The sequence below is a fragment of the Nelusetta ayraudi genome, unplaced genomic scaffold, assembly GCF_046127955.1.
Source record: "Nelusetta ayraudi isolate G7.1 ecotype Tasmania unplaced genomic scaffold, CSIRO-AGI_Nayr_v1 ptg000135l, whole genome shotgun sequence".
NCBI classification, from domain to species: Eukaryota; Metazoa; Chordata; class Actinopteri; order Tetraodontiformes; family Monacanthidae; genus Nelusetta; species Nelusetta ayraudi.
Window position 1 is genome coordinate 19717380 of NW_027466185.1, and position 143428 is coordinate 19860807.

The following is a 143428-nucleotide window of genomic DNA, read 5'->3' on the forward strand; positions in this document are numbered from 1 at the left end:
AAAATTGGCTACCGGTGAAATGTGTCTTTATAAGGGTCTCATTGAAGTTTCATTGACATTGAAAGAACATCGAGGGACTTGAACAGTGGTTTTCAGAGTCGGGAGGCCACCAGGGGGCGCTATGGGGGGGGGGTGCAGAAAATTGGAGATAAGAATTAAAAATGTACTTGTGTAATGGTGTTACGAGTGTAATATCTATCTGTGTGTCTCATTCCCAGACACACACACACACACACACACACACACACACACACAATTGAGAGAGGTTTATGTATCTTTTGTTTCGTTATCTGTGTTTCTGTTATCTGTCAAAAGTGTGTTGACAATTTTAATAACACTGCTCAAGACAGTGTTGGGAAGATGTTAGTCGGTAGTGTTCGTATTCTAAACCAATGTAGCAATTATTGAATACCAAATAAACGTACGAAAAAAACTGAAACTTAAAAATGAGTTCTGAACGTAGAAGTTTATTTCCGTATGTCGTAGCATCGTTGTTTTGCAAAGGGACTCGCCGGCCAAAAGCCAAAGCTGTTTTTGGGGGGAGCGGGGGGGGCGTGGAAAAGTTTGGGAACCCCTGGGAACAGACAATAATACCGCGCAAGCTTTCAACATCTCAGCTCCTTCACGTTGGCGATCGGACAGTCGCCTTCACGGAACCGCTTCCAGCAGGTGAAAGTGAGTCGCTCGCACTCGAGGGCGTCTTTGAACTGACAATATGAACCGCCGCTTCCTCATTGCAGCGTATTTGCCCGAGATGAGGAGGTAATAGCTGCGTCAACACCGCAGTTGCCATGGAGACAGCTGGGCTCCCGTACCTCCTCCTTCTCCCCTCCTGTTGACCCAGTTTTGCGCGCGTTGTCCGGGGCCGCCGGAGCCCTCAGAGAGCTCGCAGGCTCCTCGCCGCTGCTCTTTCGCTTTGCCTGCGAGTCCAGCCGGCTGACGTGCGGTTTGAGTGATCGCCGCAGTAAGTGTGTCGCACGCGTTCCGTTGACAGCTGGACTCGCAGCAAAAAACACATTCAAGTGGCCGGGAGACGATTGAATGGTAGCAGAGGATGGAGAATTGACCCAGTTGTTGGTGGTGATCCATAGACTCTTACTTTTGCTGCTTAGAAGTCTTGTGTCGCACAAAATTCACTTTAGAAATCTCTTCCAGCTACATAGTGGTCTCTCATTATGCAACAAAAGCCACCGAGTGAAGCTGAAACTGGGCGTTTTTGGAGGATGTGTGTGCATCATGCGTTCAATGTCGCACCGTTGCAGTCCTGGATTTAAAAGAGACTAATAATAATTGCACCTTTGCTGTTAAAACAAATGTGTGTCTTTAACCTTGAACGGTATCGCAAAATTTCAGGTCTGAAAATGAGACAATAGGATCTGAAAAGCCTTATGATGTTCATCTATATTGTTGATCAGAATATGAGCAGATCAGTCAGTCAGTGTTGAGGTTTGGTGATAAACACGCGAGTTGACCGCATTCTGTGATGTGTGTACGCGACACGCGAGTGCGTCCAGCACCTCTGACTGATCAAACTCACAAAGGAATGTACATTAAGAGTTAAGATAAATAAAAAAAATAGAAAAATATTTATTACTCTAATTAGCTTACGCCTTCAATTTGGAGCCATTTTCAAAGACTGGCCTACCAGTAATCCCAATTGACCGACGAACAACAGATAGTCGCGACGCGACGCGAACCTCAATTCTTTTTCACTGACTCAAACGTGTACGAGTCAGTCACCAAAGAGAGTCACTGACCGACACCAAGAGTGTGCAAAAATCCATAAATGGACACTCACAGCCTGAGCAACCAAGAGATTTGTTAATTTCGTGAGGTTGACCGGGCCGCCGCGAGCCACTCGGTGATTCGTTCGCTCGCAGCTCAGCCTCACAGCGGGGAGGGAAAGAGCGAACTGAGCCATTAGCTTGATAAATTGATATTGATGTTCGTACAAACGCAGCGAGAATATGTGAAATCTCGTCTGGTCTCTTCATTGTGAGCTGTCGCAGGACGGAGTCAGTCGGCGAGTTAATAGAAACAAAGAGCCATGACTCAGGAGCCAGGAAGATAATTCTCCAATTTTGAGCAATTGGTTCAGGACTCTCACATCAACGTGAGACAGGAATTAAGACATCTGTATGTTCATCGTCATGTGAATGGATTATTGCAATCAACCTGATTCAACAGTAAAACACAAACGTGGTTCCACGAGTCAACCCGAAAGCTCGTCAACGTACGAGCAGCTTCTCCTGTTATTCCCCAGCTTCTCCTGTTCTATTCCCAAGCTTCTCCTCCACAGACTGACAGCGTTCACAGCTGAGACACTCAAACCTGCCGGCCGTCCAGCCGTTTCTCGTCCTCCCCCCCCTTCGTCGTCTTCTGGTGCCCAGTCCCTGAATCATTATCCACAAACATGCTTGGTCATGTGGTTTTCATCACTGTCACAGACACAAACAGGCTGCTGACTTACTGCCACATGCTCGGCACAAAGTGGCCAGTAAACACAAACAGCTTCGCTCGCAACCTGTCAAACCAACAGCGAAACTTGTCCCTCATCCGTTTTATGTAAAAAAAAAATATATATATACGATGTATACGTTGAGATCAATTGAGAACATTGCCACAAAACATCAACTGACACACACATCCAAGAGTTTTAACTCTGCCAAAGTGCTGCCAAATTAAAAACAAGACGTGTCAGAAATTACTGATATCAAGCGTGGATGTTTTGCGGATATTTTTTCCAAGTTGTGAGATCATATGACCGACTTGGGTCGCTCGACTGCGAAGATTGTTTGTCTCCCGTATCTCACAGATGAATTACAATTATATGGCCACACAGCGGAAAGCAGAAGGCCCTCCGATATTCAGCTCTGAATGACTCTCTTTCAGGATTAATTATCTCGAACTAATTATGTCCCCTTGAACTAACCACCGAAGCAGCTGTAACTGCAGGACTGAATGCCAACCCCCACCCAACCCCCACCCACCCGAGGGGCAGTCATAAAATTGGCAAAATAAAAGAAACCAATATTTTCCATTTTTAGTAATAAGGACACAGTTAAATTCCTAAATGTTCCCTTTAACCCCCCCCCAGACAGAACAGGCACCTGTCAGTATGTCATATTTTCACAATATTGAGTTTGAAGACGTGTGAGGTTTTGCTTTACAAACAGAGGCTTGAATGTGGAACAACGTTTTTACCTTCGCCATATAAAACCAAGCAGTATAAAAAAACAGTCTTACCTTATCCTCATGTTGTCCTCGCTTGTCTGTCAACCAGTGCAAGCCTTTAGTTCCCTGACAGAAAAAGAAACAGTCTTTTAAATCTTGTGCATGAGCAATTTCTCCTGCACTGATAACATGTCTGATGACAGCAGCTGTGCATGTTACAGCCAAACAGAATTTTTGATTGATCCCGTCAGGGTTTTTTTGGGGGGCCAAACAACAAAGCATTTCTCGTTTCATAGTCACGAAACGAAATGTTATGTAATCAAATTCCCCAGTGATGGCGGCTGATCGTAACACAACCGCACAAACGCGCACAATGATCTGCAGCAACGGCTCCGTGAAAGTACTTTGTTTTTTGTTGTTTTAAATTGATATTCACTTGCATGTGTGATGTAGCGACACAGCTGGATCACTGAAGAGACCTCTGTCCTTCCAAAGGCTGCGGCCCGGTGCGGTGTCAGACCAGCAGCTGATGTCAAAAACCACAGAAGAAGAAAAAGAAGAAGAAAGTGATTGTGAGTCTAGCTAGCTGTTAAAGAAAGTAGCGTAATGCAGCAGCACTGGCAGTTTGGCAAAAATAAACAAATGAACGAATAAATAAATGGGTGTCATTCTTTGTTTCACCTCACTACCACCACACTACACTCAAATTGTGTTAAGCAACGTGATTCCTTACAGTCCGTACATACAGCTCGCACCAGTGGTTAGCCAATAGGAATGCGAGGACAAAACACGTCCAATCTCTTTTTTTTGATTGCCTGACCTTCCCCATTGTGATGCATGGAGTCTTTCCCAGATGGGTTGAAGATATAAATTCAGTAAAAAGGTTTGGAAAACATTTTCAACAGGCCTGCCTGCTCAACACATTTCCTCTGTGCAAAGCAGTGTTGGGTTTCCACCTGACTGGACTGTGTCTCTCTGGACTCTTCAATAGGAACTCGGTTGTTCTTTTAAAAAAAACCAAAATTGTAACTTTAATGTTTTTTTTAATTCACTGTATAAAAATGAGAAACGGAGACAGTCTGTGCGGTTTAGTGTGCCCCCCAAAAGATGGGAGAAATTTAGAAACCACACACACACACACGCACACATCGAATGCAGCTGGACAGATGCTGTTGTTGTTTTTGCACCGTTTTCCGATATTTTTTCTTTTTCTCATTCTGACCCTGACTTGGGAGGAAGTTGTGGGCGGAGATGAAAACACAATAATTTACATTCTTTTACATAAAAAGGAAAAGTCCAAAATGCTTGCTGAAAAGAGAAGCGCTCGGGTTTCGCCCTGTGACCCCGCGCGGAAATGGAAACGTAATCAGATGATCGGAATGAAGACGCCGGGCTGCGGCTGTGGCTGGTCAGCTACTTTCGAAAGGCCTCGCTCGCCCTGCCCCAATAACAAAGTTATTTTTCAAAGTCGACATCAAATCGAAGCCGGCACCTCTTCGTGACGGCTGTGTGTGATAATATTGCCCAGTTAGCGTTAGCGGCAAACAACTAGCTTTATCATTAGTCTTCTTAGCGTCGATTCAGCCTGAGCACTCTTTCTATCAGAGCTCAAAGATCTCGACACAAAGGCAGAAGTCCAAAAAAAAAAATCACACACACGCACACACACACACACACTCACGCCAAGGGCTTGTTTCCTCTCACAGATGGAGGACAGGTCCTCTGGCTATCGTCTGCCTTCCATTACTTCCCCACACTTATCAGAGAATTACACAAGTGACTCTTATCACAGGCCTGTGTGTTTGTTTGTCGAATATTTGAATCGATTGGAAAAAGAACTAAATGTAATGCGTGGCAAGCAACAAAAAAAAAAAACAGTTCAGCTTTTCACATCTAACAGCGGTCATAATGATGCTACATCTTTTATTTGGACATATTTTTGCTGTCATTGTTTGCACTGTGTGTTAATGAGTTTCTGTTGTTTAGCTTCTGATACAGTTCCAGCAGGATGTCGCATAAAGTAGCCATTGCAGTGTGACCCATGATATTGGTATAAATAAGTCCCAAATCATGTAACTTTATTGAGTGAAACTAAACTAAAAAATGAGGCACTTCTTTCTTCTTCATTTCACACTACTTCTTTCTTTTCTAACAGAAAGTTCAGAAGTTGAACTGGGAAAAAGAACTACGCAACATTTTGCACGTGTAAAGCTGTGCAAAGGAAAAATACTTTTTGAAAAACCATCACTAAAACATATTGAATTCTCTTTTTTTCTTTTCTTTTTTTTTTTTTATTAGAATCCTAAAAAAGACCCGAAAGGCTAATCCTGTCTCTGGTTAATAAGATGCCACGGGCCCACCATGTCAAAAAAACAAAAGGTTAAGACACAATTGGGTGAACAATGGAGTCAAATGAGGCAGGGGAGAAACAGGAAGTTGGAGCAAGTGAGGAATACAGGGCAGAGATTAATAGCTATAATCCAAATCACTCAGAAAAACAGCAGAAAAGACGTTGGTCCAAACTAATCAGATGATCGGTTGGCGAGCGCAGGTCTCGTGCACAGCACGCAGTTCTCTTCTGGCACCGCAACGCCTTGGAAATTTAGCTGGGACGGCAAATTTCAATAAACCGAGTGCTGATCCAGTCTTTGGCCCCTTTAAAAGCGACCAATCCTCCTTTTGCGCTGATCGCTGATCCCGGCCCTGACACTCACTTGGCGCCCGAGTGGAAATTAGAAAACAATGGCAGTATTTTTTTTCTATTTATTCTTTTCCAGAGCTGCTGTTGAAAAGGGCAAAACAAACGGGATCATTAACTGTGTGACAGGATTGGGAAAGTTCAGGTTCAACAAATGACTGCACCTGATTTTTTTTTTTTTTTTCTGTCATAACAGAGTACAGAAACATAATTCCTCCTCAACAGAAAGTTCTCTCTCAATCTCCAGTATTGTAATTCCACGGCTTTGTTGTCCAATGAGCAAGTTTTAGTCATGATGTATAGCCAAAGCATTCCTGGCATACTTCTCACTTCAAGCTGCATAAGCGTTGAATCCCTTTATCTTTTATCTCGGTGTGTTTTCTTCTCCCGCGGCTCCCGCGTGTGCGTGTGTGAGCCTTTTTTGGACAAATTCCACAAATTCCCGCCTCACGAGGCATGAAAACAAAGTAAAATTGATAAAATGGAATAATGTTGCTTATTGAGGTTTGTTGACTCGTGGCAGAGGACTCGGCGTACGGCCTCAACATTCCAGGGGTGGGGTGGGGGTGGGGGGGTAAGGGGGGGATGATGTCTGATGTCTGGGTCAGGTCAGTTTGGAAAAGACAAACCTTCCCGTTTGCAACAAGATATCCGAGGAGGCACTGAGCCGCTGAGGCACTTTGTTTGTCTGCTCATTTATTTACGGCTGCATTCATTTCGCGTGGATCCCAAAGAAATGCGGTTCGTATACACGGTGCCTCGTGACCTGACCTCTGCCAGCCAGCGTTGCACAATGTCCTCCAGCAAAGTTCTGAACGTTACATTGCACCTAAGGGCATCTCTCAGGAATGTGTGAAAATCCACCGCTGTGTGCATTTTTATGTCGCGTCCGTCCCAGCCTCCAGCGGGGCGGACTCAAAGGATCAATTATACAATAATACAAAAAAAAGAAAATTAATAAATCACACTTAGCCCTCTGTTTACAGCCTGATGCTGCTTAGAACTGACACATTGTTTAACCTTCCGTCGTTGGAAAGTGACCACAAGGAGGAGAAAATTACTTCTTGCTAAAGATGTCATCTCCAGTCTAGGAGAGGCATGCTACCCTTTGTGACATCACAAGGGTTTTTTTGGGTTTTTTTTTTATCATTCCAGCACACACCTTCTAAAAAGAGGAGCAAGCAAAATAAGTGAAGGATCAACTTTTTCTCATTTCTGGGAGAGTTCAGGGATACACTGGAGACACATGATAATGTTAGAAAACATTGTATAAATATTTTACTATTGTATTACGGTATGACACAATATTCTGAACAATATGGGATCTTTGCAAAGCAGGTTTTTCCTTACAGGGACGTCATCTCCGACTAAGAGCAGTTTTGGGTGATTAAAGGAAATGGTTGACGCGAAGATGTTTTCTTCATTCACAACTTGTCATTTCTCTTGCCGGGCTTTCATCACGGTGAGGAATGAAGGAAGACCATAACACAAGAGTGACTCAGGAGGAAGTCCAACAGACCAAATAAAGAAAAAACGAAAAAAAAAAACCAAGGTAACGTTGAAGATCCCAGTGAAGCTGAAGTGACTCACCACAAAAATATGAACTTGCTGTCTGATAAAACCCCAGGTGTGTGTGCTTGTGTGGCCGCGTTTCCACTTTCACGTCCGAATTTCCTCAGCCTTGACTGACGCTCGCAGGATCCTTTCCCCGCGGCTTTGAAAAACACATTCCATTTTAATGTCTCAGCCCCTCGCAAGGTCATTTGTCACTTGATAATGATGGAGAAAACCCAAAGGCACGTCTCTGTCAAGTGCGTGCGCAGGAGGAAGTGGGCGCGCTGAGGGGGCGGGCAGGGCGGCGGTGGCGGTGGAGTCCTTGGGAGCTCGCAGACTTGTTTGAACTTTCAAGACGTGATCGCATCGCTCCCTCCGCTGCTGAGAAACCTCCGTCACACGCCAAGGTCGCACGCTTACAAACTCCTTATGGTCGTTGCCTGTGTTGTTGGCGCCACGTGTGACATATCCGTGTTGACGTGCGCCGGCTGGGGTGACTGTTATTCAAGCTGGCCTCTCGAGGTAAGAGAGAAAGCATCAACAAGTCAGCAAGGGACTTTTCCAAAACAGTTTCAGCACGACAGCAGCAACCATAGCACGAACTGACTGACCAACGGGGCTTCTCCACGAGCACCTACTCGGCTCTTCTCTCTTTAAGCATGTCCGCTAGGTAGCTGTACATGGTACCAGGTGCTATATGAGTGCCGACTTGTCCGGGTTGCCAAGCGAGCTGAGTTGAGCTGAGAAGGTCCCCCAACAGAGCACAGGCCACTGATTGGACAGGGACTAACAACACAGGTTGATTCATGAGAGCGACTTCTTCTCAAAAGTCAAATCCAGCATTTCATTTTTTTTTTTTTAAATCCTACCAATAGTGACTGTGTGTTTGTACTTTCAGCGAAATAGACAAGGGAAATGGCTCGCTAACCAGTGGCGTGGTCAAACGACGAGGTCAAGATGTTTCTGGTGGAGCATGAAAAATAATTCAGGGAGGGGGCGTGACGGAGGGGGCGTGACGGAGGGGGCGTGACGGAGGGGGCGTGACGGAGCGACCAGCGACGAGACGTTCCATCAGGTCTCAGAGCTGATGACATCCAACCAGTGCCAAGAGAAGCAGCAAAAAAAAACTATGACATGATCTGAATATGTGACGTCAAGGGGCTTTCGGGCTGTCTTGAGCTAAAGGCTCCGCTGATGCTGAGGTGGTACTCACACAAGTGACGGAAGCAAACGAAGCAGAGTCGAGTGGGGTCGAGTCGAGAGGTGCAGGAACAGGAATCCTGCGTAAATTATGCAACTACGCCGATGACGTTCTGTGCTTTTTATCAAGCTTCCAGATTGACAAACTGTCACACGGTGTAAAATCCAAACGGTTCCATTTTGTCCAGAGCCTGAATGGGTTCCTCATTCAGCAACAGTTCCTGCACTGCAAAAGTGCCTGATGTGCACCTTTCCAGTTATTTTCCCCCCTCAATGCAAATTATCAGCACACCGTTTCTTGATGACTTACATAATGATGCTGACGAGAGATGTGTTTATATTGAGAGCCGGCGGCCTCCGGCCCCCCCAAGCAGCAACCTCTAATTCCTTCGGAGGCCTGGTGTTGCAAAACTGTGCGAGTTTTGCGTGGGTGGCTGTTTTGCATGACGGAGGCCGAGCCAGTGAAACACAGGCATGTATGAATTCTTGGTGCATCGCTGCAAACAGTATCCGATGTGTGTGTATGTGTGTGCGCGTGTCGAGTGTGTTAATCCTTGCCAGACCTATTTGCTGGCCCCGCTTGTAAGAGGGGCATGTGGTTGGGGTGGCACACAAAGTGCCCTGGTTGGCAGGACTGGCATGGAGACAGATTACAGTAAAGCAGCACAGTGGTCACACAGTCTAAGCTGTGAATGTGGCCAGTGTCTACGGAGGCCGACTGGTTTGCGCTGGTCAGTGCCGGCCCGCATCGGTCAGGCTTGTTCTCGGCAACACTGGCCAATGGCACTATGTGTGTTTATCTACAACGGGACGAAGTGATGAGAGAAAGTCCTCTATAGCTGCGTTTCAATTACAGTTTTTCGCAAAAATAAAAGCGAGGTGTTTCCATTGAATGGTGGGAAGCACATAAGCCGTAATCCTTGTAAAATCTCATCCAGCGGGAACCCACTTGAAGTGAACTGGTCACGTGACCCTGTACGTCACGTCCGCTGACGTGCAAAAGTGTTTACATGACACTTTTGCGATATACCTCTATGTGGTGTAATGGAAAATAAGCATTCTTGTGTTATTCTTTTATTCTGTTTAGCATATGATATCCATATACTCACTACTAATGCATGTCGTCTGTTAGTTTCATTGGTATAGCTATGTGGCCATCATTTAGTGACCACAAGTATTGCACATGACGCTCAGGCGTCCATGTCTATGAGTTACCCTTGTATGAATACGTCTGAAAAACCACCTCACGAGAGCGTCAAAACCTTTTAGTGAAATTGCAGAGGCTTTTTGAAGTTTAGGTGTTTCCATTACCGATTTTCGATTGCGATATTTAGATTTTGCACAATGAAGGGGTTCATTTACCCCTAATTACCCCTAATTACCACAATTAGGGGTAATGGAAATGTTTTTGCTACTTCCTGCAAATGAAGATCTCTACTCACAGCAACTGAACAGTTCAGTTCGGAAAACTTTGGCAATTCATGCAATTGCAAACAGAAACTCAACACAAAGACTTTTGTGAAGATTATCATTGATACTGCGGAACTTAATGTGTTGATATTCAACCCTCTCCCTCTTCTTGATGCAGATCAGCAAGTCAGTTAAACGGCTACCCTCTTCATTCCACACCAAGAGAGTTCATTTATAGATTCAAATGCTTTTCTCACACGCAACCAGCTGTTATCAGGTGACACCCCTGCAGGCCGTTTTTCCGATTTCACGCAGCTTCCGCTGAAAACAAAAACGTCTTTTTTTCCCCCGGACCAACAACTTCTTTCAAAGCCTTTGATACAACTCGGGGAAAAAGAGACTTTGACGTGTGAAATCGTTGGATTTTCCCTTATCGCTCGACACCCAGCGGGCGATCGCGGACACTTTTGGCCCTGCGAGAGGCCATTTCAGTGTTTTTTGTTTTTCTTCCATGCAGTCGTTTTATTTTAAGAGGTCTAATTTCACAGATAGCCATGCTAGTGGGACTCGACATTGTTACATTGTTGGAAGAGGCCTCCCAGCCAAAGGTCCGCGCTACATTTTGTTATCACAAATTGAATTGTGAAGTGGTGAAAGGTTGAAAAGTTTAAGAACAAAAACCACCAGTGCTTAGAACACTCCCGAATAAGCAAGATTTCATCTGAGGGTAAACTATCAAAAGGAGACTTTGGTTGTATTTTCTAATCCACATAACCAATCTGAATCTTCACACAGGAAAATAATTCCACCCACTGCCAATAAAATGAGAGCCAACAGAAGCCATGTACGTAAATATGAAACACAAAGAAAAAAAAACCCGTCACATCTCCATTCTGCTCGTGTGACGTCATCCTATTGTCTAAAAAACAGAACACCAATTAGACTGTAGACTGCGTTATGTTATGAAGCGAAACATCTGCTTGAGCACTGTTTCGCTTTAGCTCTTTCAAGTCTGGCAACTTCTGCTTGTGTGTGATAATAACGGCAACTTTGATCATAAATGGAAACATTTGACATAATTAGTGGCCACCTGTGGTCCACATATCTGACCAATCCCACTGAAGCTGGTTTGTCTGGACTTCAATTCAGACAAGTCACACGTCCCACCTGCCAAGTTCCAATCGAAAAATAACTCAAATGAATCCACGTTTGTTGTACGTGTGACAAAAAAGAGGAAGGGACCACTGCTAACCCAAATGAAGAAGAGGAAGAAGAAGAAAGACTGTGAAACCACATGCTTCTGTATGAACTGATGCATGGATTTTGTAAGAGATGGTTTCATAAATCACCTCTCTGAAAAAAATATCTACATACATATGTGCATACATGTGCACACACACACACACACACACACACACATACACAAATATGTACATATATAAGATATGATAAGCCTTATCATATCTTATATCTCTCTAAATGCATCATCCATTACTTGCATCTTATCTAATCTAACACAAACACAGTGTGTTACATCTGTGCACGGGTGTTCTATCACTGTGAAGAAATCTATGACATGTTTGGGGAGGAAACGCCATGTTAGCTCTTTGCGTTCACATGTTGCAAAAAGGTATTTCCCTGTGTGGGAATGTGACATATTGAGAACTCATGAGACTCGCACTCAGTCATATGATGCATGAATATGCGGATGCGCACCCACGTGTAGACATGCACGCACGCACGCACGCAGGCACGCGGTCCACAAAGGGCGAAAAACTGTCCGCAGCGACTCGCCTCGTACCCCACTTTCACTCTCCAGATACGTGAGAGCCATTCGGAGCCTCGCATCCGCCCCAGTACGTGAGCGCCATGTCGAATTCATGACGGTTGTCATGGCGCCCACATAGCAACCGGGCTACTACACATGTAGCGGCCGGCCGCTGCCTCCCGACTCAGCGGCGGAGACGGGGGGGGAGGAAGAGGGGGAGGGGGATGGGGAAGAGGGGGAGAAGCAGTTGAGTAAGGGATAAAAAAAAAAAAAGGGAGTGGGGGCGGGGTTGGAGGGGTGAAAGAGCAGAGGGTCACACAGGAGCAGATAATGACTTGTGGAAGCGGCGCTCAGCACAGTCAGCGTGCGCTTTTTATTTCCGGAGGAAGAGAGAGAGAGCATTGTGCAAGACTGGGTTCAATTGGAAAGAAAAAAAAAAGGTAATGGGGAGGAGGGTGCGGGGGATGGGGGGGGCGGGGGGGGGGATCAGCTGGTCCGCTAAAACCGCGGCGAGAGGCAGAGGAGGAGACAGCAGACTCACGGAAGCAGGCTCGCTGACAGCCATGTGGGTCAGCGGGAGACTGCGAGTGAGGCAGCGAAAGACGCCTGCAATGATAAAAAAGAAAAAAAAATCTGTTTCCTGCGAGCGGCAGATTAAGACGAGTGAATGAATGCGATTGCACGAGGACGGGGATGGGGGGGGGGGGCTCTGATTGCATGCATAATACATGTTTTTTTTTTCCGCCCTCTCCGCTGCATTCATCATCTTAGAATATATTCAATCGAGTCTAGACTCTTTAAAGTGCATTCATCTTCAAGGAAGAGTCCGCATGAGGGGCGGGATTGACCCTTGCCATGTTTGAACATTTACACTTGGGTTAGGCTACGTAAACACACACACACACACACACACACACACACACACACACAAGATTTGGCAGCTGTATTTAAAGTGGATCAATTTTTTAAAGGGTGAGCGCGTCACACATTTTTTTTTTCCCCCGAACGGGGCGGGACACACACGCTTTCTCCCCTGCTGTTGGTTGGCGCCGTAGCGCGTGCAGGAACGGCCTCATGGGTAATTGATGCGGCGAGTCTTAATTTGGGAGCTGAATCAAACGTCGGGGCTTTCACGCATCACCTGGTGAGGTCCTGCGGTGCACGTGCCAGCGTCTTCCAGCCAGCAGCTGCGTTCTTTCTCCCGCCGCCGCCGACGGACCCGAGCACCGACGTGTACACACAGAGGTCCGGGGATGGATGGTGGAGGAGGGGGTTGGAGTGGTGGTTGAGGGGGGGGTGGCTACACGTGAAGCGCTCTCACACAGTACACACACACACACACACACACACACACATGCACACATGTACACGCACATGAATATTTCAGTTTCAGCTCGGCAAAAAAAAACAAAAAACGTGCAAAGCCACCGTTCGCCCATCCCCCTCACCCCACCCCCCCCTCACCCCACCACCAACACCACCACCACCAAGCCCCCCAACCCTCGGCCGAGCATGGCAGCAGTGATGCGGGCCCATAAATGATGGAGAAAGAGCAGGGGCGAGGGAGGGAGAAAGAAGCAGAGTGGGAAGATAGCGGAGGAGGTTGGGGGGGGGGGGGACCTGACAGAGTGGAAACTCATCAGGGCGGAGCAGCGGGGGACGGCGGTGGAGGGGGAGGGGAGGGCGCCGCAGGAAAATATAGACATCAGGGTTGGAGTGGCGGGCGGGAGGCACCCCCCCCCGACCCCCACCCGACATCTCTCCGAGAGCAGCGTGAAATGTGACAGAGGCTGATTTACATTCTGCTGCCTCACCAGTGAAGAAATACAACCTTTAATTGAGGGGCGGCAGTGGTTTAGGAGGGGGAGGCGTCCTCGTTGGTCAGCTGGGCAGTTAAACGACAAGGAGCCATAAGCAGCTGATGTACTCTGGAGGGAGGCGGGGGGCGGGGGATGGGAGGGGGTTATTTTTGGACGGTTACAGATGAGTAAGCGCGTGTTTAGGCACTGTACCGTGATTTAGAGCGAGTTACGACAGCCTGAGACCCCGGCGAGCGAGCGCTCGTGAATGGCATCCGCGGCCTCGTTTGTTGTTTTGGATAAACAGTTGCAAATTCTTTCTCTTAGAGAGAAACTTCGAGCGCCGGGTCGCAATTCAACGTGGCTCCTCCAGGTGGCCACGGCGAGAAAAGGCGGAGCATTGCGCCGTGTGTTAGCCTCCTTCTGCTCAATTTATGAAACTAGCTGTCACAATAATACAGGACAGCATTTACCCGCGTGTGTGTTGTTGCTTTGCATCATTTGTAGGATAATTATCAAACGATAATCACTAATTATCGTACTATATTCGCTAATTATCGTAATTGCGCAATACTTTTGCCTCCTGTATGGCGTGCGTTCAAACCCCCTCAAAGCTCCCCAAAAAAATATTTTACCCTTTACATTGTTCAAGTAAATTCTCCTGCAAACCAACACAAATGTGCAGGCACATGCTACATTTGTTTTAGCGCCCGCGTTGTTATTCTTAGCGCCCGCTCCAGACTCCTGAGGCGAACTCACCCCAAACGATTACTACTGCTGCCCGTGTAAAGAGATGGATCGCTCTCTTTGCCACTTTCATCCTCAGCTCTGGAATAAACAGTGTCTCTCAATGCACATTAAAGATAACACGGTGCTCAGTCAGGCTGTGAGTAATAAAAGGATTCTGTCGTTTCTGAGGATTCAGCGTAAACGTGCCAGTGTTGTTTCTGTTGGAATGTGAATTGAATACATTCTCGTGATTAAGTTGACTGATAGCGCCTGAAGAACAAAACACAGTTTAACCACAAAAGACCATCACGCCATCTCTGGTATATCGTGTCATGCCCAAACTGTGTGAAACGAACTGTGTCCTCTAAATTGCTAAAAACCCTTTCTATGTTCCTAGCAGCAAACTAAAAGACAGAAATCCGTCCTTGCGAACCGTCACCGTTCCAAAAGCGGCTGAATATAAATAAAGGCCTGGGAACCAAACACGCTTCCTCAGACCACACTCACGCAGGTATAAGAGAAAATAAAATAAAATTACAGGCATTATGTCCTGTAAAACCAAAAATGTAAAACACGTACTGAACTAACGATGTGGTTTTGAGAATTGAGGAAACAACAGCCCTCGGGGCAAAACCAGACAAGCAAACCCAAGAGTCCAGCTTCCCGTCTGTTTTCACAAGAAGTCCAGTACAACACGAGAACCTGGTGCCTGAGGATAGAACGGCAACTTCACTGGGCAGCCCTGAGCGTTGACAGCTGTCTGACTGGTGAATCCATCGGAGATTATTCCACCGTCAGGGTGGCAGCGGGCTACACTTTAGAGCAACATTCATTATCCACGCAATCTCGTAATTCAATGCGGGATATTTAATATCGCCCCCACGGGAAACTTGACGGTGAAAGTCGGCTTTTGGTACAACCACAACAAGTGTGAATCATTTTTTTTTTCCCCATTTCATCCGGATTCCACCGGGACACATCATCAACATCCAGCTCCGGTGGGCCGTTTGCACCGCGGCTTTGTTATTGCGGAGAGAGAGGGAGAGGGGGAAAAAAAGCAACAACCCAAAACCATTAATTTTATTTATGGTTCGGTTCCATTAGCTCTCCTGGTAAATGGTGTGAATAAGCCGGTGCACACAGACGAGGACCCTCGAAGTGACTCTCCAAAACCGGATCTGGTGGCTGTAAACGTTATTAAAAGCACCTGCAGGTACGGTTAATTCCTTGATTGATGGCGCGCTAAAACAAAGCCGTAAAAAAATGAAAAAAGAAAAATAGGTTCATTAACCTGCCCGAGGCAGCTGGTTGCTTTTGACATTCAAACCAGCGATTGATCAATTATTTTGCATTACATATCATTATGGAGTAAATGTTTACCAAAAAAAGTGCGTCTGAGAATTATGAAACATCAGCGTTTGGATGCTTGACCTTTAAAATCACACAGTCACAAAGCCATTTTTTTTCCACTGCTGTAGAAATGTCCTGGGGGACACGGAGACCGTTTGCAATGCCAGTTTTCAGTAAATGCTCCTGTTTGGGGTTTTTTTTGGGGGGAGGGTCTTAAACATAAAACGCTCCATTTTAACTGCCGCATTCTGGTTGGCAATGAAGCACAAAGCACAAAAAGATACAGAAAAAAGTTGCATGATATTGCCTTTTTCTGCCATCACCACTTCACCACAGGTGCTGGAATCTGTCCCAGTTGTCTTGGGGTGAAGGTGAGGTCACACCCTGGATGGGCCGCCAGCTCATCACAGGGCCAACTTGGGTGACAAACAGCCATTCACACTCACACTCGCACTTACGGAGCTTCATGTGCTTCCACATGCAGGACTAAAAAACACTTCCGCACCGGCGCTCCAGTTATTTCCGGACAGAGAGTGGAAATGTTTGCTTGGCATGGTGGCCTAGCATAGCTCAAAGCTATAATTCAAATCAGAGTTGAACTTTGACCTAGTTTTCTGCTAACCCGCAACCAATGACCAAGCAAGCCAAATACGGCGGCCCATTCAATTCAATTAAGGTTGCTCACCCAGCACGTATGCCGATAAGGTTATACATCAGGACACAACAGCCAATCCGAACACGACAGGACACAGCACATACAACGCCGTGACATCACGCTGACAATAAAGTCTTTTCTGGGAAAAAGACAGAAGGTCCATGACCTAAAAATGTACAGTCGTCCTGTCAGCCATTTTACAGGCCTTTATTTTTGTATTGCAGTCTATGGGGAAAATGCTTTTTTTTGGCCGTATGGGTTTTTTGGCTGCAGTACCGTGAGTGGCCACTGGACAGAAATTGCTTCGTCATCATATTGCAAACCCTGTATCGAGTTCTTATGTCTTCTGTTCTTCTGTCACCGCCTGATTAGCGAGTTAGCTATGTCCGTTGCATATGAACGCTAGCAGGCTTCAGCTCCACGCCCTCGTTGGCAGTGAGCGAATAGCAAATCATCGATCATGTGACGGCATCTTTAACGCGAGCGTGGGAGGAAGTCGGAGTCTCTGTGAAGAGCCGACGCAGACACGGCACACAGCATGCAAACTCCGAGAGAGAGACTTTTTAACGAACCCGACAACAGCTCAAGTGGAATGTAAACAGAGTAGCGCAGTAGCTCTTCCTCCGTGTTAATTGGGGCAGTCAATTACGAGCTGTGAGTTCTCGAAGTTCCTCCTGCTTTCAGACCGAGAAGTGTGTCCTCAAGTCCGTTGAGGTGATCGCCCGCAGACTCGGAAACCCGAGTTTTCGATTCATAGTGGAATGCACCATTAGTTGGATCCGTGAAGGGGAAGGATTACAATCCTGCTCCTGTTGAAACACTACTTGGAACTGCCGGTTTGAGGGTGTAGTATGGTTTAGCTCAAAGCTCTAGCCAGTACATTAAGCCTTACACACATCGAGGATGAATGAGGCAGCACTTGGGGTATTGGGGGCCCAAGCACATAGTTTCATCTACCAGGCCTGTTTGACTCCCGTGAGGAAGGCCATCGTTTAAAAAGCAGAGCGGAGCCTTCGGAGCAATTTCCTCAAACCCCCCACTGTGCCTCTCGAGTTGCTCTGGGAGACTCCGTGAGCTCGAGGGAGAGAGAGATACTTCATTTGAAGGTGATGGTGCGCAAAGGACTGTGTGCGTGGGCATTCATGATGCAAGCTTGTGAAAGCATATGGCTGCCAAGCGAATTGAGAGAAAACAGAAAACAGGCGCGCTCTTCCCCGCACCTTGTTGTAGTGGCAATCAAACTGCGCGGTGCAGGGTGAAACAGGATGTTTGCCGAGCTTGCCAGCGCTTTGTTTTGGTCAGATAAAATTCCAATGTGGACACCGAGCGGAAGGGAAAACGCGCGAGTGTGTTTAACTTTCCAAGCACAGATCCACAAGCACACTTCCCCTGTGTTGCGGGGTCGGTTGCCGGGGTTCTTATTACAGATGAGCCGTATTTGTGAAATGTCAAAAGAGTTTGGTTTCACAATGACTATGTTTCTTGTTTCTGCTGACTAAAGCCATGACAAGAGTCACTGCGGCATTTTGGTTGATTTATTTCCATTGCAACGACCGCACTCACTGCCATTGCAAGGTTTATTTTGCCTGCATCTGTATACACTTCTCATAAAAAAAGTAGGGATGTTTGACATTCATAGGAAATTTATAGAAAGTGTGATAAGTCCATGCTGTAGTGATGTCAGATCATGAAAGGAGGGCATGTAGGCTTCTCAATGTTGCTTGTGAAGGTTGTAGTGAATCTTTAGTGCATTTTGAAATATCCCAAACTTTTTTGAGGACAAGTGGACATTGTAAACATCTCCTAACATCTACATATTTCCAATTCCGTATTGCCACAGCTTTGGGATGCACCTCTCCCTCATTATTGCTTGTAAGACACCAAGCCGCATTTCTTTGCCATTTCCAATGTAATATCAGCTTGAGCTCGAGTTGATTCCAATGTCTTGTTCTCCTTTTCCACCAATTCAGAGCGCATCAAGTCACCTGAGCCTGGAAGCAACACAACTGGTAAATGCAAACACAGTGTTTCCGTTGCAGTTACGAGAATAAGCTTTTATCGAATCAGCCATGCAAGCGTAAAAATTACATGGAAACACAGAGTAAGAGGGGGGATTTGCGTTGGTAAATTTGGGTTTTTTGTGTGTTTTCCAGGTTGAGGCTCCGACAGGAATCTTGAAAGGGTCAAAGTTCCAAGTGTGACTGCTAAAAGACAGCAGTGACAGACCGACCCCTCTTACCCTTTTTCCTCCTCCACAGTGCAACTTACAGTCGGCACTGCAACCTCCAACAAAAAAAACTCCACTGGCACATGTGTGCGCACGCATGCACGCATGCACGCACGCGCGCACGCGTTTGTTCACTCGCGCCGGTGAACCCCACACCGTATTCCCTGTTCCCTGTTGCGTCGGTGTTAATCTTTCGCTCCATTTGCACTCGTTGGGGTGATAACGGCATCATTAGCGCACATTAACGTGTCTCTGTCATCGTTCCCTCTGTGTCCTATGCCTCCTTTGTGTGTGAAAGGAGGGTGTGCGTGAACTTGTGAATGCGCGCCTGGGTGAATTGTGAATTTTTTATTTTTTTTCCCCTTTTCCTCTGACAGTTTGAGTCTAGCGCAGCCGGTCGCAATGAGGGGTGAGCCAACACAGCCATTTACACATCAGACGAGCTCTTGCACTGTATCACTACTAAGTGCTTGCTAATTATGCTAATTATCTGGATGTCTGATTGAAGGTTTTTGAGGGGTTTGTGTGGCTCTCGCCTCTTTAACGCAGCTTGCTTAATGCAGGCCTGTTGAAACTATCTTGCGCTTTTCATCGACACGGAGTTGCCATAATAAAGAGGCGGCCTAATGGTGGGTGAAAGCTTGTTCAGCTTCCAAGAAGCTAGCGACAACACAGAATCCACCTCTTAATAAATAAGGAGGGCAGATGACACAAACGAGGTTGCGATGGTGTGTCAACATGGCGCACGTGTGCATGTCACCCTCCAGCAGCACGCAACTTGAACACGAGGAAAAACTAATTGGAACGCACTGCAAATCAATATGGTGCTTGACAAATGTGGGATTCCAGGTTGTAAGCGTGAAATTTTTCCATTTCCATTCCATTCTTCGATGTCAGACGAGTTGGAGGACACAACAAGGATTCTCGAGAGTAACGGAAATATGAAGGTACGGACAAATGTTTTCTTATTAATCCAAGACTTTCCACGATCAAAGATTGCATTTTTATTAGCTGTGAGTGACACCACGAGTGAATGAACTCAATCAAAAAAAAAATAATAATAATAGAAAAAGTACCGGAACTATTTCCCTGATATTTTTAGGAGTATGTGTGGGAGAGACGTTATGGTAACACACCACGGCGCCTTTTTAAAATTAAAAATTAAAAAAAACTTATTGCCAATTGAAAAAATAGTGTTGTGTATCTTTAAATAAATAGCCACTTAATAGCTTGTTATTGTCTTTTCATGTTTGTAACATTCTTAAACCTGCTGACAAATGCAAAATCCACTGCAGCAGCTGGTAACATCCACTAAGCTAGTTGCAAAAGGTGAATACCCACATGATGGTCGAAAAAGAAAATGCTTGCCTCGTTAGCTTGCTAGCTACATTCGTTTTGGTCACTGCAGCTCTTTTTGACAACCATATAGTTGCTCTTGCAACTGTGTAGCACAAGGAAGGGAATAAGATTCCAGCAGACTTTTTTCTTTCTTTCCCCCCCCATTGTACCTGTGGATAGTACCCTGGATTGCATGAATCTGTTCACACTAATTGAATTAACTCAACTTTAGCCTTACATTTCCTTGGATCATGGAATGGTTGGAATGGTTTTCAATATGGGGCCCAGGAAACATTCTCACATTGTCAGAATGGTTTAGTTGTCAGAATATCATCAGTGTAATACTATATACTAAAAATGGAGGCTGTTCAATAGCAATGGTATTATTGCAAAAGCCACCAACAGCAACCTGAAAGAGGCGTTGGTGCAAGGTGCCGTACATAGATAGACCATGAAATACTTTGTGGTGTAATGGTATTTAGTGAAGGCACCCTGTTTCATCCCAGTGGGGTATTTTAACAACTGAAAGTGGCTGCATCTTCAAAAGGATGGAGTACTTTCCCAAATAAATGAAAAAGTTCATGTTTTATTCACGAATCTCTGAAAATGGCATCGGTTAACCTTCACCTTTTCCTCTGCACCCAGAGTGATCCCTCTCTGAAGCACCGTGTTAACATTTCCTAAAGTGTTTGGCTGAAGGTCGACCACACTACAGCACGATCCCGTCAGTCCAGCAGAACTGGTAACAGTCTCTGTCCTGACCATCCTGTTTCCATGTTGAGTAGTTTCTAAACTAGAAAATTAACTCACACCAGTGAAAAATATTCCTATTTTCACAGCTGCTTGATTTATTTTGACAGAGGAATCCTTTCACGGCGAAGGCATTCCCAGTGTCAGGATCCCTCCCCGTCCCGGGATGTTTAGGAATGAGTATAAATCAGATCCATCTGGGAGCACCGAGGATGGGAAGTAGATGCTGGCTACGTGTCAGCGGAGGAGAATTCCCGGCGGACTGAAAGCCACCTGTGTCAACAGATGGCGTCCTGCACCCTCAAACGCACTTGTGTCGAATTTGCATGCACCTGAAGAGGTGAGCGTCAATAAACACGGATGGAATGGTTAAAAATGTCAAGGCTTTCATTTGGACGTAGTGCCCATCAGAGGGAAAAGAAGAGATTGTTTTCATTCTTGCGAAGATTAGCATCAGTAAATATGCAGACGATAACAACAATGACGTCGCGAAAAGTAACAAGGACAGTAAAGGGTCTGACTTACTATGTCAGAAAAATATAGGCGCAACAAGTAAACAATTCCAAACAAGAGTCCTGGATTTATTTAGGGAGTTGTAGCTCTTTTAATAATGCGCTGAGCCAAGAATGTGCAGAACAGTTGTGTTTTTTTCATTTTTGTTTGTTTGTTTTGCATTCACAACACTGACTAGAGGGCAAGTGAATGCATTTCACCCATGAGTCACGATATTTACATGCACAGTTAAGTCGAGCAGCGGTAATAGTTCAACCGGGACATTTTAATTGGTCTGCTGTCCTTGTCCCAGTATACAAGCCCAGGAATGGATTTACAATGTTCGACAGACTCATGTCCAACTTCGCGACACCGGGGAGGGGAGGCAGCATGCCTGCTTTCAGCCTGCTATTACTGGATGATTTCCCGGGTAGATGTGTCGGGTTTACTGACCAGGAAAACCAACTCACAAATCAAGCAGCGGAAGACGGGTTGCACGTCGAGCTGCTCAGCACCGACCGTCTCCTCACCGATCCAGAAACCAGGAGGGTCTCTCCAATGCTGTTTACTTTCGCCTGGTTTTGTTTCCATTTGCTTCTGCTGTTTATGCCTTTATAATGTTTGACTTCAGGGTGGGGAAATGTGGAGCAGCGCAAAAGCCCAATTTGGGCTAGATTAAGGAGTCTACATGTAGGATTAATTAGACTTCCATCCACACTTTCTGAATGTCTTACCCATGTTTGAAAAATGTATTTATTTTTTCAACCCCACATAATTTAAAGACTGTTAGAATGAAAATCAAATCAACACCAGAAAAACAGTTGTCGGGAACCATCAGCAAACAGCCGCCCGACATAAAGTGCGACTGTGAGGCTGCGTGTGTTCATCCCTCTATCGCCTAATTCCTCTCCCTCTCCATGACCCTTAAGCGTTCCTCAAAAACCTCTGGCTGGGCCTTTTGGTGCCCATCCCAGGCCCACAGGAGTGTATGTGTCCGAGCTAAAGCCGCCTCTCCCTCTTTGACCTCACCCTCCCTGCCTGCCTGGCTGCCTCTGCCATTGCCTTCCAGGGCCTTAATCCTGATAAAGCATGTCTAGACCTCTTATTACCCGTACATAATCAGGGGGCAGAGGAGGGACGACCGGAGGAAGTGCACGGCAGACTTGGGTAGGCAGGGGGGGGTTTGAGCGAGAAGGATGCAGTGAAAGTGACCCCGACCGTGACCCGAACATTCATCCCACTGTTTACGTCCCTCGTAAACAGACAGACTACACAGCGAGTCAATACACAGGGTGGAAGACGGATAGAAGGGGAGATATGAGGCAGGGGGGGGACAGAGACCAGATGTAAACAGAGGATTAGACGGAGAAAGGGAATCATCAACAATATGAATCTCAAAAGCCTTAAAAAGGGAGAAAAATGTGGCGCGGAATGTAAGGGAAGGCATCTGCCTTTTTCACCCCAAATGCGATGAGGGCCGCCTCTTCCAAGGTTTCCTCGATATATAAGATTTGAGGTTTTTCTGGGTTTTTTTGCAAAGAGGAAATCTGGGTTTGCACTGTTTGGTTGTAGTACGATATTTGAGCCACACACAAATCATTTTAAAATGTATCCGGGATACATTTCAGTCGGGTTGGACACCAGTTTTTCAGCCTACGTAGGGATAAAGGAGAAGGGCAGAGGAGGGTGATTACCAGCGACCAGACCGGCTGCCGGATTGTGCTGTGAAGGTCTGACAAGTCAAAAACTGTTGCCTGAATCGGGCTTTTGCATAGTTGGCGTCGAGCCACGAGCAGATTCCCCTGCGATGCTGGCAATTTTCCACGGTGTTTGCTGTTTAGCTAAGATGACACCTGAAAAACAACCCAAGGCATCACCGAGAGCAGATATTAACTCCAAAATAGGGAAGTTTAGCTATTAAGTCAACAATGGCAAAAGTCACTAGAATCCTGCATTTATCTGCAAGATAGACAAGCCACACTAGGTGAGTTCACACGGAGCGTAAGTAATCAGATCAGATGCCCACTGATTAAAAACACATGATGTAAACGCTCCGTTCCAATAAAATTGGCCCGATCCAATTGAAATTTCGTTAGGATTGGAGGAGGTGGTGTAACATTTTTTTTTGGATCTGATCAGAGTCCATGTAATTGGAATGCTTTGCACTGTTGGGGCATGCATGTCTGCCATGTAACCTAACGATCATGCCACATAAAGATCAGGGACAAAGTTGCGTTGGTGTCACAATTTCTAAAGAAACACAACAAGCCTGATTAGTCTAGCTGGCCAACGACTGGCAGGGTCCCAGGTACAGCTGTTGGTGGGGTCATATATGTCTCAGTCTAGAGGGGAACCCACAAACAATCTTGTTCAATAGTGTTCATGTAAATGAGATGAACAAAACTGAACAAAACTTGTCCCGTATGTCCAAGGAACAAACCTTCTTTGGAGCTTCCAAAGGCAGTTGTCTCCGATGAGTTGGAATTAGACTACGGGATGTTTGGAAACCCTGCCCGAGTGTCACATCCGTCCGACAGCAGACAGATACTGCACAATGGTGTAATGGAAAAGACTGGTGCATTTCGTAAGATGAGACCTTTTGAAAAAAACAAAAAAAACAATTCAGTTTGGTCAATAATTTTTTATTTTTTTTTATTTTGGCCTTTTACAGGCCTTACAGAAACAAATGATTTAAACACTGGAATCAATTCCCCAGCCTTCACTTACCCCCTTTGGCAGAGCCATTAATCAGACAAAAAAAAAGGGGTCGTGGTGATTGAAAATTAAAGAGAGAAACGCCATTGACGCGACTGGAATTTACGATCGTGAGCAATCCCATTAGCCGCACATAGACTCATAGTTCCCCGCTAAGCCACGGCTCCAGTCAAGCCCGGCGTGACAAGCCCAGATTACCGAGCGCTAATATATGCGACGAGCGGCTCGGCGCGCAGACTGACAGCGCGACAGGCGTCGCTTGCCGAACCGCTGATGGGAAACGACCCCTTGCGAACCGGCTGGGGAGGAGAGTTCATCGGGGGGACCGGACGTTTCTCGGCGCGCGATACCTTCAATGACACGCTAGAGTAGAAGGGTGATGGACGTGTTTACGACTGCGTTTATGCGCATGTCTCTGACGTGTCGCTCACGCTGGGCTGGCGTTAAGGGCAGTGTTGTGCGTTCAACGAACGATCGCTCGTGAACTCGGTCATATTTTGGGCGAGCGTGAGCTGAGCAGCCTGTCCATAGCAAAACAGCTAAAACCCCACCGCAAACAGGCGTTCACGTGTGGCAGAAAAAACAGTCTGGCTGTTATCTAGTTCAGACGCTACCTCCTCCACCGTTAACACGACTTTGTATATACTACTACTCTCTTTTTTTTTTTGTTTTAGTAAATCCTCATTTAAAAAAAACATCATTGTTAAAACTGAACTATGAATTTGTTCCTTTTTGGAACCGTCAACTTTGTTCAAAAGTTTAAGAAATGCACAATGAACGGAAGTAGTTTGCAAGTGAACTGTCACAATACTGGTTCAAGGAAGGCGAGGTTGCAAATACGAGGTGTATGGGACGGGGGGGGGGGGGGGGGGGGGCAAAACCATCTTTAGTCATAGGTCCCAACATGACTGGCCGCGGCCCTGTGCCTGCAGCCACCGCGTTCCATTGACACAAGTCTTTCAAGTGATCAAGCGCGGTGGCGGCAGAGCCCATGTAAAATTCAGCGCATGCCAGAGTTTTTCATCACGGCTTTGCAGCTGAATTTGTTGTGGCGACCGCGACTACATACACACACACACACACACACACACACAAACGCGGGCACACAAAATCTTGGATACGTGATCAAAAGCACCGCCTGGAGTCTACACCTGCACTCAGGCGCGCTCTCTCCCGGCTGCCTGTGAACGCGTCGTCGCGCGGTGGCAGAAATCCGTCAGTATGTAGGCTGACTGGAGGCCCCGCTTCACTACGGCTCTGAAACATTTATGCGTCCGCCTGCGTTTGGTCTCATCCCAGTCTCTTTCTTCTTCTTCTTCTTCTTCTTCCCGCTCTCCGGCTGCCACCCCCTCTTCTTCCTTAATCCCCCCCAACCCTCTTTTCCTCCCTCCCACTCTCGTCATTTGAATCCCTCTTTAAAAAGAAATTGGGGGAGGGAAAAAAAATGAAAGTAGAAATTTCTCTTCTCGCTTGGTTCTCTCTGCAGCTTCCTAATTAAGGCCGTCGTCGTCGCCATCCTGCAATTTCTGCTGCAGATGCCTAGCGCGGCAGCACTGGCAGGACTCAAGTGCTTTTCCTGCAACTTCCTCGGCCAATTTCCGGACGTGGTCGGGGGAGGGGCTTCAACCGTGGCGGTCTAATTGACTGTCTGGCCTGTATTCAGCGTGCTAATTGCGTGTCAAGGAGAGTGTCCGCACAGGGGTTGGCTGACCCTCCCTTAACCCCCCAAAGCCTCTGTTGGAGGGGTTTATCGATGCGGCTGTCAGTTAAGCTAGCCCACCCAGAATCTCCCACAACAGCATCAAGTTGCTGAACTGGCGGGTTTGAATCTCTTCACCCAGCACACTGGGCCATAAGCAATAGAAACCGTTTCAGTAAAGCTTCATTGTACAACAAAGCAACTTTGACACAATGCATAGCGACAACAGTGGCATTTCATGGGAGAGGCCTTACGTTAGTAACGAGACTCAAAGCACGATTAATGTTTCTTTCATGTGGTGTCGTATGTTTCATTTATAGGTGCCCTGTGCAAACAAGTGCTGTTAGCGTGAAAGATTTAAATGTATGACGCTGGAGACCAACACCCTCTCCACTCCGACGTCAAAGCTAGGACGCCACACAACCTGCGCAGTTTCCCATGTTACAGTCTGACGTTAAAATAACGATAAGTGCTCATCCACAGGCTAAATATTCTTAGAATAAATTGAAGTAAAGTCTGAGATTTAGAAATATTGTATTTGGATGCTTTTCTTCATCATATATTTAGCCAGCTAACAACTAGCGAGCTAGTTTGTGGCTTGCGGTTACAGCCAACTTGTTGCTTCACTCGGTGGTTTCCAGTCCCAGATGTCTGCTGAAGACATATTTTGCAAACACTGATGTGAAACTCATGGTTCTGCACAAAGAACGTTTGGCATGCTGTTGGAGAGAATTGTTGAACTAGTGTCCCTTATAGTGAATGTGTCATTTGACCCATTCAAAACATTCATTCATCTTCTATACCCGCTTATTTCTATTCAGGGTCACGGGGGTCTGCTGGAGCCTATCCCAGCTGTCTTAGGGCGAAGGCAGCGTGACACCCTGGACAAGTCGCCAGTTCATCGCAGGGCCCATTCAAAACATTTAAACTCAGTTTCTCCATTTTGTAATTTCTTCTCGTTCCCAGAGTTTTAGCCAACGTGAAGACACGCTGCCTCTCCAAAAGTCCAGTTTCGTCCAGATAAACTCACCAGAATAGCTAACAAAAAAACAAGTCCGCTCGCTTGACACTTGTTCCTGAATGTGGATGATACATATTCATTTCATTTGTGATAACAAGGTCAGTGTTGTTGACGGTTCCCAATAAGATTATCGGAGCTCATGCTACAGTTCAGGCACAGTGATGCTCTACCTGTGCACCTCGACAGCCATCCCACCACTGACTCTTTTTTTTCCCTGAAAATACCGCCTACAATTCCTGGAATGTCTGTTGCTGAATTCTGAAGCGGCGCCGCTCTGTGCCGTGTGATAATGTGGCAGAACGAATGCCGAGGGGGAATTCGGGCTTGTGCTCGCTTGTGCGACTCGCAGTTTCGCACTGCAAGGTAAAACAGTGAGTCATTAGCATTCCCCTCATTGTTGTAGCTCTGCCTCTGGGACAGAGTCTCTCCGGGGCTTTTCATTGAGACAGTTGGGAAGTCAATTAGCTTATCTGACCACTGGCGATATCCGCATTCGTGTTGCTGCTCGTCGCTGTCTGTCAAAGTGGGGGGCCGGCACGCGCAGACTCGCAACATTTGCCATTTCCAGGTGTGACGGGTAGGAGAGACACGACAGGCTGGCGTAGCACAAACCTTGTCTCACACATAAATCCACCACAACGTGCACGTGCACTGGCACACGTCGCCCTCCCTAGATGTTCCCCCGGGCTGTAATTGAGAAACGGGAGGCCCCCAACAGATAAACAAGGCATTGATTCAGTGTAATTTGACTCAGTGGGTGCCATAATGACATTACAGGACAGAGCCGGTGTGTGCGTGTGCGCGCGTGTGTCTGTGGCTCTTCGCTCAACGACGACACTTTATTCAGCTGTGCCAGGGGAATTTAGCTGATTGGAAAGTGATACTGGGACTAGGCTGAGCAATAAAGAGGCAGATAGGCAGAGGCGGGAGGGAAGCGTCGGCTCGGACGGAACAAAAGTGAGAGAAGTAAATTGTGGCCACTCTCACGTGTGTTTTTCCACGGGCACACGGCCACAACTACCGCCCGTCGGTGTAAAAGTCTCCCCCGTCGATCGGTGCGTCATCAAAAAAAAATAATGTTTTGCTCGGAGGGAAAGAGGTGGGGAGACAGACTTTTGTTTGGAGTGCAAGCGGATAGCATCTCCTGCCTAATTCCAATCGTGGTTCATTCCCACGTTTGACTGCCTGTTCGGAATTGTGGATTACGGGCTGATATATCAAATACCAATTAATGTGGCAGCTTTGATTGCAATACAAAGTTGTGCATGTTATGCATTTGTTAAAGGGACACTACGCACATTTCCATCACTAGATAAAGTGCTGAGCATGCAAGGCAAATGTTGAGTGATGAAGTAAGTATATTATACCGCAAGCGTGTGAATGCTGAATGAACGAGCTTGATGCAATGCGTCAACGTTGGCTAAAATCATACCAGACACAACGCTAAAGCCAGAGAGTCGCCTTCTCAGAACTATATGACCGTGTTGCATTTGCACTATCATTGACGGACCCGCTTCAGATACAGAATTTTTCTTCCGTACTCAAGACTTTTTGTTGGGTTGTAAATTAACTAAAACTAAAGCACTCAAGTATTTTGGCAAAATTCTATGTCGGAAACAGGACATGGCAATGAGTTCAGCCAACAGAAGGCCACCCTCCAGATTTCAGGTTACAGTCAGCATAATTTTAGCTTACGCTAACATGTGATTTTGAGGCACGTTTGATGTGGCTGCTTGTCGCTCCATTTAAATGACGGCGCTCCAAAAGAATTCTTCTTCAGCAATTGTGACGAATTCAACTGAAATATTCAACTGCGCTCTCATGAAATTTGAGGCCTTTTTCCCCCCCATCATTTGCTTTAACAGCGGCTGAAAGCGCGAGCAGACATTGATGATTCACACTTCAGCCCAGACAAGGATGTGAGCACCCGTCCCTCCAGCGGGAGATAAGGAGACACTCTGCTGTCATTTCGGCTTCCTCCTGCCCCCCACTCCACTCCAGCAGACACTCGGGTGAGCGGGGGTAATTGGTGCCACATATGATCCTGTCAAGTCGGGAGGCAGGTAACAAGAGACAGAGCTGGACTGCAAAAAGGAAAGTTTCAAATTCTTTCGCCAATTTCCGTTGGATTTCCATGCAGCTGGAAAATTAGCTCCCTGAATGTTGTGTGGGCAGTCCCGCTGATTGTGCATCATTCTGATCTAAATTGCATCACCTTCGTAAAATAATGGCCCAAGTCATTTTTCTTCCATTTTGGTCTTGGACATCTCCTCATGCTGCTGGCCACCTCGCGTTAAATCTCCTCCATCTTCAACTGAACAGATCATACGATTCTACACCCAAAGTGTAATTAATGGCCAGTTGTCAAGAGTGGGAATTGTGTGAGGAATGTTCCCAATAATTGCACCCAAGTACTACTACTACTGCTGCTCTGCTTTAAATTTGTCAAAGCCGCAAAGACGTGTTCGTGTCATCTAATCCTCTTAACTGAGGATATAATGTCATGAATATGTCAATAGTTATCTGTTGCAATAACCTTCTGTGTCGAATGATTCATAGAGTTTAGATTTAGTTCATTTTTTTTTATTTGAAACTTGAAAAATATTTAGGCCATAATGAAGCCCATTATTTCGAGTTGGCGACGACATGTTTTCTCTTTTTCCATCTTGAGTCAAAAACAACATGAGGCCGCCGGCCCTAAGAATCCCTAAAAAATTTCTTCGTGAAGCAAATAAAATCCAGCTTTTGTCACAAACGATCAGCGTTTTTGCTTCGACTTTGCCCATGACTCAAAAAGCGACCGCCTTTTCGCCGCGCGCACGGATTACATATTGCGGCGCAATGGCGAGGCACGCGTCGGCTCCTCGCCTGACTCAACCTCGGTCTCCGGCGCAAAGCGGGAATCGACTGTAAAGAACAACGAACAGCCATTTGTAAAGAATTAGGTCAACACTTCTCCACGCGACACCCCCCCTCCCTCCCCCCTCTCTACCCCCCTCTCCCCTACCCCACCCACTCCTCTTTCTTTCATCATTACCGACTCATTAGCCTCGTCTAGCTGGTTATCAGCTCTGCTTTCGCCGCGCGCGACCGTCTGCGAGGCGGCGCCCCTCCCCCCTTCCACACACACACAGACACACACACACACACACAAAAAAAAAAAACGTTGCACATATTGTGCTTAAAACCTAAACATCAAAGTCCCGGATGTCTCTCGAGCGCAGTTTTAAAGGTGGGAGGCAAAAATAGGGGGGAAAAAAAAATAGAGAAAAATCCACCAGTAGAGAAATCCACCAACATTTATATTGGAATGAGCCATGACGTGTGACGCCAGGCGCCTTTATTGACCGAGGATTCTTCAAAAAAAATGCCGTCTCTCCGCCTGCTCCATGATGGCAAAGGGGGTGCAGATGTTGCCATTTTCCGCACATGAATTATTCTCCCCTGGCGCGTCTGGTTTACAAGAGCGGCTTGCGTGCACTCTTTAATTTAACATGGGAGGAGGGGAGGCTGAGCCACGCAGCCATCTTGCATCCCTGGATCGCTTCTCCCTCTTTCAGTCTCATCCCCGGGCACGCAGCCTCAACCCCCACCCCCACAGCTCCATGTGCCAGCCCATGGGGTGTGCTGGGAGGGCAAAGTCACTGTGTGTGCGTGTGTGTGTGTGTGTTAGTGTGTGTGTTGGTGCCAAGGGCCGCATTTGGCTGCTTTTTTGGGTCTGCCAGTGTTGTCGCTTTCACAGTCCACACACAACCCCCCCACCCCCCTCCCTCTCGATCGCTACCGCCCTCCTCCTCCTCCTCCTCCTCCTCCGGCACCCGTGCTTGACCTCATTGCCTCACTGTCATGCAGATCACAAGCTCACCCAAATTTACATGCTGGGGATTCTTCACATTCCTTGGAAACAGTGTGACTTGTGAGTACTTTGAAGACCCCAAGGGTCAGGTCGGTCTGAGGTCACCCACCAACTTATGTTCATGTGGGCTAGAATTAGGAGTTGAGTTTTATTCCTATATTGATTTTGGGGGATATTGCGTTTAGATCATCGACTGTATGAAAAGATGGGTGGCGCTTCCGGTTTTGAAAAAAGAGGCCAATGTGAAAGTGCCGAAAACCTGCATTCTAATGTTTGGCCAGCAGGGACCGCCAAAATTGGTTGCAAAAAGACTAAAAATGAGTGGCAGTCAATACAGAAAGGAGCCCTAAAATTAGCCTGCCACAAACTCATTGAACAATGTTACACTCCAAAACTTTAAATTAGTTTGATTTTGGTCTAATTAGAATTAAAAATGGCCGTGATGTTATGGACCTGGCTAAAGTTTAGTAGCCAATAGTAGTAGTAGTAGTGTAGGCTGCTTACTGGGGCATGCACTGCCCTCAGGGTCCAATCATCGCTCACCTCTGGGAGCACCCACACATCCAAATGTGGAATCTTCCAGTTTCAAAACAGACTGGAAGCTCAAGATGAAACCAACAAGTATTCACAAACCAGTCTATCCGTCTATCTACAGGCAACGGTTAGGATGCAGCACAGGAACCTAGTTGGCCATATCAACATCCATTCATCCACCTACTCATCTAAGTAGCGTCACAGGGGTGCTGGAGACTATCCCAGCTATCCTGGGGCAAAGGCAGTGTTACACCCTGGATAGGTTCCCAGTTGGCCTTGTGTCTATGTCTTGGGACTGTGGGAGGAAGCCAGAGTACCGTGAAAGAACCCACCAAGAGGGTAAACTCAACATCGAAAGGCCCCAGAAAGACCACGGAATCGCACCCACAACCTAACCTACCAGCGGGAATCACCAAGTCTCCCAATCGGCAACATTTATATGATAAACAATATTAAATCATGATTATCCGATCTGTAAACAAATGTCGACAAATCAACAATGCTGGATCCAAACGCATCACATTCCTGCTTTTTGGCCGCCTGGTGAAAGCTTACTTCACAGCCCACTTCCCTTTGTTTTTGTTTTGTTTTGTTTTTTTTGCCCTCCTCTACCCACAGCACATGATTCAATATTTAATGGGTTTCCAGACCGCAGGTAGGAAACCACCGCGAATCCTCAATTCTTCCGGGAAGAGATGGCCTCCCTGTGTTGTGTGTTTTCAGTGTGAAAGGTCTCTAATGGATATTAAAGGGCCAGCGTGGAGCCACCCTGGCAGAACGTACATCCATCCAGGCTTCTAGCACTGACCTGTCACAAGCTCTTAGTAGCATCACGTCTAAATTTGGAACACTGTTCTGTGTGTGTGTGTGTGTGTGTGTGTGATTCCCCTCCCTTGGGGGTATGTGGCTTGATGTTTATCCCCTCGCCCCCCCTCCCCCTTTTACTAACCCCCGCCTCCCCCACACACACACACACCGCCGCCCCTCCCATATACGAGTGTGTCATTTGTGTGATATTTCATCTGCCACCGTCTGCACTGATGTCCTTGAGAGGTGTCGAGCCTTTAATTAGCTCCTAGGGTCGCCTTAGTTTACTGCGCCGCAGATTGACTTAATTAGCGTACCGCTCTGAGCCTTCCTCTGGGGCAGAACTCCTCGGTTGCGAATGCTCACCTGCGTCTAATGGAGCGATCATTGTTAGGACGACAATGGGAATTTGAGGGACTTTGAATGTGGTGAACGTGGTCGTTGGCGCAAGACGGGCCGCAGGTTCGGAGTGTTTCGCAGCCTGCTGCTGGTCTACCGGCCACTTTATTAAGGGACCCGGTAGTGTTGTAGTCAAGACGGCACCAACCGAGACCAAGACATTATCAAAACCAGAGAGTATTGAGATTGACACAAGACCGAGACTTTATGTATATCAAAGAAAAATAACAACAGAAAAAAATGACCAGTATCTTCTATAGATTCAAGTTCTAAATTGAACAGCAACATCTCTTTTCAGCAAGGTAGTTTAACATTTTGCTACTATTTGCTACTATTTTTAACCATTTAAAAAAAAACAACTTTGCGTCATAAAGTTACAGAGGAATAAGGGTGTGTGTCAAAAACACAGCGTAAAACGGCAGCAGCTGGATTATTTTCTGTTATTATCGTGTCGTTGCAGTGTTGGCTGAGTCTTGACTGGTCTTGATCACAAATCCCCAGTCTGCCCAGTCAGAGGCCGAGACAAGAGCGAATAAAAATGCTTCCGAGTTCGAGACGAGACCGAGACCATTGAAAAGCGGTCTTAAGACCAAGACCAATCTCGAGTACTGCAACACTAGCACCCGGCGAACCTACAGTAGTAAAGTGGCCAGTGAGCAGACCCGAGTGGGGCGCGTCCAGCCGTGTGCTACAACAGGGTTTTTAACGACACGAGTGAAGACAACAGGCAAGGCCTGTTCAAACAAGTGTTGGAGGAGCGTTTATTGTTATTATGAATCTGCGTATTGGACACGGGAGGACTCGACTGTGAGTGTGTGTGTTTTACAGGGCCGGGCCGAGCCAGGGGCGATGCAAGTGTGCAACATTAGTGGGTCAGTGTGCCATCAGCCCATTCATCAGCACTTCTCCCTCTGCTTTCTCCTCTCGCTGCCTCCAACTCCCCTCTGACTCACCGCCCGTCTATCCATTCATCCCTCCGCTACTCACCTCCCTCACACTACGCAGCTGACTTGAGTTTTGCAAAGCGTCTACGCGGTGCGTTTGGACTTCTTTCTTTTGGCTACCTTGATTAAACAACTTTGGATTGGAGTCGGCGGCTGTGGAGCGTAATTAAAGCAGATGTTGAGCCGAGTTTCAAGAATAATGCTTGGATCTGTTCCCAAGAAAGCTTGGAAAACTTTTTCGTTCAAATTAGATTTAGAAATTTAGAGGAATTCCAGTAATTTCGAGTTCAAGTGTCTGTAAGTAATGGATATATAAAGCTACATATTTTAAGGTTATTATACCTTTCTGATCATTAGCCGACATGTACATTCCCAAGACTTCATTTAAGTTGTTATACAATTTTACCAAATAATGAAATTAGTGTGAAATTAGAAGGACTTTTATTTTTAGTTCTTTGGTGCTATTTTCATCTAAGAGGGAAAATCCAGGAAGGAATGAAGGAATTTCATATTCACAATTTTCATTTGTGGACCATCTGTAGTTTCATCTGTAGGAATCTATGTGACTAATATCATCTCTGAGATTATTGTGACTGAGTCATGCATCACTTGAGTCACAGGACTTTGACTTATAAGACAGGAGATAATATTCGGTTTTCTGCAGGATGGGCACTCACGCACTCTCCTGCACTGACTTCCATATTATGTGCTGTATTATCTCTGTAGTTAATATAATTACAAGCATTTACTAAACTGCAAAAATACAGTTATCTTTATCACCGGCTTCAATTCTGAAGACATGAACGAGAGAAATCAAACGTCTCTTAAAAGGCCCCAGGACTGAGATTCAGCACCGTGTACTGGGAAGTGTCGGAAGCTTCATCTATTAAATGAGAAACTGATCTCAGAACAGTGGGCCGATTGACCCGGCCTGGAGAGAGCAGGTGACCTCTGCATCACTTTGCAACCGTTTCTCTACCATCAGCAACTTCTACCTGCACAAGGCTGTTCGAATATTTATACCCATTTCTCACACCATCTGTGAAGTCAAGGTAAAAAACACAAAAACCCTGAACGGATCCATGTTCACGGTGGTGAAATATACCCTTGCCCTTAGAAAGCGATCTGTATTTATCTGAAATGGAAATGCTTATTTTTAGGAATACCAACCTGAAATTGTGAGTGACCTCGCACTCACATATTTCCTGGTCGCTTCAATGCCAAATAAACCTCTGTAAGCTGAGCGCAACATCGGAACCGAAACAAGGACGCTTTGCACCAACACCTCCACCTCCTCTCAGCTCCGGTCTCGAAGCGACGACCGCCCGCTGTCCAAGCGAGGAAAATGTCAAGCGATGACGTGTCAGTATTAAATGCTGGCAAAGCTTGCGGACGTCAAGTGGACGAGCTGTGCATGCTAACATTAGTGAAAATCATGCCGGATGTGACCCCAAGTCGCAAAGTGAATGATGGAAATTGCACGCTGTCCCTTTCAGAGTTAACAATGACACTAATGAAAAAAAAAGTCCATTGAGTTCCCCCATTGATTCTCTCCACTCTGTGTGTCCCTGCTTCTCGAAATGCAACGCTGGGCTGAGAAAAAAAAATAAAAATGAAATGAAGATTTTGGTTTCTCCTGGTTTACATGACGCGCAGTCATCGCTCCACGTCCTCCCATTTCCCACTCGCTCCTGCCTTTTCCCTTCCTCTGTCTCCCTCCCAGGATGCGGAGGGGGAACAAACGAGTTGAGTAGGCAGGAGAGGAAAATGAAGGAGGGGGTTGGGTGGGTGGGTGGGGGGGGGGGGCTGCTGTGTTGTTCAGTTCTGCTGAATGCACTCGCATGTATGAAAGAAGAAGCATTTATTTTAGGACTCTCGCGTGGGTGTGCGCACGGATTTGAAACACACTCGCACTCCCTCGTGCACACACACAGACACGTGCACACACACTCACACACACACACACACACACTCTCTGGAGAAGCAAAAGCTCACAAGCCCAGAGACAGGCCTGACCTACCTTTCTATCAGTCTCCTTCTAAAAGTCGCTCGAAGGACGCTTTCCATTTGAGCTCAGAGACCTTTTCGTAAACCTGAATCCTCAGAATGCATTACACACCAGCTGACACACACAAGCGCACATGGGAACATTGATAGAAACACAAAAATCTCAGCAAAAAATAAATTAAAAAAAAAACAAGACAGCGGAGCACTGTGGAGGTGGAGTAAAGGATGCGCGGGAGGGGTGGAGGGTGGTGGGGGCAATAGAAAGCGAGTGGTTCACCTCACAGCAACACATCACACAATAAGGGTCCACACTGTTGTGTCACATTGTGTCAGCATTGCCACGATGTTATTATCCTGTGGAAACTGTTGTCATGGTAATAAGGTCACTGGCATGCTCGCACGTCAAAAGGGATTTAAACTGGGGTGACACCATTTCCAGTGCTGCACGTGCCAGGCGTGTGTGTGTGTGTTTGTGTGTGTGTGTGTGTGTGTGTGTGTGTGTGTGTGTGTGTGTGTGTTAGTGTACAGTGTGCGGTAAGGCCGAGCTCTGTCGCGGTTTTTGTTCATAATTCCGTTTGTGAGGAAAGCTACGTCTTGTTTCCTGAAAACGCAGCCCTGTTGCATAACCGCCCTGTAGTAAACCGATCAACAACAAGAAAAACACTGAAAATTCCCCATACTTTTTTACAACATTCAGAAAGCACCTCCTCTTTTTAACAGAGTTTAGATGCAGTCATCGCTGCGGGGAAATCCCCGCAGGAATGCACCTGACTAACCATGAATCAGTGAGTGATAGTGAAAAGAGAGGAAGGAGAAGTGAGGCTCAAAGTGAAAGTGAAACGCAACACAGTGCACAGGGGGGTGAGCTGCCACTGTTTGTGGATGAGCAGCCGTTTCGATTCCAAAGGGAGTGAAATAAAAAAAAAACTCACACCAGTTTCGTGGAAGCGACTTGTTGATCTTGTTAGAGCGGCTGTGTCTGTGTTAAACCTCTAAATCCCTGCGGGAAAAAAAAATTAAAAAAAATTGCGAAAACAAACTCAGATTTTCCAGCACGAAGCCAAAACGGGTTTTTAACGCGACCCACTTGGCTTTTATTCGTCAGGACACGGCCACCCATGCTCTGTTCTTTCAACCATTGTCGTCGCACCGCCACCTCTGACCCCCCCCACCACCACCCCACCCTCCCACTGCTCCATCGGCTCAAAGCTAAAGTCATGATTATTTTCTTTCCGGTCCTCGTTTTCCCCCGGCGTGGACATCTGTCGGCTCAAGCGCCGAGCCATATGCTGGCTATTGTCCCTCTAAAAGGCCGGGAATCAGCGCTTACATGACTGAGCGAGCATTAACGAGATATTGACCGCCGCCAGGCTGCCTTTGATTAGAGCGGCTGATTAGAATGCGGCAGGGGGAGGAGGGAGGGGGCTGGCGCTGTGCCTCTCGCTTAGCATTGCAGCTTAATTACTCAAACATGAAATTGTTTGTTTACAACATGTATAAATATATACAACACCAGTCAAAAGTTTGGACACAGCCTATGAATTTAATGTCTTTTCTTTCATTCTCGTGACTACTGACATTGCAGTTTCTCACGGAAGGCATTAAAACAACGTATGAACACGCATGCAATTATGTAGCGATGAAAGTGCAAAATAACTCAAACACATTTTATATTTCTATTCTTCTAAATAGCCTCCTTGAAAAACTCCATAAAAAGCATATTTACAGTTATTTGACGTGTTCTTTGCTGCATAATGACGTATATCTTGCTCATATATGTGATGTCTTCAGTGTCTATCTGCAGTGTAGAAAGCTGTTGCATGAGAAGCTGTGTCCAAACTTTTGACTGGTAGTGGATATATACTGTATATATATTTGCATTTTACAGCTAGTAAAAAAGGCTCAACCATCTTCAATCTTTTCAGGATTTTACTTCCTACCCAGAACAAACCAGGTCATTTCAGTGGACTTCCTCCTTGTCCCTGGTGTGAAAGCAATTAAGAGTTGCGGTCATTCATTAACCAAAGCGAGCCCAGGTTCACCAGAACTGGTTGTCAGCTGACAGTTGATCTGTCAAATTAAAGGCCAAACCACAGGCACGGCAAAGCCAACTCACCTCCTCACGCTCATATGGTTGTTTCTTGCGACTTGGCATACATTTGGTGTGCTTAAGCAAATCCCGTCGAGGTGGTGGCAAGGTTACACCGTGGACAGTGGAGGGTGAACATGGAGAGACAATGTCTTTTGGCTTTGGAAGGAGGAGGCCAGAGTACACAGAACGAACTCATAGGAAGACATGGGCCCCAGGCCTTATGACCTGCTTCTGCTTCCATTGTACAGCACCTTCATGCCAATCAACCTCAATTCAGGGTGGAGGATGTGCAGGAATGTGCTCACCTGTTTATTAAAATCTCTCTCTCTATTAAATCGTATATGTATGTAGCTCAGGTTTGCAAATTTACATTCTGTGCAGATGCAAAACCCTCAATCACGAAGGTGAATCTGAAAGAAGAGCGCAGAGGAGGCATCGTCTCTCTAGGACGGCTGGACATGCAGTGGATCACAGAAGATCCAAAGAAGTTGAGTCTACTTGGACAAACTAAATAAGTAAACGTCTTTCTGACGTCAGCAAAACATGAACAGCCATACGATCAAAAGGTCGGCCGGGTCAGTGGCCAGGGTCAGCGGCGAATTCAACCCCCCCGCCCCCAGGGGCCGGGCAATTTGGCATGTCGCGACAGCAGGCAGCAGTGACCATTAAGGGTGAGATTGATGCAATTAGAGTTCCAGTGAGGTTAGAGGACTCTGTTTGAAGCAACGCGGCTAAGTGACTAATCTGATAAGTGCTCGCCAAGGCCCCAGTGGAGGTGAAGGCGGTCACGGGGGGACCGACCCGCTCGGGCTTCGCGTCGGGTCCGACGATGCAAAGCACGGGCCGGTGAGAGCCTTTGATGTTGTAATGTGGGCGCTGCCATCGCTTTCTCGGTGAACGTGACGCCACTCCACGGTTGGAAAGTACCAATATCTCCTTAACCTTTGAAGCATCGGCCATAAAAGGGTTGGGTGTCTGGTGCGAATATAGGTGCCAATATTACCTTCTACCCGATCAGCCTGCACTGTCCCGAGCTATCAAAGGACCATTAAGGCTCCATGAACAGTCAGTGGTTCAATTTCCATTTGGCTCTGGCCTCCTTCGATGTGACCCCACAGTGGCCTCGTCTTACTCGCGTCATCTTAACCCCCCCCCTGTCTGTCTCTCATACAGGGGTGTTTGAACGCCACGGGTTTTGACGCTTTGCTGGGTGACGCCTGCACACACCTACTGCTACCTCATTCCAGTTGTCACCTTTGGCCGTCTCCTCTCAGCCCCCCCCCCACCCCCTCTCCACCCACGGTAACTTTCTTCCCTTCTGAGAACTCGGCTCTGTCGTGCACATCAGACATCCTCCCCGTTTCCTCTTTCGCCTCCTTTCTCTGCATTCCAGCCCCCGTGTCCCAGCTGATGCCCTCCTTGCTTTGTCTGCTTGTGTGTGTCTGTGTGTGTGTGTGTGTGTGCGTGTCTAAGGTTGAGTTATGTGTGTGAAGGAATCGCTTCTCTGCGCCTTTCACCCCAGAAAACGCTCACCAGGCCCATGACAATGCTGCCCTTATATGCACATGTGCAAACACGCACAGACGCGCATTGCGCAGAGAGCGTCCGCCGAAGGCCAGGGGGCCTGTGGTGATGATGGTGATGATGATGAGCCTGCACCTCATCACCGCTCGCGCCCCCCCCCCCCCCCCTGCCCCTTCTCCCACTTCCCTCCTCCCTCAAGGCTGTCGTCACTATCATCACACAGAGGCCGTTTTTTTTTCCACACAAGAGGGAGAAAGAAACACTTGATGCTTCTCCGGCTGCAATAGCGAACCGCGACACACACACACACGCGCACACACACCCCTGCCCCCCCGAACCCGAGCGGAGTTACCTCAGGCAGGGTAAAGAAGCTTATTCACAGGGGGAAGATGGCTTGGGGAGACGGGAGGGCCGGCGTGCCAGGCATTCCACAGCAGACAGTGGACACATTATTATGACATTTACAAGGCCAGCGAGATGGATACAGCGTGATACGTGTGTGAGAAAAGGTTGTCCTCCCAGTGTGACTTATGGGGGCGAGCGCAGCCGGGGCAAACCGCAGAGATAGGCCAGAGTGAGGAGACGTCGGGAGGCTTTGACGCACTCAGAATGAAACTTCTAAGAACAAAAAGTAGAGAAGAGTTGCTTCTGTTCACACAAGCAGTAATACAATTCAAGCATATAACCGTGTTAATAATTGGCGAAGTATTGCATGGCAATAAAATAAGTACTCGGACAAAAATGTTGGTTAGTTAATTTTTTTTTGCAAGTTGTCCCACTTAAAAAACACACTGTCGTTTAAAATTAGAACCATGTGTCGGACTGACGGTTCCTTCCGCAAATCTTCAAACTTTAGAAATATTTTCAACGACTCCTTTCCCCTGCTTTCCGCCAAGTACAATCCAAATCTAAACATTGCACATTTTTTGCGTTGATATGCATCATGTGTGTAAAACATTCTAAATCATGGACACTTTCTTTTGATCAAAACTTCTAAAAGAATCACTGATTGACATCTTTATTTTTTTTTTTACTGTGCATTAGCCAGAATTCAATATAAAATCTGCAGGCTGATAAACAAGGAACAAAGCTCAAAACCACATTACCAAGGCACGTAATAACCACAATAAATCCTTTGATTGAAGATAATGTGTGGCAAAGGTAGCATGGGTTCTACTGTTGAAGAATGTGTTGAGCACATGAATACATCGTGTATATCTAAATCTCAAACTGAAATGGACTTTCTCATAAACTCTTGCCTGCTTACATGCAGAAGTGTTCAAAATAGAAACTGTTGTTTGACTGCCCAGAAATGAGACCGTAGAGGGAAATTAGCTCAACAGTACTTACTTAAATAAATAACACTTTTTTTTTTATTGCTTTGCAAAATGTTTCTGATGAACCTCAAGCTCAAGCTACAATCTACAGTTTGCTCCGCCCACTTAAAACCACATGTTTTGACACTAGTATTGCTGGAATATGATGACAGGCAGTCACTTGACTCTCCTCTGTGACGTCTAACAAGAGTGTCCAAACAATAAAAAGCTGCTGTTCATTCAAACTGCTGTTTTGTTGGTGACTTTGGCCATTTCATCTCATCTCCAGCCATCATGCTAAGTTATCCTTCGAAGGCAGATTCAACAGCGACAACAAGGAATTTACACTGCGCATTTGTGTGCTAATTCTCAAACACTTGTCTGGGTATGAGTGTCTTGACACAACGTGTAAATGATAATCTGTAAATGAGAAACACTTTTACAACTTTGAAACGCCTGCACTGTGAACCAGCCAACAGCGAAGGGTTTGCCAAATGACTGTTGTGTTTTTCTCTCACAACTGCGATGACAACCACGACAGGGAAGACTCGTATCTTTATCACCATGCGCTGTCATCAAGTAAAAGACAAATTACAAAAGGTTTTGCCACGTTTGCATACGTCAAACAGCTATCGCAGCGATTGGCGATTAATTGGGCTAGCTATGCTAGCTTCAGCGCTGTCTTATTAAATTACACTCTTACATTAGTAGGGTGTTTTAAGGTGTCCCATAAGAATCCTAAAATAAACCATGAAGTGTTGAAACAGGCAGTTAACTTAAATCCTATCCTATCTTGTCCTGTAAACTTCCCCTCTTAAAATCTTTAGAAAAACTTCTTTATATCACAAATTGGGTCAAAGTTGACACGAGAAAAACAAATCTGAACTTAGTTATAGATTAGGTATTCAACACTTTAAATCTTCTATTCTTCCACATCTTTTAAAACTTCAAAAGGAACAATGAACAACAATCTCCATGATGTATGAACCTGAAATTGCAGTAAAATCGTCATAAAACATCTGCATGGCCTGTAAAAAAAAAAAAAGAAAAACCCGGCAAATAACTGTCTCAACTGCATTAGCGAGGCATGTTTTACAATTATGTGTGTCTGTCCGGCAAGAGTAGCTTCGCGCTGATTTATTTTAAGTTGTTAGTGGACGAGGAATCAAGACGGGGCTGCTGACATGCATTCCAGCGTTCCCAAGCCTCGCAAAATGAATTAAGCTGATTGGCCGCAGTGAAGATCATTTGTGCCATTGAACACTGAAGTCTTCTCCTCGAGGAACCGATTTTGCATAGCCTTAACAGCTGTTGCGAGGAATGCGTGTGGGAGAGCCAACGATCAGGTGGAATGTGCATGATCATCACATTGACATGTTTTTCTCCCGTTATGTTGTTGACAAGCGGAAGTGAACAACAAATCTAGTCATGGAGCCATGAGGAGACAGCGTGATGCGCCATTAGCCCCAGCGCCAATCTTGTTTTTTTCTCTTTTTTTTTTTTCTTTCCCCGAGCCGGGTAAATGCGCGCCCATGTCCGCAGTGAACGCACAACATAGAACAATAGATTAATCTGTCATTCACCACTGCGTTACAAAACCAGGCCCGTATTACCGCTCAGCTTGCAGGGAACAAGTTGACAGGAAGGCTGTTTAAAATTCCCATTTCCCCCTCTTTCACTGGCACATTTCACTGAAATTCTTGCCTTTTTGTCACGTCGTCTCCCGCTCGATTTATATCTGCCTCAGAGACTCTGTGCCACTGATCTCAGGGATTTATAATTCACTTATTTCAGGTAATACCCATAGTAAATCACTTGGATTCAGGGATAATAGAGCATGGCAGAGGTAGGCGGTGGGTGCTGCTGCTTCACAATTGGTCATGAAGTCCAATAGTTTGAAATCTCATACTCAGCTTGGCAAGTTCATCGCCAGTTGGGATCGGAACAGATGAATGAATAGTTGATGAGTTTCCCCAAAAACTAGAGACAGCTGTTGAAATGTCTTTCAGCAAAAACTCTGACCCACTTGATTAAGTGGCTGCATGTGTGCTTACTGCCTGCTTTACATATTTATAGTGACCGTGAAACTGAAACGCACTCGCTCGTGAACATGAGTGAGAGGTCAGAAGTGAAACTGTAGGGTGACTGCCCAGAACTGAGGCTGTTACAAGAAGTGAAAAGAGAAGGGAAACTGAAACACAAATTGCACTAAACAAACGCCACTCTGCTGATCTGACTTCTGTCTTCTTCGCCGTGGCTAGGCTTAAAAACGGTAACGTTCCGCATCATTGACACTGCAATAACACTGGTAAGCCAGCAACTTTAAGAAACAAGTAACTAACAGAGATTAACACTGTCAATGAAATTAATAATAAACAATTTAAGAGATCTTTGACCGTGTTGTTTCTTTTGCCAGTAAAACACTGGATATAGTTGCAACAAACTGGTTTTCAGTCGCCGGGCGGTCGAAAAATCCAGAGAGTCGGCGTTGATTGGCCCGCACGGCCAGACCGCGCGCCCATTGGCCAGACCGCGGCTACGTCCCGCCTCCGTCTTGAACCTGCTGTACGTTGAAGGGTTTGCGCTCAACCGGTGTCGGCTTTAGAGGGTCTCTCTCTGCCGGGGTGACAAGTCCGAGTTCAGGAAGGCAGCGAGTCGACGCGGCTGACTTAACCCACGAACAAGAAAGAAAGAAAATCCAAACGTTTTATTTTTTTTTTGACTTTTCGTCGTTTTTTTCTGCCACCGCGGGATACTTTGACGCGCCCCTGGGGTTGGATTAAAAACTCGCCGCTCTTTTTTTTAGTTTTTTCTTTTTTGATTTGCTTCAGGAGACGCGCACACTTCGAAGACAATGGGATCCAAGGCATCCAAAGGAGGAGACGTGGCCGCTGAGGGCAACGCTGCCGCCGCCGCCGCGGACGCCGCGGCTGTCAAAACCAACGGACAGGTAATTAACCGCCCTCCGTTCCCTTTTACTGCCGTTTTCTCTCCCCCCCCCCCCCCCCCTCCCCCACCACCACCACCACCACCACCACCACCACCCGAGCAAGTGAAACCGTCTCCCCCCCCACCCCCCACCCCCTAAAGTTCAATCCCATCAATTTCTGAATTTGCCCGACGCTCAGTGGAGGATGACAGTTTTGAATAGGAGGACATTTGGGGCAAGTTAGGTGGGGCATTTCGGCAACTCGTGTGGGAGAACCCCTCCCCGAAATGACCAATTAAGCCAGTGTGCTGCTGGGTGCACCTTATTTATTGCCGTCGACGGCAATAAAGAATCTGTGCGCTTTCCCCCCCTTTTCTTTTGATTTTCTTAAAAGTGATATTTCAACCTAAAATGTGTTTATATTGTGTTTGAACGTGGCAGGCTTTAAGGGGGGAGGGGGGCTTCACTGGAGGCGCACGTACGCAGTGAAGGCAGCTCGACGTCTGCTGAGCCATTTTACACTGGTGGGGGTCTCAGGTATTAGGACGTGAAGTCATCCCATTTAGTTCTTATTTCATGGTTCTGATCTTTATAGGCGCACTAGGATTTTATTTTTGATTTTTTTTTTTTTTTTTTTAATTATTATTTTTTTTAATGATATTGTGTTTCACGACGATTTAAGTGACGATTTGACGGACGGCTTGGCTCATTATTCATCCTCGAGGAATTTTCATTTTTGAAATTCAAAATTTTCACCAAAATGATTTGTTCTGGCGAAAGGAGGGTGGTGGTGGTGGTGGTTGGGGGGTGGGAAGGCATCAATGGATGGTGATGCTCCCTCTCGCAGCTTCACTCCCGTCTTTGTTGAGCCGACGTCTGTCTGGTACCCGAGGTGATTTGCGAGGCACTACCGCCGCCTATCGTACGACGCGGGTACGGCAAGGCGTCGCCTCCGAGCGGGGCGACACGGTGATTAATTGATGAGGTCGACGACGCTCCGGAGAAGAAACGAATAATGCGCATTGAGAATCGGTTAACCTTAAAAGCAAAGTGCGCGGATTTTGAATCAAATCGTCTTTTACGTGCAGATGACTGACAGTGACAACTTCCCTTTCCTCTTCCTCTTCTTCTTTTAATTCATTAGGAGAACGGTCACGTGAAAACCAACGGTGACGTCTCCTCGAAGCCCGACGGGGACGCCGCAGCCACCAACGGCTCGGCCGAGGCGGCCAAGGAGCCGGAGGCCGGCGCTGGGGGCGACGCCATCGAGCCGGCGCCCGCCGCCGACGGGGAGGCGGCCAAGCCCGAGGGCGAGGCCGCCACCAAGGAGACCCCCAAGAAGAAGAAGAAGAAGTTCACCCTCAAGAAGTCCTTTAACTTCAAGCTCAACCTGAAGAAGAGCAAGAAGGAGGAGGCAGTCAAGGAGGAGGGCGCCGCCGCCGCCGCTGCCGCCACCCCGGCCGCCACCCCGGCCGCTGAGGAGAAGCCCGCTGAGGCCGAGGCAGCCGCCGCTCCCGCCGAGGAGAAGAAGGAGGAAGTGAAGGAGGAGGCCGCCGCCGCCGCCGCCGATGCCGCCCCTGCTCCCGCTCCTGCTGCCGCTGAAGCCCCGAAGCCAGAGGAGGGGCCGGCTAAGGAGGAGACCCCCAAGGAGGAGGCCAAGGAAGCAGCTGCCCCGGCCCCTGAGGCCACAAAACCCACAGAGGAGAGCAGCTAGACCCCTGCTCCCCCTCCTGAAAAGAAAGAGTGATTGTTCCTTTGGCTCACAGTGAACTGGGTGAACTGTTTTTCAAGAGAGAGAGAGAGAGAGAGAGAACGAGAGCGAGCGAGAGAAAGAGAAAAAATTTAAGAGTATATATATATATTTATATATATATGTGTATATGTATACATATGTATATGGATATATGTATATGTAAATATATACACATGTATGTGAGAGACTCCTTTGACGTGCCACTTTTTTCGTCATGACAACAAAGATGACAGACTAGATTCACTAGGTTCACTTCCCCCGGTTTGCCGTTCGACGTGTGGATGGACCCGGACTGGAGCATGAGGCTGTGGGCTGGTCGCCACACGGAAAGTGGATTTTTTTTTTTTTTTTTTAAAGAAAAAAGAAAAAAAAACAAGGCTAGGAAGCGAGAGCTACTGATGACGACGGCAAAGTACAGATAGATGGTTGACGGACAGACGGAGACACAAGACGGAGTCAAGGCATCTTTACCCCGCCCCCCCTCCCCCTACACCCTCCCTCCCCGCCGAGAAAAGATGCCTCCGCCAAGGGAGGAAGACCAAGCTAGACGCGATACTGGGACACACCACCATCACTTGAAATGACTGTTGATTACAAAAAAGAAGAAAAAGAAGAAAAAGAAATCAGAAAATTAAAAAGACTCGCCAAGTTTTTACATTGCTATATTTTAACCCAAATTTGAAGTATTTTGTGGTGTATTATAGAGAACCATCTTAAAGATTCAGAGATGAAATTACTTGTTTGTTTAAAGGAAAAAAAATAGACAACTGTGGTTTTTACCTTACTAAGAAAAAAAAAGAACACTTAAGCTTGCTATGTTCACTGTTGCGGTTTGATATGAAGCAGAGTTGTTTATCTGTCTTGTGTGAGCCTGAATCTGCTTTGTCTCTGTAAATACATCAGACTCATTTTTTGTTCTTGATTTTGCTAATGTTGACAGATGTTATTGGTTTTATTGTAAAGTTGATAATGGTAAATAAATGTTGGTTACCTGCTTGCCGACGTGTCTTTATGATCATTCACATCAGGGCACTCCGTTTCTTAGTGGCAATCTTAAGCATTAGTGCACTCAGAGGGAAGAGCCATAAACCCAATGTTAAATTTAAATCTGACACTTAGCATAATCAAAAGCGGCTCCATCGTTGATTTTAGTATCTTCACATATTAGACAGATCAGAATCTGAAAGACTTGGCTTTGCCACAAAAGTATAATAGCACATTACTAATATTGTATATAGGATTGGATATTATATCAAGTATATGTAAATTCAGAACCAAAGATTGAACACTTTCCAATGCAAAAAAAAAAAAAAAAAAATTAAACTCAAACCATAAAACAATACTTTGCCATATTTTTACAAAATTCAATCAGTTATCTCCACAGAGCCCCACATATCTGCTGATGATGATTGGACAAACATCCCTGTACATAAATCTTTTTTTCTAGCCCCTTTAAAGAAAACCATTAAGGCCTAAATTATGTAACGCCTCTTGAGATTACAGAGGAGGAGGCTGTAGGGGTGAATGAAATCATTTGGGCAAGTGAGTAGTTTTATCGACTCTTTCATGTCGTAATCGGCCAACTGAACAACTGGTGGTGGTGACCCAGCTTTGCCATTGAAAGAACAAAAGCGACATAATAGTAGTAAGTGGTCAACTTGCTCTTCGTGCCGCTTTTCCATCATTTCCTTGGGACAAACAGCCATGTTTACGGCCGATTGGTTTGGAGGTAATTGAACATATCACTGCCGTGTTAGCTCCAATGACCTCGGGCCCTCTATTTGGCCTGTGACCCTGAGGCTGCAGCAATTTAGTTGATGCCAGAAGCCCCCGTGCCCTGCCTGCCCAGCACAGCCGTGCTGGGATTGAGCTGACCTAGTTCATACTGAGATGATGAGCTGGAAAACCGGGCTATGGTTTGCCATTGCAACAACTGTTGAAATATTTAGACAAAAGGGGAAAAGGCCACAATGATAATCAACCTCCGATCAACAGACGTTTGAAAATACTCCAAACGCGTGTTTGATCCACACTGACGCGTGCTGGGACTGCTCAGCAAGCTGTGAATTTATATTTTCTTGCTCGTTAGCAAGTTGGTTGACGCTAGCATTGCTCTGTTGACGTTTTTGAGCTGACAGTCTACCACTCACGGGATTTTTTTTTGTTGTTTTTTTTTAACTGATCATTTTTGCAACATATTTCATTCAAAAGTGACAGTGACAGGATTGTGTTCCCGTCAAACGGGAGTGAGCTTACACTGACACCTGGTGGTCATTTTATGGAACACCGTATAATTGATCTAACGTGCCCTCGGGGGAAATTGTTGAGCGTGACAACAGTCCCCTGGGACAATATAAGAAATGATCCAACTTTATGTTTCGAGCAAGTGGCAAAACGTGTTCATATTTACAACCTTTAAACAACCAATGCATGAGGTTCCAACATCACTTTATAACCCCATTTCTCAAAAGTCTGATAACCCATAAGCACCTTCTTTTAGCTTTGTTGTTTGATCTTCTGAAATAATTTCAATATCCCATTTAAAAACGCACAAAGTAACCCAAGTTTGCTCGTATTTTCATCCTATTTTTCATTCTGTAATAAAACAACAACGATAGACCAATTCACAGTGGCCATGTCCACAAAACTTTACAATCATTTCTGAAATCTGTTTGAGTGTACGTCTTTATGGGAGTGCCAAGATGTGTCTGAGACTCAAAACGAAAGGCCCCATCTGGTCTAAGTTCCAAGTATCCACAAAGGCAAAACAAACTGAATTTGTTTTTTTTTCGTTTTTTTCAAGTATCAAATCCCATATAGCTGTTAAAAATCGAAAGTTTAGCTAATCAACAAAACCAAGAAGGCAAAACTCTTACATTTCTCACTGAACAAGACTCAACAGGACAAGATGAGCAGAGGTGGGGAGAGTAGCAAAAAAATTGTGTTCAAGCAAGCGGTTGCAGAATAATATGATGGATAATAATGGACAAAAAGACAAAATAATACTCTTAAGGGAAATTTGAGTATTCCAATCAGTAAAAAAAAAAAAAAAAAAAAGTAAATAGGTAAAGTAAATGTTCGTACTTTCACTTTCCTGTGCGACTAGTCAGTGTGTCCTTTGACAGTTTGTTGGAATGAACTCACTGTGGGCAGAAAAAAAAATCAATCATATGCAGTCTTGTAATGTGACTGCAGAGCTACAGTTATGTTTGATTGATGAGACACAATCAGGTGGTTGAGGCTTTGGCGGGAGTCTCTGTCTCTAATTGCACTGAAACATTAAATTGATGCATGGTTGTGGGTCAGGGCGTGAAAAAAGATGCATAGAATACCAAATGGGCAAAAAGAAAAGCGACAAGCTCAGCACAGCCAAACTCAGTTTCTTCTTCACAAATCTACTCGTCGAAGTACAATTTATCTAGAGTTTATACAGTGTATCTAACTTGATATTACCCATCTTTAAAGATGGGACTAATGGAACTGGCAGTCTGCAACTACTGCTCAGCAGAAACTGACTAAACTGATAAGCAACACTTGTGTGTTGGCTGTTTGGGAGCTACGCTTGACAATGTTACTTTTTTTTTTTTGTCTGCCACGGTCAGGAAAAAGGGTCTTGCTTTTGCTGTTGATTTTTGTTTCAGACTCTTATTGCGCCATAATTCAACGTAATGGATTTCGAAAAGCTTTGGGAACTCATATGACTAGGCCCATTAGCTTCAAGTTTACGAATGACCACAACCTGGCACAACACTGCAACACATAAGTTTATCCAAACTCCATCGACAAGCAACAGCAAGTCATATCTTATTTAACAAAAAATAAAATGAAATAAAATAAATAAAAAATACTCATTTTGTTTCAAACACAATAACACAATGATACTATAAAACAAGAGTCAACGTGATTTCAAACGTAACATCAATACGAAAACAAAAGAGTCATCAAGAGTCAAGAAGGGCAAAACAACAAGGAATGTGCCCGAAATTTAGCAGGAAGAAGCAAAAGCTTATGGCGCCCTGCCCCTTCTCTCAGACTGGGTCAATAACAAACAACAATACACAAAGTTTCTCCGTTCGATTCGAGGCGAGATGTACGTGCCACTGCCTGCCCGCCCCCTTTTGCCTTTGTTCCCACCCAGCAGCCAATCAACGGTCGAGGACCTGAAAGCCTTCTACCAATCGTCTCCTCGAAACGGCACACCGTAATTTACATACTCAGGCATAACACAGAGAGCACAGCAAAAATAGTCAAGAACCGTTACAAGAGTCGTAGCAGTGATTTTTTTTTAAAAAACTATCTCTCCGCAACTTCTTTCGCGACAAACACCGACAAACGGAACATTTTGGCTGGAGACCACCGTCAGGTTGGAGCTGGAATCCCGGCGTTCTTCTGCGCATCCTCAGGCGGCGGCTCGGCATCTGTGATCGATTGGTTTCCTCGAGTTCACTTTCCCGGTGCTAGGAAGAAGCCGCTGGGCACGAAACAGCAGGGGGAACCGGCGTTAAAATGGCGATGTCTCACGGAACAAAGAGAAAAGTTTGCTATTACTACGACGGTAAGTATTTTTGGCGTCGCAATCCCGCCGAAAAGCTGGCGAAACGTGCTGGAAGTTGAAAACGCAGCCGAGCTAGCCAGCCGCCCGTGCCGATCGATATCTTTTCCTCGCTGCTGCTGCTGCTCCTGCTGATGATGATCATCGCCACCTCTGTGGCATCCTACATGTGTCGAGCGGAAGGACGTGCCAATCACATTTCTCCATCTCGTCCAAAAAAAAAAAAAAAAAAAATCCAATTCAATCGCAGTTGTTCGATGATAAAGTAAAGTGGTCGGAAGAGTCGCGGAGCCACCCGGTGCCGCATCTCGGTCTCCTCATGGGAGCAGGCAGATGTACCGGAAGGGGCTGCCGGTCTGACATCTGCCTAGTGCCAGCTGTAACATAGGAGATCCTTTCATTGAAACCCCTCGCGTTGCTCCGTCTTTTTCCAAGGCGATGTGGGAAACTACTACTACGGCCAGGGCCACCCCATGAAACCGCACAGGATCCGCATGACGCACAACCTTCTCCTCAACTACGGCCTGTACAGGAGCATGGAGATCTATGTGAGTTCAATGACTCTTCCTTTGTTTTCTTCTACTGTCGCTTTCCGCTCATCAAATCCGCTCTGTTGTCCCAGAGGCCGCACAAAGCCAACAACGACGACATGACCAAGTACCACAGCGACGACTACATCAGGTTCCTGAAGTCCATCCGACCGGACAACATGTCCGAGCACAGCAAACAGATGCAGAGATGTGAGTGTGGGCCGCCTGGATTGACTTCTGAAGCCTCCCTGTCCGTGTCCAACATCCAACATCTCCGTTTGTCTCTTTGCTCACAGTCAACGTTGGTGAAGACTGCCCCGTGTTCGACGGCCTGTTTGAGTTTTGTCAGCTCTCCGCTGGTGGATCTGTTGGTAGGTCATCGATCGCTCCCGCAACTCCAAATAGCCTGTAAAGGTCCAGTGTGTATGATTTGCATTCACATATGAGTTTTGTATTGGGAAAAGCTGAACATCCAGCCAATGAATACATAAATGAAAGTGTGTACTGGCAGCTCAATAAAAGTAATTTGGGTTTCCTCCTCTTAGAACAGTTCTTATATACGTACAAGAATACACATATATCAAGAGTCTTGCTCCAGTTAGCTGCTGTCTTGCACTGCCTGGTGTGGACAATCCAGGCAGCGCGCTTCGTATTTAGGGTGAACGCTGCCGTCCCCAAATAAATCAACAAAGAAGAAGGTGGACAAGGTATCTAGGTTTGGGCTCGCAGGCCACCGTAGTTCACTGGCAAGCTCAGGAGGGGGAGAGTACGGAGTCCCTCCGGGAACTTAAGTGAAAGATGCTGCAATCTAAAATGTAACCACTTGATGTCGCTATTTCTTCTTTAAAACCTCCAAATATGACACGCTTAACCTTTAAATGCAACACCAAAACAGCATTCTGTATCAAATGTGCTCGGTTAACAACCCCCCAAACACGCCTCTGCATTCTCCCGTGTAGCCGGCGCCCTCAAGCTGAACAAGCAGCAGTGTGACATCGCCATCAACTGGGCGGGAGGACTCCACCACGCCAAGAAGTCCGAGGCCTCCGGTTTCTGCTACGTCAACGACATCGTCCTGGCCATCCTGGAGCTGCTCAAGTGAGATTCCGCTTCCTCAGTTGTGCTTTTCACGTCCCAATACGCTTGAATAACAACCCGGTCACGTGCAGATACCACCAGAGGGTGTTGTACATCGACATCGACATTCACCACGGCGACGGCGTGGAGGAGGCCTTCTACACCACAGACCGAGTCATGACCGTCTCCTTTCACAAGTACGGGGAGTACTTCCCCGGCACCGGAGACCTGAGGGTAAGTCTGTTCCAACTGGGCTCTCTCCTTCTCTCTCGGTCGGCAATCTAACAATCCGACCCATGGTCCTCTGCAGGACATCGGAGCCGGGAAGGGGAAGTACTACGCAGTCAACTACCCGCTGCGAGACGGCATCGACGACGAGTCGTACGAGGCCATCTTCAAACCGGTAGGCTTTAGGTCGTTTTTGACTGCAGGATCTGCGCCGGATTTCCGAAAGGTTCTATGCGACGAACCGAGCCGGGATTTTTAAATTGTGATACGCGTGTGTCTGTCAGGTCATGGGGAAGGTCATGGAGATGTACCGGCCGAGCGCCATCGTGCTCCAGTGCGGAGCCGATTCTCTGTCTGGAGACAGACTGGGCTGCTTCAACCTCACCATCAAGGGTACGTGTGAATGTTCTCAAAAGTACTTGTTAGATGTAGTGGCGTCTGACATCAGTGTACCGTGTAAGGACAGCAAGAATTTTTTTTTTTTGAATGCAAAATCCGATTATTTGTAAAAAAAAAAAAAATAGGGCTGTTAAACAATTAATTTCTTAATAACGATTAAGCTCTGAATTCCCATAGTCAACCGCGATTAATGGCATTTTGATTTTCCATGTTTAAAATTCTGATGTTTTGTCTTTTATGTCCATGTCACGTCTGAATCGGGAACCAAATGCAAACACAGAAAGGATTTTCTTTTTGACCTTTTGTGATATTATTTCTTACAAAACAGTGTATCCAGACTAGGAACGGGCAAGCTATGGCCCGGGGTCCATATGTGGCCTCTTTAGCTTTTTAATCCGGCCCGCCCAATTTGAAATTACAGTAAAAAAAAAAAAAAAAAAACAACAACTAATTTTTTAGTTTCCCTGCGTTCTCATGTTTTATGCCACAGTGTTGATGATAAAATCCTGAAAAATAATACAACTCCAAATTACTTATATATAGCAATAACAGTTAGTACTAGAAAAAAAGCTGTGTTTCATTCATTTAATTTTCCAGGATGAAACCATGGATGTATTATAAGAACTGGATACGGGACTGGCAATATGGCAGTGCCGATTTTTTCCCCCCAGTGGTCACTCATGGTACTGCATCCAAAAAACCATGGGCCCGAAAAGCATTTTCCCCCATAGACCGCAGTACAAAAATAAATGCCTTTAAAATGACCTGAAACGTGATTTATAGCAAATCTTTCTATTGTTGATGTTTCAGTTATGGTCTTTTATTTGTTTAAAAAAAAACGATAAAGGCCAGAAAATCACCAGACAAGAGTTTATTCCCAGCGTGAAGTTCTCAGCTCGTTCTGATTGGCTGCGTCATGGCATGTCTGAAAGTGATTGTTACGACCGGCTCTTTGCCGCAGTTTCCAAAATGATGTAAACTAGTTTATTGAATCAAAAGTAAGAATGCATGGAGTGTGGAAGTCAGTGGCATATCAGTGGTGTGTGTGTGTAAGTGTGTGGGTGCAGTGGATCATTTGGGTGTGTGTTGTCTGTGTGCAGCAAAAAGAAGCATAACGAGAGATCAAACACAAAACAGCCAGTGCAAAGAAACTGGGAGGGGGGGGGGGCTGTGACGGGGGCTTGTACTGAGGGAGGCGCTCCCAAGTAGGCTGTGCGTGATGTTCTCCAGAATCATTCTGATTGGCCAAATAGATCATGTGACTCACAGAGGCATGATGGGAAGAGGCACTACTGCGCCTGCTCTTTGAAACTTTTTCGGCGACTGTGCGGGATGAGAAACTTCATTGAAAAGAATGGGCCGCCATCTTGGATTCTGGGGGTGTGGTTGAAACCGAGCACTATAGCTTTGAGGACCTGACTACGGGTGAATGAAAGGGACAAAAGGCTTGCTTAAAAAAATGTATTTAATCTCATCGCGATTAAAAGCTGATTCTGATTCCATTTTTTTTGTTTATCCCACCCCCCGCCCCCAGGTCACGGCAAGTGCGTGGAGTACATGAAGAGCTTCAACCTGCCGCTGCTGATGCTGGGCGGCGGCGGCTACACCATCCGCAACGTGGCCCGCTGCTGGACCTACGAGACGGCCGTGGCGCTGGACCAGGAGCTGCCCAACGAGCTGCCGTACAACGACTACTTCGAGTACTTCGGGCCCGACTTCAAGCTGCACATCAGCCCGTCCAACATGACCAACCAGAACAACGCCGACTACCTGGAGAAGATCAAGGTGCGCATGTTCGAGAACTTGCGCATGCTGCCCCACGCCCCCGGCGTCCAGATGCAGGCCATCCCCGAGGACGCGCCGCACGCCGACAGCGGGGACGAGGACGAGGAGGACCCGGACAAGCGCGTCTCCGGTACGACAGTTTGTTTGATTTACGCCGTTTTCAGAAATCGGGACGCCCGTCGGTCGTGAATAACGGCCGTTTGGTTTTCAGCGCGAGCCCTCGACAAGAGGATAGCCTGCGACGAGGAGTTCTCGGACTCGGAGGACGAGGCGGACGGGCAGGGCGGAGGCCGCAGGAACTCGGCCAGCCACAAGAAGGTGAAGCGGGGCAAAAAGGACGGAGAGCAGGGAGAGGAGAAGAACGGCGTGGTGGTGAAAGAGGAGGAGCAGGAGGAAGAAGAGAAGATGGACACGTCGGGGTGAGAGCATCGCTCCTTACTTTGGTTTCAGACGAGTTCAAAATCACAAATCAGTTTGTGGTTGGAATAATCGTTCACACACACCACCGGTCCAAAGTTAGGACACAGGCTATGAAATGAATGTCTTGTCTTTCATTCTCATCACTATTGACATTGCAGTTTCTCACTTATGGCATCAAAACTGCGTATGAACGCACATGGAATTATGGAGGAAGCGATAAAAGTGTAAAAGAACTCAAGCACGATTTATATTTAAATTTTTCAAATGAGCCTCCTTTCATAGAAAGTATATTTAGAGTTATTTAACATGCTTTTTTTTTTTTTGCTGCATAATTACACATACACTATCTTGCTCATATATTTGATGTATTGAGTGTCCATCTGCATTGTAGAAAGTTAAATATTTGTCAATGATTAGCAGGCCAGGCTGACAATTGTTTTTGTTTTTTTGTTTTTTACAGGCCAAAAGAATAAGTGAAGTCAACTTGAAGTCTGGCTCAGAAGAAAAAAAAGCTGATGTCCAAGACCCACAGATTCCTCAGGTTTATTTGTGTCCTTTTTTCTTTTTTTTTTTTTACCGATGTGAGAAAACCTGGCTTACACAATGTTATTATGTATTTATCTATTGTTGGGCAGCCAGATATGTGAGTGTGACTGAGGAGTTTTATTTTATTCTTAAATCAATGCAACCTCCCTGCTGTACAATACCCCCCCCCCCTTCCAGGCCCCTGTTACATTTCACTTTTATTCTTCCTGAACAAACTGCTGTTGGGCCTGGTTCCTGATCTCTGCCTGCCCGAACCCTTTAAACTTGCATTGTAAGTGTTTTAATGATCGACCTGCCTGTTTGTGAGCTAATGTGAGAATGGGCCTTGAAACTGGGATGAGTGTTTTTGAGATTTTGTACCAAAAAAAAAAATGAAATAGCCCATGCCTTGTTATTGATCCACTCCATCCAAATGAATTGTGTAATATCTTTATTAAAAAACAAAGAACAAGAAATCTGCATTTCCCTGTCTTGTGCCTGCCTTCCCTTCAGCTGATAAGACTAACTTTCTTAGAACAATTTAGAAATGTAATAATAGGAAATGAAAAAGAAAAGGGCAGAACGTATTTGGAAATATTTGACCAAAACAAATCCAACCTCCAAACTGCAACGACAAAAGTGGGAGCATTGCCGGGTCTTCTGAGGTGCCTTTTATTCACAAAAAAATGCCGGGTGACTTGTTTGGACTCGGAGGAGCCATTGGAAAAGTGACAAACTGATCCTGGAAAAGGTTGTGAAAACTGCAAAACATCCAAGCCGCACTGTGGAAAATATAAATAAACTTGATTAACATCTGTCGCGCTGCTGGACTTAACGCAGCGCTGACAAATTATTCAACTTGAGCAACAAACAATCCAAGTGCCAACGATGGGTTGTGACTTTTCTCCTTGTTTGCGTTGCAGAATGTGGGACTGATAATGATCAAGTTTTTTTGTTCTTTTACCAATAAAAAAATGTACACCAACAGGAAACCACCGACAGTCGTATCACAAGTGAGGTGAAGACCCGTGTTGGTTGCAACATTTCCATCGCTTTCATTGAAGAGAGGCATTTACTCAATCTGTGCACATCCCTGAAGATATCTTTTGCAATGGGTCCTTCAGTCAGAGTGAATGACAGTCAACAGCACTGGGAAACGTATCAAGCAACAAACGCACTCGCCTTGGTGAGATGGACAATTTCTTCTTTATTTTAGAAATTAGACAGAAGAATACAGGTTAATGTGGGAGATCTTTCCTGACTGCAGCTCAGTTCCAGGCAGGTGAAGTGGCCGGGCTGGAAATATTTTATTAAAAAGGTCCCTTTGTCCTCACAGGACAGTGTGTGACGCAGGTTGAAGCAGTTGGGGGTCCAGACGGCGCCGCGCTCACACCTCCAGCTCGAAGTCGAAGTACTGTGGGTCGAAGTAGTGAATCCTGACGTATCCGTCCTCTCCTCCGCTGCTGTAACTGCATCCATCACAAGCGCGGTGCCAGGAAGTGCGTTAGCGAAGGTGCTTGTGTGAGAGAAAGACTGCGTCGCAATTCAGGGACAATGATTTACTGGCGGTTCGGGCGCCTACCTCTTGCCGTCGGGGTGGAACGCCACGCAGTTGATGGGTCCGAAGTGACCTTTGACCCTTCCAAATTCCTCTTCATAGGCAGCGTGGAAAAACCTTAAAGCGGGGGGAATGGTATCATGTGATCGCTGCAGTGACTCTCAGTGGCTCAATGTGAGCTGCAGTTTCTGTTGTTGAAATGAAAACGTTCTCCATATGAACAGGATGTCTCACCTTGCTTCAAACTTTCCAATCCTGGTGGAGGTGGTTGTGACCTCCATGGCTTCCTGTCCACCACCCATAACCACCTGAATAACACATGAGTGGAACAAACCAAGGGCAGAGGGTGAGAAGTGGGTGCCTCCGTGCCCACAGGGTGCAAGACGTATCTGCAGCCGTGCACCCTCTGTCCTCTGCCGTGAAATAGTGCACGCCGGGTCACAGGCGGTCACAAGAAGACTCGAGTCGTCGTTCCGTTGTGACCTCTATGGTCCACCGTGTTCCCGGAGCTGGTCAGGAATGGATCGTTTGTCGCCAGCATCGGTGAACAAATCTCCACTTACGTGATCCATGATGGGAGAGATGGCGGCCGAGTTGACGGGTCTCTCCGTCTTGAAGGTCTTGATGTGATCGAGAGACGAGCAGTCGAACAGCTGCAAGGAAATGGGGAAACCAAAAATTCAACAATCGACATTGATACCGACAACATGGTACAGTAAAATGAATGAGTTCTCGGTCGGTCAGTGAGTCAGTGAGTCAGTGAGTGAGTCAGTCAGTCAGTCAGTCAGTCAGTGAGTGAGTGAGTCAGTGGGCTCTCACCTTTGCGGTGTTGTCCTTGGAGGCGCTGATGAACATGGTGAGGTCCACTGAGGTCTGGATGTCGTTGATGTGCCTGGAGTGCTCCTTGGCTTTCTTCAGGATCTCCCCAGACTGCCAATCAGTGACACACACAGTCACACACACACACACATCACATACAGCAGTAAGCCATTTCAGCTACTTCAGCTTCCCCAGTGAGCGCAGTGCGTTGGCAGCTTCAGCGCGTTGGCAGCTTCACCTTGGCGCTGATCTGGTTGATCTCTCCGTTCTCGTGTCCGGCGATCACAAACTCCCCCAGAGGCCCCCACACGGCACTGGTGATCTTGTGATCGTTGAAGGGTAGCGTCAGGTAGGGCTGGTTGTCCTCTGCCGGAGGAAGTTGGTTTCAATCAATGTCCAACGAGTCAATAGCACAAAAAAATGTGAACTGTTGGGATCAGAACTCTTCTCGCTGGAGCAGAAACACAAAGTAATCTCAAAAGAAGGAAAGGCCTGACTGGACACTGCAGTGCTTGGGCGGTGAGTTATGAATTACAGAAGCGACTGAACAGAGATTTCTTTGAATGTCTCCCAGATTCTGGATCATATCTAATTTATAACGGCCTGTTCTTCATACGAGTCCAACGGGTCGAGGCTCTTCAGCAGATGCTGCAGCACCACAGAGGAGAAGACGGAGCAGCGAATGTCTTACTGGTCCAAACATTTGACACATTCTGGTTTCTAGTTGTGGTTTGTACTGCAGTGAAACTAGAACAATCAAACTACGCACCATTGTGCTTTTCAAACCGGCTCGCCGAACTTGAAGAAATTGTAATTATAGTAAACAATTCATAAAATAGTTGTACTTTATCTATGTTTTTAGAGTCATTTCAATGAAGAGCTAAATATCGTGGTGCTTCAAAAACTGATATTTTGTTGTAACACTTTTGTTTGTTTCCAATTGACATTGAAGCACATGTCTTCTACATTTCCCATTATACATTTTCTTCTCCTGTGGGGTGAGTCACCAAAACACTCCATCCATCTGCTGCTGCTCCGACCCCTCTGGAAAGCTTTCCAGCCCAGTGTGGCCCACAAGTCAAAATATTTTCCCAACCATCTTTTAGAAAGACTGAGGAATGTCGGTCAAATATATATATTTTTTTTTATTTTTTGTTAATTTTTATAGAAAATAAGTAATTACATAAAATGTGCAATGGCATTATCAAGTACTCGGTATCGGCGAGTACTGAAATGCAAGTACTCCTGCTTCCTCCTTAAGAACGAGCATTCGAGGAGGAGAACGTTGACGCGCTCACGTACCGATCTGCTGCGGATCTCTCAGGTCAAAGAAGTTGAGGAAGCACTGGTAGCCCATCTGCTTGTCTGTGGAGAACATGATGATGTTGCCGCTGAAGTCGAAGCCGCACGTTCTGACGGCGGAGTTGGTGTTGAGCAGCGCCAGCTGTTTCCCTGCGGGGCACGACGACGACAACACGGCTCAGACTCACAACTGGGAAAACCGCGGAAGTCCGACACAGTTTCATCGGCAGCGCATTTTCACCCACCGGTCTCGCAGTCCCACAGTCGACAGCTGTTGTCGGCCGAGCCCGTCAACACGTTCTTGGTGTCCCCTGAAGGCGTGCGTTGAGGAAATGGAAGCAAGAGACAAGAAACGAGAGCTGCGTTTGCAGCTTTTCGCAAAATAAAAGCGATATTTCTATAAAAAAAATTCAGACAGAGCACAATTGCGATCGGCAGGTGTTTCCATTGAACGGTGTGAAGCGCATAAACCACAACTCTCCTGAAATCTCCTCCAGCAAGATTTGAGGAGAATTACATTTGCTTTTGCTTGCTGTCAAGAATGGTTCTTATATTTTTCTCTTTGATTACTTTTAAAATATATTCCATCTCCTCCTCTGTCCAAACACAACGCGCCATTTTCACCTGAAGTGAACTGGTCACATGACCATGTACGTCACGCATGAATGCGAAAAAAGTCTTCCATGACACTTTTGCGATATACCTCTATTTTAATACGTCTGAAAACCCGCCTCATGAGAGCGTCAAAACCTTTTAGCCATATTTGAGAGGTTTTCCCAACTTGAGCTGTTTCCATGACCAGTTTTTTATTGCGATATTTGGGTTCAGTGCAATTCCAGGGCTCACGGGAACGCAGCTACTGAATCACGCTACGGTTCAAAAGACACGTAGGACACACAAATCAGAAGCAGGGTTTTGCTTTTTGCACGCCCGAAGGATACAGTCGCAGTCGCCGCACCACACCGCTCCCGTGTGACCATTGTAGGTGCCCAGCCGCTCGCCATTGACAGAGTACCACACGTTCACCACCTGGCGGAAGGACAAACAAGCAAAAGCGGCAACCGGATTAGTGTGACACTAACTGGAGTGGAGTTGGGTGACGGACGGAGGGGCGAAACCTCCAGCGTGAACTCACCGTGTCTTTGGCCACAGAGAAGAGCAGGTCTCCTTCTCTGTTGTACTTGATTTGAGTGATGGACCTCTCGTGGCCTTGCAGCAGGATGGGTTTCTGTGAACAAGAGTTGGAATTGTGTTTGAAGCTCTTCGGCTTGAGTGGGAAACTGAGGAGAAGATAGACCAGATGATGGCACATTCATTCATCTGCCCATCACTTTCCTTCAGATCCAGATCGTGGAGTGCAGTGGGCGATTGTTCACCTCACGACCCCGCCTCTTAGGCTGAGCTCAGCCACTGGCCATGGAAACATTATTTCAGCTGATTGCATCACCAAACCCCTGTCCTCGAGCTCAAGGCTGAGGATCAGGTATTAAAATCAATTGTAATTCAGCTTCACTGAGTAGCTATAATTTGAACATTAACACCAAGAAAGTGGTTCCACGTCAGGACAAGGTACCAGACAGTGGAGTCACCTCAGCCCAGGTGAGGAGCCTCACGACTCACGTGAAGATGGGACGGCGCGAGAAGAAACTAAATTCACTCCATCAGCATAACAAAACACCCATGCGGAGGGGGTGGCACAACCTTGAAGGACCACTTCCAGGGTTTATGTCCCTCAATGGTGGCTGAATACGGGGAACTCAATCCCATTCTCCCAGCACCGAGACAGCATTTCGGATGAGAGCCGAAACGCCCAGTTGCGTTAATTTAATTTCCAAAACTATGACTTCAAAGATGCAGCGTTTGTTAACAAGCAACGAAAGGAGCCTCGCACTTCAACGGAAGCCCCGGATGAAGACTTTCTTCGAATCCATAAAACATATGCACAATGAAGTGGTAAATCTACAGGCCACATCAGGCACAGGGGAAAGATAAGCGAAAACCGACACTGCTGTTCCTGAAATTGAGGCTCGACAACGACGCACTGACAATAGTGTGGCGCAGTTTTATCGGCTGTATTATTATCTCACGATTACAAATGAAGACATGTTTAGTGGCGCTGGAAACCCCAATTCCATCACTGCGACAATGCGAGCAAAGCGATTTGTTTTTTGTTTTTTTACGACTGAGGTTGAGCTACCTCACGAAGAGCTAACGTTAGCCACAATTCCAAGCTACATTTGAGCGAACAATCCCTTGGACGAAAAATTAACTCCCCTGACGTAGTTTTAGATCACTCTGTTGGTTTGAAAATACATTATATTGTCACTTACCATTTTCCTGGATTAGCCTTTGCCGTTCTGTATAGTAGATTGGCTGCTGCTTCCAGTAACGACTGATTAGAAAGAACACTCGTGCTTCAGGTACCGGGGCCGTGGCGGAAGAGGAGGGTACTTCCGGGTTGACCGGAAGTACTTACTATACCCTTTTCCAGGAACAGCACGTCCTCTAGAGGCAGTAGATTGTACCGCGCTGCTTCAAATGGATGGTATCGGTTTAAGTCGACAAAAATAAAATCGAAGTTACACTGGAAAACTATCTGGAGTGAAAATTTCTCCAATTTTATCCCCCAAAATTTATAATTATCTAAAATATACACTTATAGAATTGTATACTTAACTATCAGACTGATAATGACAATGTCAACCAAATTACAAATTGTGATATAATGGTGACATGACATTAATTTAACTTTAATAAAATGCATGTTTGTTTTCCCATCTGTCCGAAATAATTAAACACCGTCAAACAACAAGCCACTCGAATTAAGATCTTTTATTTCACAAGAAAACAAAATGTGCAGGCCTAGATATAAGTACTGCAAAAGACAAAAGACAAAAAACAAAAAACAAAAAAGGAAACATCTTTGGTTCCTTCGCACGGTCAGTGAAGGTCCACATCCATCACTGGAGTGGAGATACAATGGATCTGTCTGGTGAGACAATGGAATAAAGTAGGTTTGCTGTTTCTGATCACCTGTAACTGGCTGGCTATGGGTTGACAAATTACTACCGATGCTACATTTTACTTATTACTAAAAAATAAAAAATAAAATAAAAATATGATTTTTATGGGTGAAAGTCAAATATCCAATAATACCTTCTTCTAGTTTTCCCTCTTCATTCCCACTTGGCTCAGTTATTGCACCTTTCAAGAGCGTCAGAGACTCACAACATGACCTTCACCGTCGAGGCGACTCCCAGTCAACGAACGGGGTTTAAAAAGCGTAGAGAGAAAAAAAAAAAAAGAGTAGATCTCTTCTCTCAGATATGTGGTTTGTTCATACAATACTTCCATGCTGGACAGTGGACATACAATGGCTGAATATACATTCTCAGCGAAGTGCTCGTCAGGTTAGACTGCCACAGAAGAAAGAAAACTCAGGAGGCAAAAGTGTTGCATAGAGGTCCTTGAACATTCTCCAGTTAAAAAACCTGATTACAAGCTACTGCAATTACCAGAAGTGAGAAGAGAGACGATCATAACCACCCAAGTAACATTCCCATACAAGCGCTAGCACGCACGCACGCACACACACACTCAGAAAGACGCGCTTAAGACGTCAAAGTGGTCCCCGATGCACAATTACACACAGACTTTCCCGAGCAAACGCAGCTGAGCAGCAAGGCTGAGGGCAAGAAGTCAAACATTGGTTACAAGATCAATCACCCAATATGCTTTCTACAATCTTAAAACAAATACAACAACTCATGTGTGAGTGACGCTTTTGGAGCCAGAAACAATTCAACACGTTGGATTACGCTGCCAATGACAAATGGGGAGCGCGGCTGCGGTGCAAAACGAGGGAACGCGCGACTTGTCATCAGTGATTGCGGCGGCGGCGACGGTCTGTTGAGGGCGTTTCAAGGTCGCGTGATGGAGACACGGTTCACAAATGATGGTTGACATCTGGGGTTAAGATTGAGAGAGAGGCGGCCTCTGACCTTGGTTGATCATTGCAGGGCAGAACGAGTGCAAGAAACACCCGACCATTAACCCGCGGAGACGCCAGTCAACGCGCAGCCGATGGCCTCGTGTGCTCCACAGCAGCTCCGGGTTGGTTGCCATTCAGGTAAAGAGAACATGGTGTAAAAACTGCACCCGGGTCTATGTGCACGCTCATAATTTTGTGTTTAAAATCAAACGTGATGCACTCATTGTCGGTCCCTTTTTTTTTTAATCCTATGCTCCAGCGGAGCAGCCTTACATGAATTAATTGTTAAAAAAAAAAAAAAAGTGCAGCTCTACAAAACCCTCCCTGCAAATACACTTCCTGGTTTAAGCCTCCTGCTAAAAGTGACCTCTAATAGTCGTTATTACGTTTTTGTTTTTTTTTACTTCTGGAGAACAAGCAGGGAGGTGTCACTGAAGCTGGGAGGCCTGAGCGAGGCAGCAGTGGCCTTTGTGAAATCGGATTTGTGGAACAGCGTGTTTCAGGACGCACTTAAAGAAAAGTGAGGCGAGATGAGGGAGGATGAACTTTTTTTTTTTTCTAACTTCTGGGGGAGTTGGTGGACAACACGCGTTGACCTTGTTTGGAAAACCCTGTTGACCGAGTGCATTTAGCATCGCGGGTGACCTTTTTGGACTCGTCCATTTGTGGGCAAAACAAACCAAATCAGCTTTTTTCAAAGTAATTCCGCCGTGCGGGTGAATGTAGTGGCAGGCGAAGACGCACGCTTGACCCCAGCGGAGCAGAGCATGCTGGGAGGACAGGCGTCGATCTTGCCGTCTGACCTGTTTCTGGACCGGTGTTGAACATAGCGCCCCCCCAGAGCAGAGGAGAAGCTGCGGCGGCAGCGGCGGCGGTTTTGCAGGCTGGTGGGTTTTTTGACGGTAGAGGCGTGCGAGTGGGGGAGGGGGTTGGCTGGGAACGCTGAGGCGGGTCGCTTTATTCCTGCGGCGCCGGAGCTGCGGCCCCTTCTAGCGCCGAGTCCGTGTCCGCTGCTGACGCGCCCTGCTGGGGCTGGGGGGGCGGGGCAGAGTCTGACTCGGGGGCCGGGACGCTCGGCTCTCCTGGTAGAGAGTCTGTCGGAGGCGGCGACGGGGAGTCGGTGTCTGGGTCGGCGTTTTCCGTGCCGCCGCCGCCCTGATCGTCGCTCAGGCTCTGGACCTTCTTGCTGAGCTTGTTGCGCTCCGCCTTGAGCGCCCGCCGCAGCTTGTCCAGCCGCTGGACTTTGCCCTGAAGTGCTTCGAATTCCTGGTCCCGTACAGTTTTCTATGAACACACACACAAAAAGAAAAATGTTCAACTTACACCAACACTGTTTCTCAAATTTAAAGGCTTTACGACATGTTTATTACACATTGGTGGCGTACAGGTCAATACAAAGATATCGATCCTTACAATACCAGAACTGGTTTCAGTCCATCAAGAAATGCCTACTTAATGTGGTAGTTGTCATGCCAGTAACACAAAAAGACATAAAGAGACAAGACACAAAGAGTGAAATTTTCATAACAGGGCCCCCTTTAAATGAAGCTTTGCATTTGCATTTGTTGGTTGCATCTGCTGCAAAAGCTGATTGGATGCTGCATGTCCACTACCTCCTCTGCCATGTCCACGAGAGCCTTGTTGCTGCTCTCCCATCTGGAGCGATACATGGCCGTCTCCTTCTCCAGCTTTTTGATCTTTTTAGTCATCTGGGGGGGAAAAAAAGAAAAAAAAACAGGAAATTCACATCTGGCGGAGAAGCTGGTTCTTTGTGTCTGGCCTGCTGACGCCTTGGCGCTCACGGCTCACCTTCTCCATCTCCTGTTTGAACGTGGTGAAGACCTCGTTGCTCTTCGACAAAGTGCTGTGACACTCCTCGAACTTGTCCGAGTACAGAGACACCTGGGAGTGCGCGGCGAAAAAAGAGCAAAAGACGACTTGTAGAAAAAGATGCTCATCCCTCAATCACAGCATCACTGAGCGTTGGATAGCAAACCTGCTGTTTCAGATGAACCTCCTGCTGCGTCATCAGCTTACACATCCTCAGAGACTCCACGGTTTCTTTAAGCAGCTGAAAACAGAGAACCAGCAGTAGATATGAATAGAAAACAGCAAACGGCAAACGCAGTGAGTTAATTTTTGCAAGGGTTCGGTCGTCAATTACAAATTCTTTCTCTCTTTCGTGTCGCTCTTCCGACTCGTTGAGAAGCTCCTGAGCCTGGTGCAGTTTGGCGTCCACCAGCTGCTGCTGCAGGTCTTTGTGCTTCACCGCCTTGTCTATGTGCTGCGAGGGTTTCAGGAGGCCGGACAAGAACACAACAATGGCAAATTGAAATCAGACAAACTGGAAAATGCATGTTGTCATCTCGCTTGCATGAAGTTCAAGGAAGAAGAAAAGAAGGAGGAAAGCCCCTCCCCTACCTCCTCTCGTAGTTTGTACTGGTCGTAGAGCGTCCTCAGCTTCTCGGCCAACTCCGCGTTATCTTGCCGCAGGCTGGCGTTCCTCTCGTTGTGCTGCTCCATCTGGACCTGGATGTCGTTCAGGGTCAGCTGGAAGTGGGACGTCACCTCCTTCCTCTTCTCCTCTTCCAAACGCGCCCTCTGCACCCCATCCTCCTGCCAAGAGAACCGAGAATAAGAAGCGTCCCAGTGGTGTCACCCGTGATGCCTTCACTGCCCTGGCAACAGACCACTGACGGCAAATAGTTTTCATGTAAACTGTCACCCGCAGTAATACGGTATGAACGACTTGTGCAATAGGACTATAACAATACAGTGGCAGTAAATAACAAAAATCAACATTTTGTGTGTGTGTATGAATTGTATGAATTGTAAATTTTAGTATGAATATATAATAATAAATATTGTAATTATCAGACGGAGAAAATGTCCAGCCAGTGCTGCACTTTTTGACATCAGTGCCGCGCCGCTGCCACCTGCTGTCGTACCTTCAGCGAGCGGTTGTGCTTCTGCAGCTCCTTGCACAGACTCTCCAGCTTGCCGCGGGCCAGGATGGCCTTGCTGTGCTCGTTCCTCAGGGTGTCCTTCTCCTGCACCACCTCGTTCTGCTTCTTCTGCAGTGCCCGCACCTGCTTCTGGGTGTCGCGGTGCACCCCCAGCTGCCACCGCCAAAACACACGACAGGGTCGACAACGTCAAGCTGGGTTACGTCGGTGCACAATTGATTGAGGAATTTTACGCGGAGATAATTTGTACATGATTTGAAGGCGATGGTTTCACAATGAAATCCTGAAAACTGCATTAAAAAAATAATAAGTTTATCAAAAAAAAAAAAAAAAAAAAAAAAAAAAAGTTTTTGGAACAAAAAAACCATGAAAACTAATGTTTAAACTCTGATAACTTTAAAAGCAACACCCACCAGTTCAGCGTACTTCTTGCACAGACCGGCCAGCTTCTCATCTGGGGTGCTCAGTGTGTTAAGCGTCTGCATTAGAACTGTGATCTCTTTGCCTGCACAAACACAGATTGGACAGAATGATGAAAATCCCCGACTTTATGATGCAAACAAGCCAAACTTTTGAGCTGTCTCAATAAAGCACATCCAGTCCTCTGTTAGCAGTCTCCTACCAAAACGCCAGGTCTTATCTTACAGCTTAGACTGATGCTTTGTTGGACCGTCCGCATGTTCTTAGGAGGGGGAATGAGAGAGATGGGAGGAGGTTGCTTGCTGTCAAGAATGGTTGTAATATTTTTCTCTTTGATTCCTTGTAAAAAGAATATTCCGTCTCCTCCTCCGTCCAAACATAACGTGCCATTCACGTGAATGGTTCACTTGAAGTGAACCAGTCATGTGACCCCGTACGCCACGTCCACTGACGTGCATAAGTCTTTCTATGACACTTTTGCCATATACCGTACCGTACATCGAGATGTCTGAAAAACCAGCTCATGAGAGCGTGAAAACCTTTTATCCATATTTGAGAGGTTTTTCAAAGCTTAGCTGTTTCCATGACCAGTTTCTTATTGCGATATTTAGTCTTTGCGCAATTCTAGGGGTCATGAAAACGCAGCTACTGACTGTTTTCTCTTGAGCTATTCTTTCATGCGAGGGAATCGATTTCTTACCGAGACCTTTCACTTTCTTCTTGCCCTGTGTTTTCCTCTGCTGCTTCTCTCCGTTGGCTTTTCCTTCCTCCGGCTTCTTGTCGCCTCTGGCCAGGCCGTTGAACTCGGGGCTGTGCGACTGGCCACAGTCCTGGGTGCTGTTGTCGTCAGACATGCTTTCGCGGCAGTAGGTGCTGAGGATGTCCTCCAGCTGCCGACTCAGCTCGTCGACTATTTCAGACCGACACTTTGCAGCCCCGGCAACTGAACGCCAGAAGGGAAACACAACTTCAAGTGAGATCAATAGTTTCTAAAAACAACAACAAAAAAGGTTCAAACTCTTCAGAAAGGGGCTTTGTGTTTGTTTTCATTTTTGCAAGACAGTTCCATCAATACTTTTTTCAAACTTTTACTTATACCCGATGCTTGTGCAAGTCTCAGACACTCAGGATGCAGCTGTGTTCACATGCGAAAAGGTTCAATACCTCACGTAATTCAAACACCTTGTGCAGGTTTGTTTCAGCTCACTAAAGATAACAGAACTATTTTCTTATCTCTTTATGGGGACATGAACGTGTCCCTAAGTCTAAAATGTCACGTAATGTTCAGGTCTGTATGATGTGAAGTAGGACCTGTCAGTAAACTCTATTGGTACAAAACAAAAAAAGCAATTCCTAAAACAAAAACCCGTCAACCGAGTTGCACTCTGATCATTACAAACCATTTGTTGCTGGCAATTGAAAGTGAACTTTTATTATGTCGCCTTGCAAGTGTTACAATACGTGACAAATCACCCACTTTTTGCATCAATCGAAAAGTTTCTTGCGTCACACACCAATTAACCTTCTATGTACATTGTGAACGATGGAAGACGTACCTCCACCTCCTGCCTCGTCACTTTGCGGAGGCGTGTCACTGTGTGGCGGCGTGTCCGTCTGTGGCGTCGCTGGTTCAGACTCTTTGGGGCTGCCGCTCTCCACGCTGTCCTTTGCAGCTGCACACGGCTCCGTCGCTCCCTCGGCCGATGGAGCTTCCTCGCTGCTCTGGGCGACCTCAGGCTGAGGGTCCTCAGAATCCGTGTCCTGTTTTTTCATCTCTGTCACAAAGGGAAAAGGAATACATTGAAAGGCCGTTGTGCGGAAGGGCAAACGTTAAACAACAATTGAAAATCGCTGTATGGCATCTCAGATTAAAGTAAAAAAAAAAAAAAAAAAGAAGCCTGTTGTAAACATTATGTTTGCTTTGTACCAGACATTAACCTGAAGGCGTGCAACATTATTCCTTCAACAATTGTTTAAAGAATGGAGGATGTTGTACATGTCTATTTATCGTCTATTTTGATAATAGGAAGGTTTTGGGGGTTTTTTTTCTGCCAGTGGACTCACATTTAAAAAAACAGCAAAATAAAAATCACACGACCTTTACTTGACGTTTCGTTTCTCAGCTTTCACATCATGTGCGAACATTTTTTTCAATTAATTTCGCTATTACTAGTTAAAAGAAGTTGACATGTACGTGAGCATGCTCTGTGGTCCGACATACTTTCTCTTTAAACCAGCACCTACGTGCCTGTGCCTGTGCCTGTACATGTACATGTACACGCGTTAATTGTGATAGCTGCCATGCCTTGGTACAATGTCTTTAAGTACAGTACTGAAAATGCAAGTACACAGCGTAACAAGTAGCACACACTCCCTCCTCGCTTTTGCTCGACCACTTGCTGTCAGCTTATAGACGTCGTCAGTTAGCACATGCTAGCTCTAGCTAGCTGCGCAGTGGAGCTGAACAAGCACACAGCACTGCCACTTAGCCGATGTTAGCTCACGTAACAGAGACACAAGTGTGTAGAAGACGAGCAAAATGAGGGGTGTGACTGTTTCGAAATTATTTTCAGTCTTCTCAGGAAATAGGAAATTGTTTACCTGCAGGTTCAATGAGGAAAGAGCTAATGTAACTGTGAACAGCAGGTTCCCTCACCAGCAGCGTGAACCTGAAAAACACTTCCGGTCATAACTTTGGCTTCTTCTTCAACGTCATATTTTATTCTAAAGTGGCATCCATTCTACGAGAGAAACGTTGCTTCCATCTACTGGACACTTACTTTATTGCATTTTGCCTCTATTGTTTGAGAAACAATGGCTTGCGTTATACATCTTGGGTATATTGAAATCCAAAATATTCGGTTGCAAATCATGTGTTGTAAAATCGACCATTGGTTTATTTTTCTAGAAAATTAATAGTTCAAATCATTTTATTTTTATGTTAAGACTTTTGTTTGGAATCAAAATTACTCCATCTATTAGACATCATCTCTCACAATACTCGTGTTAATGAATGGCTTTACATCACAATTTAAATTACAAAAACACAATTGACTAAATTTATAAATACTACAGTTTGAAATTCATTTTGCATTGATGCTTTTTCATATGCTGAAGGTCCTGAGTTCTACTTTAAAATAGTTCCGAGTTATCCTATACTGTCTGGCTTGTTTTTGAAACAAGAGTTTCCATGAGCTTCACGGAGCGGGCGAGACAAACATCATTGGTGAATTAACCCTGACACGAGCAGCTTATATTATACTTTTCAATTAAATCTAATTTTAAATTCTGAATTGACAGAGCTTGTTTCACCAGGACTGCTTTGGTGTTATTTCAACCACAGCTGCAATGAACTTGCATTGATAAAGAAAACCAAAGAATAAAGCATCGCGTGACACCTGTACATCTGTACAGGTGTCATAACCAGTGCAAAGAAAAAACAAAACAAAACACAATCTGCATTAAAGGGTTGCAACATAACTTTATTTGTTTTGCACAGTATTTCCACTGAACAATTTTAAATTCAATATACTTTTCTTTACATTTTTATATCGATTTTTGTTTCCTGTAATGCGTTTTTTCTTCTCATGTTCATGTTTGTGTGTCATGTTCAGTTGAAGTGTATTAGTTTCTCGTCACTCATTCATACCGTCGGTTAAGTCAAGTCGAGTCACAGTTTTAATAAAAATGGGTAATTTTTTTTTCTGAGAAAAATGAAAAAAAACATAAACAAGAATAGAGACAATAAATACATGTAAAAGAAATGAGGAGACCAGAGCAGAGAATACGTCGGGACTGGTCAGCGATGGCGTATGAAAAGTATCTTACAAACATGTAGCATTGTAAACATTTGTAGCGTAGACAAAAAAAAAAAAAAAAAAAATTACTTGACCAAGCCGAGCATGGCTTTTGATTTTGATATAGACGTTGAACAGCATCGAGGACGGAAGACAAGTCAGATTTTGAGATGTTTTGTGACATCTGTTCATTCCCCTTTAGATAACAAGGTTCCTGATCGCGTCGCCTGACTAGGACAAACTTGAAACACAATTATCCAAAAATATAGCCCAAAATATCCTGATCAGGAAAAAAGATCAAGAAAAGCATATAAAGACTTGTATCCTCCCCTCCTATTTTATTGTCTTTTTTTTTTAATTCTTTCCTGTGACATGTTCTAATGAGGCTTTTTCTCCACTTCTCAGAAGTGATTAGAATTGCATTTGAATCCCTGTCAATGTATCACAACATACATATAGTTTAACCTATAATACTTTTTTTTTTTTTTTAAATGTAAATCACGGCACAATTTTCTGAATCCAAGGTTGTTGTCGGTTTTTCTGTTTTTGTCGACTTCTCTTCGAAAAAGTCTAGAGGTTTGCCTCTTACAGCTCCCCCCAGTGGTTGGGAGTGTCACCTGCGACAGATTTTTATTGTAGGTGGATGTTTGCCTCCGGGGAGCCAAATTCTTTTTGAACAAACTTTTATTGCAGTCTTCTGAATTCTCTTGCAAGATTTCCTAATGTTGTACACAGCACTTGATCTCCAGAAAAGGAAATTTGCAGAAAAACAAAAAGGAAGGAGGTGGCGGCGGCGGTATCCAATCAAATGAAACAAGTCTTAAATGGCCCGACGCAAATCTCTCAGTCAAGATTACTTAAAAAAAAATATTAATATTTTGCACCAGGCTATGGGGATCGAGGGGATGGGGAGAAAACTTTCCCGAACTGGCGATATAAAGGTACGAACTGCAATTTGAGTCGAGGGTAGTCGCATACATGTATGTACTTTTAATAAATCTTCCACAGGCTTGAGAACACGCCAAATATTGTTCCACTTTCTTTTGAAAGCAAGTCCGCGTATCCGAGACGTCTGCAGCTGAGCGATGCACAGTGAAAAAAACCATTAGAAGACTGCAACAGCAGGGGGACCGTCACGCCGACAGACATACAGGCAAAGACCAGTCTTAACGTCGTCATTATTAAGTCATCGAGTTTCCCTCTGCGTCCGCCTCCGACAGACCATTGAACTCTGCCCCCAAATTCCAGTCCCAATTTTTTTTTTAGGTGCCCGCAATAAAGAAATGCCACTTTTTCCGCAGAGAAACAGTGGAGAGTAAATGTAACTTTAAAGATAAGGAAAAAAAAAAAAAAAAAAAAAAAATAGAGCAGCAATGTTCTGCACAAAAAAATCTGTGCACATTCAAGTAAATAAAAAGATATAAAGGAAAACAAAAATAATCTGTAAGTCAAAGAGAGATACAGAAGAAACTCCAGTCTTTGTTGGTCGGATTGGCACTTTTGTGAATAGGAGTGCATTATCGTTTTGCAGAAATATAAATCATTTTTACGCATTGATGCACTGATTCTGCTGTGTGTGTGGTTCTTTTTTTTTTCTTCTTCAAAGATTGTAATTCTGGTACTATTCTTTGGCCAAAACTGGCCATGAAAAGGGAAAAAAAAAACAACTGAAGACAGTAATAAATGCTGCTCTACGCATCAGTTGCGTAGAGATGAGTTCTCGATGCTCAATTATCTGTGATTTTTTTTTAACTCTTTGCGTCTTCGAGGAAGCGCGCGTCTCCTGTGGATGTCGTCTGGAACTTGCCGAGGCTTCAACACGGAGCCGGGGGCTCCGGAGAACGAGGTGAAGCCCCCGGGTTCGTATCGAGGCGCAGCGCCAAATCTGACCCAATTCGAAAAAAACAAACATTTTTCCTTCAAACCCCAAAAACAGCCGAACATCCACAGAAGACGGCCTCCGAGACTCTGATGGGGACACAGTCATAGAGTCAATCAACCTCTTCCTCACACAGTGCCTGTCAGTCAATCATCATCATCATCATCATCATCATCACACGCCCATTGTGCTCCATCCACAGAGCCCCGGACACCTGACCCCGAGATCGAGGGGGTCAGGATGTCCCTGGGCTGCGTTAGAACCTCTGTAAGTCACGTGGCTAGAAGCAACGAAACAGCTTCCCAAGAGAAACACGTGTGCTTTGTATCATTAGTTTGAAAAAAAGAAGAAAGAAAAGAAAAAAAAAAAGGTCACTCAATGTCCTGTCTGATTAAAACAAAAATGTTGAAGTCAACCAAGGGAAATTCTTCATTAATCATAAAAAAAACGCAATCAAACTCTGGAACAACAACAAAAAACAGCCTGTGAAGGCTTATTATTTTTTTTTCCTCGCCGAAAAAAAATTAATTTGGTTCAAAATTAAAATGAAAACAACGTTGTCTCTTTCCGATCTCCGTGGAAACTGTTTAGCTGCGACTAGCCACTCATCTGTGTGAGGTGTGTGTGTGTGTGTGTACAGCGTCTGCTGGTGTTGTATGCAAGTGTGCGTGTCTGTGTGCGTGTGTGTGTGTGTGTGTGTGTATACATATAATGCAAATACATCAAAATTCAAATATAAAGTTCATACTTGAATTCTTTTTTTTTTTTTTTTTTTTTTTTCTTTTCATTTTAGTTTTTTTCTTTTGTCGTCACTGTCGTCGTCGTCGCCAGGCGGTCGCTCTCGCCGGAGAGACTCGTATCCCCGGCCAAAAAGAAAAAACTCGGAAAAGTAACAGCGAAGAAGGGGCGGGGAGAAAAAAAAAAAAAGAGTACGTTAGCGAGGGCCGGGGGCGGGGGGGCGGGGCTATATTTACATCACTACCGACACGACGATCAGATCACGACGGGCCCATGCAAAAAACAGGAGTCGATCCACGGATGTCATTCCGAAAAAAAATTCCTTGAAAATATCGCGATAATAAAATGCCAGAGAGGAGGTTATATCATCGGCTCTACCACTAGAGAAACACCAACCACTAATGCTACCAGCTTGTCACCAAAACCGATTTTTTTTTTTCCCCCGTCGCAGCAAACCCCCCCCCCCTCCCCGCCCCCACACCACATCTCATCAAAACTGCGTTTTTGCGGTTTGGCCAGGGATACTTTGCAGTGACTGGCGGCAGGGTACTATCAACACCATGCAAAAAAAAGAAAGAAAAAAAAAAGAGAGAAAAAAACCCCAGCCAGACACACCCGGGCCTGGGGTGAGGCGGGGGGTGGGTGGGGGGTGATTTGAGTGTGGGTGGGTGGGATATGGGGGGGAGGGGGCACGTTTCTCACAGCAGAAACCCAGAGAGGCGATCCTTCTTCATCGTGAGGGGCTGCTTCAATTCAACCCCCCCCCCCCCGACCCCTCCTCCGCCCCCACAGGTTTTTTCAACATCTGCAAAATCCTCATGCAAATGAAAAAAGAAAAGAAAGGACAGAGAGAGAGAGAGAGAAAAAAAAAAAAACAGGTTCGCTGCAGCTGCACCCCTCCAACCCCCCCCCCCCCCCCGAGACCTCCCCCCTACCCCCTACAAGACCGCCAGCTACGCTTCATTGAATAGTTAGATCATTCTGTAATTCAAATGTATCACTTAAGAACACGGCACACGACGAACATCGGCTCTTTAACTACCAACCTCAAAACCTGGATTATTGTTTTTTTTTTCTCTTCTAAATCTTTAAATTTCAAAAAACAGCAACAACAACAAAAAAAAGCCCAAACGTCTCTCTACCATTATGTCAATCCCAGCGTTAAAGTCTTAAACCCCTTCCCCCCACACCCCTGCAAATTTGTTGCATAATAAAAATCAAAAAAGGGGGAAAAAACAAATCACGCTTTTTTTTCTTCCATTTTTTCATTTGTTTTTTTTTTTTTTTGTTTTTTTTAAAACCCACTGGTCATTTGTGCCTCCTCCTCCTCTTTCACCTCAAGAGTCGGGGTTTTGATCAACAGACCAGCCCTAAGCTGAGAAAAGAAAAGAAAAAATAATATTCACTAGCGATACCAAAATAAGAAGATAAATAAGGGTTGGGGGAAATAAGCACTAAACCAAAAAAAAGGACTGCGTCTTTTTTTTTTTCCTTCTCTCTCCGAATTGCACCAAGTCAACTGACATCAGGAGTTTAGGCGTCTTCCACTTCATGCGACCCGAGCTGCGGCCTCTGCATGGGGAAGCTTGGGTAATCCTGAAAATAGGAACGTCCCATTGGAAAAGAAAAGGAATAATGATAATGATAATATTAATAATAATAATAATAATACTACTACTAATAATAATAATAATAATAATGATCATAATAATCATAACAATAATAAAGTGTATATCAAGATATTAACCGACGCACATTGGGGCTGCCAATGAATCAGAAGTTAGCTGTGAAACATCAGGAAGGTGTCTGTAGGTGGCGCTCTGAGCCGGGGCGGACTCACAACTCTTATCACTGCCCCTTCTTACGTGTTAAAGAGTTTATGTGGCTCTCCGATAAATTAGTCCTCTGGCTAATAAAGGAACACAAAGTGGGGCGATTTCAGGCAGTTGTCCTCCAACGGCAACGGGGGAGGGGGTGAGCGAGGGGAAGGTTTGGCGGCTAGTTGGGACTGATTGAACGGGAAGCTGCGGCTGATTTGGGGTCGTGGGGGGTGGGGGGGGGGGGGTTGCGTATGGGGTCGGTGGGGCGTCAAAAGGCCCTCCTCCCCTGGGAAGAGTTTGGAGGGGCTATGTGGTGCATTGTTGTGGGGCAATGGGGGCGGGGGGGTTGGGATTTAAAGCTGAAAGCCCTCCATGGGGGCCTCCTGCTGGGGGAAGAGGAACTGCTGGTTGGCCTGGTCCACCTGGGGGGCGAGGCTGCTGTCCTCGTCTTCCACCCCAAAGTAGTGCTCGATCAGGTCGAAGGCTTTCTGGTAGATCTCTTGGTTGTCGTGGCTCTGGAGGAACTCGATCTTGTCAAGGCCTGGGAGGTAAGAAAAGAAAACCAAGGAAATCAATGAATAAATGAATTAAAAAGAAAATACGTTGGCTCCCTTTCCATGAATTCCCCACATCCATCTGGTAACAAGCCCACGAGCAAAGATTTGTTGGGAGAGAATCACGAGCGTCGACTGCCAAGAAGTCCTCCAGTGCCATTTTTCAGTGCCAAGTTGAAAACATTTAGTGTGAAAACGCCAACACTTCTAATAAAACCACAACTATAAAAGCATCCGCACTCGTTTCTTTCGCAACATTTCAACTTGTAATTGCTCCGACATCCACGGCGGCTTGATGCAGTTGCTCCTCGCTCTCGTTCACCGCTTTCGGAAATTGAATTTGGAAAATTAAGGGCTACTAAAAAAAACAAGCGTGTGTAATAGAGGTTGGCAAGATGTGCGAGAAAGATGCCAGTATGAAATGTGAGAGATCCGACTGCCCGCATCAGTGATCCGACACTTTTCAGTGTGTGTTGGCTGGATGACTTCACCAACTTTGACCCAGTTTTTTTTTTTCATTTGAGTATATATGCTGTAGAGATGCACCAGTATCAAGTATTGGTACCGATACCACAGTTGAGTACTCTACTCGTAAAATACATGCCGATACCATGACACTGATCACTGATCAGTTGTGTGTATGTATATGAGAATCGTGTTAAATTTCTGTTTGTGCTGCAGTGAAACTTGTGACAGTCGCCCCGTGTTCTACAAAAACATGCTGGGGAATTTTGTTGAAATAGCAGAACATCTGTGGGAAAAACTAAACAATAATCAAAGTAATTCTATCAAGTGGAATGGCCTTATCAAGTACTCAGTACCGGCATCGTTAAGTACTGTAATGCAAGTACTCGTACTCTACTTCTGTAAAACAGCGGTATCGGTGTGGCTCCAGTGTGCGAAGTACCATAAGCCTCCTCGATGAGGCTGCAGTAAGGATTGACCCCAGTGCCGTTGTTCTCCTGCTTGGCCTCCTGCTCGCCGAGCCTCAGGATGTTCTCCAGGCCGTTCAGGGCCACCTGGACGATCTTCGAGTCCATCACCGTCAGCAGGTCGCACAGGGGCTTGATGCAGCCCAGGTTCACCAGGTACCTGCACGCAGGAACAGCAGACGGGACGGAAATGAAGTTTCAACGCTGCGAAGACAAACTGCTGCTACCGTATGTAACATTTCAGTGACACTGGTAAAATCAACAGGGCCCAAATGAAAGGGTCACTGAAAAATGCTGGCCCGGGTTGCAGCTTTTCTTCACATTTAAAACCCTGTTCATGACTCATAGTTGACTTTTCAGATAATCCTCTTAAAAAGGAGGATGATCAAAGTTCAACACAGTAACTTTGGGTTTGCGAACACTTTCAGCAACTTCAATGGAGTCCTCACTAAAAACCTAAAAGCTAAATAAATAGCAATTATGAGCAAAGGGAAAAACTACAAGCGCCATGTCAGTGCGTTGGAGTCGGACCTGATTTGCTCTGGTGTTCCTCCGGACGTGGCGTTTGTGATGGCCCACGCTGCCTCTTTCCTGGTCCTGAACTCTGCTTTCTGCAGAATTTCAATGAGGACTGGGAAGATGTTGGCGTCGATTACCGTCTAGGAAGCGGAACAAGAAAACAACAATTAGAAGTACAGCAGACGTAGAACTGTTCTTCTTTAAAGCTCCAGTGTGTATTATTTGGCTTGATTTATGATTTTTATATCAGTAAAAGCTTAATATGTTGCCATATATACGTGGCAATGTTATGTGTATTATGTATGCGTTATGTGTATTATGAGTATAATCACTATACAATAAAAGTAATTTATATATATATATGTATATGAGAATATACAGAGATCAAAGGTCTGGCTTTAAGTTAGCTGCCATCGTGCACCGGCATATTTCTAAGGAAGCCTGGTGTGGACAATCCAGCCCGCCTGACAATGTGTTTTGTAATTAGGGTGACTGCTCGCGTCCACAAAATACACCAACGAAGAAGAAGGTGGACGAGGTATCCAGGCTTGTGTGCGCAGGCCACTGTAGCTCACTGGCAAGCTCAGGAGGGGGAGAGGCGCTGCAATCTAAAATGTAACCACTTGATATCGCCGTCTTACAAATCTCCAACTATTAAGCTATGAAGACCTTTGATTTCTTTGCAATACAACATTCAGTCATTCCTGAAACGGCTGCTCAGCTGTTCCGTCTCGCTCTCCACCACCACACCATCACCCCCAGTTCCTAAAGCTTCACCTGTATTTGTGCTCGGTTTCCTGCGGTGATGTTGGAGATGGTCCAGCACGCCTCTTTGCGAATGGACTCTTTGGCGCTGCTGAGGAGGTGCAGCAGACAGGGAAGGGCCGAGCAGTTCAACACCACCTGCGCACAGGGCGGAGGGAGGCGTCAGAGGCCGTTCGGTGACGGGGGTAGTAGGACACGCCCCCTTTCCAACACACCGCTCATCCCGAGCTCACCTGTGTCTGGATGTCGTCTCCGGTGACGATGTTGCCGACTGCTCTCAGGGCAGGTGAGGCCACTTTGTAGTCGGTGTGCCTGAGGACACGGGAGGAGAAGTGAGTAACGTTCACAGGAGCTGCCTTTCCTGTCCCCTTAGAATTGCGCAAAACCTAAACATCGCAATAAATAATTGGTAATGGAAAAACCTCTCAAATATCGCTTGAAGGTTTTGAAGCTGTCATGAGGTGGTTTTTCAGACGTTCACGAGAATTACGACTTATGCGCTTCACGCCATTCAATGGAAACGCCTGCAAATCGCACTTGTACTTGGTTGAAATTTTTAGAAATTTCGCTTATTTCGCTTTTATTTTGCAAAAAACTCTCATGGAAACGTAGCCAGAGCGGGTGAGGGAGTGAAAGGGGTGGGTGGGGCTCACATGAGTAGTTCCACGAGGCGCCTGCAGACGCCGGAATCGATGACCGCTTGGATTTTGTCGTTGGGGCCGTCGGAGAGGTAGGACAGGGCCCAGCAGGCGTCTGCCAGCAGGTCCGGGTCACTGCTAAATAGAAGCCTGGACAGCACCGGCAGGCAGGGCGACACCTGGACACCGTGGGGAGGCGCAGACGTTCATGTTCACGTCAAAAGTTTGGACACACCTTCTCATCCATTTAAAAAAAAAAAAAAATCTTTATAACTTTATACACTGCAGATTGATACTGAAGACATTAAATATATGAGCAAGATACTGTATATGTCATTATGCAGAAAAGAAAAACACATTAAATAACTTTAAATATGCTTTTTATGGTTGGCTATTATTGTGGCTATTTTGAAGAATTTAAATATAAAACGTTGAGTTCTTTTATACTTTTATTGTTTCCTACATAATTCCATGTGTGTTCATATGTAGTTTTGATGAGGAATATAGCATTTTACCCGCTGTTTATGGCCGAACCTTAAAATGTTGCTGTTCCTGTTCAACCTGACGCATTGGAATTCGACAAACACAAGACACCAGCAGAGCGGTTTTTGAATGACAATAGAACTATTTTTCACTTTAAAAGCCATTATTATTATTATGACCACTACTACTACTACTACTACTACTATCTGTTAGAGTAGTATAAGGTACGTCACAGTTCTTACTAATGTAATTTAGGCAGAATTTGAAACCTCAAAATGCAGCCAAAACACGACACATTTGTGAGTAAGAGTGGAATTTAGACCAAAGGGCAGAAGTGAGTGTTTGTGATGTCAAGCATACAGGCACAGTGTTTGTTTTGAAGGTCTTCATAAAGAAGTGCAGAGGAGGTTTAGAGGGCGCCGTACTGTGCCTTTGCAAAGTAAAATAAAGCACAAGACGAGGCGAGGAGAGGGGAACCATGACGATGCACAAGCAAGTCTGGAGTGGCTGGAAAATGTGTTAGTGGGTGTGACAGAGGAAGGTGGAGGCGGGGCTGCGGGAAAGACGGGATCGGGAATGAGCCTTTAAAATGAGATGGTTTGGCCGTGCACATGAGGAGGGACAGTAAAGAATAGAAGGATGTTAATGAGGCTGGAAGTGGCAGGCGGGAGATTTACTGTTCTAGTGAGAGCGGACATACAGTTAGCTGGTGTGAGAGAAGAGGATGCAGAGGATCAGAGGGTTAGACGGAGGCAGGCGATTGGCTGCGGCCACCTCTGAAGGGAACAGGCCCCCCCAAAAAAAGAAGATGATGTGCGGTGAAAACAACGTGAAGACAACAAGTACCTTTTCAAAAGCTGGTGGAGGGTTCTTTCCTCTGCAGAGGTTCGACAGAGCCCACACCGCGTTCCTTGTCATAGTCAATCTTGTGGATTTGGTCAAGAGCCTGAAATAACAAGAGGGGAAGGAAGAATAAGAAAAAAAAAAAAAAGGGAAGCGAGTGCGTAAGGCCAGTGTCAGAAATGCTGATAAGCAGAAAGCCCAAATTCTGAAGAAGACCTGGCACTCGCTGCAAAGGACAAATGGGAGCGGCTTACATTAACAGTGGCGGAAGGATGTTGCAGTTCAGCACATAGTCCCTGCACACCGCACTGTCCCCGGCGATGTTTCCCAAGGCCCAAACAGCCTGCGAGGTCGGGACACGGCAACAGGGTCAACAGCGGCACTCGGTAGACGGACAACGACAAGACGCGCACAGTGTCTCACCTGCTCCTGGACGTCCTCAAAGTCGGAGTTGAGCAGCTCGATGAAGATTGGCACGGCTCCAGCCTCGATCACCGTCTTGGTCTGCATGGACGTGCCCGACGCTATGTTGGTCAGCGCCCACGCCGCCTCGAACTGCAGTGAAGAGGGGGGGTCGGCGAGTTGAAGATCGTGAACCTTGTCGGGGATTTAAATGTGTCACATTGGGGACCAGTTTGACCAACACCGACTGTGAGGAACTGACCTGTAGTGTGCAGTTGTCACTCTTCTTCAGGAACTCCACAAACCTCTCCACCACTCCGGGCGTGTTTATCACTTCGTCGATAGGTGGGTTGGGCTCTGAAACGGAGGCGTGAGACACTGGATTGAAGCATCTGGCCACGACCGGCAGTGTGGTCGATCGAAACGAAATACCGCACCTTTGGAAAGTAGTTTTCGGAACTTCTGCGTTGTGGTGAGCTGGAGCTCTGGGTCCTCTGAGAAGAGCATCTCCACCATGTCTCTGGTGATGACTCCTTCCTGCAACAGTGGAAGCACGAGACCCTCAGCGACTCTCGCGAAGTCACGTTGCAGCTTGCAAAACGCGGGAGAACAACACGAGGGCAGCGGGCCAGGTTTTGCTACTGCTTTGTCATTAGTGTTCACTGTGTGCCGAGGGGCCATGTGACTGCACACCAAACACAGTTCACTGATAAAAGGCACCAATATTGATTGAGGAGTAATGGATGTTGGCAACGAGACTACAGTGCACTGAAAATAGACTCACGTTATCAAAACAACCCTTTTATGTTCAGCTTGTTATACCAACAGTGTGGTGGTGATTTGACCGTTATTAAGCTTGTTCAATGAATCTCTGAGACAATACTTCCAGCCTGGACAGACATGGACAAGGTTAAACTGCAGGGGACGGAACACATCGGTTGTTCGGGGTAGCACAGATGCCGGATGATGAGAAAACACTGCACTGAAAGCCATGTAAATCGGACAACACTTTGATGACAGCTAATATAATAACACCAAAACCAGAAAAAAAGCCTTTTAGTTGAGAGCACATTTCTGATCACGTAGTGCGCATGTCACTCACCGTGACCGGAGAGCTGAGGTAGGAGTCCACCAGAGGGCTCTCAAACATGGCTTCGTCTTCATTGAGAATGTCGACGTTTCTTCTCTTGAAGAGCTTTCGGAAGACAAGACAACGTCAGGGCACATGCTGGAGAAACAACAACAACAACAACAACAACAACAACAGAAGAGCCGGAACTGCGGCCGCTTTCGCAGTTTCGTGGCACCTGTTGTTCTCGTTTCTGTTTCCTGAGCTGGATGCCCTCCTCCTCTCTCCTGCGCCTCATCTCCTCCGGGTTCAGTGCTTTGTTCTTGTAGCGGTTCATCCTGTAGTTATCTTTGGCCGGACTGGCTGACGGCTCTGCTGTGACGGAGACAGGCGAGAGGTCGGTTAGAACAGGAGTATAGAACAGGATCTCCACCCCCTCCCCCCATGTGTGTTATGTTTGTATGATTTGCATGCAAATAAGAGGTTTTCTCCTTGACCGTGGTTTTTTTTTCACGTGACCAAACTGCACATACATATAGAAACCTGTACAATCATTGTGAAATGTTCTGACTCGACGTGGACTGTATGGCCTAAAATCTCCCCAAATCACACACACACAAATGGCCGAGCTGCTCATCCACCGGTCAGCTGACAACAAATGCATTTATTCAATAGAGGCCTCTCATCAGTTGTTCAGTCACAGCACAAGCCACCCTGGGCAACATGACAGAATGACAGGGGGATGGGTGGGGGGGTGAAAAACCTTAAAACTTGCCACCAGAACAACGGCTCTGCCAACTTCCTGTTCCAAAAGCCCCCCCACCCACCCACCCACCTCGCTTCATGATATCAGCAAAGTTCAAATATAAAACATGAGCGCAATTGTGGTTGGGGCACATCAGCACAGCCAGCCTCAGACAAGCGTGTGTACACCTTTTGTGTGAGGTTCTACATGTTCAGGGCGGACAGGCACGGGTCGGTGCTTAATGATCCAGTTTCTTAGCTGCACTGGTTATCTTCGTATCTGCACACACAAACAACTGCAAATAGCTCTTGAGAGAGAATGTCTCCGCACTGGCATGTCACAGGACACCGTACCGCCAGCGGTCGGGAATCTCTTGGATAAACCTCTGCCTTTCGGATAAACAGTTTTATACTGATGTAAGTTTGAGGCTGGGCCCGCTGCAGACCGGGAGGTTCCAGGTCACATTTTGTTTGTTTCAGGGGTGCGTCGGGGTGTCCCTGAAAGAACTGATTGAATAGCTGAAGTCAAACAGGAAGTTTATTTAAGTTACTTGCATTTGTAATTGTTAACAGTACAACTTCTATTCTTACTTGCTCACTTGTATTTATCTTGTTATTAATATTATGGTGACCAAATGCTGTAGTGTTTAGAGAGACGTTTCGGTCTCTCCCAAGCGGGGGACAGTCCATTCATACCACAACAAAATGTATTATTATTATTATTATTATTATTATTATTATTATTATTATTATTATTATTATTATTATTATTATTGCTACATTTTGGCCAGTCATTATTCCCCTTTAAAACAGTTTCGTGAAGAGAAGACCCGACTTTTGTTAATAATCAACTGAGAAGGCCTGAGAGAAGGGATCAAGGAACAATGTGGGATATACAAAGATATTGCGTCCATTAAGCACGGGACAAGGATGGTTCAGTAAAGTCGCATCTGGACAACATTAGATTTTCAGTCAAGCACTTGACAAATAAAATCTTTGGAGCCAGTGAAGAGAAAACACGAGGACCTCAGGTGACGACCTATCAGGTTGCATGCGTGAACCGTCAAATTTAGCCAAGCCGAAACTGCTTACTGAGCGTTGTCAACAAGCAATTTCAACGTACTGTATTATTACTAATCTGGGATTTCAGAAGGATATACTGCCATGTGTTGCATTATTTTATTTTTTTAAGCGACTGACGAGCGAGGCTAGGTTACAACAGTGCTACCTTGCTAACCACTGAGTGACTACAAATTTAAACCGAATAAATGTGACAGAGACATCAGGTCACTGTGACTGTGCGAGCGATGACATTGCTGCGTCGCCAAGGTTTTTTTTTTTTTTTTTTTTGGTCAGGACAATGTTACCTCTGCCAACAAATGGCACCGAACACAGGCGGCGTAATAACACGATAAAGCTACGGCTAACGTTGCAGTTTCACCTTAGCAGCTTACTGCGTATGATACCGTCACAACGACAGTAGACAACTGATACACACAAAACAATTTGAACGTGCGAGCAAGCTACTATCTAAAAGGAGCAACATTCAGATGCCACACCTAGTAACTTTTAAGCTGAGCCGTGTTCCTATTTTCACCGACAAAGACGACAGCTAACGAATCGACGCGGCGTTGAGCGAGCTAGCCGTTAGCCAAGTTCGCTAAAGTTCGCTAAAGAACGAAACTGGTGTTTTTTATGGGGTCACACTAACATCAACAGAGTATTTATTACACCCCAAGGAGCAAAACATTGTCTTTGGGACGGGAAAATTTTACCAACTGCTCAAAATAGCAGGTCGTCTTTCGCCACTACGCAGCACTGTTACCGAGGTAGCTACCTAGCTACGCTAGTAGAACAACAGTGACAGGGCTAGGGTTTCATAATCATGACTTTTATTGGCACCATCGAATATGTTGTCATCCTAACACTCTCATATATACCCTCGTTGTGCCGAGAAGCTTACCCATCGTGTCCCGTGTGGCTTGTGTTAAGTCAAGTTGTGAAGATATAAATCAATTTATAAATCAGCCTTCTCTCTCTCGTAGCTTTCCAGAATTTGCTCAAGCAAGCAATATGTCTGCCCGGAGACGGAAACGTCAAAATATAAAGCACACTTCCTGCCACCAGAGAGCGCACCAGCATCACAAAACAATCCTTCCTCGGCTAGAGGAAAACATATTTTAAACTCGAAACAGATTCAGGCCTTTCCACAATCACAATTATCGCAGGGTTTGTGTGGTTCTTTAACAGGAAATTCCGCAGGAAAAAAAAAACAAAACATCCATCTCCATCTTGCATAACAGTTGTTTTTCCAAGATAAGAGATGATATTGTGTAGTGCATTGATCTTCCTCAAGAGTCAATCCGTCACTCACCAATGTGCTTCCACGCCCCCTTGAAATGTACAAATAGGTTATAACACATATATTTCCCACAGTTGTATTTATTTATTTATTTTAAATGTTGTGCAAGTCAGACATATTCACATTTGGACACCGGTGATATGCAACCTGGGTGAGCTTTTTAGTGAGTATTTATTGCAAAATCATAAATTATGAAGGGGTCCTGACATCTGACAAGAGCCTCCCTCAGGGTCCTTGGGAAACCTAGGGTAAAACTTTAGGGGGCAGTATTGTACAGATTAAAAAACAAAAAAAAAAAATGGATGTAGAACTATGTGTGTTGCGTTCACTCTCACTGTTTCCAAGCGTGTGGATGTGGAAAGTCTGGTCAACTGTTGCACAACTGAACTGATGTGAACAGATTAAAATCATTTACAACAAAATATTCCTCCATAGGTGAAATATTAAGGTTCAGGGCTCCCATCAGTAAGACAATTTCAATTTATCAGAAACACAGTGGTTCAGGATTTTTGAATGCTCAGTGAGTGTACTTGGGGGCAGGATGGATAAGACCAATCCAGTCACCTCCGATAACAGATACATACTGGACGGATCAGTGACAACACCGATCGACCAGTGAAAAAGAATAGCTGCTAACTCCAGGCTGAAATGCTGAGGACTATCAGAAATCATGAATGATGAAAGTGAAGGCTCGTGCTTGCAAAAACAAATCTTTATGAAGAAACTTTACTAGCGCTCTGAGTCTTATTGTTCATTAATATGCCCCCCACTTCCTTCTTGTCCCAGCTATATAAAGATACTTTTTTAATATTTGAAGTCATGTTTTGCATTCAAATAGCCAATTTTATATAAGCTACTTATATTTGACCCATGGAAAGGTAGGCAGGAGCACAGCCAATTAGCCTTGTCAATTAGCTTTGTTGAAGTAAGTACTTCAAGGCAGAACTTCACTCTAATTAATGCCACCTCCTACCGGCAAAACATAAATTGCTACCTGTGGCTATATGGTCCTTTAAACAAACTGTCTTTTCTCAGATAAGCCTTTGTACTTTTGAAAAAAAAAAAAAAAAAAGTTTTTATGCCAGAGGAAAATTTACAGATTTTTTTTTTCTGCCAGTCTAAATTAGGCGTCTCAGGGGAACACAAGAAACATGTTCAAAACCATTTCACTGCTTTATGTCGCAGAGGTACACTAAATGTGCACTGAAACAAACAGGTGCAGGAACATCTTTAGGGGTCTACAACCTGTCGTCTGCATAGAACATCAACTTAGCCAACAATATAAAGTCACCATCACTGTTTCTTGGACACCATCAAGTGATCATATAGTAGCATGTTATTGCAAGCAAGTTGCCTCTTGTGTTTTCTTTGTGTTTTATTATTATTATTATTATTATTTTGGAGATTACATTGTTGTCTACCCATTGAAGCTGGCTGCATTATCATTAGCATCAAGCAGTGCCTGTTTGCTGCTATTTCTTCTTTACTGACAGTGTCAGGGGAGTCAGAGGAACAAGAGTTCCAAACGCACGGAGGAAGAGATTTGCATGCACTAACATGAACACGCAGCTGGTCCGGCCAGCAAACAAGAAACTGGGGAATAGAGCACGCGTGACGTCACTCTCCACTGTTGATGTCATTATGCTGGTAGCTCTGTTTTCCTGAAGTCTAATCAGCTGAATTCGGAATGCTTGTCCATTAAAATGTGCTTTTGAAAAACGATCTACGCTGTCTAATTCGCCTTTCTTCGTTCTGCGTGATTGTCAGGTGATCTAAGTAGGCTTCTCTCTTTAGAGATGGGAATTTAACAACCCTGCACTGCAGCTCCGTGCAGAGTCCACTGATGGCGTAAGCTCATTTTGCCCCGCAGGCCTCTGCGCCGGTCGCACAACTGAAAAGCGGCATTTAAGGCATTCAAATGCCCTCTGATCCAGTCTGCAGGGCTGTAACTGGGCCTCATCAAATCAGATTTCACAGGTTCTCCTTTGCGAGTTCTTTACCTTTCTCATTTCTGAGCCTGGTGGAGCACATCATACAGCAGTCCACACTTTGCAGTGCTGCAAAGGCTATCCATTACTCAATGCCACACGGTAAAGACTACCGCTGTAATGGAATAATAAGAGCCGAGCATGGCGTACACCTGAAGGCTTTCAAACTGGAGTTGGCAGGGATTGCTCCCCGCCACTGTGGTCTCACCTTTTTCAGCTGCTTAATGTGGACATAAGAAACGGCACTGCTGGCAAGGTAGTTTCACATTCACGTTCTGCCGTTAATGATACAGATTAACAAACAGGAAGGGCTCGCGAGTTGGCCTCATTAGCACCCGCTTCCCGTCCGGTTTGGAGTCAGCAATATTGAGGAAACTCTGTTAATTTTCCAATGAGGGGTTACAGCGATTGGTAAGGGTAACAGCGTTGTGTTTTGGTGTTAAATTGCTATTTCATCAAAATGAGTTTGAGGACCAACCATATTAAGTTATTTTGTAATTTGGGGATTCCACTGGAGACAGCTCTCAGCAATAGATATTTCATAAGCTCAATTTTGTTGACGTCTGGAATAAATACAAAATTAAATTCCTCATATTATGCAAAATTTAACTCACCCTAACTCTAACTGAAGTGGTACGCGTCAGAGGTGAGATCCATCCATCTGTCACCTCAGTGTGTACTAAAGATCACATTTGGGAAGTCAGCCCTTTGTGACATCACCGAGGCACAGAGACCTCACTGGTACATGTTTCAGGTTAGTGATGACACCCCAAGACAGGTGTTCCTTTCACCATCATGGATGCGTTGATTGTGTAACCTTTTAAAAATATGAAAAGATGCAATTCTCAGTCCGGCCAGGAGGCTAAAATTGAGCTTTGGTTGGAGGCTGTCGACAGAGGACCTAATACGTCTATATACAGTACCTTATTTTATTGGTTCACTGGTGTTAGGAATGACGATAGATCTTAAAATGTGTCAACTCTCTGTGGCAGCCGGGGTTGTCTAACAATGAGCAGACATGACCCCAATTTCTGAAGGTTTTTAGCACAGAAAGTCTTTTCAAGTGATATGAAAAAAAAGAGTAGATATATTTTAACATCTGGCTGACATTTGGAAAAGCTGTTTTGTTTTTACTTTAGCAAACACTCTGAGGTCGAACTTCTCCCCAGTTTTTTGTGACCATCTTGGAATTGAATCAATAATATTTTTTTTTCTTTTCATTTCTGGAAACATGTACAGTAATTGCGCCTCTTACTGGAGGGGAGAACATCTGTAGAGCACTGAGCCGAACACTTTGAACGTGTGTGTAATAAGGGGTGAGAGAGATAACAGCATGGGGGGGGGGGGGGGGGGGGTTAGTGTGCGGGGTGTGTAGTGTGTCTGTCTACGTGGGGGTCTGAATGGAAATAAGGAGATAGGCCTCTATAATATAGTGATGAAAATCCATTCCACCCTGTCCTTCCCTTCACTTTTTTTTTATCTGACGACTGCGGCTCTCTTTCTTTCCATCTCTCCGTCTCCCTGCGGCTCTCTGACATCTACCAGGTGGCGAGGCCGATAAGTAAGATGCTGAGTAGGTGATTTTGGGATATTCGCATGGATCATTCGATCTTTCCTTGTGTGTGAGAGGCAGATTTGTGGCGGCCCTGTCGAATACTAATGTATAACTTCCGTGGCGGGATAAAGGACTCAAGCCTTTCACGGCAGACTGAAAGCGCCGACAATATGATGGACGCTTTTCATCCCGGCATGATGGTGTGGCATTCCAAAGCACGTCTAAACTTTTAATTCAAATGTCGAAGCTTATTCTTTCCCTGAAAGTACATTCCATTTTTTTCCCTCCTTCAATATAGTGATGGTTGTCCAATACGACCTCATTTTTTTCATTACTATCATCATCTTTTCTCAAGTGGCAGTTTAATATATTTTTTCTCCCCTGTACGCTGTATGAATGTGGTTTTGACAAGATTGCACCTGTTGCGAGATAGAACCTGAGCGCTTTCATAAACCTGAAATGGGGTTCAGTGTGTTGGATGTTGGCCATTGATAGGTACGAAGGTGTTGGATGATCCTCCCGTCTTTTAACTCTTTTACCTGGCACAGCCATGAAATGTTTTCCCGATGCCTTTGGATTCATTCCACACATCTATCTCCCCATCAAAGCATCCGAAAGGAGGAGGCCCGTTCATAAAACATGGCAAGTGATTGGATGAACCTTCTGAAGATCACATTCAAAGCAGACCAGTCAAATCACTTACCACCGGTTCAAGCAGTCGGTAAATGTTCGAGCATTTAATCATAGCGAGTCAAGGAATGGCATCAAAGTCCCACGGCAGGCAGCGATGCACTGCTGTGTTTGGCAATGGGCACAATCGCAACAGTTGCTTACTACTCTATACTAAAGAGGAGCTGATTGGTTCTGAAATCCTTCAACTGACTGAAATTGTTTTGAATCGGATGTTGTCAAGGTGGATGTGCGAGATTTCAGAAAGCTTGGAAACCCGGATTAATGGATCATTTAAACGTTAATGTTATTCTCAAAAATCTTTTTTTCTTTTTTCCTTTTGTAATTTGGGTGCTGACGTAATTCTTTGGGTTCAGAGTCTTTGACCATAATATAATTCCCACGCTCGGGCTTCCTCTGAAGTCAAGTCAGTGTAGAGCGCAGGACTCAGCAAGGGCGTCGGGACATTTATGCGTGATTAAAATCTGCGAAAGAACAGGAACATCACTTCTTTTTAATAAACTCGTTCAACTTGTTCTTTTCTGCACTCCCCCACTTCACCTTAATCATGAACAGAAGGTGAGAGACCTCGGAGGGAGCACTTTCTTTCCAAATTCCAAAACCCTCATCTCAAGCTCTTCTGATAGCGAGAAACAATCCGAAGACCCAAAATCAGATCTCGACTGTGAGTGCTTTGGGGGTTCATCATTTGTAATGCACCTAATTGCAAAAGGTTGCCCAAAAATCCTTCAATGTATCCTATCCTAGTTTGAGCCACACTTGTTGGTTGAATGAAAATCCCTGCGGCGATCTGGTGCAGTCTGGACCCAGTAGTTCACCAGTCTGACGCCCGAGAGTGAAGCATGGTATGACATGGAGGGACGATCAATGCGATACAATTCTTGTGCAGAGACTGTAATTGATGAACAAGTGGCGTGGGAAGGATTCTCCTCCACTGAACCTTGGGAGCCAATTTCAGCGCAATCAAACCGGTTCGATAGGACCCATTAGCCCAAAGTACCTTTATTTACCTTTGAAACGCCGGCACTAATGGAAGACATTTGTATCTTTGTTGTTTTTTTTTCTTTGCTTTTTTTTTTGGAAGCTAAACAAGCATCATGCAGCGCCGAGGTGTTTCCGCAGACTCGGCCCGCTGAGGGAGACTCCACCGTGCCAGCCAGCCCACCCCTCTCTATTTGCATACGTCGCAAATTCAGCCCTGCTGCTGCTGCTGCTGCTGCTGCTGCTGCTGCTGCCGCTCATAATGCCTGAATTACCCTCAGCTCTCCCTCAGCTCTCCCTCAGCCCCCTCGCCCAGCGCAGCGAGGGGGCTGAGGGGGGAAAACAGCGTAACATTGAAATAAAAATAGCCCTCAAATTATTCGGCTTCGACTCCAGCTTGGATGCCTTTAATTAAAGCCGTTTGATGTTGACTCCGCCAGCGCTCGCAGGCCACTGTCGGCCCCTGATGTAAGAATAGGATGGGAGTGACACAGAGGTGATGTGTAAAACGGCCGCGGACGTGTTTGAGCACCTAACTGCTTCGCTACGGGGCTTTCTCGCCGCCTCCCCGCAGTGGACCATAAATCCACCCTGTGATTGGAGAGAGGAGGTAATGAGGGGCCTGGTGCGCTGCCAGGACACACACACACACACACACACACACACACACACACACACACACACACACACACACACTCGCAGACATCCCAAAGCAGAGACATTTCTCCGTAAATAACACTGGCGCTGACCCTGGCCGCAGTCTGATCATCTCGGTCTGCCACGACCGCCTTCCCCGAGTAAATCTGTCTAATTAACTCCACAGCCGAAACCGTAAGGGTCTCCACTCCAGCCAATCAGAGCTCGCCGCGGCGTAATGGCTCCTGACAGAATACAGAATTAAGTGAATAAAATTAAAAGCCCGCCCTTTTTGTCGCTCGCTTCTTTTTCTCTCTCTCTCTCTCTCTCTCTCTCTCTCTCTCTCTCTCTCTCTCTGTTTTTTTTTCCTTTGTTACTGGTAATTGTTTTCAAAAGTGCCGGACGGGTGGAATTGATGGCCGTGGAAAACTGGTTATTTCGGGGGCGGACAAACTGGCGTCGGTATTCGCCGAGAAAAAAGAGAGATCTGACAGCGAGACTATACCGTCGTTCCCCAGAGGTGTCAAAAGTATTCACGTTCTGTACTGACACACACTCCTTTATTCAAGTAAAAGTAAGAAAGTACAGGTTCTGAAATGTCGACATTATATATATTTTTGAATGGAAAAAAACAAACATTTGCTGATCATTTTGCAAAAATGAAAAAGTTGCGACAGAATACTCTGTGTTGAACTGACCAGTGACCCCAAAGCCGAGGTACTTAGAAATAATCTCCCTCTAAAATATCATCTACTTTTATATTTAACTGCACAACAGTTATTTAATTTTTACAGAATTTGTATCTTTTAAACACAAAAGTAACATGTTTTCCTGACGTTAGAAGTAGAAAGTAGATATATCCACCCATCCATTCATCCATTCATCCATCCATCCATCCATCCATCCATAGGGAGTAAAAGCAAAAAGTCATGGGAAAAAGCTCACACTCCGCTGAAAAATCTACTTCAGCACAGTAACAAACTATTTGTACTTCCCCTGCTTAACGCTGGTACCACTTTTATTTGCATTGGAGTGCCCTGCCATTGATGCAACAGGCAGCTTGGGTTTTGAAAAGGGGGGAGTCGGGGGGTTGAAAAAACAGCTTGCCGCAATGATAAGTAGATTAGCACCTGCCTTTTGCCCTCCCGCTAGACTTGAAAAGTGCCTCCCTTGTTTTCCCTTTTTCAGCGGCGGCCCGGCCTGACCTTTCACACGCTGCGTCCGAGGAGCCGAACGGAAGATTCTGGATGGAGTTAATTGGGCGTTTCCGTACAGTCTGAGAGCGGCTGGTAATTAATCAGAGAGAACAAAAGCGACTACATCAACACCTAATTACGGGCGAGCGCTTGGCAAGCTCGACACAGGCAGGATGCCTCCGCTTTCACCTGCGGCTCGCCGCTCGCATCTGTTCTCGTGCGCGTGCCTGTGTGCACGCTGCAATTTGCTATCTTGCGGCTCCGCCTAATTACATTCCCGGGTTTTGATTACGGAATATCAAGACATGTTTTGCGTCAAATATTCCAAATCATTAGCCAAAATCAAATTACCTGACAATTAGACAGTCAGCGAACAGTGTGAGCTAATAAAATAACCCTGGCGTTCATTGGTTTATCTGATGTTTAAGTCTGCAAATTAAATCAAGGGATTAATCCGACTTCCCTAAAACCCGAACTAATCATTTTTAAGGAGAGAAGAAAAGAAGAAAAAAGACGCCAGTTTTGGCTCTTGGGGTTAATGGATTCTATGCAAGTCCAAGTAATATTTTGAGTACGCAACGAGACGCAATGTTGAACAAGTTAAACATTGACAAGCCTGCTGTTCCTTTAACCCTTTTCTACAAAGGTTGATTCGTTTGTAGGATCATTTTCATTTTTCAAGCTTCTGATGCACATTACAGTCTTTAAGAAAACACAAAATCATGCAAATGAAAAAGTGTCATCATTCCAAAAATAAAAGACTACTTCAAAGCTGATAGTGGTAGTGCCAGAGTAACAGCAGGTCAAAAATGAAAGCATCTGTATGTTCCCATCACTGCAGGTGGTGCTTAAAGGTGAGACAGAATAAAACCTGTGACTTCCTCCCATATCGGTGATCAAGCTAACTGTTGCATGAAAATAATTAGGACTGTTATTTATTTTGTTTAAAGAGAGACTGAATAATAATCCTCATTAGAGTTTTTAGTCGCTAAATACATTCTTAATACCACAAATTCCTCTCGGCTCCACAATAATTGGCTTTAATGTGGCTCTGGAAAGTTGCAGGGGAGACACAGGGTTTAAAAATACACTGAAAATAAATAACCCATTGAACAGCAGCTCGTTTGCACACTGAAGTAGTTTGTGTGCCCCTTTCAAAAAAGAAATACTAAAAAAATAATTCAAAATGACTCACTATTTGATGAAAAACTTTGCCTCATTATGTCCCTGCAGTATGTTCAGGAATAATCGCAGGTGGGTCTGTGAAAACGAGGAGATTTTTTATTTTTTTATCTCAGCCGCTTTTGAGAGAGAGGGAGAAAAAACAACAACCTATCAATTAAATTCGTTCTTTGACATATAATTTTCATTGATCTCACAAATTTGCTTTTATTTTGTAACATCGCCATTATCACTTTATTTATTTTTCATTCAATTGAAGGAGCTACTCTTTATCTTTTAGATTGTTCCTGTCCTCATCTTCCATGTTTGCGTCTCCTCTTGTTTATTACACTGACTATCAGTAAAGATGGACAGGGTAGTCCTGATGCACGCCACCCATTGCTTTGCTAAAATGTGTTTGGAAGCCTAGAAATGGATATGTGCGTGATACCACAGAAGAACAATGATTGTGGCGTGTCTATTTATTAATTTTTCTTTTCTAGCATTTTAGACCAACAAGAATTGTTTTAACCAGTTTATGGTGATATGAATTCTGCGCTCCTCTCCACGTGGATGGACAGCCATTTTTAGTGTTTTTGCAACCAGCTTTGGCGGTCTCTGCTGGTCAAATGATAGAATGCTCTGTCAATCTTTATATACTGTCAGTGGCTTATTCCCAGCCCAGCTCTCCCTTTGCCAGTGCCATCAGCCTATAGTATGAAGGGATGTGATACCCGCCGCACAATGTGACTCCCGTCCTCTGTTGCATTACACTTTTTTCCCCTCCCTTTTCTCCACGTGCCAACACCCGCATCGCAGGAACTCCATCTTGAAGAAAATGAGAGGAGCTGGGGAGCAATTAGACTCAGCCGGTGCATTTTAAAATGGGAATTTCTTTCCAACGCTGTGCCGCTTCCCTCTGGAGAAACCCTCAAAGTCAAACATAGGATCTTTGATGGTTTGCAGCCATATGGCACGGCGAATTGTGGACCATTGCGCTAGTGACGTCCGCAAGGTCAGTGGATGCATGACGGAATCGAACTGCACGCATCCCTTCGCAGACATTCAGCCTCCGAAAAAAAAAATTGAGCGATGAGATTTTACTCCAAGGTTGTTTCCTTGGATGCTTTGTGGGCGATTGTAAATTAGTCCGCGACAACATTAGGCAACATTATTGCCGCTGTGATGTTGGAAGCGCTCAGTGAGCACTAAATGTACTGTGGAAAATTAAGTCATTTGAATTCAGCGCTGCATGCTTTACTGACTTTGTCTGTTGACAATGGCCACGTGAAGGAAAGAGGAGCATAGAAAGCAGGGCTTCACTTTGACTTGAAAGTTGTAACGAAAGTCCTGGATTTCCAGCGTGATGTCTACTTCAATTACTTTTCAATACATTTATTATTTTAACATCATTTTTTTTTTTTTATGGTTCGGTCGACAACATACATTAGACAACACAATTACGGTAACCAGAGGCTACAGGAAAGTCAGAGAATGATTAAAATCAAGCGATGGCAAGTTTCAAACTCACACAGTTGCCTTCAGAGAAAAAGCGGTAGAAAAAAGTTCTGGGACACCCTTAAAAATTGACTCAGTCTCAATTATTGCTTTTTTTTTTTCTACCACTGCACAGTATTGACACAATTACTCCAAGTGCACACAATAGAAAGAGAAAAAAAACAGTAAAGTCCCTGGCTGCAATCAAATCCAGCCTTTAAGCCGCTCTGACCTGCCTACTCGGTGTTTCTCCCCCCACCAGTCACCGCCCGCCTGCTTTAAGCTCCTTTATTTTATGCTTGCGTCTGCCGCCTCAATGCAGTGTCGCATAAGATTCGCTAATTAAATGCGTGCAGGAGATTTAGCTGAGCCATCAGCTGATGTGGGGCTGGCTTCAGGATCGGATGATCTATAGGTAACCTGCCAGAGCCGAGGCAGTTTTCATATTCTGCTGTCAGCGAGTGCCCGCTCTGCTCCGTGTCTGCCACTTAGCCTTGACATTTCCATGGAGACACACGAAGGGCAGGGAAACTCGATCTCTCCCGGTTTTAGGATTTTCCAGTGGGCGACAGTCATTTCCGGAGATTTGCAGAATTGCTTGTGTGTGTGATATTAATTTTGCAAATATAATTTGAGATAAAGATTTAGTGAGAGGTTTGAGAGAGTTTGTGAACTGCACTGCAAAAAGAGCCACGTTTGATATTTGTTGTAAAGTGTTTTGACAATCTCATCCAACAGGATGTGCTGTGCTGGGCTTGAGCAAAAGCATTACTCCCCTTGTTGTTAAAGATCCCATATTATGATGCTCACCTTACAAATATTTTCCAAAAAATATGTATCTTTCGCTGGTCAATGATCTCTTCCCACAACATGTAAAAAGGCCTGTTATTTACCCATTTTTCTTGCTCCATTCTTCAGAAAATGCAGGCTAAAATATGGGAGTTATGTGATGTCATAAAGGGTGCCGATACCTCTTTCAGGTTATTGACATCCCTCCCAGCCAGGTCCAGTGGCCACTTTTTTCCGGTCCTATTCTAAACCTGTAAAAGGCAGAAGGAAAAAAAGGGTCTGCTTTGCCCGGAAGGTCAACCCAGAGCTGGTGGTTGTAAACAGAGGGCTAACGCTGACTTTTTTCTCTGGAGATCTGTATTAACCATTTGAGGCCACCACTGTCATACTGCATTGCTCAAATCTTTCAAATTTCTTTTCTTTTTTTCACATATCGACAAAAATGATTCATTTTTTTGTACGAAATCTTCCAAGCACAGAACTATCTACTTTGCGACGGAGAGGGTCATAATCACAGCCATCTTCAAATGCATTACGCAACTGCCTTCATGTTTCATGTAGTTCCCTTAGAAACAGCATGGAACATCACTGAACCATCCATTATTCACATTCATTACTAGACCATTACAATGGGCTGCATTCCTTGAAAGGAATATGAGACGGCTGCTGAACGAAATGCCAGAATCTCCCGACTGTGATTGGAAAATAGTTTTAAAAGCTCTCCAACTTTTTTTTCAATTAGTACCCTTTCATGCAACACATTATTTCCTGTTCTTTCTACGTAGCAATAGAATCTTTAAAGTAGTCAAGGTCCCAGCTTTTTCCTCCTCGGCAGTGAAATGTTCTTGTTCCAGGAAAGAGTCTTCATGGCTGTCCCGTGTGCATTTTTAGAACTGCTGACTTGGCGTGTTTTTGTGTGTGTGTGTGTGTGTGTGTGTGTGTGCGCACACAGTCAAGTGGCAGAGCATTCGGAAAAAAAAAATACTCTGCCTCTTCTCACCACATGCAGAGCTAAACTAAATATACTATCTGTCGAGCTTGCCTCAGGGACAATGCGCCTGCTGCCACAAAGAGGAAGAGGTGGAGGGAAATAAAAGCTGTGAGTTGCGGTGATGGAACCTTAGGCTTAATAAAAGGAACCAAAATGACCATTTCAAAAAAAAAAAAAAAAAAAAAAAAAAAATTGTTTTCCTGTCCACCCTATGCGTTTCCTTAATGCGGCAGCAGCAGCAGCAGCAGCAGCAGCAGCAGCAGCAGCAGCAGCAGCAGCAGCAGCAGGAAAAATCGCCGGGCCTCGCACTGCGAGCTTACGACCTGGGTAAAGTGGCCCAGAAGGAAACCTCACCTCTCGTTAGTCTCCGCAGGATAGAGTCCAGCGGTTAAGTGACAGAGAGCGACGGCTGCTGCGGCTGCTTCCCCATCGATGCAAGGTTGCGTTCTCGCAGCGTGCCGGCGGCCTCATTGCACCTCACGCTCCTGCGGGGAAATCACAACGCCATTTGCTCCAACCAGTTGGAAATAATTGGTCAGTATTATGTGACTGTTTTGGAGGGGGCCACTCACCACATTACCCTCCCCACACCTTTCAGATTGCGTCTTGTGAATGGGAAGGGAATGTCAGAAATTCTGTGTTGTTGATGATGCCCTATTTTTAGACCATGATTCAATGGCCTTTTTGTATGTATTATATATTATGCGTTGTTTCTTTGTGCCGTTTGTATGATGTATTTGTTTTACCTGGTGGCTACCTAGTTTCCCCATGTGGAATCAACAAAGCAAACCTTACCTAACCTAACCATAGAACGTCCCTGAACAAGCTTGTTAACGCTAGTTAAGTCCGCATTAGCCAACCACTGCATTAACTGAGCCATTAGACATCTCATCAACACTATAGATTCGATAGAACTACGTTTAAAACGTCACCGGAGGCTTTTATTTTCAGACTTTTCACTTTACTTTTAACGAGTTGTGTGAAAGACTATGGCACATAGCTAGCTGTCAGCTACCCTTAGCATCACTTGGAGGCCTAGAGCTCTAACGAGGCTCCGGCGCTGGTCCTAACAAACGTGACTGTTGCGTTTGACAGGTTTGCCTTCCCTCTGCAAATATTTTCTCGCGGCTCTGGACCAGATGGCTATATTAGATGGGATGGATTTAGGAAACGTCCCATCTGCCGTTCCAGGGTTAGCAAGATTTGCGATCGACAATACAGCCACATTGTTGAGATTTTGAGGTAACTAAAGCCCAAAACACACTGGCACCGTCTGACATGCCTCAAAACGCCAGCCCACATTGTTTTATGTGTACAAATTCACAGCAGACTGGCCCTCCTCACCACTGTTCGACTTCCTCCAGCTACTCTAGTGTCTGATGTATGGTATGTCTGGCTTCTTTCACGCAATGTCTGTTTGGGTAGAAACAAAAGAGGACTTTTAAAGACAATAATTATTTATGGAGGTAACTGGGGGCATGCAGGACATGCATTTTATGATTCCTGGCTAATGTTATCGTGGAACATCAGGTGGGAAACATTTGCTGGCTCTAACTCAGATGTGCTAAGCTAAAGGATCAAGTAATGCTTTGCCCTGATCAGATTGGTTTTATTACTGGAGCCCAATGGGTTGGTAAAAAAAAGAAACACTGCTTGTTTATGTTAGTGAGGCTACCCGACAGATCCTATATATTTGGACCCAAACTTTGGAGATGCTCTTATTGGCTATGTGAGCTCTTCAGGTGGACCCCTGCCTGACAGACACTCAACTTTTTCCTTGCAATATATTGATTCTTGTCTGTGTCACCAGAGATTCTTTCAACATCAGTACATCCCTGCTGCATAAGACACCACGCTACCAAGCTTTTTCTGGATTACATCATTTAGTGCAGTAGGATAAGATACTGAAATCAGGGCTGTTTGCTGCCGCCTGTGTCACCACCACCACCGCAGCACCAGTGAGTTTTGGACTCCGGTGCAAACATGAGCGAGCGCTTGCTCTTGTTATTGAGTACATACTCTCTCTTCGCAAGATAGCCCACGTGGAGCGAGCGATTTTTGTAACTTTCCCAAAACACTGCCCGCAGACAGTAAAACTTGCATGTCTCTTGAACAGTGGGGCCGACAAGCCAACCACTGGGAGCCACACAAAGAAGTCCGGGCACGGGGCCCGGCTACAGCCTCCAGGAGCCGCCAGATAAAGAGCCGCAAAACAACCCGAAGCCATTTCCATCACACCACCACTGCTATTATCACAGCGCCTTCTTGGAAATAGACGTCCGAGGAAGATCTCGCAGGGTAGACAGAAGTCCTTCCCCCTCCCTCCTCCATCCCACTGCCTCCTCTGCCCAAAGCCCGAAAGGGTACAGCTACGGTAAATCAAGCTAGAGGCGGCACTTACACACCAGTGTGCACAGAAATAGATTTGCTTTCTCACCTCTTTACAGTAAAAGAACGCCGGATACCTCCCGGTGGGAAACAATCAGCTTCCCGGCTTTTATCACCCCGACAACGGCCGAGATGACTTTGATACACCCTGGTGTTCCCAAGACAAAGACGCTCCTTACATCAGCCTGTGGCACGATTCATCGACTTATGCAGCCAATTTACTGCGTGTATGGATTAGAGAGTGTTAACTTTCCTTGTTTGAGTTTCCTCCACCCTTCTTGTAGCATCACATCGATCCCTGTATCCCAGCAACCCTTTCTCCTCTCCTCTGCATGGAAACCAGTCCTCACTCGGACCGTTTCCATATGGCCAAAACTTTCCGTCTTACTGGCGTCTCTGGCCGTTCAAGTTCTGTGCAATTTCCAAGATCACATCTCGCCAGGTCCATATAAATAAGTGATCTTGACATGCCCACATTCCCGGAATGCATTTGGGATCAGCTGGGTCAATATATGAATTGAATTGAAGTTTCAGAGTTGTTGGAGTGTGTGCTCCAACAACTCCTGCTGGTAAAATGTCTGCAGTTTGCTTCTTTATAGCCTTTTGTTTTTGTCTCAAGATTAGACCATATCAGACACAATGGCCACTATGACCTAATTAATGTTTTTTCTTTACTAGTGATTTAGACCAACTAAAGAATTTTAACTGGTTCGTCATGCTATGAATTTAGAACTCCTTTCCCTTGCAACCAACTTTGGAATGATAGAATGCAGGTTTTTGGTACTTTTGCATTGGCCTCCCTTTTGAAATCAGAACCTCCATCCCTCTTTGCATACTGTCAGTCATTTATTCCCGACCCAGCTCTCCCTTTGCCAGTGCCATCAGCCTTTAATATGGCGGGATGTGATGTTCGCTGCACTGTGTGACTTTTGTCCTCTGTTGCAACAGTTTTTTTCTCCTCTCTTTTTCCATGGGCCAACGCCCGAGCTTCATCTTGAAGAAAATGAGCGGAGCTGGGGAGCAATTAGACTCAGCCGGCGCATTTTAAAATGGGAATTTCTTTCCAACGCTGTGCTGCTTTCCTCTGGGGAAAACCCTCAAAGTCAAACATAGGGTCTTTGATCGTTCGCAGCCATATGGCACGGCGAATCGTGCAGCGTTGCTCTGTCGGTGGCCACCACAATGGCGTTGGCTTCCCTTTGGAAGCCAGAAGCTTCATCCATCTTTGTATACAGTCAATGAGATCGAGCAGGATTCAAACTGCTACTCTTTCAGTGATTGGACAACCCACTCGAGCTCCTGAGCTACGGTTGGCCAAAGTCTGTGGTCGATTTATTGATATGAAGCCCACGTGAAAATTTCTCTCTGATGTCAGTTTGCTCGAGCAGGGCATCCAGTTGGGTGACGCTCCACGTGTAAAATGACTGAGGTGCGTTCGCCCGTATCCCGAAGGTTCAGACTCAAGGGGTCAACTTCCAAGGCAAGACTTGGCGTTCGCGAGTCCATTCTTGACAAGTTCACATCTTGAGAAGTGGCCTTTGTAATCCCACTGTCGCCCCCCCCCCACACCCATTTCATTCAACGCGACCCATGGTGGCCCCTTCCCGCCTATCTGTTCCCATCATTCCTGATCCACATCTCATTTCCTTAAATCCCTCCCCGTGACCCCTCACGTAGGTGCGCCTCCCCCCCCCGCTGTGATCTCGGCGACATTTTGACAGTCACGCCTGTCACGCTACGCAGAGGGAGGTGATGGCGCCGCGCCTGATGCCGGGGAACAAGAGGTCCCGCTCAAGCGCGAGCGTTCAGGCTCACACAAAGGTGGGAGGGAGGAGGAGGGGTATCTCATTAATGTGCAGCCCTTTTTTTTTTTTTAATCATGTGAAAATAACAGCTTTGCACCACGAGTGGGTGTTTCATTAAATATGCAAAGGCAGGTCAAACGAAAAAGGGGTGAAGAGGAAGAAGATGAGACAAAGTGAAAGGAGGATAAAAGAGCATCTAATTACATGACAGACTTGCTCTGGATGTGCGGGATTGAACGGTGAACGCCCTCTTTTTTTTCCTTATATTACTCCACGAGGCCTTAAGGACCCCTTCCCCGCACCCCTCCGCATCCTGCCGGAGTTTTGTGAATCCAACACAGTGTGTGTGCTTGTGTGTGAGTGAGTGCGTGTGTTCAGCTCACTTGGGCTGCTCCAGGGATGCCAATTCTGGGACAAGCGTCTCGTTCTCGGTCACCCCGTCCACTCCCCCAGCTTTCTCGCAGGATTTTTTCCATCTGGGTTATATTAGCCTCCGATATATTGACCCAGCAAAATAGATGAGTCCTGGGATATATGCCGCGTCCTCAGAGGGGGGTTGGGGATGACGGGATGTTGCCCACCTGCCGCCGCATCCTCTCTCCCCTCCCCCCTCCCCCGCCTGGCAGTTGGATAACAAGTTTGACCCTCTTCTCAAAGAACTTTCGACTGCGTCCGGGGCTGTACAGACAGTACTTTACTCACAGCAGAACTCAGTGGGCGTCGAGCAGAGCACTCCGCTGTTTATCTCCAGAGAGATTCTTCCGAATGTCAGCGGATGGTCTTGTGGGTGTGCGCACAAAGAGGAAAAGGCCCGCATATACATATGTATGCGCAAGCTCTTGGCCCACGGGGGTGGGAGTGGTGGTGGTGGTGCAGGGGGTGTTGTTTGTCTAGATTGCCGTTATTACAGATTTATAGCCGGAGGGAAACAGGTGCTTTGAAATGTTAAATATTTCCTTACATAAGTGCACCGTATACTCCAGACGCAAACTCCCGTTCCTCGGCAGATGGATTATTTTCCTCGGAAAGCGGACGGGGAGTGCGAATAATTGACAGCCACCCGGGTTTGATCTCGTCGCCGCCTCTCCCCTGACGCAAACGTTCAAACATCTGGCGCATCGGGAAGAAAATTGGGGCGCCAAATGTTGGATCCATATTCCGAACGCTCGCAGGAATTTCAATTAATAATACCAAGAGTTTTAAAAACAAGATTTCAGATGCCGCCATGCAGCAGACTGTACGCGCACAAGTCAGAGGCGGCATTTGACAGGCGAGATTTGTAATTGTGCTCCACCCGAAACAGAGTGGCAGATCTGATCTGAACTATATACGCTAGACTCTGCTGAAAAAATGAACCCGGGTGTTTTCAGTGTGGAAAAAAACCCCAGGGAGACTGATCTTTCTCAGGAGCGCGGGTCATTTCAAGTGATCGGAGCAGCGCCTGAGCTTCTCTTCAGTCACAACATGCCAGCGAGTTTTGCTTTTGTTTTTTTTTTCTTTTTTGCTAGATTTTTTTTTTTTTCAAAGAAGCCCACGTTTCCTGTATTTTCCCCAGAGATACATGACATTTTCCAAACAGGCTTTAATACAACATTTTGTATCTGCCACGGAAACGGGGACACCGAGCCCGAGAAACTCCTTTTACCTTGTTTATGTGACAGGCGAGCAAAAGCTTTGCACAATGTGACAGCGACGATTGCGTGAAGAGCCTCGGAGGAACGCCCCCACCGACTCGCTCCTCCAGTGTGCGCTCCTCGGCCTCCCCAGGCTCTTTCCCTCTCTTGCCAACCACCGCCGTCTCTCCTCTCCTCTCCTGTGAGAGCTTCGCGCTTCGGGACGTCGTCGGTGTTGTCCTCGGTGGCCCGTGACAAAACCCGAATCCCCGCCGTCTGGCAACAAAAGCAAAAACTCTGGTTTTACCCTGTGCGGAGACGTTAATTCCACACAGATCTTTGTCTGGCAGCTAATCGTCCAGACTTGACGGAAGGCACGTCGCACCCTCGGAGAGCAAAATATATTAAAGTGGCCGCTCTTTTCCAAAAACCAATAAAACCTTTTAAATATTTGTCCAAACAACAAGCCCAGGAAAGTGCACGTTGTCTCAAGAGAGGCTCCCTCCGAGCCTCCGAGAGATGAAAAGGCAAGAGTGTCGAATGAACATATTGAACCCACAGGACAAACAAGGTGAGTGGATTTTTTAATTTTTTAATTTAAACTTTACCCCTTAGATAAAGTTCAGGTGCTCCAGTTTTGATTTTCCTTACATTTTTCATTGCGGTTGTGAGTGTGTGGGCTGTGAGCACATGCTTTGACAGCAGCACAAAACATGTCACTGACAAAAACAAGACGTCAACAAAAAACAAAAAACTTTTTTTTATTTTTTTTGGAAATGAGACGAACGCGAATGCGAAGCCTTTTTTATTCTGGTTTGCATACTATGCTCAGCTGCGCTCTCTAGTGGTTAAAAAAATAACCTATTGCCCCTTTAATGATGGTTTCACTGTGATTTTGGATTTTTGACTCAACAGTCAGGTAAATCTAAAAAAGGAATTGAAAAATTGATTCAAAATATTGTTATCTTAAAACAAAAGCATCTGTTACAGCCTTCCAACAAACACATAGTTCTTGTGCCTTTATTAATATTGATGTAATCATGTCATAAATGCCTATTTACAGCCACATTAGAGATGCTAAACGGACTGCTCTTTGTACCTGAAAGTCAGCGAGGAGCATTTTGATCTAAATGTCTTCTGCCAGCTTTTCCTTTCCTTTTTTTTTTTTTTTGATGTTTAAAATGCCAACAGATGCGAAACAATCTGTACCATCTCGTGTCAGTCGTCATTTCAAATGGATGGAAAGGTCACAATACGGCGGATCACACAGGAGAGCAATGAACGCCTCACACCTCCCCCCTCAAGCCTTTCCACCTTTTCACACGTATTGATTGGGCCAAAGAGGGGGGAGAGGAAAAAAAGAATCAGGGATTTTACATGGGCAGTTTCGTGTTCACTCGCACGCCTTGCGAGATTTCGTCCTCGGTGAACTACGGGCTTGATGGAGGCTCCGACAGCAGGATCAGATACAGTCACATTTGGACAGGACGAACGAGGGGAAATGCCAAGTCTGGATCGAGAATAACAATCAGACCAGCGAAAACGTGGGCTATAGATTAACATGGATGCATTCAAAAGGAACACCAGCAGACCACAAATCATAACTTGGCTGCAAAGCTTTTCCTCCAACTTACAGCTGCCAGCCCAAAAGTGCTTCATATCCTCTGGCTGGAAGTAGAAGTTTTTTTTTGGGGGGGGAAGACGTTCATAAAAAGATAAAAGTGAGCTTAATACTAAAGAGTGAAAAACAAGCCTGGAGGTGTGACTGCAGGCTAGTGCCGTGCGCATTAGTGGCTAAAATACTTATTCACTTGAGCACTCGAGTTGTTTTGGTCCTTTGAGTCCTTCAGTGAAGAATAGGTAGAATAGGAAAGGTGAGACTCTTAAGCCTTTTTTCAATTTAGAAGAGCTCGGGGGGGGGGGGGGGGGGAAGGGTTAATGTGTACGGTGAGCGAATCGCGGCTTAAAAAAAACATCACTCCTGCAGACGGCCTGCCGCGCAGATCAAAGCCCGGCGGCTGCTGGGAGGTTTCAAAGAGCTGCCGTCCTCTCATTACATCGCTGGCTTTCATGTGAAATGTTGATGAAATGCACTCCCCGACCCCGCGCTGTCCATCATTCACTGGAAACAAGACAATCACTTTAATTTAGAGCCATTTTTTTTTAAATTTTATTTCGTTTAAAGTGATTGAAAAATGAGTGGTCGTTCTTTCCCCTCCAGCAGCCAAGAAGGTCAATGCCAAGATTGACCAGAAGCTGCAACTACACTGAGTGATCCCTTTGCTGTTTCAAATTTCGGAATCATTTTTTAACAAACGGGCACAGTTTGTGGTGAAGTACTGAATACACATAGCTTTTATTTTTTCATTTCAAGACTGAAAAAGCAAAAAAAAAAAAAAAAGAAACAGAAACAGAAAAACAAATCAAAATACACATCTGATTGATTTAAAAGTAGCAAGACACACAAACAACAATATGCTTCATGAAGAAGGCCAAAATGGTGAAAATATGTTGTAGTCAGAAACACAAAGTTAAAGTTGAACATTCTGTTCTAAAATCCTAAAATGATTACTTAGGAAAAAAAAATAGACTTGTTATAAAACAAGTCAACTTTTATTGACTTTTCTAAAGATCATCTCTGGCATGCTTCAAACATTTCATATCATTTATATTATACATCATGATATTTCCTTAAAAGTGTTGAAAAAGAGAAGAGTACATTCCAGAATGACACCTCCTTCCTTCCACACTCTATTTCTGCTAAACGCGAATCCAGTTCATTCCCCCCCCTTTTTTGTTGGCTGGAAGTGGCTAACTAGCATTTCCCCAAGGCTGAACCGCTAACGCTGGAGCTTCTGACGAGGTGTCACCCCAGGAGACAACAGGATCAATTGAAGCCCGAGTGTGGCGCGATACCTCTGAGAGCCTATTGGGCTAATTTGCCGCCACCACCTCAGGCGCCCGCTAGCCTTTTGCTCCTCACCCTCGACCTCTCCCCAACCCTGCTGAAGCACTTAGCGGCACGGCGCACCTATCAGAGTGACCTCTGCTGCCTTCTGCTCCTTTTGGCCCAGTCTTTTGTCGGCCGTGATCTCAGTGGGCCGTTTCGGTGTGGCAAGGCGAGTGAAAACGGAAATGAATCTGGGTCCCTGGTGAAATTCTCTCATGTATCTGAAACACGGCTGGGCTGAGGGAGGGGCGATGGGGGGGGGGGGGAGAAAAGAAGCATTTGTCCTCCCAGGTGCAACGCGACATGATTCGATTCCAAAGTGCTGAAGAAACATGGTGAGCACACAAATCTGCATCTTGAGGAGCAGCCGAGTGAGCAAAGCACACAAGTCAGCAGGCTTCTTTTATAGACCAGGGACACGATCGCACAGCTGCCTCCAGTTTGTCATTAGAGCTGCACCTGGAGCACAGAGCTGAAACGCATAGATACACAGTAGGTACAAGAAGTTAAGGATGTTAGACTTTTGAGTGAAATTAATGGAACGTGTAAAAAATTCATGCAACAGTCATGTTGCTTGTCAGATATTTAAGCAGAAGCGTGCAATGGTCGTTTCTTCGACCTTGTCTTCATGTGTTGCTTGGTGTCACGACAACAAGATGTAAACAGCATGATGAGGAGGACTGTTTAAATACAAGCCGTCATTAAATCAGATGGATCGGTGGGTCAGATTCTTGTGTTTGTGAATTTTACGGCTAAACACCTTGTTTGAGAACAGCATGTTGTGCAATAAGTACTCAAACACTGAGCAGTCGGATGTGCACAGTCAAAGGTTTACCAGTGAAGTTTAAAGTGTATTTTAGGTTAATAATAATAATAATGATAATAAAAAAAAAAATCTGTCCACAGGAAAGAATTTTTAATACATTTCTGATTGCAACATTTTAGAGGTTTTTGCCAGTGCAGCACACAAAACACATTCCATCGCCTGCCACTATTTACTCTGTATGAGTCACGCTTTTATTAAGTTGAGTGCAAATTGCCAAATAAGAAGGTAAAGCAGACTTTCTTTCTATTTCTTGGTTTCTAAAAGTCAGCCGCGAGCATTTTGCCTTCTAGAATAAAGCCTTGATTCTTTTTTCCAAACAATCACACCCACAGCAATATTCCCCCGGCCGCCCTCGGCGCCAGTCAAGTGGCGCGTCTGCGTGACCTCCAGCGGGGCTTGACCTTGTGAAAGAAATTAGAGTGTTGTTGATGAAAAGGGAGCGCCCATTTGAAAGACAGGGCATTAACGACGTGACAGGCGCTAATTCGAACTGAAATTCCCGCAAACCCGTGGCGCCGCGCGCAGCCGCGTGAGGACGCGGCGACGCTCTCGGGGACCGATGGATCTTGATTAAGTGTGGGGGAGGGGAGGGAGGTGAGCGGGGGGCGTGCGTGAGGCGGAGGACGGCACGTCAGAGTCGCTTACTGTGAAGCAGTGACACTTTTATGAGGTACGAGGCTCTGGAAATTGGGGAAATGCGGCGCGCAAGCACTCCCGGTCTCGCACACAAAAGAGGAAAATGTGTCAATAAATTCTTGTGCTCGCCGTTTAACAGGCTGGAAATCAAGTGTGCGGATAAATGATGCGAAAATCACTTTATTCTTTGACGCAAATGTTTCTTTTGTTGGAGGCTGCGAACAGTTGAACAACAGAAAAAAGGAACTTGGCAAAGTGATTTTAGCTCCTCGCGAGCCACCATTCTAGCTGCTGTGTGTACTGCTCAGCCAGTCGCAAAGTTCTGGTCTCACTCTGGCTGTCTGTCGTTTTAATCATGTGGAAGACTTGCAATGCACTCTTCTGCCCTCATGCTCCTGTTGCCGTCCAATCAGTGTGATCTGTGGCTCACACGCTCAAACGCACCAACACACACACATTCAAACAAGTCCTCCGACGCCGTCCCCGTTAGCAAGAAGGCTAAATGTGTTGCTCATGTTTTCACCTCATGCTGCTAATGTCATGTTAAGGACACCACCTGTAAGCACTGATGGTAATTAGACACAAGTCTGCAAGTCATTTTTTTTTGTCTTTTTGCAAGCATTTTCGGCCGCCCCCTCTGGCCAAACAATAGAATGCAGGCTTTCGGTACCTCTGCGCATGGCCTTTTTTTTTTTTGAAACTCGAAGCTATCTGTCTTTTTTAATATTTAACATTTCACATTTTTTTGGGATAGAAAAGGGCGCTAGTCTGCTAATTTGAAGTTTGTTATCCTTCATACACACAAGTTACAGGTTGAGATTTTCAGTTTCTGTTTCTGTAATCTGTCAGGGAGTCTCAGTAACATATAGATATACTGTATATCTATAAAAATTTAAAATAGACTTTATTCGTGCTCTGACCCACCATATACTGGCTCAGATAAACCGTGTCCATGTTGAAAACCACGTCTAACAGAGGAATAGATGTATTTTTTAACGGTAATGCATTTTCCAAGGCTGCTTCTCTGGAGTCTGGAATAAATAAAGAGAAAAATGTACAATATGGCACCTTTGAAAAAAAAAAAAAAGCCATGTTCAATTATGTCCATCCAAGGGACTATTTCCCATCTCACAGTCAATTTCATGGGCTGACCTTGCGGCGGAGACCTCAAGCGGCGGCCTGCCTGACAACAGGCCCATGAGTCGCGGCCTCGTGTGAGAAACCCTCTGGCGGACAGGCCCGGCCCGCTTCCTGGAAGGAGAAGACGAGGTGGGGAAAAAAAGAAGAGAAATTGCTTGCACTTTGTACTTTTTTGGTCCACTTAGTCGGAAGCTCCCGCTCTTTTTTTCTTTTTCTTTTTTGGTCCTGCGACGCGTCTGCTGTCCGTCAATCAATAGCCTTCAATTATGGATATAATGCACTCAATTGGCTCAACAGGCAAGCGGCTAGATTGCTGTGTGGAAAGCTATTAAAGGGGGTGCGCCGTGGCGCGCGGAGAGGCGAGCCCCGGGAGTTTGTGTGTGTGTGCGTGTGCGTGTGTGTGTGTGTGTGTGTGTGTGTGTGTGCGTGTAGGAGGCTTGTGCGAGGGGGTGTCAAGCCTGAATGGAGCACGCTTTCAGGAACTAATAGCTTTGGGATGTAGTGCAGGGCGTTGTGTGTGTGTGTGTGTGTGTGTGTGTGTGTGTGTACAGCCGTCTCACTCTTTCTTTAAGGAGAAAAGCGGACGCAGGCCGGCCGGCCGGCAGTGAGCATTGCTCAACACGGGACACGGATGCGGCGAATCATCGGTGTGTGTGTCCCGTCGGGTGCGCGCCTGGCCGGCCGAGTTCGCCTAAATTTGACAACAAAAAGCGCCGCGCCGTGATAGAAGGTGACGAGCGGGAGATTGAGAGCCTCCTCTGCGTGCGATACGCCTCCGTCAGCCGGAAGACAAGGGAGGGGGGGGGGAGGCGTGATAGGCGAGATGGCGGCTGGGTGGGAGGATAAAGAGGGGGCGATAACTAAAGCGTCTGAGAGACAGGTGCAATATAGAGGGAATGGAGGAGTGTTTGGAGTGAGGGAGGAGGATCTAACAGAACGCACCGGCGGGGAGAATGAAAGGCGGGGAGGCAGAGAGAGGCGGCTATTTATTCTCATAAATTTCACGGGAATCGGGCCGGGCAAGGCTGCGGACCTTCTTCCGTCGAGAGCGGTGAATCAGTGGGACGGGGCAGGCAATAAAGGTGGCAAAGCAGCGGCAGGCGGAGACAAGGCAGGCAGGCAGGCAGGCAGGCAGGCAGGCAGACAGACAGGCAGGCAGGCTGGGAGAGAAAATTGGATTGAGATAATGAGCAACCAGCAGAGAGAGAGTGAGAAAGCGAGAGAGAGGGAGAGATGTTGGCTTTTATGAATTCATCGCGTTCTGTTTATTTATTAATTTTTTTTTCCTTCCCGCGGAAATTACAGGCTTCCACACACAGGGGGGATGGAACGAGGTTAAGGCTCCGAGATCTATCCCACTCGTCGACGGAACGCGGCGACGCATCAAAACTTTTCACTGCCGAGGCGTCAAAGTCGCGCCGTCCTGCCGCGTTCTTGAATTATTTTTCGAGCCACCGTCGGCTCGAGCGACGTTTCCAACTTTCCCCCGGGCAAAAACACTAAATCAGGTGTGATTTCTGCCCACCTTTGGCCGGAGCGCGTCGGGAAAGGCAGGCGCAGCGGGAAGGCTTTTAGCCTCGCGCTAGGGCGGGATGAAGCCACGTGTTGACAGGCACAACACGTTTTTCCATTTGATTTTTCAGCCGTACTTGTCTCGACTCAACCTCGTTCGCTTTCCATTACAATACATGGACGGTCGAAAGCAAAGGCGGCCCCGAAGTCCCTCGGCATCGCACCTCACGGTGCCATATTCATATTACGGTAATCACTTCTTAGTATCTACCAATCTTCTCACAACATTTTTAAAGGTTAAGTTTTTAATATTTGGAGATTTTGAAAAAGAAATGATTTCAGGTGGGCTGGATTGTCCACACCAGGCTTCCTTAGAAATATGGTGGTCCAAGGTGGCAGCTAACTGGGAGCAAGACCCTTGATCTACGTATATTCTTATATACATAACAACTGTTCTAAGGGTAGGAAAAACAAATTACATTTATGGTACTGCAATGATACACTTTCATTAGTGTATTTATGTGCATTACATTAAACCTTTGCCAATATAACAGTCATAAATCAAGATAAATATTACACACTGGACCTTTAATGTCTGCTGGTACCCATCACTTGAATCACTTGAAAAAAACTTTTTTTTTTTTTTTAATTGTGGGTTTGGATTTTTTGTGAAGGTGTCACTCTCATCTGAATTAACTTTATGTGCCAAGTGCATTGACACATAAAATGATTTCTTTACCGGCAGTTGTTGTCTCTCTGGTGCGGTGAATCATCTTATGAATCACTCAGTGTTGTCCCTTCCTGTCCAATCAGTTGGCCTGCACTGTGTTGATGCAACACTTTCAGCTCGGCCGAGGAGGTACTAAAATAGTACCTGGTGCCAGGTGCTACCTCCCAGTAGAGAAAGCTTGAGAACCGAGTCGAGTTAAGTAGGTGCTTGTGGAAAAGCCCCATTATTGCCGCTGCAAGGGCCCTGCAACACTCTTAAATGTAAAGACACAAATCAACGTGAACTTCACTGTTTACACGGGTGCTAATGTGCCAGTTGAGGGTCCTGTCACCACTTTGCCTCCAATTGATCATGTGCCCTGGCTACTTGGCCAAGAGAGACATCCCTTTGGCCGACTGGTTGGTGCGCCTGACTATTCCCTGGAGTCTGGGGGTGTGAAGCCCGCCCGGGCCCTCTTCACCTTGCCACACTAGAAAGTAGCCTGTTGATACGTGCAAGGACAACCAACAAATGTTTAAACGGAATGAGCACTCTGGCGTGCAAAGAGGTCTTTAAAATTTAAAGAGAAAGAAGAAGAAGCCCTCAAGATCCGTTTTTTGTTTCTTTCTCCCTGAGCGAACTTTATATTGATGCCACTAATAATGATTTTAAAGGCAGCAATTACCTCCCTTTCAGGTTCAGGGCACAAACAACTTTATTAATCCCACAAGGGGAGCAGTGTGTTAGCGCCGCGCCGTTTAGAGATCCCAAAATACTCCGTATTGACAGGAAACACCTTGGCAAGTGCACCAGCAGCCAGGAGGGCTGAACGATGAATAAACTTGCCAGTAGTTGATATGGTACAAAGTGCAACATAAATCACATGGCATACGGATTTAAACACCTACATGGAATTTCAAAGTCTGACTGCCGAGGGGATAAAAGTTATGGAGCCGTGGTTTGTTTTGCATGCAGAGAAAACAAAGACACACACTGACGCACTCGCCTTAAAGGACCCACATTATGCAAAGTTTACTTCACCAGTTTTTTTTTTTTTTCCCGCTCTACAGAATGTCAGCAGATATCTTGGGCCTGAGAAAAGGTTTGTGAGTAATTTTTTGCAGAAACTGAGTGTGCAAAAAACAGATAAAGTAACTTGTGGTGTCAGAAGGGCACTGAAACCTCCCCCAGCTCAGTGACATCACTGCCGGGCAAAGGTTGAAGGAGGCTGTCAGAGGGCTAAATATGCTGTTATCTGATGATCAATTTTGGCTAATTCTATAAAGCTGCTTCGCTGGAGAGAGATGGAAGTGCAAGAAATCACATTGGACCTTAATGTTTCCTATTTAAACCGGTCAACTGATATGTTTACATTTAATTGCACATTTTCCCAAAATTTTTTTATAATGCTGTAAAATTCCAGTGCCCCCAGTTTAAGACTACCCAACTATTTTTTTTTTTGAAGTACTGTGTTGAAACATAATATCAAAACATATGTGTTCCCTTTACAATATTCACATACGCAGCACATTTGAAAAATTTCTCACGTCACATCAGTTGACAGCAGCACAACATAAATACGCACACATCAGACATTCAGAAAGGATTCACATGTTTAACCAGTGAGGTGAAGTGCTAGCAGGTGCGCTCAGCGAAGGGCTAAATGGCCACATGACAAATTGCCGACATCCGGTGGCCTCAGATGTGAACGTGTCGGTGTTTTTGTGGCTAAAAGGACTTTACCGGGAATGTGAGCGGAAGGAAGACTGAAGTCTGAAAAACTGCGGGAGAGAATCAATCAATAACCAGACTGCAAAGGGTCTGTGGCGCAGCTCTCGTAAACAAATCACCGAAAGAGCTTTTAGTTCATCTTTTGCTGGAGGAAAGACATTAAGGAGGGACTGTTTTTCTCCGCTGGCTGAAAGACAGAAAGTATCTCAGGGAGCGCCGCCGCAGACAGTTTTCATCCATTTCTTATTGCATAATGTGCCGGGAACATCAGACAGATCACATCAGGGTTCTGGAATACAACAGTTCTTCAGACTGCAGTTGGATTGTCTTAAATATGGCATCGAGGAGTCAGATTAGCCACTACAGGTAAGTATGGCAGGCACAAGTCACTGCTACAGAAGAACTGAAAGTGTCCACAGTCCTCACTTCACCTTTGAGGCAACCTGCACATTATCAAATGATCACACAAAGCAAGCAAACACATTCTACACTCGAACACACGTGTGCCTTCACAGCTGTTTTCCAGCCCGATGCTCCAGATGTGTAACACGTGAGATTAGAAATCCCTCTCCGAAGGCCCCGCTCCACAAATGATTTCTATATTGACTTCAAACAAGGGGTGAATTTAATTTTGCATCTGGAGTGACGCAGCACAAGGCTGCTCTGATTGGACCTGCAATTCTATGGAAGAGTGAGGTCGAAGTATCTTTGTGCCACGGCACATCTGGGGAAATTAGGAGCGTCAGCAGGGCTCCACCTTTTCCCTTGCGCTCTCATGTTCAATCCCCCCAAAATCTGTCTTCGCAATGAAAAGGATTTGCAACCTCTGTTTCGCCAGGTTGAAACAGTGAACTGTGAGGCGTTTAGCCAAGCAGCAGGTGATTGTTGATAATAATTAAAAAAAAAAAAAGTTTTTCAGGATGCAGTTGAGTCGATGAAGAGGGAGAGGGTTGACCAGGAGGGCACGACTTTCGACACTGCAGACAGATGCTGAAGACATCAAATATACGAGCAAGATATTTGTAATTAATCAGCAAAGAAAAACATGTTAAATAACTCAACTAATGCTCTTTATGAAAAGTGGCTATTCTAAAGAATTTAAATATAAAACACGTTTGAGTTATTTTACACTTTTATTGTTTCCTACATAATTCCATGTGTGTTCATACGTAGCTTTGATGCCTTCAGCGAGAAACTGCGACGTCAACAGTCATGAGAATGAAAGAAAAGACGTTCCAGTCATAGGGTGGGTCCCAACCTTTGACTGGTAGTGTATGTACTGTATGATCCAAATGTGTAACATCAGAGACAAGCGAGACCAGCCGCTGAGTCCACGAACCCAAGTGAGTCGCCTCCATCCCTCCACTTTCCAAAACTTCTTCACAGTTGGCCGCTCTGACAAACGGCACATTTTTCCACCGCTTGGAAAAAAAAAAGATCGCAAGTTGAGTGCGTGCGGCAGAACTTCGTTATAACGAGCCTCCCTCTCCGCAACATTTTCCCGGGCCTTTTTATGTCTAATTTGACTCTTCGCGTGATGGCCCCTTGCGAGGCAGGAAACGCGTCTGTCACCAGCCCGGGATGCTGTCGTCTCGCGCTCCCGCAGTTATCACTCTCCTTTTTCACAGAGCGCGAACACTCTGCCGTTCATTTGTCACGAAAAAATAAAAATAAAAAAGCATCTCGTGTCTTAGCCTGTTTTTCCTAGCCTCCTTTTTTTTTTTTTTTTTGATGAAGACTTGTTTACGATCCCAAAAGTGTTGACGCAAAAAAACATCTAAAATCATAACAGTAACATGTTGTGTGAGTTCAGCTCCGGGGCTGCATTTTTCCATTTTCATTTTTTTTTTTTTTGTCAAATGTGTCACATTAGGAGCATCACCTCCTCCGTCAGAGCCTGCTGCGTGCGAGGCTCAAAACGCTGAAGAAGATTTTCAACTAACGTTCGCGGCTCGGGTAAAAAAAAACAACCCCCAAAAAAAACACTGAAACTGGTTTGTGATCAATAAAACATCAGGCAGCCATCACAACGTCTTTGATCTGATGCGCTTCCAAGCTCGCTGCACACTCCAGTATTCATCCGAGAGGATGAATACGTACGTGCGTGGATGGCGGGGTTTTTTTTGTAGTTTTTTTCCCCCCTCAGCTTACAACACAATCGTGCGCCTGCGCTCTCTGCGGGCTCCGCGGGTCACGCCGGCTCGTGTGCTCGGACCAGGTGGATTTGTATGTGCCTGTGTGTTTTGGGCTGGACGTGCGGGGAGTGTCGACCCCGCGCAGCCCATGTAAAATTCATTTTTTTGCGCCGCATTTCACAAAAGACACCCCCCCCGCCCCGCTCCCACACCCTCGGAATCGTTTCTGTGTGGAAGGTGATTTTCCGAGGCGACGGGAGGACCGAGCCGAGGATAACGAGGCAGAAAAAAAGGGGAACGGAGTGGGCGAAAGATATACTGGGGCCAGCGAGATGAATGAGTCTTTGAGGAGAGGAAACGGAGAGAAAAGTCGGGATTATCCTTCTGGACGGTCAAAAGGGTTGAGTGAAGCCAAATTGAGGTTCCCAAAACCCTTTCTTGGAGCGAGGCCATCGCCCAGAGAGATACTCGCTCTGTGTCACCGAGCCGGAGATGAACTTGCGGGCGAAAAAGTTCTGCCTCTTTCAAATGACGGAATATATCAAACGGATCCAAAGCTTGAGATGGCTCCCCTCAGCACTAGCACAGCTTTTCGTGATGCCTCAAAAAATATCCCGGCGAGGTATTAAACATGTATAAACAGAGATCTTTAAAAAACAAACAAACAAAAAAAAACAACCAACCCACATCCAGGACTAAATCGATGGAACGTTGTGTTTCTGTAAAAATAATCAGTTTTTCGAACAACCTGCACAAAGAAACCAAAAAATTCAAATCAAACTTTCCGTTTAAAAAGAACCATTAAAGCCAGTTTGTTAAGGAAATATAATGAAACATTTGATTGCAGTACCCTCTGCCATGAAAGGCATAAAGAGTTTTTTTTGTTGTATGAATGGTATTGATTAAGTTGTCTCTTTGGTATAACTAAAAAGGTATATGAGTGTCTTGGCTGGCAGCAATTCTATTTAATTTTATTATCAGTTCATTTTGTTGCTTTTCTCCTTTCTACTCCCTTTCGTTCTAGTTAATCAGGACGTTGTTTTTCACGTTAAATTGTTCTTTTCTTTGAACAAATGAATGAAATAAAAAAATCAATGCATGAAAAACACAGAGAGGTGACGAGTTCTAAGGGTTGAGCATCGCTGAAATGGAAAGGAAGTAGAGCGAGCCGTCGTACGTGCGAAAACATTCCTTTGAAACATTCAATAGGTTTTAGCCGCTCTCTGCCTCATGGCAGCGAGCGCAAAAAACGCTTGACCGAGTCCCTGCTTCAGTGGTGATGTTTCTGTGGTGTGACTGGCGCAAATCTGGAAGAATCCTGAAAGGACCTAAAGTGCAAGGGCAGCTTAGTGGCAAGTCCTACGATTCTGGGTGGCTCCAAACATGCACAGTTTGGAGTTGTTGTTTTTTTTTTTGTAGGATTCTTTTTTGGTGGTTTTTCTGAACGGTTTGTAAAAATGTAAAATATTCTGCCTGTAGTCAACAAATTGGAACTGTTGGCTGGAACAGTTGCCTCAAAATAACTAGGATGTTGATTGGATTAAAGGAGTGCTATTAACAAAATAAATAAAAAAAAACTATGAAACTCCTCAACATGTCTTATTGCGTTACTAGCATGTTGACTAACACACCAACACACCAAGTATGAAAAACTTTCTGGATGGGCTGGCTTTTATTGTGTTTTGACGTTTGACTTCCTACGTCACGTGCCGAGATGATCATTAAAGCCTTGGCAGACTTTGAATAAAAATGTGGGCAAGGTGTTGCTGCATGAGAACTAGTAGCCAGTATTCCCTGTTAGCCAGAGCTAGCACTGAGCAACTAGCCAAAACAGACTCTTCCGTTACTTTTTCTTACAAAATAAAAAAAAAAAAGTTTATTATTAGAAGTAACAACCCAAATGCGTGTATTCAATCAGGAAATGGCAATCATAGGGCCCCTTTAACATTCTGGGTGCCACTTTCAAAATGAGACAATCAGCTTCCTTTGTACACGTGAGCAAAGTCTTCACAGATTCAGTCATCGCAGATGAGCAGCTCTGCAATAGCGTCAGTTTCGGTTGTCAGCTGGAAAAAAAAACCCAGGTGCGAAGATCTGTCAAAAACACAGAAGCGATGTGAATGTTTCCAGTCTCGCCTTTTAATAGCCGAGACTGACGGGCGCGATCTCGCCGCATTTGCGAACAAGTTCCGCTAGTTTGGGCAAGTCGTTGATTTTTAGGGCAGATGTTGCAACGCTGACGCTCACACTCGCACTCTCTGTAGCGGAAGATGAGGAAATTTGTCGATCTTCGTGGAGAGTTGAAGAGCAGAGGAGAACAGCTCCGACAGCCAGTGGCTGGAGTTGCCACCCGTCCCGGTTTTCCCAGAATTGTTCTCTATTTTCACCACCTGTCCCGGGAAAAATAGAATCTCTCCCGGGACACAATTTGTGCCGTTTTTTTTAGGGAAAATTACAAAACCTCATTTGATTTCCGTCTGTGGTCTAGATAGCGTTGCCAACCCTCTCGTAAAATACACGATTGTCCCGTATTTGGCAACTAAAAAAACCTGTCCCGTAATGAACTGATACGGGACGCACTTCACTTTGTCCCGTATATTTCGGGGACGCCCCCCCGCCCCCGTCGTCGACAGACTTGAGAGATCTCCAATTCTCAGGCACACGGGAGAGCTCAGGCACTCGCTTCTCAAACAACATTTTTTTGGATTTGCTCTTGAAAAACCAACTCCTGTACATTGTGGTCCTCTAAATATATAATATGTATATATATATATATATATATGTATATATATATATATATATATATATATATATATATATATATATATATATGTATACCCAAAGTCTGCCTTTGTTGCCGAGATTGGCTTTCGTCCTTTCTGCAATCTGCTGCTGAAGTTTGTCTTTAGGACCTATCAGGGAAGGCAGCTGCACTGACGCCTTGTGAATCGGCAGCTAGCCTGTTAGCCTAGCATCTTCCTCGCTTCTTCAGGTTGCTCATGCCTGGCCTCAGCTTCCCCAAGAAAGCTTTTAGTTTTGCAGGTCTCAAGTAAATGTTATGGTTCTCAAATGAACTTAGTCTTCTAGAATACTGGAGGTACACTGAGTTCTTTTTAAACTCTCTTTCACCTTCTCTGTTTTTAAGGGTATCATCGACGCACTGTATAGGTTCGTCGGTGTTGGATTATAGTTGCCTTTGCAAAATATGCGCCCTGAGGTCCTTCTCAGTGGAATACCCCCAGGGAGCTCTTTTCCCCTTTGGTTTTCTATCCACGGTGCGCACCAAACACTTCCATGGTTCACTAGTCCTGACCCCTGTCAGTACCAGCGCTGTGCCATTCATATTCATCATTGTTACAATTCCTCCACTGTTTGAATATTAACATTTTTACTTACAAAATAAATCTTTTGCGGTACAACATGGTCACTTTGCCATTCACCTACTGTCTCCCTTCTCTTCTTATAATAAGCAATGCACCACATACATAAAAAAAAAACATCTATCTATCCATCTATCTATCCATCCTTTTACAGTACTTCTCTCTTGAATGCCAAATTCAGCATATGAGATGTCTCTGATGCTTGGAGTTGCTCCGCAACATTGCTCTGGCTTATTTGATTCTTAATCTCGAGACAGTTGGTTGAAGCCACGGCAAAAGGTTCAGGCTTGCTGATGCTCCTGATTTCCCCAGTTGTGCTGCGGCACAAAGATACCGACTGACATGACCTCTTCTGTAGAATTCCGGCTCCAATCACGAAAGCCGAGCGCCGAGCATCACTCCAGGGGCAAAATTAATTTCAAGTGCTTGTTTAAAGTCATTAGAAAGCATTTGCCTTGGGAGGGGGAATGAAATGTGTCTTTATTCCCAGTCCCTGCGGGCTTTACACATCTGCAGCATTCGAATTGGAAAGCTGCTGCGATGACACGCTTGTGTGTTGGACAATCATGTGTCTGACGGTTTATGTTGTCACTTGATGATGTGCAGGGTGCCTGAAAGGTGCAGTTTAGCAGCAACTTTTGACACCCGTAGCGGTTAATCAATCAAACTGCAGTCGGAAGAACTGTACTGTTGTGTTTTGATTTCGCACCATCCACCCTGTTTGTTGTCAACAATCTGGGATTTCTGACGCTCCAGACACATTGGACGCTAGGAAATGACTGAAACTCTCTGTGGAGACGCAACCTGAGAAACCTTTAGCCAGATGACAAAAAACAGCTGCTCCTTAATCTCTTTTCTGAGGTAAAAGATGAACTAAAAGCTTGTCTGGTGATTTGTTTACGAGACCACCTGCACCACCGACCCTTTACATCCCGGCTACTGATTGGTTCTCTCTGGCAGTTTAGAAGGACTTTTAATCTTGCTTGTTCTCACATTTTGGGAAATGTGTTTCCAGTCAAAACAAAACCAGCCCGTTTGCATGCGAGGCCATTCTTTGATCTGTCATATAACTGCCGGATGGTTGTTGTGCGTGCAGAAGGTCAGATCTCTGCAGCAGCAGCACTGAATTAAAGACATGAGGAACTCCAGTGCAGTGATAGAAAGCAAAAAATAAACCCTGCAAGTTTAGCCTTTTGTTTGCAGCCTCCAAAACAAAATAAGGGCTGACTGGAAGTGATGGAAGACAGACAATCACGTGATCGCAGTCTTAGTTTTTCATTCATTTTTCATGCTCCCCATCAAGCTCTCTGCTCATCGTGGCTGCGAGATAAAAGCCTGTTCTACAAACAAGCGCTAAGCTAAGCAAATGCCACCTCTCAGACCTGCCCTTCTCCACACTGAGAGGGTCTTACACCTGCCCTCCTGCTCTTCAGTCCAGATAAAGAGCCCAAAAGGAGACCATTACCCGCGGTTCCTGGATGGATGGAGAGAGGCGGTGAACGGGTTATCGGTCGCCGTGCCAAAAAAAGAGAGAAAAAAAGCGGCAAACGCGGTAACGACTCAGCCTTTGCAACAAAGCGTCAACAGCTCGCACTGCTGGCAGTGGAGTGTTTGTTATTTCCTGTTCCTGTGAGTAATGGGGGGCTTTTAATAATGGCTGTGAAAATTAATTACTCATCAAGACGGACGGGACGATAAGAGCCGCCGACGAAGAAGTCGGATGAAAGGGAGATGTTTTCTTTCTTCATTTCATTTTTTCGAAGCATCATGCATTGCAGAGGGAAGCTTACACCTCCGGACTGCTTTCACAAACGCCCCCTGCCTTCGCTTTAAAGATCACAGAGGCTTGTGTAACCAAACACGTCTTTTTTTTTTTTTTTTTTCTGAAGAACTTAATTATAGGGATGTGCTCGCGTCAAAATGTCAGTCATGACAAAGGTTCATTAATATTTTCACTGGAGGACATTTAATGTTATGTGTATACAAAAAACAAAACTCTAAACTGCAGGTGGCATTTATGAGAAAATGGTTACATTTTAAGCATTACAGTTACAAAATAAATAAATAGATAAATAAAAAACTGTTTACTGTGCACTGCTTTTTGTCCTTTCCTTCCCGCTCCATTTTTGACGCGTGAAAATGGGATGTTTGAACGTGTCGGACTCAGAACTCGCCAGAGAATCCGCAGTTTCACAACAATTCCCGGTTAAAGCCCGATGGCTATGTTTGTGCAAATGCAGACTGACTGACAGTTTTATTGAAAATGCCGAAATATCACTCATAATTCTAGGTTCTTCTGCTGATCTGAACACACTACCGAAGCTTGAGCTGGATCAATTGATGCTATGAAAATTTCTTTGCACTTGCACCACAAGGAAGTGTATTTTTTCCAATTAAATAACACACTGTAATAGACAAATTCTTATCTTTCCAAAGTCACTTCAGAGAGTGTTGTGCTAATTAAGTTAGCTAGCGTTCTTGTTGCCGTAAACGCAATATGCTGTGATGGCGGAGAAGAGCTTTATGTGTTTTATTTTGAAAACATAGAGGAGGCTTTATTTCATTTGTGTGCAGCGTGATCTCTTCGGCGCTGAATAACAGGAGCCCTCCACGCCTGTCGCAGGAAATCAACTCTAGTTACATTAACTTCGATGTTAATTGAGCACCAAATTCTCTTTTGCTTTGTTAATTTTCCGCGCAAGGCCTTTCCTTAACTTTCATTGCCGAGCAGCCTCATAATAAAATGACAATGACGTGTCAGATATCATGAAACGTTTTGGGGGCATCAAATGGTACAAAGCAACACTTTTCCCAGCCTGATCCTTTTTTTCCCCCTTGACATGGCGGCGGCTCGGTGCGCACGATGTGATCCTGAGCACCACGGCTGTGATACGTTCCGGCAGGGCCGGCTGCTGCTTTTTTTCACCGGTTTTAGCTGCGCCGGATCCATCACCTGGCGTAGATGAAGAGCACTCAGCAGAGCCCGTTAGGAAACTTTTATCCTCAGAGAGACGCCGGACCGTAAACGCTTCAAAAGCGTGTCACGGCTATGGCGGCGGGGGGGGAGAGGCGATGACGGGCAAGTTTGAAAAGAAAAAAAAAACACTTTGCTCGCCTCCATCATGGCGAATCACGTAAATCACCGAGAGGAAAGGCGAGCGGGGAGACAGGCCAGACTGAGCGATGTAGCTTCTTAATGTCTAGCAGGTGCCGCATTCTCATTATCACCCCCACGGCAGCTGGGAGATGCGGGAAAAACAGCCTCATCAAAGGGATCGTCGCCGCGCCGTTGACGCCATTGTGTGTGTGTGTGTATGTGTGCGAGTACGTGCGTGCGCGCACCGACTGCTCATTAATAAGACGAACTTCCGTATTTTAGGAGCACGAAAAAAAAGGAAATATATTTCCCCCTCCTCCCTCTCCTCCTCTTCCCTCGCTCGCCTCCTGCGGCTCCCAAGCCGAAAATGTGGCGAGGGAGGGAGGGGGGGGGGAGGGGCGCGGCGCCCCGTCACTCCGAGAGGACCGGTGACAGTCGGCAAAGGGGGAGGAGGGGGAGGTGCGGGGTTGGGGCTGCGACATGCCCTCCAGCCCTGCCCATCAATTACAGCTGAAGCCAGAGTGCCAGAGAGTACAAACACGACACAATATCACACTTCCAGTCCGGGGGGTGGGAGGGGGCGAGGTCAGGTGACCGTTGGTGACATCGACAAATACGCCCCGGGGTAAACAACAGGCCAGCAGGCTGCAGTATGCAGTATGAAAGAGGATTAGGGCCAGAAGCAGAAAAAAATATTACATAAAGATTTCTATTTTGAGGTTTAAGTTAAAATTTTGTGAATAAAGTAGAAGTAAACAGGAAACTGGCCAAAACAGAAGTGCTCCACTAGGCTTGTGCGCAGAGCCTTTTGACTAACTATTCTCGAAATTTCAACTTTAATCTCAAAATTTTGACTTTATTCCTGAAATTTCAACTTTATTCTCAAAAATTTGATTGTATTCACATAATTTCAACTTTGGCAAAAGAAAAAGGGGTTGGTTTCACTTCAACTCACTGTTCTTGAAATGGAAACTTGAAAAAAATTCTTCTTGTGGCCTTAATTCTCTTCTGTACTGCAGGGACAAACATTGGGAAGTTGGGGGAAAAAAAAATCATAATAAGATTCATAATTGAGTGATTTCATGCTAGAGGGAGTTGCTGTTGTGGCAAATATCTTTTGTGATGCACCTCAGACTGTGAGCTGCACCACAGACCTGCATATTTTTACATTTCTTCTTGGTTTTGTTGTTCCCATTCGAACTTTACTGCTGGAGTTTGCACACCAACCTAAAAAACAGCAAGCTGCACTTAACATCACATATGCATACAAACGCACTCTGTGGACTCTTTTACCAAACGGCTCCAATGGAGGATCCAACGGACTCGAGTAACCGTTTCGCACCTGTCCAATTAAAACCCCTCGTGTGTAAAGTGCGTGACATGATATGAGTTGTATTGTACTGGGAGTTTTGTAAACTACTTTAAGGAAGAAAAAAAATGAAAAAAAAAAAAAAAATTCTGCCTGACTTCTTAAATGCCCCCGTTTGGTGTGATAAGTCAAATATAGCGTATCGAGAAACTGGACATTGTGTTGCTGGGGAAGTCGTTCAGGATACTAATTATGTTATTATGTTCCCATGCGATGCAAATGGACGCGTGCATGCTCGACTCCCTACGCCATGTCAGGCAAAGAGCTGCTAAACTTGGCCATTAGCGTCCACGCAGCAGTGGGGAAATATCAAAACTAACGTGCTTAAATATTTATACTCGCATATTCCTCCCAGGAAATTTCCCCTTCCCTTCCTTCCCACGCTTCCATTTCGCGCCGTGGCGGCATCCTCTCAGCGGAGCGTCACTACTGGCGGTTTGCAACCATGTGGCTGCCTTGCGGAAAAATGAAGTCCTGAACAATCGAAGTCCGGCTTGCCGGCATTTATTTGAGTCTCAAAGGCCCCCCCGAGGATTCTGTGGAAATGGGGGCGCAGATAGGAGGACAGTTTTGTACATGTTTTTCGGTGTGTCCTAGTCTGGACGTCTATTGCTGTTTGTCGTTCAATTGTTACCCATGCAGAGGTCAGCATCGAAACAACCGTTCTCAGAAACAACAGACCTCCACACCTTTATCTGTACCTGCCACTTTTTAAATCTTTTTTTAAATTTTTTTTTATAACATTTCAATTTTGCAGAACTTATATTCAACATGTCACTTCCCTTTTTTTCCCACACCTCCTTTATTCCACCTAATGCACAATCACGTCGGCTTCTGCCACGCCAACATTTCGCTGCCATGCAACGCGGAGATGTGACAAATAAAATCAAACCTTCGCCTTCACCGGGACGGCAAAGGTGATTGTGGCTGGCCGACTCCGGTTCGAGCTGCTCGGAGCGGCACTGGGATGATGCATGTCGGGACGGCGGGAACTCATCGGGGGCCATCAATCAAGTGTTTTAACGCGGCGTTGTTCTGCTCACGGAGCGTCGTTAATCAACGAGCGCGCCGTCTCCAGGCCTCCGCCGTCTCCCCGCCGGCGACTGCCTAAAACTTTTATTTCATCTCCACCTTCTTTTATTTCCCGAAAGTTACAACTGAGCCAGCCTGCGCCTGAAGTGCACGTCTGAGCAAAATGAAGGCGTTAACCTTCAGCGACGCTCAAGTGTGTGTGTGTGTGTGTGTGTGTGTGTGTGTGTGTGTGTGTGTGTGTGTGTGTTTGTGCGTGCCCGCACGTCTTGATTCAAATTTACAGATATCACGAGTGCGACTTCCTAACCATTAAAAACTCACGCTTGTGATTTGCACGTCGTCCGGATGGGACGACTCGCAGGCGCCGCAGCTGTGTGTGCTTTTCTTTTTTTTTTCCTTCCCTCCGCTCTCTCCGCTTGTTGTTTCCAACTGACAGCGTATCGATCAGCCTCTTGTTACGGGGCTCGCGGTGTTATTCACACCATTAGACTGAAGGAAAATAGCACCATTGTGGATTCCGCGTCGTTCCGCTGCCTATGGCTCCTTAATGTCTATCCAGATGGATTTTTAGTGAAATTAACATTCTTCAGGTCGCCGAGCAGTTCGGCTCAATGTCAATGACTCGCTGTTTGACTTGGGAGGGGATGCAAACGAGCTCTCTTAGTTTGGAGGGAAAAAAATAAAACAAATCTGTGTACATTTGAATTTATCACCGTGCATACCACATGCACTCCCTTTTATTTTCACCTCTCGGTGTAAAAGGGGCTGTAAATTAAAAGGGTGGAAGGCATACACCATCGAAACAGCGAGCACTGCCTGCTGAATACATTTATATTGACACGACTGAGTGAGAGTTGCCTGAAAGACCGGGTTTACTATCTGCTATCAAGCCATTGCCGCACCAGAGAGAGACCCAGTTGTCAGCACATAGTGAGAATTACGTCTTTTTGTGCTGTCGTTCTGCTCTGATTGTGTTTGGAACCATGTCGCTGCTTACCATTATTAATGACTATCAGGCGGGTGAGAGACCGGGCTAAAAGGTTGATGCACAGTACCTTTCTGTTCAATTTTCCTTTTCTGTGCATGTAAACGTCATTGCCCTGTCTCGGTAAGTGTGACAAACACTATCTCGCATGGCATGGAAGCGGCAGCAGGAGCATCACGATCATAAATGAATAATAACAGAGGTATAAACCTTGTCTCGGTTTCCTCTAATTTAAAATGCGTTGCTCTTTCTGGTTTAGTCTGTGTGTGTGTAGTGAAACTAACTAACTAACGCTTTGTAGTTGTGTAACAAAGGGGTGGCAACACAATGGCTCAAAATCAACGATCAGCTTTCTTATCCGTTAATTCTCAGTGACAACCAAACAGTGAAAAACAGCCCAACTGTCAAAGAATGGTGCAGTTTAGTCCCTTCAGAACAAGAGGCTTGTGTATGAAATTAAATAACTTGCCCTGTAAAAAAAATTCACAAGCTAAATGACAAAAATCTGAATCTCTTGAATTGATTCCTTATCCAACAAAGGACACATTATTATCAACACTTATCAATCTGCAAACTCATAAAATAAGGAGGACTGACTGGAAGAAATCGGCCCCATTTCCAGATCGTAGGAGCATGGCGCTAATTCCGACAATCGCGTCAACAAATCCTGATTCTTTTTTTTTTTTTTGTGCAAAAAACCTCGACTCCCGCCGCTAACAGCTCATCCCGCTTGCATAATTGAGTGACACGCACAATTTTTTTATGTCCACGGCTAAAATTGCTCACAGGAACAAGTGATCCTCGTCTAAGTGATGTTGAAGGCGTCGCCTGAGAAGGCAATTACAGTAATAGCAGGAATGCCTGTCAAGAGGCTGATTGGGCATCAAGAGCAGAAATTAGCAACAATTTTCTCAGAGGAACGCTCTCGCGGGGTCAGCGCCACCTTCGTATTGCTCAAGCGGCGTCCATGACAGCACGTTATTGTAATGTGTAATTTGGGAAAGCGAACAGAACGAGCGCACCGTGCGCCGCGACAGCGGTTCACGCCTCCGAATTTCAAGGATTGCATTTTATGAAGCATACTTTTTTATTTTGTCTTTTTTACCTTAATCCTCCAAAGACACTCCTCGTGGACAGTTTGCTTTGCTTGTTGCTGAAAGGCTCGTTCTCGTGGAAGCAAGACGCGCCGAAAATAAAGTTTTTATTTTTCTTGACAAGCAATACGACATGGTCCGAAAGATTGCTTCAAGGTGCAGATGGACAGACTAAAACGGCAACGTTACATTAAACTCAGGCCACTGGCTTGTTTGTTTGTTTTATCACATGCAACGTCAGCAAAGTTAAACACCAACCATTGGACACGATGGTGTTTGTGCAAGACGACACCATTGCAAACTTAGCAAAGGATGTCGGGGATGGACAGGTTCGTCAAGAACAAAAGGAAAGTGAAACCAAAGCCTTTTTTTTTTTTTTTTGCCACGTGCTGAGGAAAAAAAAATCACAACTGACCTGATTTGGATTCTAAAAAAGTGAGCAACCTGCTGTTGAAGTCGTCGTGAGCGCCTCAGGATCGCGTTTCCATCCAAAGAAGATGAAAGTGCTTTATGAGCTGCTACCTCGCTGAACATATAACAGGAACGCACGTTTCATCTATATGTCACAAGTCTGCCACCCCCCCCCCCCCCACCCACTCCGGAGTAGCTGCAGTATTAAAAGAATCATCAGCGTTGTCGTTAGAAATGTTGAAATAATTAGAATTTCACGGGTTTATTTCGGAGGTTTGGAGCCGGGTGGAAAACTCGCATTAACATACTGAAATGCTCAAAAGTCCTTGAAGAATGATCCTTGCGCTTCACGCGAAATGAAGAAAAATGAGAGAAACCCAATTATGACACATAATTCCGGGATGTTTTGCTTATTACGATGAGGGGGTGGGGTTGGGCGAATCCCCTGAGTGAGCGAATAAAAAGCAGTGTCGTCTGAGGAGCGCTAGCTGCGGCTCTAACGAAATAGTGAGCTCGTACTGTACCGTTCCGAAGCCAAATGAGGAGATGCGAAAGCAAATAAACAGGAACAATAGAGAGCGTGTGAGGAAAGAGGTGGTGACAAACCATCTGGGAAAAACTGGGACGATGAGAAGAAACCAGGGAGGCGAAAAAACACAAACAAAACCGTTGCGTTCGATGCTATGCTAATCTGCTAACTGAAGAAGAGTGCTCATGTCTCTGACACCTCAGCTTAGAACAGTGCTTCCCAAACTTTTCCACGCCAAATTTTCCATGCCATCCACCCTCCCAAACAGCGTTAGCATCTAGCATTAGCGCCTTCACATAGCAACAGAAATGTTACAAAATACGTATAGAAACATCAACTTTTATTAATGTTTTTTTCCTGCTTTTATTTGCTATTCAGCGATTGTTAAATTTGTTTAACATAACTTGTTTAACAATATAGCGGGCCGCATATGGGCCCCGGGCCACAGTTTACTCATGCGTGGTGTGGACAAATCGGGCCGTCACCGCCCCGCTCCCCGGCCACGCCTCGGCAAACTCGGTCCCATCACCGAAAGCCAAGTCCCACTCCCCCACCCCAACGCCTGTACCCCCCCCAATCCCCCACCCCCGCAATTCCTCTCTCCCTAATTTCCTCTTTCCATAAATCTCCCTTTCGCCACGTCGCCTGGGCCCCACCAGCTCCTCTCCCTCCTCCTCTCTCCCTCTCTCGCCACCATTTTGTAATCGAGGGCGCGCGGCGCTCATCATTTGTCGCCCCCCAGCCCCTCCCCCCCCCGCCCCTCCCCCGACCCTGATTCACTTTCCCGCCGCCCCTCTCCCCATCTATCATGCCAGCTTTTTTTTTGCGGCGAGCTCCTCGCAGGATGCACCCTCGCCTCCACCTTTCCCGGGCTCTTATCTCCTCATCCTGCCATCAGTCTCCATCAGGCCTGACTGCTGCCACTTCAGACCTGTCCGTCCATGCATCTCTCTCTCATTCTCGCCCCCTCCCTCCTCTCTCCAAGTCCTCCCCGACTCCCCCACCCCGGCACACGGTTCCCTCCGTCTCCCTCCATCCATCTCCCTCTCCCCGGAAAGCAGACAGGACGGTTGCTCGGAGGAGCGGCGGCGCTGAGGGGTGGGGAGCGCGACACTGGCTATTAGTGGAAAGACAGCAGAGGCAGTACGGTTCAGGTGTATTAGACCCCGCCCCCAGCATCAGATTGTTTTTTTGCTTTTTTTTGCTGCAATGACACTTGTTCCCAAACGTGTACTTTCCATGCATTAAACACACTCCATTTGTTTCCCTGTCAGTGTACAGGAGAGACAAAGGTTCCTTTGGCAATGATTTCAATGTGTGTGTGTGTGTGTGTGTGTGTGTGTGTGCGTCATGCAGAGGGGGTAAACGTATTCACATTCTGTCCTGAAGTAAAGTATGTATACTTATGTTACACACTTTATACTCATACTTATACTCTGGTAAAAGTAAAAGTACTGATTCAACTCCTTCACTTAAGTAAAGGAAGTGAGGAAGTACCGGTTCTGAAATGTACTCATGCAAAAAGTGAAAAATGATTTGTGTTGTCATGAATGAAACAAGACATTTGTTGATCATTTTGCAAAAATGAAGAAGTTGTGACACAACAGTCTGGACTGAATTGACCAGAGGTCTTGAAAGATTTTTTTTTTCCCATTTCAACCGCAGAACAACTAAACTGTAATCAGTAAAGTTATGACCAGTGAGTCATTATTGGATATTTTCAAGTTAACATCAAACCTTTAAAGTTTTAAAACGATCGTTTCAAAGAAGAAACACCCCTAAAGATCCTGAGACCGCCCTTATTTGGCGACGGTGGTGGAAACGTTGGAGTTTCTAAAACTTTTTTGAGACACGCATTCAAGTAAATGCATGCAGAGGGGAAAAACAAAATCCATAAACAAGCAGCATATTCGTGCATGTGTGGCACAGTAATATTAATAGTAATAGATGAGCTTTCTTTCCCCCTTTTTGAAAATACGTCTACTGCCGGTGTAGCACCGCTGCTGTCGGCAGGCTAATTAATTGACGGGACCCTAGAAGAAGCGACGACTTTTAACCCCGCAAAAACAAATGAAGCGACAACCTCGCGGACGTGCGTCTCATTATCAGCGTGTTTGCAGGTGGCGCCCGCGCCACTATGCGTACGGCCGAGTGAGAATGAGTCAGCAAAACGTTTCGTCTGCCAGTGGTTTTGCGAGAGGAAAATCGCACGGGAGAACTTTGTGCATGCGCACGAGTCAAGGCTGCTGCTGCTGCTTCGAGAGAGATCCATTGTTTTCACTGCACAACAGCAAAAACTACAAACTTACTGCTAAATGTATCATCTGTATATTATAGAGATGGCAGCATGGGGTTTGCAATGACCAAAACAGATTATCAGTTCACTGAATGTCCAACAGGCACAAAGATCCTTTGTTCATTGATGTTTTTATGTTACTTATGAACTACAATTGATGCTCACCTCCTTGTTTTCTCTTATCTTACTGCGCATTCTTGATTTATTTGTTGGTATATTTTTACTATCTATCTCTTACTATCTCAACTGCAAGCTTTATTCTGATATGTTTTAACCTTTTAACCTTTTCTTTTTTGTAAAGTGTCTTTGAGGACTTTGAAAAGTGCTCTGTAAATAAAATGTATTATTATTATTATTATTATTATTATTATTATTATTATTATTATTATTATTATTTCTAATTTCAATCAAATCCATGTTCAAAATGTCTTGATGAGGCAGAGCCAATAAGCCACACATAGCTAATAGCTGTGCTATCTTCACCTCTGAAATTCTAACTTAATAATATATAACATTTGATAATGATGATTAAAATATAATTCAATTCCCTTATCGACTGATTTATTTGCAACTTTCTGCTCATCTTCTCTCCAATTTTTTTAAGCGCCCCCTGGAGGCCCTCCAGCTGTGCGATCTTGACCTCTGAAATTGTAACTAAACTGATTTGACATTTGCACTCTTATCAAATCATAACTTGTTCGCAACGCATTTTATGAGCTGTAATGTCCACAGATGCTTTGGCTCCTGTCGGAGATCTTAGCCGGGGCGGTGCAAGGAGAGCGCCACTCGTCTTATCGGCCGTCACAGCAGCCTGAGGACAAAAGTCAAAGCAGACCCGTGAAAGCTTGCAAAGTTCCACGCCTCACACTTGTCTGCTTCAGCCAAGAAGATTAAGTTGTCGCTGCGGTTCGTTTGTTTGTTTGTTTTGTTTGTCTGTCTGCAGGATTACTGCAAAAAAAACAAAAAAAAACTGCTGATTGGAATTCCGCAAAACTCAGTGGAAGGAGACGCGGGCCAAGAAGGAACCCACTGGATTTTGGCAGAGCGTTTTAGACGAAAAGTGACATTTCTCTCCTTAACTCAAAACAGCTCTGAAAGAGTATTTGGAGAATTACCACTTCCTGGCTCAAATGACTGAATTGTTCTTTTGCAGGCACACCTGATGGTGATTTCTATTTTCAAAAGTATCTCGTTTTGGAGGAACTTACATTGCCTCAAGCATCAATTAGAAAGCTGTAAGAATAGAAATGTGATTTAAGAATTTTCTTTTTCCAGATTTCATTTGGGGGGCCATCTGTCAGGCAACATTCACTTTCCACAACTCCATCGCTGTGAATGCTTCAGGCTGACCTTTAGCTACCCGGCTTTGCGTGAATTGACCGCTGGCATTTCTTCCTCTTTCTGTGAGCCCTAGCTGTTTTAAATTATGTTGCATCTAAATGTGCCTCGTTCCAGTGGGATTGTGCCTAAATGAGAACAAATTTTAGGTTCCGTACCGTTTCACTATTTTCGACACATAAGCAGTGTAATTGGGCTCCGCATTAAAACCTAAAGGTCACATGTGTGCAAAACTGACTGGACCAATCTTTCGTAACACTAATATATGCCTTTAAGCACTTGGCGAATTCCAGCCTTTACAATATTGTTGGCACCTCTTGCAGAAATGGTGCTCCAATACACATTGTGATGAAAATCGTATGCAGTGACCTCATTCAAGTAGCGTGAAGTACACAAACTTCTGCTGTCGAGTGTCTCAGCCTGTTTTTGTTTTTTTTATGGTAATGGTGCACGAGCTCAACTCAGAGTGATCAAACTAAACTCTTGCAAAGTAACTTTTCCCAAATTGGGAGGCGGCGACTCAGAGTTCAGACTTTGTTGGGCAACCTCTCTCCAACGGGTCGCTGGATGCACGACCAGGGGAAAAAAAACACTCTTTGCCGCGTCCCTGCCTTTGGTACTGAGAGCCTGCAGTATAAACCATGAATCATTTACAGTCTCTTTCTCTTAGGAGCCCATGCTTAAATATTAATGCTCTCTATTCAGATCACAGCCACCATGACCCGCATCGCTAGGTTTACTCTCCAAGGACAGCATGCCAGCGAGCGTCATCGCCATCCATGGATCATCTGTAGGCACAGATGTGAGTGGAGAGAGAGGTGCCAAAAGTGCCTGGCTATAAATCAAAGAGTCCTAAAAGAGGTGCTTGCACACCAACTCCATGAACTTATATCACAAAAATAATTGTTTTGCTCATACTTGAAGAATCTTGAGGTCTAGTCAAGTTTACACTTGCAAGGTGAAAGAATCCTCATGATTGGGACATACGTAGGCAAGTCCAAGTTTTGGTCTGTCTTACAGTCAAACTGATGGAGCTTATCTGGGTTTCAGACTGGTAATCGGACATGGCAAGTGAAACATTTTACAAATCCTGTGGATCTATCACACTTGTTCATCAGAGCCTTTCAACAACAGACAGCTGGAATCTCTAAATAGCAGGGAAACCTCGGAGCAGGATTGTACCAAACGCCTGTCTGTGATGTTTTCTTTTTAACCAGTAGCACTGATTAAAGATTGGGAAGAGTTACAGGCTCCGACTTGTGCAAGGGAAGACACAAGAATAATACTGCTGTCAGACATGTGCCCAGATGCGGCACAACGAAACTGCAGGAAGGAATGTCTCCAGCAGTAGCAGCTTGGATCAGATCCGCTTCCTTTTTGTCGTCTTGTCAGCTCTCGCTTTAACGTCTCACTTTGGGGCTGAGCTCCGAACGAACAAATCACTCAGTTTTCTCACACTAGTCCCCATTCACAAATCAAATGAATCACACGTTTCAGTTGGGAGTGGGTGGATCTTGTGTCGCTGTATAGCCCATATACACTGGAGATGACTGACTGGGTGGCTAAAATGGCTTGACTCTCTTTGGGTGATTATATTATATTTGACTCGGTAAAAAGAAAAGACTTGACCTTTACTAGTATGCAGAATCATAATAACAATTATCAACAAATGACTTGCAATATAATAAAGTCAGTTCACCCTGAGCAGAAGTTCGCAAGTAACAGAGTTTTTACTCTTACATACATTCCTCTCCGTCTTCGGTTATTACAGATTTTTAATAGAGAAAAAAACCTTAGTCTGGTAAAAAAAAAAAAAAAAAAAAACCTTCCTCAATTACTGATGTTTTGTTGTGGTGTGCATTCTGGCCATGGAATGAGCTACGACTTATACAAATAACAGTCCGTGGCATTCCAAACTATGGTCCCAAACCAGGCATGGGCAAAACTATGGCCCGGGTGCCATGTACGGCCCGTGAAGCTTTTTAATCCGACCCGCCGAACTTGAAGAAATATAGGAATAGGAAGTAAGTAATAAAATAGCTGTGTTTCATCCATTTAATTTTAGAGTCATTTCAATAAAGAACTAAATACTGTGGGGCTTCAAAGATGTTTTGTTCATTTTCGATTGACATTGAGGCCCATGTTTTCTACTTATCCCATTATATATTCTTTTCTCCTATGAGGCCAAATCTGCTCCTGCTCAGGCCCCTCTGTCAAATTTTAGAACCCATTGCGGCCCACGAGGCAAAAAAGTTTGCCCACCCCTGTTCTTAACCAATGAAATTCCATCCACGGAAGCACTTGGAGCGAAATCAGCAACTTTCCTTCAACTGCTTCAGTGAAAACATTAATAAGCCCGTAGCGTGTAAACAGGAGGTAAAAAATCCAGCTGAAAAAAAAAAGTATCACAAGTCCTACATCAAAATCTAACAGTCGTTTCAATGGAAAACAACCCCCCCACCCCTTCACGCACACACACACACGCACGCACACACAACTTTTTCCCTTTCTTGTTACGTTCCTCATCTCCTCCATCCCGCCTCTCGAGTTAACGTCGAAATTTTTGACGCGAACACAAACACTCTTGACATCCGCCGCCGCCGCCGCCGTGCGAGCGTCTCCTCAATCCAAGCCGACAAAGAGACGAGGATCCCTCTCGAGCTGCCGCCGCCGCCGCCGCCCCAATTAGTGTCACCTCCTTCGGCGCGCCGCATTCCTCTACATGGCTCACGTTGCTGTCTTTCTTCTCCTCTTTCACTTCCCTTCTTCTTCTTCTTCTTCTTCTTCAGTGCTCGCCGCCTCGTACTCGAAACCTGCTAATTCCACCCCAATTTTTTTCTTTTGGAAAATCTGAAGATTGCCCGCACTCCCCAGGCAACACCCACCCCACCGACTGCTTCTCCTTCCGAGCCCTTTTTAATATGGCCGCTGTTTAGATCAATCCCTGCGAAAATCGATATTTAATATCAGAAAGAGGCGCCGGCCTTTTGTTGCGTGAACTCGCGGCCCGTCGTTAGGACACGCCGGCCCGTCGCCTCTCCGTTCAACCTGTTCACACCAACAGTAATGAAATATTGAATCGGACTCACTTAGGACGCGGCCGATGCCGTTACAGTCCGCCGTCGCTGCATTTTTTTTTTGGAACCCCCTTGTCCGGCGAGAAGAGAAAAAGAAAAACTCATTACATTTGACCCGAGAGTCTCATTTTTCATCATTTGCTCCTCTCGGAGCGCAGCAGCGTGCGGCGCTACCACGCCGGAGGAGCATTCCGGGAAGGGGAAAAGCTGAATATTTGACATTCCACCATGTATTTTGCATGATAAGTGAACTCGAAGCCGCTGACCTCCTCCCGCTAAAAGCGAGCGTTTCCGTCCGCGTGCGTTTTGACGGAGACCCCTCCGAAACAACGCCCCATCTCTCTCTTGAGATATTCCCATTCCTCCCATTAAGCATGCATTACCGGCCTTAAGCGTGGCTGCCCAATGTGCGCATGTCTCGCATGCCCTGTATAATTCATCATGCTCGGAGCCCGCCAGCTTTTTAATGGTCTCCGCTCTCATTATCCAGTCTGTGTTTTCTCGCTGCGTCTTCTGAGACTCTCCCCCTAATGGGCAGGACAAATAGATTCGTACGAGATCGTAATTACAGCATTTTTAAGCGATGAGCGCGCCCGTCATTTTTTTTTTTTCTTTTTTTTACGGCGTCGGGGAATCTGAGGTGTGGCCGCATCCGAGCATCGGGGGCCTGAAGAAGAAGGGGAAGAAGGAGATGGGGAAGGAGAGGGAGCCGTCCAATCAGACGGTGTCAGATTAGCCAACAGGCTTGTCCATCATTTGTCTCCACTTCCTGTTTCTATCTGCTTCCTGTCTCGCCGCGGTGACGGATGGGCTCCCTTCCGCGGGAGCTGCCGTGTCAAAGTTTTCCACACGCCGACGCTCCTCCGTCAGGGGTTGCCAGTTCCGCCTCGGCTCCCCCCCTTCCTTCGCCTCCTCCGGCTCCCCGCCGCACGAAATGAGCAGAAGCAGATGACTTCCCCCAGAACGCTAATTTAATTGAAGCGCTCGGCGCCGCCGTCGGATGATTTCATTTGCATATTTCAGACATAAAGAGGCAGGGGAAGGGGGGGGGCTGAGAGGAATGGCCTTCCGTTTGGTTAACGAAGGAAAAGAGGCAAAGAGTGACGCCGCCGCAGCCTGACGCCGCCTTCAAAGGCATCGCGGTGTCGGCGCTCAGACGCGGCGTGATGCGGCGGTTCAGCCCTGTCAGAGGCTGGCGGGGGGTGCGGGATGGTGGTGGTGGTGGCGTGTGTGTGTGTGTGTGTGTGTGTGTGTGTGTGTGGATCTATTGTAAAAGGAACAGCGGAGACAACAAAGGGAACTTGCACAATCAGGTAATTGACAGTGAATCCGCAGGAAGGAGTCCAAATACGTCTGGCGAGGCTCCGCCAGCGCCGAGACAAGAAGAGCAGAGTCGGATCCCCCCCCCCGCCGCCGAGAGGAACTCATGCATAAACAACGCTGTCATATTTATATAGGCGTCCCCGCGGAGTCCTTCCGCCGCCGTCGCCGTGCTGTTGCGCTAACTACCTCTGCCGTGGGAACATGACAGTATCGCCGCGACACATGTTCTTAAGTGATTAAAACTCGCTCTCCTCTCGTCGCCACCCGCCCCGCACTCTTATCGCCGAGTGTTTACGGTGTTTCTCGGCCGCCGGCGAAGGTCACCAGGGGGCAGCTGCGAGAGGCAGATAAAAAAAAAAAAAATGCATTTTTTTCCCCGCCGCCATTGAGTCGCACGCATGCACGCACACACGCACGCACGCGAGCGCTAGGAGGTGTCTTGGAGGCGATCCTCTGGAGTGCCGGGTTGATAAAAACAGATTCCCTCCACGGCACTTGAGCGTTATTATTCTCCCTCCTTTTGGCCTTATCTGAAGCCTATTGTTGGAACACTGGGTGGGTTATTGGGTTTTGTCAAGAAGAGGAGGGGAGAGGAGCGAAGCGAGGACGGAGGACAAGTTTTATGCCCTCGTTCTCCGCCTGGGCGCCACGGCGCCGAGTGAGAAAAACCCACATATAGCTTCTGCCGGCAAGTCTCAGGATTAGACTTGTCAGAGCATTTCTGGGGAGATGATAAGGCGTTTTTTCACCCTCCTTTTTCCGGCTGCTCTATTTCTGCTCTGAGATGTTCTTTAATTAAAGCTGCCATATTCTACCTGTTTTCATATATATATGTATATATATATATATATATATATATATATATATATATACATATATATATATGTATTTTAAGGGTGTCAAAGTTAACGCGTTATTAACACGTTAACTCAACGCCGCTTTATCGGCGACAATATTTTTTTATCGCGCGATTAACGCACACGGTGCTTTTTGAACCTTTGGCCGCTCCGTAGATTGTGGAAACGGGAAATGAATTGACTCACGGCACACAGTCACACGCTTGCAGCCGGCTTGTAAACACAACAAAAAAAGAAAAAGACACTGAGCGTAGATGAGCACTAGGAAGGACTAACGTGGATAAGGCGTCAATTGTAAATGGAAAGTTCCACTTCAAAACCCTGCCAGATGGCAGTCTTGACAGGACAAAAGTGATAAGCATTTACTGTAACGTGCGCTTCCATTTGGCGCCCATGTTAATCAATGTAGTAGTTCACAGCAGACGCGAACAGGCACATATATATATATATATATATATATGTAATACATGTATATATATATATATATATATATGTAATACATATATATATATATATATATATATATATATATATATATATATATTTTATCTTGAACTCCAGCAAAGCAGCTTTTGCACCTGCAGTGGATGATCCCAGTGATCCTCGCTTGCTTTTTGGCGAAAAGTGGTGCTTATTTTTGGACTTTTCATGTTTGGTAGGGTGCAAAACAAGGTGGACTAAGAGAGCAGAGTAGAAATAATTGCCTGTTGAGAGAAAAGTTGATAACGGAGGTAAACAACGGACCTTTTCGGTAAGGCAATAACGAGCACTTCACGTCACATTCCAAGCAAAAGTCCCGATGCCTTCGAGTGCAAAATCAGAACCACCCTAAACCTGCTGTCAATTCTCACCAAACAGGTTGCAAATGTTTCTAGTTACAGGTATCTCAGTATTTCAGTTCACTCCCTCCCTTTGATGCCCTGCACACATTTTTGAGCAATTTGTGGAAAGGTTGAAAGTCATTTTCCTTTTGGCACCAGATTCTGCTTTTATTTGAATGTATAAAGGCACTTGTCACTGCTGCCACCTCAGTCTTATGCATGTGTGCCTCGTTCCAGAGTTGAGTTGTTTCTGTCCCTAATCTGAAAGTCTTCTACACAACTTTGCACCACACTGCTTGTTGTGTGAACATATTGGATTTTCTTTGTCAAATTGAACAAAGGTCAACTTTGGAACCTTTGGCTTCGGGACATTTTTCTCCCGTCTAATCCCAAACATTCAATTGCTAAAAGGAGTTTTTCCCCCCCTGTTTTTGATCCACCTTTTTCATGCTTTTTCTTGGACTGAGTTGAGAACAGACCTAATAGTTAACAAGTGGGTTTTCTTGGACACTTTAAAGAGGATGCTTGAACGACTTGGACGAAGAAACTGGCTGATGAAAATGGTCAGTGCTGACGAAATATTTGCCACTTTTGCTCATTTCGTGTTGTTTCTGTGACTTTGGAGCTATCCGGCATGAGCATTTCCTCCGGGATTAATAAAGTTTATCTTATCTTATCTTCAACGCATTATCGTAACTTATACTTGCAGGAATGTCTGGATGCCTGACGTCTGTGGAAGACTTAAAAAGTTATTTGGTCACAATGAGATGTTCCATCCTGGTTAAATAAAGCGTGTAAATACAATAACTGCGTCAAGATAGTTTCCCTCGCGTGTTCTTGTGTATAGCTCAAACCGACTCCAGCCAAACACATATATTTTTCACGGGAACATAAACTTGGCGAGCTGAGACTCAGAGCTGACAGCGAGACTGACAATGAGTTGAAGAAAAAATGACAGGGAGGTATTGGTTTGGGATTGTTGTCTTCAGCTTCTATCCAATGCCTACGGTCTACCGTGCGCGGCGGGGTGTCTATTGATTTCAGGCACATTTGCACTCGCTGTAAACATCCTCGCTGACTTAATCCATGGAGATTACCCGCTGCAAGAGAGAGGCGGCCTCTTCAACTCAGCACACTCTCGCAACCCGGGAGCTACCACACGAACTGACCTTGCCAAAACTTTTTTCCGGCAGCAGAGTAAAAGTTCCACTTCCGTTTCCCCGACTCTGCCATCTTAATGAGGTTTGGTAGGGAGGGATGCGGCTGCTATCTGCAGGGCCTTGTTGTGAAATTAAAGGTCATTCTCACTGGATGAGCAACCCTTGCTCCGATCTCTTCTCTCCCTGGCCAATGGGGAAATCAAGCACGATTAGGGCTGTAGGAGCGTCCTTTATCATTGCGGTCATTATCGTCCGAATCATCGCCGGGGCCACGGAGCGTCGCTTAGCCTCTCCGTTTAACTCCTCACATGTGTCAAACATATCCACCAGCGTCGGCGTGTCCGGCAATATTGGGAGCTGCAGGGGAATTGTGCGGGGAGGGAAGCAATTAGCGCGACCAGAAAAGGGTGGCGATTCAAAGGCAGCGTGCATACACTTGGAGAACAAGGGAGAAGGAGGGGGTATGAGTTGGAGAGCTAAATGAGTTATTAATTGCAATAATGGAAGCGATACAATGGACCGGAGGTGGAGAGCGCTAACGTAGCTCCCACTGAGGAGTGGACACAAGAGACAGATGCTGAGAGTTCAGACGTTTTCTAATACAATACCACACTAATGAATGGTTCAGTAAACTTTAGTTTTGCAATGTGGCTTACTTCATTGCAATACTAATGTGCCATAGCTGTAGGCTGTAGGAAGTTAAAGCTTGATGTTTATGCAGGACGCTGTAATGAGAAGCTAGTACTTTGGTTTGTAACTATAGTGAATGTACATTTAAAATGCCCATGAAGTACATGCCTGCACTTCATATTCATCATAAGACAAGCCTTCATCTTCCTAAAATGGGGAAATTTGCAATTTTGCTCAGTTTTTGTGGGAACCAATCAATCAAATTCAGTGGCTATATATAAAATTCCAGCCTGACTTTTTAACTGAGTCTTAAAAACTGTGAGTTCAGTGAAATGGCAACATGAATTAAAACATCCTCTGCTAATTTATAATCAAATGTGTATACTGGTTTGAGGCTTTGCTTTTTTCCAATCAAAGTTAATGAGCAGTGTGTTAAAGAGCAGAACGTGACCTGCACTGTTCCTGTCCCCATGTTCCCGTCATCATACGTGTCAGTGGCTGATTTAATTTTAACTTCCTATCATCCCCTGTATTGTGTTTAGCCTTCTATTCTATTGCATGTGTCCATGCACCTATGGGAGAAAGTCCACAGATGCAATTGATGCATGGCATTCTTGTACACACATTCAGTCGACAAATCCGGGCCGTTCAATGAAAGTCCCTCATTCCTCTCATACGTCTCTGAAATCATGTCGACTTTTTTCCAGCCTCACACTCCACGACAAAGCTCCGAGATTCTATCACCTGTCAGGAGCCCTGGCTTCTTCCTGCAAAGAACATGCGAGCAAGGTTGAGTGTTGACTTGCCCATGGGTGCAAGCTCTAATAAACTGGATCTACCTTTCAATGTCGCTCGAAATTGGCTTCGGCCCTCCGCAACCTTGCAAAGGTCAGTCGGATTAGCTCGATGAGCGATGAGAGGCGGAACGCCGAAGGTGGAAACATAGAGAGTGATTTTTATGGCTTATTCATGTTCCATCTTAACTCAAGCTTGTCAGGGATAAGCTGTGTCTCTTTTTTTCTGGAAACTCGGTGTGTGGTGTGAACCCCCCAAGAACAAGCTGGAATACATTAAAAACGAACGAAAGATTTTCCTGGTCTTCATGATGGTGTCTTTTGTCACCTGACATTTTGATAGGTGACGGGGTTTCCAGGTTCTTGTATTGTGCGTGTTGGCTCACTGTCACAGTCATTGTTAACTGGGATAAAGAACCGAGCCGCTGTTATGGTTATCAGGGACACGTGCGCTTTTCCTCCAAAATGTCTCGCAGCAGATTTTCTCCTGCCTTGCATAGGTTTTGAATCCAGTTCACTGTTCAGTCTGTCAAATGAATTTTCCGTGGAGATGAACCGCTGCTGCACATACTGTACCTTTTCCTAGTCTCTCATACGAAAAACATGTATTTTTTAAATGTACTCTTATGAATTACAAACAAAACACACGCTATCAACGTGGTTGCAAAGTAAAAGCAGAAATCCTTGCTTAATGAGGATGCAAAAACAAAAAAAAAAACACACACACAAAAGGGAGGAACAAATGCACAAAAAACAAAATGGTCTCAAGGAGGATCAAAAAGGAAATGCCAAACACTCACGCGGAGGAACGGCCAACTTTTCTCAGAAATCCTAACCTGGGCAACACTTGACTGGAGGCAGGAAAGAGGGAGACAAACTGATACAAGACAAAGGGAAAGGCAGATCATACACACACAAGGTGGAGACAATCAGCGCAGGGAGGACTAATCAAACAGGTGTGCATACAGAAGGGAAGTCAGGAGAGGAAAAAAGTGAGGCCAAAATAAAACAGGAAGTGAAGACGAGATTACTTAAAAGGGTAAACATGGACATGACACAAAACTTGACCAATTTTTAGTTCACAAATTTACTGAATTAATTTATAAGATTCATTCCATGAATTACACATTAGACTTTACATGACTTTACTGAAAGCAGTAGATGTTTAAGAAACTGGAGTTTTAGTAAGACCTTCAACATAAATCCTTTGGGCTGTTGCCTTCAGGGGTCACCACTGCTCATGTTTTGTGGGGCAGAAGTTTCTACGTTGGATCCCCTGATTGCAAAGCATTTATCCAGGCTTGGGGACCAGGACTAGGATAACGTTCAAAGAGCGCCCCCATTATTGATGCTGCCTGTCGCTTCACCACCTGGCCGCTGTCACTCCTCGGTTAAAAAAGTACAGGACGGTTCGCTGATTCAAAGTGGGCCGTCCCAGTGAGCACAGCAGTCATTAAAAGTTGGCAGACTTCTTTCACCTTGTTTTCACAGACATCACACATCCCTCTTTTTTTCTCCTTTTGGAAGTGACACCGGTAGCTGGCGGCATTAGCGTGTTACACAGATCGGGATTTCAAAAGCAGCGCCCAGCCCTCCCTGCACGCAGTCCGAACTTAAAGACATTCGGCTTTTGTCAAAGAGGTTATTTCTTTTTTTTCTTTTCTGAAGGACCTCTTGTTGCTTCTCCTGTGGCTGAAAAGTCCCTGTGTTTTCCTTTAGGAAGCCCCACCCCCTCGCAAAAATCGTGGTGTGAAGGAAGTCGACAGAAGATGAAACAATGATGAATAAAACATAGTGGATCTGAAAGAAGAAACAGAGGGGTTATAATACATGGACTCCCACGTTAATTATAATTTAGATTATGATATTACAATAAAAGTAGAGATAACAAGAGTTTTTTTTTTCTTTGCTTCTTTCAGTCCGCTGACTCAATTCCCATTGTAGGGCTTGATCTCCCCGCACTGCAAAGCTTTGACGGTCGTGTCAAGTTTGATGAAGGCATTTCAAGTTTTTTTTCCATGTATTTATATATATGTACTGCATTTCAATGCTGTAGTTTTAATTGTTTGCTGTTGCTCAACAAGTAGTGTTGCCCTTAACTGCATTCCTGCCACATCAAGGTCACGCTGCATTTTGCAAATACTGAACAACTTTTCAAGGATGCAATCAAACATCAGGTATCAAAGAAAGTTCTGCAGTAGCCATGACAATGTATTAAATCCACCTCTGGCTAACCCGCTAGCACGCTTACGATAAAGATGTTATGTTTAATTTAGAATCGCATCTCATGGGTTTGAGAGCAGCCTTTCCGCCGCCGTCCCGCACCAACACAAATGATTAACTTTTTCCCGACACCTTGTAATGACTCACGCTTAAATGCTGAAGGCTGGCGGTTGTGAAGGAGACTGACTGATCTTCACCTTTAACATAAAAAGGCCAGACTTCTGGCTGTCCGCTTCGATTGACCGAGCTGGATGTACCAACACGGCCAACCCCCGCTGACGCTGATCATCAAAGACTTTTTGCCCTGCGTATAGGGAAAAAAAAACGATTACGGAGGCTCGCTGCGTGTGCGAACACAAAGCTAACTCCTCTGAAATGCCAGATGTAATCAGAGTCTCCACTGGATACGAGTTAACAAGCTATCAAACGTTGGGCACGTTCGGCTGCCACGAGGCCATGCCTAATGAAAGGGATGGAAGAAACTAAGGGGTAGCGGCTGAGGTGTTTCCAGGTCAGGGAGGGAGTAGGGCATGGGATGTAAGGGCCTGGCCGCAGCAGGAGTTTACCTGGTAATTGGCAGGGAGAAATACTTCAAGTGTGAGGCGGCACGGTTTGGGTCGAGCAGGGGTAGTTGTGGGGGGAATTAAGGTCGGGGTGCGGACAAAAGGATGGGAACACGGGGAGCGGGATGGAGGCGGGAGTGCGACGAGCGGGGAGGACGAGACGGAGGAGGAATGAATAGAGATGAGGGATGCTCGGTCCCTGGGTTCTCGCACATGTGGACAGGATCCTGATTGGAAAATGGAAGGGGATGAGGAGGGCCAGGCTGTTAGCAACAGTGGGAAGCCCGGGTTGAGGTGCGGCGAGGGGGGAATTTCATTAAAGGTGCAGCAGTGGGGGAGAGGAAAGAGTGAATTTCTCTGTCCGTGCTGAAGGGATAAATCAGCCAAAATTGCCAATTGACACTCACCAGTTTTGTACCTGCAGCTGTGTCAGCGGAGCCTCTGGTCACTGGTTTCCCTGTTCCCAGTGGCTAAAGACAGAAGGAGGCAAACTGGAGAGGTGAGCTTCCCAGCAGCTCGTGTGACACCACACTCGCAGTATGGAGACGTCTTCCGTTTTTGCTTCCGCTATTTTGTTTTTATTTCAATTTGAGACGTGCACATCAGACTCATTGGCAACTCTAAATTGTCTGGAAGGAGTCCACAACCCTGAGTGCAGAATTATGGCGGTTTCCCATTCCAAGTTTCACGACTACTCATCTGCCTCGACTCTAATTTGTTTTCCATTACCGTCGAGTACCACTTTAATGGAGGTGGAGGCGTCAGATCAAGGTGGCCCAAAAGTACCTTGACGTCACGTGTTACAGTACCATATTGTCATTACACTACTTTTAGGAGTGTGAACTCCGGCACAGTAGGTAGTAAAATAGTGCCTAGTAAAAGTGGGGGAAAATAAATAAATAAATAAATAAATAAATAAATAAATACACGAAAACTCAAAAACCTGAGGAGAAATATGCTTGTGGAAAAGCCCCTTTGGTGGTTTTGTGGAGAATGGATGATTGAATGTTTTTCATTTGAGAGCACGCCAGCCTTGGGCTTCCATTGCATTGGCACTGAGTGAAACACTAGAAGAGTTATGCGGATCAGGAAATGCCACCAGGGCCTCCGTCCTCATAGTGGTGGGATTAAAATGGGTGAAATTTCAATTTCACTTGAATTTTACCTTCAGACAAGGGGGCCTGGATTGCAACCGCTGTAGGCCACGTCGGCCAGAGAGAGGAAGATTACAGGTTGTGCGATTTCGGTAAGTCATCGGAGGGGTGGCCGGGTCTGCCGAGCGTCGGGGGAGGAGAAGGTGGATGAGGGCCGGACGGAGATTGCTGGGCGGGGAGGAAGCGTCAGACGGCGGCGCTGACGGCTGGGGGAAAGTGGAGATGAGACGAGATTACGCGCGCGGGCAGGGATTAAGGCGATGAGGAAAGTCGTCGGTAAGGCCCCGAAATGAAAGGGTTGGAAGCACGTAGGAGCGTCTGAACCTCCTTCATCCTCAACCACAAACATTGCCACTGCTCTCTTCGCTGTGCCCTTGATCAAGGCGGCTGGAATTGCAGAGCACGTTAATTACGCGCAGATTATTCATTCGGTGGCCTCCGCGAGGGGCAGGAAAAAAAAGAAAGAAAAAAAAAAATACAAAAAAAAAAAAATGAATGAACGCGTGCCTTCCCCCGCGCATTGGAGATGGAGGCAGGCTCCCTCCTCAACCCTCCCAGCCACCATAACACTGGGGTGTGAAAAGCCTATTACTAGTCCTCCCCGCCTGCTTATCCCTCGCTGGTGCAGGGAGGCTTCTGGCCGAGACGACATGAATGGCGTCTTTGCTGTGGAAAATGAGAGGTGCTAAATCTGCAACCGTAACCCACTTCTTGCCTCGTGCACAATGGAAAGCCTCCGAGGAGACGACTCGCAGCAGTTTGGAAAAAAAACCAAAACAAAACATTAAAATAAATAAAAAAAAAAAAAACAACCTCCCATGCTGGCAAGAGCTGGTGGTGTGACGGACGTGGCTCGCTTAGGCCGGGTTTGAACTCCAATGATGGGAGGTTGTACGTGTTTATTGCCTCCAACCAAAAATAAAAGAAACAGAAATATGCCTTTTGATATTTTTGTGTACGAAGAGGGAATCTGGCGGGGCTTTGGACTCGCTCCAAAATAGCTGCTTTCTCAATGTTGGAGCTCAAATGTGTCTCTATTTGTGTCTCTGGCGAGGTCCCTCTTTGGTTTGTCTCTCAGTCGCAAAATTCCCACGGAGCTTTGCGAACATTCTCATGCAAAGTGGCGTCGGCCCGAAGGGCAAAAATGCAACCAACATATTTAGACTGAGGGGGAAAAAAAAAGATGAGTGTATTTGAAAATATTTTTTTTTTTTACGTCACTGTGAACTCTCTCATGGTGGTTATGCTTATAATTCCGATTAAAAGGGGAACAATGCAAGTCACTGTTTTCTGTTTTGATCACTGGTTTTGTCGACACAGCGCCCCCAAGAGTTGAAACTCTTTCTGAAATTCTGAAACACCATTACAAGTAAGGGCAAATACAAAGACACAGAAATACATGGAGTGCAGACAAAATGTTTGGAACAATACCTTCAAGTGTCCCAGATCTTTCAAGGCTGATTTTCAGTCAGGAGACACAATGAGGGGTTTGCAAAAAGGCCCCATTCTCCCTGGAACACTCCAGAGCTGTTTAGTTAGGGTAAAAATATTGCGTAATGTTCTTCAAAAGGATTGCATTTGCGTTATGTTTTGAGCAAAATGTGGCAGCATAAAGTTTTTAAGATTTAATTTGAAGATTTTTGCATGCTGAAGATGTGCAGAAGACGTCTCTCTCACCAATCTATGGCTAAACTGCTTGGAAGAACACAAAACAACCCTCCCACCAAAGATGATATCACTTGATTGATATCATCTTGTAGCATGTTGGAATCACATCTAGCATCAATCAATGCAAGTAATGCTTCTGTGTTTACAGAAAAGTGGAATAGAACTGTGGACAGATATGAATACATTTATTCTGAGGGAATTGATTCTTATGATGGAAGACAGATCGCAATGTGGTTCCGCCAATATATCGACTCTCTAAAAAAGAATTAATACCTTTTCTTGATGACATGCATTTTATCCAGAGTATTCATCTCCCGTCTTCACAAAGTTTCTGAGCAGCGCACTTTGCAATTTACAGCTTTCTAAAAACACGCAGAGGGAAGGCACCAACGGTCCCACAACTACCATAAACTACCGTATCGTGAAGTTTACAGCGGCGAGAGAAAGCTGAGTCAGGCGCCTCTGCCCGCTTGAGATTTCGGATTCCCGACTGCCTCCACCGCTGACCTGCGCACCCTGTCGCCTTCGGGCTTCCCTCTCCTCTAAATGGGACGCGGCCTGGCTGGATTTATTCACTTCATTTCCAACTTTATTTCATTCCGCATCAAAAAAAAAAAAAAAAATGGAGGGGAGTCTGTCAATTTGTCAGCTCCCAGCAACTCTTTGTGCTTCCGATCACATCGGCGCCGAGATTAAAAACTGGAGGGAATCGGCAGCGCTAATCAAGTCTTTGTAATTAATAATTAAACCAACCCCACATGCTGAAAAATTCTCTATGAAGTGCTGATACTAGATGTAGATTTTCTGAGCGGATAAAGTATAAAAAAAAGAGGTACTTCAAACCGCGCACTATTTGTTTTTCATTTGACCTGGAAAATATAGCAGCGGGAGGAGGGGGAGGGGCACGACGCCCTCCAAGACGAACGGGGAAAAGGCCACGCGCCACCATTAGCGGCGAGGACGCCAGGATAGCGGGAGGAGAGCCGGAGAGGAGAGCAGTCCGGAACCTGTTGTACTTAATGATAGCCGCTCCAGGCGGCAGACACGGGGGTCAATGCTAAGCTCGGTGCTCGGCCGCGCTAATTGTGACATTTCATCGACCATCCATCACCGTCGAGACCGGCAGCGGAGACAAGCTGCAGGCCCGTATTTATGGTCGGAGGTGGGGGAGGGGAAGGACACTCGGGGAGAAAACGCTGACCTATGTTCTCTTAGAGGGACTCCAGTCTGTGTGTGTGTGTGTGTGTGTGTGTGTGTGAGGGGGGTAGCGTTCCCTCCCAACGTAAAAGATCACCTTAATCACCGCATGTGTGTGCCGAGTGTTCGCTCGCTTGCTCGGCGCGAAGGTTAAGATGGCTCGTTATTTTTTTTACGGTCCTGGTTAAGGACGCAGAGATCTTGTGGGGAGATTGTTGAATATATAGAAACTGCACGCACATGCGCGCACACACGGAAGAAAAGCAGTGAAACACACCACCTCAAGGTGACTTCCAACCGGAGTCACATCTTTTGTTCGAGTGGCGGAAAGATCACAAGCACATTATGCTTCCTGAGAGGGTTTGTGTGTGCGTGAGTGCGTGTGTGTGTGTGTGTGTGTGTGTGTGTGTGTGTGCGTGTATGCGCGTGCATTTACTTCTGTAATGGGCAAAATGTGCAGTTCATAAAGCAGCAAAGCGCAATCTCCGCTCATAAAGTTAATGGCGAGTTTCTCCTTGACATCAAACGCTGCCAAAGAGAGATATTTTATACAATTTCTCATGAAAAATCTTTTTTTTTTTTTCCCAACTGCCTCCGCAGCCGCCGCCGCCGCCGCCGCCGTCGCCGTCCTTCGTACATGTCAG

General features: G+C 45.6%; 5 protein-coding genes across 5 annotated transcripts; 2 read left to right on the forward strand and 3 right to left on the reverse strand.

Annotated features, from left to right (window-relative positions):
• Window positions 1-42648: 42648 nt before the first annotated feature.
• Window positions 42649-45737, forward strand: marcksl1b (MARCKS-like 1b). Its single transcript, XM_076011437.1, has 2 exons — window positions 42649-43008; window positions 44132-45737. Exons 1-2 carry the CDS (start codon window positions 42913-42915, stop codon window positions 44699-44701), a joined length of 666 nt encoding a protein of 221 aa, XP_075867552.1. The 5' UTR covers window positions 42649-42912; the 3' UTR covers window positions 44702-45737.
• Window positions 45738-48993: 3256 nt separating this feature from the next.
• Window positions 48994-54710, forward strand: LOC142876917 (putative histone deacetylase 1-B). The gene is made up of 11 exons (XM_076011180.1): window positions 48994-49295; window positions 49728-49840; window positions 49915-50032; window positions 50119-50193; window positions 50782-50920; window positions 50992-51133; window positions 51210-51302; window positions 51412-51520; window positions 53061-53441; window positions 53523-53730; window positions 54192-54710. Exons 1-11 carry the CDS (start codon window positions 49247-49249, stop codon window positions 54202-54204), a joined length of 1440 nt encoding a protein of 479 aa, XP_075867295.1. The 5' UTR covers window positions 48994-49246; the 3' UTR covers window positions 54205-54710.
• Window positions 54711-55443: 733 nt separating this feature from the next.
• Window positions 55444-60414, reverse strand: eif3i (eukaryotic translation initiation factor 3, subunit I). The gene is made up of 11 exons (XM_076011181.1): window positions 60266-60414; window positions 59071-59163; window positions 58877-58964; window positions 58181-58246; window positions 57936-58085; window positions 56872-56999; window positions 56634-56744; window positions 56378-56467; window positions 56049-56122; window positions 55839-55931; window positions 55444-55725 (listed from the first exon to the last, which is right to left on the reverse strand). Exons 1-11 carry the CDS (start codon window positions 60266-60268, stop codon window positions 55644-55646), a joined length of 978 nt encoding a protein of 325 aa, XP_075867296.1. The 5' UTR covers window positions 60269-60414; the 3' UTR covers window positions 55444-55643.
• Window positions 60415-60752: 338 nt separating this feature from the next.
• txlna (taxilin alpha) lies at window positions 60753-68050 on the reverse strand. Its single transcript, XM_076011178.1, has 11 exons — window positions 67914-68050; window positions 66869-67087; window positions 66013-66255; window positions 65306-65397; window positions 64875-65045; window positions 64348-64542; window positions 64091-64210; window positions 63923-63997; window positions 63736-63828; window positions 63540-63635; window positions 60753-63210 (listed from the first exon to the last, which is right to left on the reverse strand). The coding sequence occupies exons 2-11, from the start codon at window positions 67083-67085 to the stop codon at window positions 62884-62886; spliced, it is 1629 nt and encodes a 542-aa protein (XP_075867293.1). The 5' UTR covers window positions 67086-67087; window positions 67914-68050; the 3' UTR covers window positions 60753-62883.
• A 3621-nt stretch (window positions 68051-71671) lies between these two features.
• Window positions 71672-82620, reverse strand: kpna6 (karyopherin alpha 6 (importin alpha 7)). Its single transcript, XM_076011179.1, has 14 exons — window positions 82459-82620; window positions 79990-80126; window positions 79785-79877; window positions 79120-79219; window positions 78945-79039; window positions 78704-78835; window positions 78535-78623; window positions 78284-78383; window positions 76970-77133; window positions 76550-76628; window positions 76329-76454; window positions 75564-75691; window positions 75008-75192; window positions 71672-74087 (listed from the first exon to the last, which is right to left on the reverse strand). Exons 1-14 carry the CDS (start codon window positions 82460-82462, stop codon window positions 73900-73902), a joined length of 1620 nt encoding a protein of 539 aa, XP_075867294.1. The 5' UTR covers window positions 82463-82620; the 3' UTR covers window positions 71672-73899.
• Between the last annotated feature and the right edge of the window lie 60808 nt (window positions 82621-143428).

Excerpts from the sequence above, each read along its gene's own strand:
- marcksl1b (XM_076011437.1), top strand. The coding sequence starts at position 42,913 with ATGGGATCCAAGGCATCCAAAGGAGGAGACGTGGCCGCTGAGGGCAAC. Across the intron at positions 43,009-44,131 it reads CTGTCAAAACCAACGGACAG|GAGAACGGTCACGTGAAAAC; the intron begins GTAATTAACCGC and ends TTAATTCATTAG.
- LOC142876917 (XM_076011180.1), top strand. The coding sequence starts at position 49,247 with ATGGCGATGTCTCACGGAACAAAGAGAAAAGTTTGCTATTACTACGAC. Across the intron at positions 49,296-49,727 it reads AGTTTGCTATTACTACGACG|GCGATGTGGGAAACTACTAC; the intron begins GTAAGTATTTTT and ends TCTTTTTCCAAG. Across the intron at positions 50,033-50,118 it reads CAGCAAACAGATGCAGAGAT|TCAACGTTGGTGAAGACTGC; the intron begins GTGAGTGTGGGC and ends CTTTGCTCACAG.
- eif3i (XM_076011181.1), bottom strand. Across the intron at positions 58,247-58,876 it reads GTGGTGCGGCGACTGCGACT|GGGACACCAAGAACGTGTTG; the intron begins GTATCCTTCGGG and ends GCACGCCTTCAG. Across the intron at positions 56,745-56,871 it reads TCAACCAGATCAGCGCCAAG|TCTGGGGAGATCCTGAAGAA; the intron begins GTGAAGCTGCCA and ends ACTGATTGGCAG.
- txlna (XM_076011178.1), bottom strand. The coding sequence starts at position 67,085 with ATGAAAAAACAGGACACGGATTCTGAGGACCCTCAGCCTGAGGTCGCC. Across the intron at positions 66,256-66,868 it reads TGACGAGGCAGGAGGTGGAG|TTGCCGGGGCTGCAAAGTGT; the intron begins GTACGTCTTCCA and ends TCTGGCGTTCAG. Across the intron at positions 64,543-64,874 it reads AGCACAACCGCTCGCTGAAG|GAGGATGGGGTGCAGAGGGC; the intron begins GTACGACAGCAG and ends TTCTCTTGGCAG.
- kpna6 (XM_076011179.1), bottom strand. Across the intron at positions 75,692-76,328 it reads GAAACCGAGCACAAATACAG|ACGGTAATCGACGCCAACAT; the intron begins GTGAAGCTTTAG and ends TCCGCTTCCTAG. Across the intron at positions 75,193-75,563 it reads GGAACACCAGAGCAAATCAG|GTACCTGGTGAACCTGGGCT; the intron begins GTCCGACTCCAA and ends TCCTGCGTGCAG.